At 42.4% G+C, this 144,179-nt stretch overlaps 6 protein-coding genes and 2 non-coding genes across 11 annotated transcripts in view; 2 read left to right on the top strand and 6 right to left on the bottom strand.

Annotated features, from left to right (window-relative positions):
* ahcy (adenosylhomocysteinase) overlaps positions 1–12,991 on the bottom strand; it is a 25,025-nt gene extending 12,034 nt beyond the window's left edge. The window contains exons 1-11 of one of the 2 annotated variants that reach the window (XR_005709803.1): positions 12,856–12,991; positions 8,924–9,114; positions 6,649–6,724; positions 6,082–6,234; positions 4,765–4,877; positions 3,932–4,139; positions 3,529–3,616; positions 3,287–3,404; positions 2,969–3,091; positions 2,591–2,662; positions 1,291–1,472 (exon numbers count right to left, since the gene is read on the bottom strand). Coding sequence is in view for 1 of the 2 variants with exons in the window: in XM_040159163.1 (XP_040015097.1) it covers positions 1,341–1,472; positions 2,591–2,662; positions 2,969–3,091; positions 3,287–3,404; positions 3,529–3,616; positions 3,932–4,139; positions 4,765–4,877; positions 6,082–6,234; positions 6,649–6,724; positions 8,924–9,114; positions 12,856–12,883 (1,302 nt within the window). In the remaining variant the exon portion in view is untranslated. Of the gene's footprint in view, position 1; positions 1,473–2,590; positions 2,663–2,968; positions 3,092–3,286; positions 3,405–3,528; positions 3,617–3,931; positions 4,140–4,764; positions 4,878–6,081; positions 6,235–6,648; positions 6,725–8,923; positions 9,115–12,855 lie in introns of those variants that run through there. The other variant, XM_040159163.1, reaches the window with a different exon arrangement.
* On the bottom strand, positions 5,199–5,334 carry LOC120783520. Its single transcript, XR_005706353.1, has one exon. It is a non-coding gene; the product is annotated as a small nucleolar RNA SNORA17 (small nucleolar RNA).
* LOC120783511 lies at positions 7,363–7,498 on the bottom strand. Its single transcript, XR_005706345.1, has one exon. It is a non-coding gene; the product is annotated as a small nucleolar RNA SNORA17 (small nucleolar RNA).
* Positions 12,992–21,204: 8,213 nt separating the features above from the next.
* chmp4ba (charged multivesicular body protein 4Ba) lies at positions 21,205–30,835 on the bottom strand. Its single transcript, XM_040116108.1, has 5 exons — positions 30,469–30,835; positions 23,261–23,438; positions 22,866–22,980; positions 22,252–22,378; positions 21,205–22,143 (listed from the first exon to the last, which is right to left on the bottom strand). Exons 1-5 carry the CDS (start codon positions 30,650–30,652, stop codon positions 22,079–22,081), a joined length of 669 nt encoding a protein of 222 aa, XP_039972042.1. The 5' UTR covers positions 30,653–30,835; the 3' UTR covers positions 21,205–22,078.
* An 860-nt stretch (positions 30,836–31,695) lies between these two features.
* Positions 31,696–33,946, bottom strand: LOC120783431 (uncharacterized protein C20orf85 homolog). The gene is made up of 4 exons (XM_040116439.1): positions 33,888–33,946; positions 32,716–32,797; positions 32,141–32,239; positions 31,696–31,896 (listed from the first exon to the last, which is right to left on the bottom strand). The coding sequence occupies exons 1-4, from the start codon at positions 33,944–33,946 to the stop codon at positions 31,741–31,743; spliced, it is 396 nt and encodes a 131-aa protein (XP_039972373.1). The 3' UTR covers positions 31,696–31,740.
* An 11,162-nt stretch (positions 33,947–45,108) lies between these two features.
* Positions 45,109–51,290, top strand: pck1 (phosphoenolpyruvate carboxykinase 1 (soluble)). Of its 2 annotated transcripts, XM_040158488.1 has the most exons (10): positions 45,109–45,197; positions 45,667–45,977; positions 46,606–46,790; positions 47,471–47,674; positions 48,065–48,252; positions 48,391–48,553; positions 48,705–48,929; positions 49,312–49,443; positions 49,589–49,684; positions 50,046–51,290. In XM_040158488.1, exons 2-10 carry the CDS (start codon positions 45,754–45,756, stop codon positions 50,501–50,503), a joined length of 1,875 nt encoding a protein of 624 aa, XP_040014422.1. In that variant the 5' UTR covers positions 45,109–45,197; positions 45,667–45,753; the 3' UTR covers positions 50,504–51,290. The 2 variants fall into 2 exon arrangements, with proteins under 2 accessions (XP_040014422.1, XP_040014423.1); XM_040158489.1 differs by lacking the exons at positions 49,312–49,443; positions 49,589–49,684; positions 50,046–51,290 and adding an exon at positions 49,073–49,229 and having other exon boundaries at positions 48,705–49,042.
* A 14,273-nt stretch (positions 51,291–65,563) lies between these two features.
* On the bottom strand, positions 65,564–108,771 carry pmepa1 (prostate transmembrane protein, androgen induced 1). 2 transcript variants are annotated; one of them, XM_040159326.1, is made up of 5 exons: positions 108,234–108,771; positions 74,373–74,527; positions 71,317–71,370; positions 70,843–71,207; positions 65,564–70,092 (listed from the first exon to the last, which is right to left on the bottom strand). In XM_040159326.1, exons 1-5 carry the CDS (start codon positions 108,328–108,330, stop codon positions 69,771–69,773), a joined length of 993 nt encoding a protein of 330 aa, XP_040015260.1. In that variant the 5' UTR covers positions 108,331–108,771; the 3' UTR covers positions 65,564–69,770. The 2 variants fall into 2 exon arrangements, with proteins under 2 accessions (XP_040015260.1, XP_040015262.1); XM_040159328.1 differs by lacking the exon at positions 108,234–108,771 and adding an exon at positions 74,629–74,682.
* Positions 108,772–127,433: 18,662 nt separating this feature from the next.
* Positions 127,434–141,391, top strand: ccndbp1 (cyclin D-type binding-protein 1). Its single transcript, XM_040116537.1, has 11 exons — positions 127,434–127,603; positions 129,244–129,303; positions 129,739–129,818; positions 130,384–130,465; positions 132,554–132,650; positions 133,721–133,794; positions 135,158–135,234; positions 136,913–137,172; positions 137,445–137,505; positions 140,217–140,263; positions 140,783–141,391. The coding sequence occupies exons 1-11, from the start codon at positions 127,516–127,518 to the stop codon at positions 140,889–140,891; spliced, it is 1,035 nt and encodes a 344-aa protein (XP_039972471.1). The 5' UTR covers positions 127,434–127,515; the 3' UTR covers positions 140,892–141,391.
* Positions 141,392–144,179: the final 2,788 nt, after the last annotated feature.

Below are 144,179 nucleotides of genomic sequence, written 5' to 3'. Positions count from 1 at the left end.
ATCAGAAGAGACAACCCAGAGTCAACATTTTTTATTTTTCAGTGTCACGCTTGACAGTTTTTAAACATCAATCCACCATTAACAAGAAGTTGAACTCTGTACTTCAGACTATAACCGTTGAGAACTGCGACTACCACTTTAACTCGCTTCAGTAAGAAATGCAAAGTATTGGGGGGAGGGGGGGTGTTGCACCCTTCAAGTCAAATTAAATAATCACAATAAAAAGGAAGAAAATGAGGCAACAGAAAGAATAAGACTTTATAAAATGAGGCAAAACCATGATGTGCTTTGGTGGTTCCTTTGGCTGTGGTGCTCGTCTTTACTCTTTACTGATCACCATGGATAAGTAGTGAACACACACACACTACACACAGTAGCACCAAGCACTTCATGATCGTCTCCAGACATCTCACACAGTTCAAGTACAGTTTTTTTTGTAAGTGCTAACACAGGGCAGTGTTACTGTGAATACACAATGGAATAAGGCCACTGTACACTAAAGCGTTTGCCTCGATTCGTCAAGATACGGAAGGAAAAAAAACAAAAACAAAAAAAAACCCTTTCTCCCCGAGCCGCTACGAGACGGAGAAGAGAGTTCGGATAGAAAAGCATCAAGGTTTATTTTATTCCATGAATGGAGAGGGAATGACAGGAACAAGAGGAATTCTCTAACAGCCACAGTAGCACTTGGTGTTTCAGAAGAGTATTGATAAGAAACAGGAGAGATGTCCGAGGACTGAGGGTATTAGTGTGTGTTGGTGTGTCAGAGGAAAAATAAGATGGTGATGAGACAAACTTAAGTTCTCAGTTGAAATAGAGGGTGGGCTGTTGCTTTGAAACGTACGTCTGAACAAAGACGACAAAATGTTCTATCTTTCGCACCCTCCAGATGTGTACAAGCTCCCATATAAAAACTACTGAACGGGAGCTGTGGGGTCGATGCCATTTTTAATGGGGCAGCAATTTTGGCTGCAAAGTCCCGTTTCAACCAGAAGTGACTGATTCAGCAGCAGCTGATTGGCAACTTAAGAAAAGCAGAACAAGGCGTTTCAAAAATGAATCACGTGGATTGACACAGGATGCAACTTGTGAAACACATTTACCACTTGATATGGAAGGCTATTTAAGGGGGGGGGGGGAAATCACACACACACACACACAGAACTGTCTCTCTGTATCCCTGAAAAGTTGATATATGGCCAAAACCAAAATGGCACCCCAGAGTGCACCCTGGCCAAACTTTCCATGTGCTACCACCCACCAGAAACACCATCACCCTTCTAACCACACCTCCTCCTATTTCTTCTTCTCATCCTCTTCCCCCAGCCAGGTAGTGGGGCTCAGTAGCGATAGTGGTCCGGTTTGAAGGGCCCCTCAGTGGGCAGACCCAGATACTTGGCCTGCTTGTCTGTCAGCTTGGTCAGCTTCACCCCCAGTTTATCCAGGTGGGCGGCTGCCACCTGCTCATCCAACTGATGAGAGAAAGACAGAAACGAGAGACAGCAAAGATCCCGTTAGAGGGAACTGGTCTTTTTTTATTGATTCATTTTTTTATTTGATAACATTTTTTTCTTCTCTCTAATCTTGCTTTTTTGCATATTTTATTTTTTGATTGTGTTTTGGCCGTCTGACGGGTGTATTTTTTCCTCGAGGTAAGTTGCCTCTGTCTCTTGAGAGCAGTGATTGCTTATTTCAGTGTGAGGCTGCAACTAAAATCATTTTCATTACGGATAAATCTTGTTTTTTGATTCATTATTCTAAAAAAAAATAAACAAATAAATAAAAATCAGAAACTACTGAAACATGTCAATTTCCCAGAGGGTAGGTGAAGTCTTCATTTGCTTTTTTTTTTTTCTTTAAAAAACAAAATTAAAAAAAATGCAGTAATCCCTCACATTTGAGAATCTGGAACGAATGAGTGCTTGGCATTTCTGCTTGATAAATTACGATTATGGCCGCTCTTAAAAGGGTCAATGAGATTTTGGGCTTGTGAACTTCAAAGTAAGACATGCATGCGCTGAAGTTAAAAGTGCAAATTTTGGCCCTGCCTTTACTTTTGTGTCATACACTGTGTGAAAGTCGGCACTCAAAGTTCCCACACAGTCTTCTGCTTTGAGAACAAAGAACTGCTTTTGTCGAAAATCTGAGCCTTTGCACAAATTAAGTATTCCAAAACACACATTTTTTCCCCCACTGGTTGATAAAGGTTGGAATTCAATCAATCACAGGCTTTGAAATAATTTCTGAACTTAATTTCACAAGCTCCAAATCTTGCTGACCCTTATTTGAGCGCATAGACGATTAATCCAAATAGCTTCAGATCAAATATTCAGAAGTATTTCAAAGTAGCCTCAATGAACCATTTGTTTCTGCAGCTTGGGACAACCTACCTGAAGCACGTGCACTCAAAAACATTATTTCTTCAAAAATCAAAACGAGGAAAGTCAAATATGATTCAACATCCACTTAAACATTTAAGGCCTTTTCTGAGAGACTGTTTGGTCACAAGTTATTTTCTATTCACGTACAAGATAGTTTAATATTGTCGATGTGATGGACTACATAATGTATGTTTTGTGTGGGTTCTGACCTTCTTGGGCAAGAAGTAGACTCCCACGGGGTATTTGGCGGTGTTCGTCCACAACTCGATCTGAGCCAGCACCTACAAGACCAGCACAGATGGTGACAGTCCTACAGAAGTGTTTTTAATGAAGTACCCTGGACACAGCTGCAGTGTTATTAAAATGTCAAGGCTGTAAAGTGAAATCCTTAAGGTCTTCTGTGATTTCTCCAGGATCTAAAAATACCATGTTGTTCATGACTTAAAAAAAAAAAAAAAAAAAACAACAACAACTTAAAAAGCACATCGACAGCAATGTGAGGAAAATTCATTTCATCTGTCAGCCCAATTTTACTGAATGCAACACTGCCATCTCTCCCTTCTCTGGCTCACACAAACTCACAGTACCTGATTTGTGAAGGAGTTGCTCATGACGAAGGACGGGTGTCCCATGGCACAGCCCAGGTTGACCAGTCTGCCCTCGGCCAGGACGATGATGTGATGACCGTTCTTCAAACGATAGCGATCAACCTATGGGGGGGAGGAGGAAGAGGAGGATTACTGCTGCTGTGACAGTCCAGACATAGAAAGACAGATTGATGCGGCAGAGGGAAGCGCAGACCGAGCAAGAATCCAGAAGAAAAAAAAAAAAAAAAGTGAACTTTCGCCATGTGAAATTCCTTTGGTATAAAAACAAAATAATAAATCTGTTTTAGTTTTTCCTACCTGAGGCTTGATGTTGACCTTCTCGGCTGCGTTTTTATTGAGCCAGCTCATGTCGATCTCACAGTCAAAGTGTCCAATGTTACAGACGATGGCGTCATCCTTCATGTTCTCAAAGTGGCTGAGGGGTAACGCGCACAATAATTAACACGTCGCGTGCTATCGCGCAAAAAGGTAGACGTGTTTGTATGAGAATTCAAGCATACTTCATTGGCAGTGGAAACGTCTGAGGTGGTTGAACTTACTGTCCCAGGATGATGTCCTCACAGCCAGTGGTGGTGACGAAGATGTTTCCTTCCTTAGAAGCCTCATCCATGGTGGTAACCTCATAACCTGCACCGCAACAGAGAGAATGGCGGGGTTTTAAATAATGGGGCCATTTTGAAGAGAAAGTCCTCTTTTTTTTTTTTTTTTAAAGAAACGTATTTTACTTCGGTATACATGTTTGGTACAAACAAACGTGTCTCATACAATCTTGTCAGCTCTGAAGTGCAGCATAAAGGGCAGATCTGACTCCCAAATCCAAAACGTAAAAGACTACACACAGTTAGCAAAAGTATTTTTTGCACATCTATGCGGTCTATCCATGATGTTTAAAATCAGCGTTCACGGCCTCAATATGCTGTTGCTTCGGCCGTCATCACCTACCCTCCATGGCGGCCTGCAGGGCATTGATGGGGTCGATCTCGGTGACGATGACACGAGCGCCGAACCCACGCAGAGCCTGGACGCAGCCCTTACCCACGTCGCCGTAGCCTGCCACCACCGCAACTTTACCGGCGATCATCACGTCGGTGGCTCGCTTGATACCGTCGATCAGACTCTCCCTGCAGCCATACAGGTTGTCAAACTTACTCTGCAGGAGGTAGAGACAGAAAAAACAAAAAAAACATTATGTACATTATTCAACAGGATGTCGAGCTTTTCCGGCCAGAAAAGAGGCGAGACGGACGAGTTCCCACTGTGGGCCTGGTGTCAGATTCAGAGATTTTTCCATGAATTTCACTCTTTTCCTCCAACCTTCAAAACTATCTAACGAAAGCAAGTTATGCAATACCTTCTGGTGTTTCCTGACTAGGTCTGAATTTTTCTGTGACAGCAAAGAAGCAAGGTCGACTACCAGTGTTACGGGAATTAAAAAGAAAAGCGCTGCAGTTCAGAGCTGCTTTATTTAGCAGTATAATTACTGTAGTGAAAGCACTTCACTCAGTACAAATGACAGATTATTTCAAAATGTCTACAACGGGTCACGTTGCACTGAAGAATCTTATGTGATAGAGTAAATCAAGACACACACTTTATAGTAAACTACATCCACCAGTTTAGTCATTTGTAAAATGTGACCTATCCTTCAACGCACATGTTGATGATGTTATTTAACATACGATCCCTTCATTAATGAAGGGTTCCGCTAACCAGGATCAATGTATTTCTATCCCCCCTTCATCGTATTCACACTGGTTAAGGTCGAACCTGGTTACCTTTGTGACAGAGTCGTTGACGTTGATGCCGGGGATCTTCAGCTCGCCCTTCTTCATCATCTTGTACAGGTTGTGGACACCGGTGGTGGTCTCCTCCGACACTCCACGGATACCTGAAAACACGGCGTAAATATGGACACTTGTCAAAAAACATCAAACTGTACATCGTCATATTTTAGGGACTGGTTGAAATATGTATTGCGGAGACAGTGAAGAAATGACCTCAGTTCAAGGCGCAGCTCTTGAATCGATTTTTTCAACATGAAAGAGTATCCATAACACTGTGCATAAAGCAAACGTGAGTCAAGTAAGATGTTCTCGTGCCATGATAATGCACATTCCGACCACAATGACTGAGCTGCCAGTGGTTCCTCTGACAGTAATGTAGCAGTAATTTAATAACAGGCTTTAATTCATGTAAATACGTTTGTTAAACTGTGGGTGGTGAGAATCACTCCGAGTCCTCCGTGTGTTGTAGAGTCCCAGTGCAGACCACCACCAGTCTCTCTCTGCCACCTTGTGACACAGCTGCAACACTGACAGTTGGGCTGCAACGCCTCAAGGGGCATAAACATCAAGACTATTACTCCATTAACATATTATCAATTGTGTGTGTGTGTGATGCGATTGATATTTAGTGAGATATACCTTAAATTTGGAAATTATCTCAGTATTCTTCCCGATTGTACACACAAATGACTGAAAAGGCACGAGTCTGCCTCAACACAAGGAGTCAAAATCTTTTCTAATACCAAGAGGAAACAGATCCAAGATAAAGATTTTGGAAAACTCTACATTAGCATCACGAGTTAATGTATTAAAAATAGTTAGAGTGAATTTTAAGTTCTAATGTATGTAACATGAATGAGTTTCAGTTGTTGTATCAACCAGCTGGTGTCAGACCTCAACCAACATCTAATGTTGAACCAACATCCTAAACCCTACTGCAGCTTTAAAAATTTAATTCAAAATGATGAAATGGACAGTCATGACACGCCGCCGCACTGAATGCTGGGATAGCTTCTGGTCCAAACTAGCGTCCTGCAGCAGCCACCTGACTCGTAACTAACCAGTCATCATCTTGTGAGCCAAGATGCGGAAACAGCCCGCATCTCCTGGCCAGGTATCGCTAGCAAGCGTAGCTAATGCCCCTAAGCGACACGTCGCTGATATGATCGACAACATATAGAGCAGCCATTCATTAATGTTTTTAAATGTTAGCCAACTTAAACTAGAGAAAAAAAATGAAATTAAAATAAATAGCAACATTGTATAATAAAACTGTGTGTGTGTGTGTGTGCGTGTAAACAAACCCACCTGCCAGCAATTTGGGGTACTTCTGGTGGACCAGGTTGGTCAGGTCTCCTCCGTCGTCCAGGATCATGTTGAGGGGCTGACCGTCTTTGAAGTACAGAGTCTGTTCGATGCACCACACGTACTCCTCATCCGTCTCACCTTTCCACGCATACACTACACACAGAGAGACGCACTTTCTCAGTTTGCTTTCGTCCCGAGAGAGAGAGAGTCAGGTGAGAATATTCCCACCCACTGGCAGTGAGTCTAAAAACGGTCAGTTGAGAGAATCACTGAGTCCTCAGTATGTTGCCGAGTCTCAGTGCAGACCCCCCCCCCGTCCACTCCTGCTCTCTGACCAACTAAAATAGTACTTTAACAAAACTGAACCCACAAATTAATTGCTCTCGTTTACAGGTTCGTTTGTTTCATTTTTTCCTCAAGGCCAAAAAGGAGAGCGAGATTTGTTTTCAGATTTTATCCAGCACTTAATCACAGTTACAGACCTGCTTCATACATGTGTCTGAATGGGAAGTACTCTTTGGCTCAGACTGCTAGAAAGTGATAACACACAGAGGTGGTGCGTGTTACCTGGAATGCCAGCCTTGGCGATTGCGGAGGCCGCGTGATCCTGAGTGGAGAAGATGTTACAGCTCGACCACTGAACCTGAGGGGAGGGAGGAAGAGAGGGAGTCAAGGGGAGGAGAAAGAAGAAAGCCACGCAGAGCTGAGACTTTTGTGTCTAACTTTCACTTCATCATTTGACTGAATTAATGCCTCAATATTACATAACTTACTAGTATTAGACTCATAGCCTTTAATTGAAAATAAAAAGAAAAAAAAAGGTTTCGCTGCAATGCAATTGCTCAGTGCATTCACATAAATTTAGGTGACCTGGTTATTGACGGATTCCTGCAGTAACCTGGATCTATAAACAATGTGTGTAAGTTAATGACAGCTTCTTGACTATGTCTAGATTTAACTGGGCTGCTGACAGGATTTTTACATTTGAACATGTGCCTAACAGTAAGTGTAGATAGGAGTCTTATCTCTGAGACCACAGAGCTGAGGGCTGAGTAGGAAGAGCATTACCCGTGGTGTTATCTTTGTATGAGACTTTAAAGTCCAACTAAAAATAGGGAGAGAAAAAAAAAAAAAAAAAAAAAAAAAAAAAACTTATCATAGCCAGGTTTTGCATTATCATACTTTGAGTTCTACCTGATTACTTTGACAGGTATGGCCGCAACCTGTGCGTAACTGGGTAATTTAACAACTTCACAGCTATAGCTACACTTAGTGTGTTAAACTGTGGGTGGGGAGAATCACTCCGAGTCCTCCGTGTGTTGTAGAGTCTCAGTGCAGACTACCACCAGTCTCTCTCTGCCACCTTGTGACACAGCTGCAACACTAACAGTTGGGCTGCAACGCCTCAAGGGGCATAAAATTATTTAGTGTACAACAATGTGAACATTAATATTATGCGATTCATAGTTTGGATGTTTATTTTTACTAAATCATATCTTGAATCTTTACTCTGGCTTGGATCATTTGGTTTAACTTCATTAAAACAGGACAAAAAGCACATGTAGTCAGGATGACTGTGCACTGTGTCTGGACCAACTGCACGAACACGAAATGAATGAATTGCCAATTTATTGTGAACCGAGTCTGTCAATACACACTGCAGTACAGCTATATAGTGCCAAAACACACACTGCTGCAACTTTAAAAAGATATCAAAGTGCAGGCCACCTCCATGTAAATTTTTTTTTTTTACATTGATCGGTTTCCTCACAAGAACCCAGGTACTATAAAAATCAATTTAAAGTCAAGCACCATTTAAATACTAAGCATTTAAAATTAGACCTTTTCAAAATATAAAAGACAAGAAACCACCAAACTTTGGTAGTATGGAAGGTAGATTTGAAGAGTATCACCACCAAAGACGGAAGTAAAATCAATTGGAAGAAAACCCAGGCTGAGAGAGCCGGTTGTTATTTATTCTCTGTTGGTTCTCAGGCTGCAGGTTCCTGCAGGATCATACCAGCCCCGGTCAGACAGATAAAAAACAACATGATAACAGAACACACTAGCCTTGACACAGATGGAGGGAGAGAGAAAATCCCAGACTCACTGGACAGTTTGTTCTGAAAAATGGATCAATAAACTTGTCCTCTTTCATTAACTACTACTGTTGTTTACTCCTGCAAGGCAGAGGAAGACGGAACTTATACTGGACCATTTACACAGTCTTAAAAAAAAAAAAAAAACTGCACTGAGCCATCAGTGATCTACAACCAAGATGCTCTAATCAAAGAGTATTTGACTAATCTATATACACTCATGCCAAAACAGCTAATTTGTTTAAACGTGTTAATAATTTAGAATCTACTGCCCCATACCTCACACAGACTGAATCTTTACACAAACCAAGAAGAAGTAGTCACACAAGGATAAAGAATAACTAAGCCAAGCAACAGGTCTTGTCTCAGAGAAGAATTTGACTGGACAGGGCAATGCACAACCTAAAGAAAAAAAAAAAGTAAATCCAAAAAAGGTCTTATTTTGTTTACACTAGTTTGTAGAGTTTGGTAAGTTTTGTTCCGGGCCGGTTGAGTGCTGCGGCCGACGGATGAGTCATAAGCAAGTAAAATATATATGTGTCTGCATCCATTCTGAGATGAAATACGTCAGCCTTTATCCACTGCAGAATGGGGCAAAGCTTCAACAAGACTTTTGTTAAGCATCCTCCTCCTGCAGGTGCAGCTGGTACACAGTAAGGAAAAATGTTTTTCTGAAAGTCATAAGCGATCAGCAGATGCTCGCTGGGTGAAGAAATTTACAAAAAGCAGCTCGTAAATGTTACCTCAGCGCCGAGGGCAGTGAGGGTCTCGATGAGCACGGCCGTCTGCAGGGTCATGTGGAGGCAGCCGGCGATACGGGCACCCTTCAGAGGCTTGGACTGGCCGTACAGCTCCCTCATCTTCATCAGACCGGGCATCTCATTCTCGGCAATATCAATGGCCTTGCGTCCCCATTCGGCCAGGCTGATGTCAGCTTGGAGAGAGACGCGGAGAGACAACAGGATGTTGAAAAGAGAAAATGTTCAAAAATGTGAATATTACAATTTTCTTTGTATATTAATATATTCTTGCCAAAAAGCCACCTCAAGTCTTCACCATTGACTCAGTTTCTTTAATCGCGTTTGAACTGGACATGTCTGCAGATTACAGTTGGATTTTAAAAAAAAAAAATTATTTTTTTTTATTTCAAAATCATCACCTAACAGTAACAACAGGTCCTCTCAATGATCAAATTAAACTCTCTAGATTTGAATATGGCTTATTATCCAGTAACAACTAACCAACCCAAACAGTTTTGATTAAGCTCTTATTTCAATTGACAATAAAACTAAAAGCTTGAAAAGGGTGCTGAAGGTGTCCAGATTTGCTGGAGACACATGACTCAAGCTGAGACACAAAACAATGATGTTCATTTTATTTCCCACTGCACTTTGTTATCTCTCTTCCTGAAAATGAATGTGGTTTTTGCAGGACAGCAAATGTGCTTTAGTTTAAATAGAGAAGTCCCGTGAAAACTGAAAATGTTTCACCTTTTGCATGTAAAATACTGTGTCACTGTCTTACATGTGACTGAGTGACCTTCCCCCCGCTAACTATGCTGTTGCTGTAGTGGGAAAATTAACACAACCACTGCTGCGCTAAAAAGACTGAGGTCTGAAAAATGTCAACTGTCAGAGAAAATCATTACGCGAGAGGAATGAGAGTGAGAGGAATAGACTCGCCACAGTGAGTCAGTCAGCTGACTAGTGGCCACTGGGAAACTGAGCTGTCTACAGACGTCCAACTGAACAAAAATTTTGGTGAGAGGCCAAACGCTGTTACATTGTCACACTGCTACGGGATGATGAGAAAACTGCAGCCCAAATTCATTCACTAAAGTCTTGCTTTACCAATGTTATTTTGAATGGCGCACAGTGCAATCAATGCGAAGGATTAACGCCCCCACCCGACAACCGCAGCGCCTAAGCCACTTCTTGTTCCATCAGCAGCACTTTGTTCTCATGATGCTTTGCGCAAAGTGTGTTGTGCTCCAACCGAGCTGCTGATCATTTCAGCTCAATGAAGGTTAAACCCTCCGTGTTCCAAAGAGCAGAGGCACTAACGCAGCGAAACACTCACGTTTAGAGCTGCACAATGCAACGTCGGGGAACAAAAGAAAAGCTGCCTTTTTCGCAGTTTGTAAAAAAAAAAAAAAAAAAAAAGAAGATAAAACGCCTGTGTCAAAATCAGGTGGTGGTGGGTGGAGGAAAAAAAAACCACCACCAAGCCAAAGAGCCCAGTGCTGAACAGTGCTGCAGGGTAAACACCAAGCTGCTAATCACCAGCTGGACCCAGCAAAGAGCCACAGCTCTGCATCTCCATCTGCTCCTCTAAATCATACAGTACTTTTATCTGAAATCCAACATGTATCAGAGCAGGAACACAGGGCCTGGCTTTTCAAAGAGATTGCACAGTATTGTAGTTCTGCAGACTGTCCACGTTTCTCCACGATATAAAACAAAAAAAGAAGCATTGGATTTAGCAAGAAGCGAAGCACTCAGTTTAGTGCCGCAGGTAGACCAAAGGGTGCGGGATGAGAATCCCGTAGTACAACACAGCCTTCACTGCTATGGCCACAGAGGCTGCGGCCTGTTCAAACACACCTCAGCCGGCCTGACTGCACTAAGCCAGCACTGGGCTGAATGACTGGCCAGAGAGAGGATTAGGAACACAGCTTCGACGTAGGGACTAAACTAAAACTCGAATTATGAATTCAAACTTTTCAGATTTTAAATGAAAACTGATTAATTAATGTCAGGACCTCGTGGAGGCGAAAAGGTTTCACTAACTTCTTCAGACGAGGGGTCAGAGTACAATATCTTTGTGGCTGTGAAGCGTTGTGTGGTCTTGGGGTTCAAATCCCATTCAAAGTCACCTATAAATAGTACAGAATTAGCGTTTTAAGTGCAGTTATCCACCAAAGGCATGATATAGTTTATAGCAACGGGTGCGAGTGTCGTCATGACCGAAGTAAACTTTGTGCCAACAGTTCAAATCGGGCCAGTCATTTGAAAGAGAACGGAGCCAGGCCTGCATGCAGATATTAAATCTTTTATGCTCTATTCAAACCAAGGCTTTCAGTGTTGCACAGATACCCTCAGCAGTTTGAGAATTCAAAGAGCATACGTTTGATAAGTGATATTTGGCTGCAACTAAATCATCTTCATTAAAAATTGATTAATCTGCAGATCGTTTTCCTAATGAATCACCTTCTCATTTAGTTTATAAAATATAACAAAATTTGGAAAAATGTTCCAGGTCTCCAGGAACCTAAAGTGACGTCTTCAAGATGTGTTGTTTTGTCAGACCAAAAGTCCGAAGACATTTCATTTACTATCGTAAAGTAACCAAAAGGGCAGAGGCTACTCACATTTGAGAGGCTAGAACCAGCAAATGCAAAATTTGCATTTTTCCGCGAAAAATGATGCAAACTATTGATCGAAAAATGCATTCTAATATAACGCTTTAATGATCATTTGTCCCTCTAACCCCTGCTGCAAAACTACTGAGCTGAAGCGTCAGAACTGTAGGAGGAAAATTTGAGGGACTTTGCCCCGGGGCTATCTGTTAGTAGGACATTGTGCAACGTCTTCTGCTTCTCAATCCGCCGCTCAACATGTACAGACCCAGCAGTCACGGCAGGCAAACAGGTGTCACATTTGGTGTATATGTCACAATTGTAGTTATTCTAGTGAATGATACATGTTTTCTGCATCCCACATCCCACATATTCCGTGTGTTTTCTGCCATAATCACCTGAACGCAATTTGTTTTTCAAGTGCATTTTTAATTTCTAAATGTAAATCTGTTACAGCACCAGTTCCTTTGTATTTCTTTGGTCTTTTTTTTTTTCAGTCATATGGTTCCTGGAGCCAAACAAAGACACCCAAAGCAATTTAAATTAAAAAAAAAAAAAAATTATGAAACAAATTTCGTAACAAAATTGAATCCAATAGATTTAGTTCTCGAAACTGTTGCACAAGAACACCACGTGCAGCCCCAGCATTACTACAGCTTGTAAGTTACATACGGTGCAGCTCTGTAGCTGCCTGCTCCTGTCACTCATGCAATTCTGGCGGTGAGGAGCCAGGCATCACGGGAATTGTAGTTTGCAGAACACAGACGCGCGCGTAGGAGCGGATCCCCTTCGTCCCCGCAAGTGAACTACAACATCCAGAGGCTGAGGACTTCGCTTCTGTCCACAGCGAAGCCCATGCTCGGCGCCAGTGCGACTGTTACATGTCGATTCATTCTGGGATTTGAAATCAATCGAGTCTGCAAACTGCGATTGTCGAAAAGTGTCAATTTACAAGTTATAAGCGAAAAAGACTGTAACGGAAAAACATGCTCAACATCCTGCTAGCTACATCACAATAACAACATCTGACAATTTTCCACAAGCTAGCAAGTTAGCAGCAACTGAGCCAGGAGAGCGCTAACGTTATAAACCCTGGAAATAATAATAATTTGTTTGTTTTTTTTGAATCTATCTTAAAACACCTGAATACATCAGTTTCATTGCACGGTGGGAGCTTTTAGGCTAAATCCGGCTGCTGTAAGAGCACTTACCGGTCACGCACGTTACCATAAACAGCATGCTAGCTAGCAAACCGCCACCCTACTTCACGGACCTTGACTTACAATCACAGTTAAAACGATAAACCTTGACACTGACCAACTTTGAAGGGAAGTTTCTCAGACATGGTTGTTTTCTGGTGTTTCGTTCCGGGCCGGTCGAGTGCTGCGGTAGCCTGGCCGACGGGTAGAGGTAGAGAGGGAGGGACGCAAACATGACGGCTCGGTTTTTATCGCCGGAGCAGAGTTTACGCCGAAAGACCCTGAACCACTCCGGATTCCTACTGGCTACAGAGAGTCCCGCCCCGCGTATGAGCGATTTGATTGGATGAGGCCCGACGTGGGCCGGTCGACCAATGACAGACCGAGTGTTTGGAACAAGTTTTGTCTGGACTCGGTTGGTGTTTTCCCGGTTTGGCCAATGAGTAACTACAAACTACTCCATTCTGTTTTACAACACCGACCGATGGTTGAATGAGATATTGTAGATTGCACAAGCACTTAGAACACATTTCATTCCACTCACATACTATGTAATCTGAACGTTTAATAACATTAATGGTGTACTGCAAGTTTTTTCCTCCGTGAAATGCGTGTAACCTATGTACCGGAGAACGGTTCGCCATAACACAAAGTAGCATGTTTGTGTCAGCTAAACCACCAACCACAATGATGTGGCGGAAAGAAAAAAAAATCTGGGCCCCATACATGTGAGGCCTCCGTGGGCCCCACCTCCCCTGTTAATGCATCCGGAGTCACGCCCGTAGAAATAAGTGAATCAACAGGTACGTACATGCATCTGTAGTATTAGGATAATTAGTAATGAACTGTTTATAACACATTTGAGAAACTCTGTGCAAGCTAGGTATATTTCAGCTCTCTTTTTCTCAACGTATTGTGATAACTGTGTGAATTTCTTTCACTGTGAAGTTTTAAGACATTATAGAACATTGTTTCTTTTGTTGTTTTTGGGGGGTCTTTATCATTCCTTGAGCATAAATCAAAGGAAGGAAAGCCGTTTCACTATTGCCCAACACTGTGAATGGATTCCCGTATTTCATATTAAAAGACACGAAGAGCAGACTTCAGTGACATTCGGTTTAATTTATAGAAACAATGTGAATTATTTTACCAGCAGGTGCCGTCTGTTAAGACACAGAAGTCGTATGATGCAACTTTAGAAAACCTAAATCGTGCCTTCAGGTTTCCAAAGAGAAACCTTTTTGTAGCGTTTCTATTCTTGATTAAGGATCTTTCACTCCGCTCTTCCTGTTGATCGCTTCAACTTCCAAGATATTGTGGGCCTGTCCTGCGCACACAGCACGTTTTAAGATCTACCCACAGATTTTCGGTGATGTTCATTGAGAGTCAGGGGACTGTGAGGGCCCTTCCAAAAACCTTCAGCTTGTGTTTCTTGAAGTAGTTCATGGTGGATTTTGATGTTTGCTCTGGACCTTTTTATCCTGTTGTGGAAGCCAAGTTTCTTCTCAGTTTCGCTTTCTTGACTGACTGCATTTGCATCCAGAACTTGCTGAACTTGCGGTGGCAACCATTCTTCCCTCTATCTGTGAAATGTTTCCTGGCTGCCAAGAAACCCCGAAGCAGAATATTTCCACCGCCGTGCTTAACAGTTGGCAAAGGGGGTTGGGTGGGTTGGGGCTCTACTAAATAGTGATTTAATCGGGTGCCCAAACTTTTGCAAATACCACATACACACACGTTTTGTTTTGTTTTTCCTATTTTTTAAGTTAATGAAATAAAATGCAACGATGCATTAACATTTGGAGAAAGGCTAATTTTTAATGTCTGTTTGCTGATGGCGTTGTATGAACTTCTTTTCCCCTCGGAAATCAACAAAGCATGGAATTTGCCCAACTGTATCTGTGAATCTGTGAACGTTGTACTGCAGGCTTTTTATTCTGTGAACTGAATTACATTATTAAACACGCAAAGGAATGTGTATTGTAGAACAAATAGGTCAATCGAGGCAGAATTACCGAGTGGCCTGGTCCCCAGACTTTCAGAAGGACCCAAATGCCCCAAGTCGAATGTGTCTAGAGGGTTAGCTGGTGCTAACTGGCTAAACGCGAGACTAGTGGAGCACGATGAGCCTGAATGGTGGCTGGTCAACTTAGTGGGTCATGATGAAATCGGCCTATGAAACAAGTGGGGCAGCCAATGTAGTTGTAGCCTAAGTGGATGCATCCATCCTTCCATCCATCCATTAGCTATACCACTTATCCTTTAAGGGGCCCCACGTAAGTAGATACAATACGCTGTATATACTCTACAAGACCTGTTGGGCAAGTTTAAAATACAAAGGCAGTTGAAAGTTTGTTAGCGCCAGGCTAGAGAACATTGTCACCTGTTAGACAGCTCGGTAGGTTTTTCAACACAGGCCCAGGGGCAAAATTGTGGCTGTTGCCAAAAAAGCTACCTATGTCAGATACCAGTCTAGTTTAGGATCTTCAGTAAACTACACTCTACTTTGAACTGGTGAAAATGGCCAAGAAAAATACTAAAAGGAGTTGACAAGGGGCACCGTGGTGTTGAGAAAGCATAAAGTAGACTGCATGAAGCTGTTCAAAGTATGGAAAACAGTGAGGAACAATTGAAGGAGTTGCCCAACCTTAACTCTAACCCTGGCCTTGGCCACTGCCCAAGTTTTTTGCCCATACTGGACCTTGTCTCAGACTCAATGAGGAGGGCAAAGGTCCTCACACTTAAATACAGTAAATCAAGGGCAGGAGGAATCGACAGTCGCTTGCCGAGGTGGCTGGGAATCAATTGAGTCGGCAAGCATGACTACAAAATTTGTTTTCGACAAATATTCAGTAACTTTACATTTGAAAATTTGAATCCAGAGGAAAAGCCCTTCATAGGACACCGAAACCCTTCACTCTACGTCGAAGTAATGCAGTCAGTGTATTTGATCAAGTACCGGGACTAAGCACAGATTTGAGGCATGGGTACTTAAATATTCCATTTTGTGAGACTAATTTTAGGAGGAAAGATGTTACTTTTTACTGTAATCTAACCCAGTAGCTGTAGTTACTTTTTACTTAGCAGATATTTGCAAAATGTATTTATTAAATTATGATTTTGAACAATTAGCAGGTTTTTTTTGCATCAACTATGTTTAAGTCCCGCATTCAAGTTAACAAATTATTAATTTTTTCACTCTGAATGCAACATAGTACTGACACTATTGATGTTTAAAGGAGACTCTTTTTACTTTTACTCAAGTATATGAATGCAGGACTTGTACTTCGAAGGGATCTTAGTACTTTATCTACCACAGACACATGAACACACACACACACACACACACACACACCTATGTATCTGTGTACCTGTGAATCTCTGATTCTTCTCATACTGAGAGGAAACTGCAGCCTAAGTAAAGAATTTAAAGGTTGTAACGTATCTAAAAAAGAATTAAAAGAAACATAAATAGTCTCTGGTTAGGTTTTCCCAGACTTTTTCTGCAGCATTGGCCAGGGATATTGATTTAATAGAGGCCCGATGCAGATCAAACTTGTGATTATTCAATTATGAAGCACTCAGACTAGCCGCTAAGCTGGCATGAGGAGTGCTGAGAGAGGAGAGAGAGCTGAAGGACTCATATAATGCCTTCAACACTCTAGACGTAAACTGCGAAAAAAAATAAATAAATAAAAAAAATCTGAGATTACGCACAGTACTTTTCAAATGCTAAATGTTGCCATTTCTGAGTCGCCTAAATTGTCCTGAAAAAGACACTGTCTGGCTCATTGACTCTACCATAAGACTAGACATACGGGGAGTGAAAAGCAAAAGTGTAAAGTGAAAGCCGCATGTTGAAGAGGCTAAACTCAGCTCACTGGTAGAAATACTATACTACGGCTAATTTAAGAGCATGTTTCAAATGGTCCTGGTCAGCACCACAGCTGGTTGTCACCTCAGCAGTCTTAGGCCTGGTGGGTTTGAGTCTAAATCCTGGTTGAACACTCTCAGAGGCTGGAAGGAGCTGTACTCAGGTGTATACAGTCAACACCTGTACGTAAAATTCCACCGTCACCAAACACGACACGGTTTTGTTTTTTTTTTCAGATTTAGAAAAATTTAATTTACAGCAAATTATGCTTTTCCCCATAAAAAAGAATTACTGATACAGTATCCTACTGTATATTATTTATTTTTAGCATTTTTTTTCCTCTTAAGTAGATAATGAATCCAGTCAACAATACAACTTCAGGTGCGAATCCTAGGCGACATTAAAAGTGTACTTTTCAAGTCCATGTGAACAAAGTATCAAAGAAATTACTTTAAATAAAAAGTATTTGTGTCTTCAAATATGATAAGGGAGCAATAAATTAATATCTACAATGTAAAAAAACAAACAAATGTGCAGGTCATGATAAAAAAAATGTGTTCATAAATTACATACAAATATAGCATCACTACTGAAGTCAATATAAAATATATTTAGGCCATCAGTATGTTTTACAGTGAGCCCCACCCCTTTGTCCTCCAGCATGACAAAAAACTCCACATTTCAACCTGTGTTAAACAAAAGTTTGGAGCAACAATCAGATTGTGAACCGTTCTACTGGTTCCATTTAGGCCGGTCTGGAAAGTCTTTGCGTGATGAGTATTTTAACGAAGATTTCAACAAAAGCAGGCTCTTTGTAACCCATAGTACTTTTTTCTTACTTGGGTAACATTTAGATTTTTACATATGTTGATGTTATGTCATACGCATGTTAGAAATCTAACAATGTTACATGTTCTAAGTTCTCATCCTATGTCCCTGCTTTAATTATGTTTTCATCTCTTGCTATATGCCAAATGTAAAAAAAAAAAAAAAAAAAAAGTAAACTTTTTTGAGTCTCTACATCCAGAATTGGTGACATTTAGTGGAATCCATTCCTCCATCTATCTGTGCAATGTTCCCTGTGCCACTAGCTGCCAAACAATGCCAATGAATAATTTTTTCACCCCTGTTTAACAATCGGCAAAGTGTTCTTTTCATCAAATGCTGCTCCTTTTTACTCCAAAGACTTTTGTGATTGTGGCCAAAGAGCCCAAGTTTAACATCATCTGTCCACAGCACTTATTTCTAGAACACCTCTGGCTTTTCCACATGTCGCTTTGCATATTTCAGGCGTTGACTTTTGTGACGAGGTCGCAGGTAAGATCTCCTTCTGATGGTTCTTCCACGTAGACCCTGTGCAGTAACACTGCACCGCGGAACAGTGCACCACCACTCCGGGTCTCAGCTACACCTCCCTGCGGCTCTTTAGCCGTCATATGGAGGTTTCGCTTTGCCTTTCTGCCCATCAGATGTGAAGTTTTATCTGAACGTCTTCCAGATCATCGTCTTGACTTCCAGATTTCCCCTTAAGAGCCCAAGGTAGTTGAGTGTTACCACAAGGCTTGAAGAGTCAGAAACAAGAAGCTTGAATACGAGAGTTCACTGCCAGCTATACAGAACCAAGAACCTGATGTCTGTAGATTAAAAAGAGGCATGAAAGAGAAATTCATCTTGTATTTACAGATGCAACATTGCTGATGCTTGCGTTGAATCCCGACTTTATTAAGATAAATTGTATACAACCCCAATGTCCAACCCCTTGTACAGCTCTGAGCAGAACTGGCTACTGATCACACTGTCTCTTTACAGCCAGAAAGAACGTGAGTGAGATTTGAAGTAAAACAGGAGAAAAAAGAAAAAAAAGAAAAAATAAACTACACTAGCATATCTACATTTCTTTTCAATAGTTTGTCTTTAAATTTGAGGATTGGGGTCAACCCGCTGACAGGTAATTTTGCATTACAAAAATGTGTGTGTGTGTGTGTGTGTATATATACGTATATACATACATATATACGTATATGTGTATATATATATATGTGTATGTGTGTATATGTATATGTATGTATGTGTGTATAGGTATACGTGTGTGTGTGTATATATATATATATACACACACACACATATATAAACATATATATATATACATACATACACATATATACACAAATTCGTTTATATATATACAAAAACATATATATAAATGTTACATATATATACACATACACACATACATACATATACACATATATATATACATACACATACATATATGTATATTATATATATATTATATAAACATATATAAACACATGTACATGCACATATATCTATATCTATATATCTCTGTATCTATATATCTATAACTATATCTATCTACATATATAGATATATATACATATACATGTATATATACAGACATACACACACATTTATACATATGTATGTGTATACATACGAACATACATACAAACATACACTGTACATACATGCACTGTTTATATACGCCATTCAGCCACAACACTAAAACCGGTAACTGGTTTTAATGTTGTGGCTGAATGGTGCAAATTTCTACTTATTTTAATTTATTTATTTCAAGACATATGCCATGTTTAAGTTACAGTCTCAACCTGCCGTTTGATTCCGGGTCGACCCCAATCCGTCCATGCATAAATGTGTCTGCTGATAGGAGGGAAGTGTAGCTACATTAAAATTAGCAGGGCAGTGAGCAGAAGTTGGACTTGCTCACATCTCCATTTTATCATGAAGACAAACACTTCTCACATTTGTCATTCAATGTTTAAGCCACTTTTGCACTACAGATGAGTCTGGAGCAAAAGAAAAGAAAAAGTCCAGCTCACCCTCTAAGTTTGACTTAATATTCACAAGAGGTCACTGTGTCAGAAAAGAGTGAAAAAAAAACAAAAAAACTTCATACACAAACTCACACATTCTTTAAATCAACCGATACAGGATTTTCTCAGAGTATGTCACTGCTAAACCAAGGCGAGGCGCTGGAGGTGCCAGGCACCTTTCAATTTCAAATTCAGTGACAGTAACAGATGCCTTTGTAATGTGGCCCCTGGCAGCCATATTGGAGCCCCACCAGCCCTGACAACGACGTATAAGCTGTCATAATATTAGAGTAGCTTTGGCGAACATCTGGGCATTTTTTTGACAGGGAAGGTATCATATTTCTACTAATCCATTTGATTTCTTATTTAAACAGTCACAGCCAACTAACAATAAGTCCTGTTATAGGATGGGTTCTCCCAAATTACAAACCAGTTTACTCTCTTACCTGTAGTGGTATATAGCCATGCAGATAGTTTTGCTTTTATTTATCCGGGTTTTGAGATACATTTCTCTAAGATTTCAGTTTTCATCTGGACCATTTCTTTGGTAGAAATTAGAGCCGATGAAGACTGTTGCCAGACTGTCCAGGATGATCCAGATTGAAATTCCATTTATCTCCTTTGTTCAGGGGTGGAGGCAGAAATATCAGAGAGAGATGTCTCTTAACCTGAACAAACTGCGTTGCTAGATACCAATAAGTGAGATTTTCTTACCAATTTTGGTGAATAAACACCATCCAACCCATATCTGGGCTCTGTTATTTAGAGATTTAGAATTATACTTCCATAAAGTTGGGGGCCTCCAATGAGAGGCAGCAGAGGCCAAGACATCCTGACTTTTTGTCCCTAGCATGAGTCAAGCTCCAAAAAGGCAACATTTACGATAATGCCACATAATACATCATGTTGTCTTCCCGATGTAATTGACTCACATGGATTGCTGGATTATGTTTAGCGTGTATAGGTATTTGACCCCTATATTGTGGATAAAGACGTGATAGAAATTCAACTGAAGTTGTATCTTTCAAACAGTAACACATCTCGGTGGTTTCTCAAAAGCCGGCACATTTTCCTCTGAAGACACTGCTCTAAGGAAAGGAGGAACAGCCTCTCATATCTGAAAGTGACTTCACAGATTGGTACGACTTTATCAAATCAAGCTAAATCCATCCTCATATAAAGAAACTGATTAGCGTTCTAACTAAGGCAGTAATTCCTGACTTCCCAAGGGGTCTAAAGGTTAAAAGAAAATCTAAAAAAATGTAACTTTTCCCACTCTCATCTGCCTGTGACGAGTGGTTGCAAGTGGACATTGTTGTTGGACTTGTTTTAAAGGTTCACAAATCAAAAAACATTTGGGAACCACGGAACTAAGGTATAAAGCAGAGTCTAGCATTGGCATGTTAACATAACCATCAGTTGCTTTGGTAAATAAGGTGGTTGGCTAGTTAACAGTTAATGACACTAATATCCACAAAAATTCACCAAGACTGGTCACTGAGTGGATCTTTTTCACTTTTTTGTCTTGTTTCATGTTTTGTTTAGGAGATTCAAGGGACCATCATGCTAAAAGGTGGCCATGTCTGCTTGAAGATTTTAAGCACACAACCGCAAAGCCTCTAGTGTTTCCAAGGTCTTGTTGTACCACTTAAAGACAGTACCACTTAAAGACATTACCGATGTCATCATTGAAAACCAAACACCAGCGTCAATGATACTCTAAAGCCCCATCTGGAAAAATGTTTTTTCTCTGTTTTTATTTTTTCCCCTCACATGACATTTTAGTAATATAACCGATGAGACCCAGATGGCCTCCTGATAAGTAAACAAGAAGCTGCCCATGGGCATTCAGGCAGGAGTTATGGCTGATGGAGAGACTGAACCCTGGATCCTCCCATTACAAGATGTTTTGTCATTACTGAAGAGTTCCACTGCTGTAACATGTCCTCGTTTTGTAGTTTGACACTGATATTTCAATGAGAAAGTCCTACACTTTTATAATTTATCTTTTTTGTTGCTGTAGTTGACATTTAGCAGAGATGGTATGGACGAAGGGGTTGTTGTCACCATCTTAGAGGAGCAGAGATATGACAACGCAGGAAGCAGAAAAATGGCTGGGTCATTTCGTCTTTCTGTTTTTGCTTTTCTTCCCCACACATCTGTTGATTCTTCACATTCCTCCCAGAAACAAGCCTTGTCCTGTTCTTCCACACACCCTTCCCTAGAAGTATGCACTTGCACGCTCCTGCCCTAAGTGCTCTTTCATGCACTCTTTTTCTTAAAAATTGCACTTCGATAAATATGACCACAGGTCGTTAGGGCATGACATTTGCTTTCCATACTCTGTGCCCTTTAGAAACAGAGGAGTGTGCAGCTGGAGCAAAGAGGTTCTTACTGTAACATTAATCAGAAGAGAAAAGCCTCGTTTCACTTCTTTTTGAGTCAGCAAACATGTGCACAAGTGCATACTTTAAAGTTGGGTTATGGTTAGATATTGGGATGTCGACTTTATGAGCCAGTTCAGCAGCCCAGAGTCTCTGTCTGTCCTCAAGATGTGTGGGACCAATCTGGCAGCATAGAGACAGACAGGAGAAGGGCGCTAGCTAGCTGCCTTAGTTAGCTGCCCAGGCCTCAAGGTCTGCCATGTCGTCTTCGTCTTCTTCCTCCTTCTTCTTTGCTAAATACAAACAGGAATAAATCATAAAATTAAATTTCACTTGCGGATTTAGTTTGAATGTGAAATGAACTTAACTGAAGTTAATTCTATGTAAATATCATGTAATACCTGGTCTAGATGGTAGTGATGTAGATGGTACGCTTGGCAGAGGGACGTCTTCTGTTCCTTCAATTTCTAGAAGATTTTTGTCCAGCTCTTCCTGTTCCAGCTCCTCCAGCTCAGCCATAAGCTCATCCTGAACACACACACCAGGACAAGGAAATAATCAAGAAATTTGGTCTGCACAGACACATCCCAAACTACTAATCACATGGGTAAAGTGACTGAAGTAGAATTTGTTTTCTAAACCAAGCTAAAAAACTTTTCTCTTTTTTTACAAACCAAGCAGAATCCACCATGACTGAATTCTGCATGTGCATTAATCTGCTTTTTCTTTTTTGCTCTCTCTCTCTATTCCAAAAAACAAACAGTATTGAGGTGAATGGGGGAAAAACCCAACTTCAGTCTCAAAAGTAATTCACAAAGTAAATAAAATCTCTTCCACGTTACGTTAGTATCTCAATATCTTCTCTTCCATTATTCAGCCTATCATAATCTGCTGTTGCTGTGGCCCCACGCCATTTTCTGGCTCCAAAAAACGGAGAAGATGGTTTTGAGTGGTAAAAACCCCAATATCAGGCTTCACAACGTTCTCCTATGGGTGCTAAAGCTTATATTCTCACCTCATCATAGTCTTCTCCAAAGCCGACTGGTCTGGAAATGACATCTGAGATTTCCTGAGACAATTCCTGCTGTTCTGTGATTTCCGCCATCAAATCATCTACTTTGTCTATGTCCCTGTAAAACGGGAGGACACAGAGAAAGACAGACAACGTGTAAATGTGTGCATAAATACAAACATGTCTCAGTATAAACCGGCGATTGTCAACGTGTCGTTTAGATCCTTTGGCCACCTACTAAAGGAAAACAGCGAACGACAAAAACAGCTAAGGTGATAATGAAAGGGATGAGACGAGAAAAGACAATGACTCTTTAGACCTGGAGATTACAAGCTAGTAGATAAAGGACACCTGATGAATTAATGCAATTAATACTTCTTTCTAAATGTCTCTCTTACATGTTTTCGTGTGCAGCCTTCATTGCCTTGGCGGCAAAGCCCATGTTCTTGAGCACTTCTGTGTTGGTGTTGGCGTTCTCTAGCGCCTCTCTCTGGAACTCAATGGTAGACAGCGTCCCGTCAATCTGATCCAGCTGCTTCTCATAACGCTTTTTTCTCTTCAAGGCTTGTAGAGCCGCTGGACAGAAAGATAAAAGGGCGAGACGAAGTTAGCTCAGTAGACAGCTACTACTCCTAGTCGATCTCCCTAGTGGCTGTAGTGAAAAGGGAAGGTACAGGTTACTGAGACTCGGACCCGGCACATACCCACACCCTTAAGACCCAGCCACGACTGACACTGTCAAATTTAAAACCTTAACTCAGCCCAAACCATTAAGGTATTGTTGTGCTTAATTTCTATTACAGTCACCTGTTCAGGCTATTGCCACGCATTGGCTACAATTTCTCTCTACCCCCTTTCCAACTGGGCATTGCGTATCAACTTCCTACATATGTGTCACAGAAAAGAAGAAAAAATTTCAGAGAAAAAAATGTCTTAATAAATTATATTTGCAAAAACCACTTTTTGTCACATAAAAGGGTAGATTTCCATATTTTTTGTAGAAATATATATATATTTTTCGAATTTCTGCATATATTATCATTATAGAAACAAACCAGTGGGAGTTAATGAGGTATTTTCAGTGTTTTTTTTCTTTAAAAAGGGTAAATAAGTTTTCAGTTAAAGTTTAGAAAGAGAGACACTATCAGACAATTCATCTATAACTGAGGACCAATAACAAGGACAAATTCTGCCTTCTTGGAGACATGGTGCTTTTGAAACACTTCTAGTTGACACTGAATGGACACTGAGATACTGAATAGATAATTAAGATCGGGAACCAGAAAATGAAGCCATCTCCAGCGGACTTCGACATTAAGTGCCAATGCAGCAGCGGCGGCTTGCTTTGTGATGAGCTGCAGTGAACTGTTTGAACGCTGAATTGCAGCATTTGTCCTAATGAAGCAGGACTCCGGTAATCTGATAAAATCCCGTCTAAGCCAAATCTCTAGCCGCAGACGCATTAGGCTTCAGTCAGGCAGTTTTAGGTTTGTCCCTTATTTTTCTCCTGAGAAAAACCTCCCATCTCATCAAGCTCACATTGGTCTAGTCTCGTCCAGACCACCTCGGATAGTGAGAGGTTTGGAAATCCAGGAGGTAGCTGTTAGATTGGCCGGGAAGTCGAAAATGTTCACCGCTACGGGGGGCACCATAGGTTAGTTTAGTGTGTCCCCGTGCTCCGTGCCTCGGCCTGTTTAGGGGACTTGCCTTCCTCCATGTGGGTTTAAATACACAGAAACACTAGTTACTAGACCGGAACACAGGGAATTCCCCTTTGATACTGACATGGGGAAAAAAATCACCTCATCAAGGCTGCCTGTGACCTAAACCTGCTGAGTCATATGTGGAGGAAGGGTTACAGTAAGTAATAAGTGATAAGTGTGCACATTGCATGTTTGTGGACTACAGTCAAGATTAGGAGATGAAAAAGAAGATAGATAAGTTTTAGCTTTTTGAGGATCAAAATTAAGGGTAGCTGAGACCAGGATTTGGTTTCAGCATTAAGATACTTCCTACTTGCTGTCGCCCTCTGCAGCAGCAACAGGTAACTGATTTTTGAACTATTTCTGAACGACAGTAAAGATGGTGTGAGGTGGAAAGTTCAGTTGAAGCTTGCTGTAATTTGATTCACATACTTTAAAACAGCCAATGTACCAGACAGTAGTGTATCTTTTATGCTTTGAATTAAAAAAAAAAAAAAAAAAATTTCCCTATCCAAAGTCTACGTCACATAAATTTAGACAATAACATAGTGTTTTAGAAACAAAGTTGGGAGTAAACATAATCAAGTCAAGGAAGGTTTTCTAACAAAAGTCTTCCTGTATTAACCTGGTTATTCCTAATCCTCGTGAAAAAGTGTGAAAGGCCCCACAGGGTTTCCTGTTTGAAATGGACGTTTCTTGAGTTTGTGCCTGTGAAAACAAAGACTCCTTTTATGGTATACCACTGAGAATGGCAAGAATACGGATGGGAAACCTTTCACCCATGCCAGCTGTGCGGCTCTTGGGATGGCAATGGTTGGTCCACCACTTCGGTCCAGACTGAAATATCAGTAATTAATGGATGGATTGCCATGAAATTTGGTGCACACATTCATGTCCTCACAGGACAAACTATAACGACTTTGGGGATCCCTTATCCTTTAATCTAGCTAACATAACTGTAGACAGTCTTGTTTCAATACATCATTCTGAGAATTATGAACAGTTTCTACATACATTTTTTTTCTCCATTAAAAAATAAAGTCCGAGTTCTCAAATGTTACATGCAGCTGTAGAAGAAAAGAAGAACATACAAAAATCAGAAAAATATGACGGTTTAAATACATAACTGGGCTTTACCCCGCCCCCCAAACACACACACACACACACACACACACACACACACACACACACACACACACACAAAACACATGCACCTTTATCAGTCTGCTGTATGTGGTTGGTCTGGTCCACCAGGAGCCAGACAGCAGCTGACAGCTCGGGTTTCATCCAATTATATCATCGCCTGGCTCTATTCCTGGACTGATAACATTGTTACCCAACATCACAAAATGATTATCAGATTATTTGGAATGCAGAGCTGCATTCAGACAGCCCCCCCTTGAATTTAACCAGATCACCCTGAATCTGTGACCCTTCGTTTTTCCTATTGTCCTGCTCTTTTCTAGTGACCACTTTACTGCCTCAGAGGCATTAGACAGCGGTTACTGTCTCTATGTGTACAATTTGCATGTACAGTGCATTTCTTGTGATGCCGCTTCCGTGAACTCTACTTAAAGGAAAAGTAAGATACATGAGTATCCAGTTTCAGAGCTGGAGGCATCCCGACACCTGTTACTGACACTTTGGAGAAATTAATCCATTACTGTAATGTATCCATTGTAATTTTAACCGCCAAACTGTATAAGCTGCTGTTACATCACCATTTTCTCACCATTTTGTCATTCTCCTTTACTTTACAAATTGCTTTCAGCTCCCTATAGTATGGGGGAATAGCCAAAGTGGAAAATCCTATACAAAACCAAAGGGTCTAATTAAAATACCTGGTGTCAAACAGCGAGAAGGAGGTTAAGCATAGTAATAAATCTAGAAACAAAAAGCACTGAAAATAAACCTGAGAGCCATAATGCAGATGCTGTTATTATGGTAGGTTTGGTACATTTGCTGCAAGGAATTCATGGATTGTGCGCATTATTATCGTCCATCCCCCGGCTGTAAGGAGGGTACGTTTTCAGCTATGTTGAAAATCAGGTTTGAGCCTTGGAAAATGGTCAACTCTGCAATGTAAATAAGCTCACAGTGACAGTGGTCTGAGTGTTAGTGTTGTGTTGTCTTTCACACAGAGGTTGTAGTTGCATCACAGATCACAGCTGGCAAACTAGCTGTGTGTCATTAGAAGGTACAGTGTCATATTTCCATGCTACAATTATTCCAGCCAAAAATATCACAGTAAATGGTAACATATCAATGTTTTTCAAACTCTCCTGAACTACCACTATTACAGCTGAATAATCGTAAAATTAATTCAGTGCTTTTTTGCCTTGGATTTTATCCACCCTAACAAATAGCGAACTGCATTATTTCATTTTGTTGGCATCTGCAAAAGCATTAACATAAAATATACTTTTACAAGAGCTGGCTGGTTTTTACAGTTTAGGACAGCTGACTGGGAATGCCTCGAATGCAGCATCATGTCTGTGTGTTTTCATTCATTTTCTGATTTCTTCCTGGAGTTAAGGGTTAAAATACATTTTAAAAATGTGTAAATGCACACAGAACATAACAGCACTGGGCCCTGGCACAGTTACACTGGGCTCTTACACACCACTAGCACCCCCCACCCCTCTGCAGTGAGCAAATACAACAAATTAGTTATTGGTCTCGCTCTCCTCCGCTGACCAGGCGATGCCAAGTGGTGTGTCCCAGAAAAGCTGATTTAAAAGCGTCGGCCCAGTCAGAGCTGATAATCTACATGATGGTGAGGCATCCAGGTGCCCCCTTGTCAGTAATGAAAATCAGCTGCTGGCCGTTCTTCAGAAGAGCGACTAGGTAATGTTAGCATGGCAAGCCCCGTCCACAGCAGCTTAAACTGTACAGACAAGAAGGCCGGTTCACGGGTCCTGCTGTGGTTGCTCTAACAGTATGAGGGTGCTTCCGTGATCATCACTGTCTGTACGTGCTTATCCTGTTCATGGTTATGAGGGGCTGGAGCCTATCCCAGAATGCACTGGCTGAGAGTCAGTTTACATCCTGGACCGCACCCCGGACAATCACAGGGTTCGGTTCTGCATTAGAACTAGTTCCAAACTAACAAGAACTAGCTTGTTAACAAAATGTATTTTTAATGGGCTGATAAATTCCTGAAATCAAATTTTGGACCTGGTGAACCTCTTCATGATTGGTTACACATGCTTCAACCCACATGTGCAGCACGGTTTACTGGAGCAAATGCACAAAAGTATAGCTACACATAAGAAATGCGTAAAACTCGCTAGCCTAGCAACATAACAAGGCCACAACCAACCCATAATGCAACACAGTAAATGACCGTTGTTAAACTGGTACTGTCACAATTCTAAAATAATATCTGTAGTAAAGAATGAACACATAATTGTCTGGTCCTGAAATATAACAACCCTCATTTTTTTAAACCTAAGTTTAAGGGGGAAAAAAATTGTCCTATATTAGGGTCGATACGGTGTCCTCTCTCTCCAGAGTGGTGGAGAACTCTCAGCAATAGTTTTATCCGTTTATTCGGTTTAGACTCTGCACAAAAATGCTTAAAAACAAAACAAAGGTCTTATAACGGTAGGAGAACTCTGCAATATGCAAATTAGGCAGGCAGAACTAACATGGCACGTCTCAGTTCAAGGAAAACAATGCTGCCGAATGGGCTCCAGATGCATCTGGTCAATCCAATAGCATAACAAAGATTACAATGCTTTCTGATTCTGGGATGTCAAACTCAAGAAAAAAGAAAAATGTGTAAACCGTGCACAATCAACACGTGCATGTACAGGATTGAGAATATAGTATTTTTCTTCATTTTACATTTTTTAAAAACAGATTTGAGTCACAAACTATCAACTGACTGTTTATGGCAGTTTGGTATAAATCAATGTTGTTTTCGCTTTGAGCACATCTCAGTTTCTTTTATTACCAAGACTTGACCACAGCGTTGCTCAATCTGATTAATTCACGCACACACTCCAGGTAGAAAACCTAGTATCGTGAGCCACTTGGCATTGTGATAATTCCAGTGTTTTTCTCTTAAGTACTGAGACAGAGGAGCAGATTACTGCTGCCACGATCACTTTCCACAGTTTTAAATCCTGCCTCAAAAGCGTTAAAATTGTTATTAAGTGTCTGGGTGGCTGAAAGGCCTTAAACATGACCAGTTTCACAGCATTCAAAGAAAACATCAAATCGTGATTAGGCATAAACCTGATGTTAATCTGTCGTCTGTCTTGATCAGACAGAAACTTGTAGGTAGTCCTGGCGTCTCTATTTGCCAGGTAGAAGACAAGATGAAGTATCTATCTGAGGCACGAGAAAAAAATATGTTTAATCCATTTTTTTAACTAGTAACTTTCCTGTGCCAGCAGTAAGAAATGACACGTCACCGTGTTCTTTATGTTAAAGATTTTTTAAAAATGGTATGTCATTGTGTATGAAAATACCTAAATCGTAGAAAGCAACATTAAAATAGACAAAAATAACTGACATTAAAACTTTTTTTAACTTCAGCTCTCATCATAAAATCAGGGAAGGAAACAGCGAGAGGATATGTAATTTCCAGCAATCATCTTTGTCTGGACTGGAAAACAGTGTCAACTTGGGAAACAAAATATAGAGGACAGAATGTGTTTCATCCAGATGTTTAGAAGAGTTTTGAAGGATCTGGAAATACCTTCAGCACAGCTGCTTCTGTAGTTAAACAGGCTTCTAGGTTTTCAAAGGTCAACAGGGATTCATCTTTCAGAAAAAAACTGATGCTTAACGCTGTAACTTGAATATCAGGTCAATAGGCGAGAGGCACAGCCTAGGGCTAGTGTTGTATATAGAAGTAAACAGAGGTAGCTGTATTATAAATTCAATATGTAGAAATAGAATGACATCAAGTAAACAGAGTACAAACTTATAATACTAAGTAGATATTAAGTGTAATACCACGATACTTTTAGCTAGTGTCCCAAGCAGATTTCGTCAAACTTACAACACACAACAGCACATTCTCAGACATTACAAACGAATGTGCCAAACATCTGATGGTTCAACTTTTTCAGATCTGAGAAATCACTGCTTTTCCTTGTCTTACCTCATAGTACATTGAATCTCTTAGGGATTTGAACTGTTGTCTGGAAAAAAACAAGCTTTAGGAAACTGTTATGGGTATGTTTTGTTTTTTTTCTTTTTACTGTTTTCCAATATTGTATAGACCAAACGATTAACTGATCATGTAAATAATCGTTAGTAGCAGCCATTTTAAAATTAATTCCGATTAATATTAATTTCTCATTAAACACGACCTGGTTAAGCAGCGGGAAGTGGATGAATGTGGATGAATGAATGGATGGAGCAACCCATTCGAATGTGACTAATTGATTTCTGGTCCACGTGTGATTTTTTACATAACCTCGGATATCTAAGACAATACTTTGGAGATTTTCCAAAAAGTTTTGCTACAGAAAAAAAATCAGACACAAAAACCTTTCACAACTAGTGTCACTGCCTATAGGGAGAAAGGAACAATATTTAGGACAGTTGTGAATTAAGTTTAAGAACTTTTTAATAACTCCTAAGGCCTTTTTTCAGAAAACTGAATTCGGTGCTTTGAGAGACTTTAATAACTCTCTCTTTGACGTTTTTAACTGCTTCGCTGTTGGATATATTTATAGTGTTAATACTGCTGTCATTAAAAAGGGGACATTTAAAAATGGAGTCAGACTTGTGTGCCGGTAAGCTCGAATTTAGCAGTTGCCGCTAACTTCCCCGCTGCTGCCTCTCCATAGATAGCCTGCGGGCTAGCCAACAAACTAAATGCACTTTGACTGTTTCGTTAAACCGCACAGTTTGCGAGCTTTTTTTTTTTTTTTTTTCCTCACCTCGTTTGTTTTTCGTGCCGTTCTTCTTCGCCGTCATGAGCTCCTGGTCGATCTTCTTCTCCAAAAAGACCTGCTTTTTGGCCAACATCTCCTCGGTCTCTCTGAGTCGCTGGATAGCCTCCTGGGGTGTCGGCGCTTTCCCACCCTTGCCCCCGCTGCCGAACAACTTACCGAATAACGCCATTTTTGTAGGTAAACGTAAACAACGACAGCTGTATTAACCGTACACAAACCGCCGGCACTTTTTGATACCGAACAGGTAATCGCCGGATTTGCTCTGTTGTCCTTTTTGGTCAACTATTGCCCGAGAGCCGGGAAACCGCCGCCACCGCCGATGCTGTTGTTTTTGTCTCTTCTTCCGCTTTTTCCAGACAGGCCTCGTGATGTCATTACGTCAGCGCTATTACGTAACTCATGCGTGAGCCAAAAAAAAAAAAAAAAAAACTTGCAGGGGATTTCACAAATGAGCACATTTTTTCTTAAATGATGGCTATTATTAGCAATCGCTTACATACATGACTAAATAATATTTCTAGATATAATTTTTAGTGCTGTACCTAATGATTATTTTCATTATTATCGATAAATGGCCAATTATTTTCTCCATTAATCGATTAATTGTTTTGTCTATAAAGTGTTAGAAAATACTAAAAATCCCTGTTATCATTTCCCATGGCCCATCCCAACAGTCCAAGACCTAAATATATTCAGTTTACTAACACTTATGACAGAGTAAAGCAATAATTCCTCACGTTTTAGAAGCTGGAACAAATTTTTGGCTTTTTTTTTTTTGCTCTGAAAATGACTGAAACGATTATTCAGCGTGCAACTGGGCAACGAAAGGAAGGGACAGGGATTCCATTGACTGATACTGCCCGGTTTACGGTTTACTTTTTAGTAACTTACGCTACAACATGATTTTGTATGTGTGAACAAGTGGGGCTCATGTGCAAATAATAGGCCTACAGCTCTATTATTATTGTAATACACAACGTCGAGCTACAGTGTAACTAATATACCAGTGCATAATTTATATGTGTCAACAAACACCCCTGGCACTTCCTCTTTGTAGATGTAAAAAAAAAATCATACAAAAGGATCTTAACAGTCCAACAATGTGAGTTTTTTTTTCTTTTCCTTGCATATTCGCATGTTAGTGTGTTGAGTAGGTGCAACAGCACAGCAGAGACCCTAAAGTGTGTGTTCCAGCAGTGTGCTTTAATCCACAGCCAGCACTGAATCACGCAGTAGTCACATGATGGGGACTTGGACTCAGCTACAAGCATCAAGAGGCCAGCCCAGCTCCCTCAGAAAACTACGCCTCCCATGGTGCACCGTGCCGTGCTTTTCCAGCTGAAGATGTGAGCGACCTGAACGCCAACCAATCAGGGCCTGTGTTGTCTGAGGAACCGGGGGGGAGGGGCCAACCTGGAGGGACGAAACAAGGGCTGCGTGAAAGTTTGTGAGATAGACAGACAGATAGACAGACAGATAGATAGACAGACAGATAGACAGATAGATAGACAGACAGATAGACAGATAGATAGATAGATAGACAGACAGATAGACAGACAGATAGATAGATAGAAAGACAGATAGACAGATAGATGGAGAGATAGACAGATAGATGGACAGATAGATAGATAGATAGATAGATAGATAGATATCATACATGGATGTATTTTTCTGGAGGGGTTGCAGGTTGTGGGGCCAGGTGAGGGGGAAGCTCCATGCTGACCACACTCTTCATCTTCGCACTCTCCCTCTCGTACTGAAACACATACAACAGAGGAGGTTTGCTTGTGTGATGCCCACAGCTGTGTGTGGTCACCTTTTGCGAGAGGTCAATTTCTTTGTTGCCCAACAACAATCTGTCGCCTCGCCTACGTACATGCACCTGCTGTGGTGCTTCTTCAACAGTAGACGTCAGTGTTTGACTGTGGTTTAGCCCTGGGACTGTAGCCAAAGACCCATGTCCCACTGTTTTTCTCTCAATCATAGGTAATTCAGCAAAGGCTGGTGGTAGAGGGTAACTAAGTACATTTACTCAAGTACTACACTTAAGTAGAATTCTGGCCTGATTGTACTGTACTTGAGTATTTTCATTTTATGCTTCTTGATACTTCTACTCTACTACAGCTCAGTTGTGTGTTATGGTTGCATTTGTCCGTGTGTGTGTGTGTGTGTGTGTGTGTGTGTGTGTGTGTGTGTGTGTGTGTGTGTGTGTGTGTTTGTGTGTATGTTTACCTCCTTGTAGACCTCAGTCAGGAAGCCCCACTTGTTGGGCCAGGCTTCAGCCGCATCCTTCTCAACTTTTACATGTGCCTTCCTACAGACAGACAGACACACACACACACACACACACACACACACACACACACAGGTTTAAGTGTTGTATCATAGGTCCCTGCTTCATGGAGCGCTGAAAGAGAAATGAAACAGGCGCTTCCACCACCTGTTTTTCTACCACTGACTCTAAACAGACTCTAAACGTCCTCATCATCTAACCTTCATTTAAAACCACAGAAGGCTGAAGATCCAGGTCCAGCAAGACTCTTGGGAGCTACAGCTGTCGAACGCTGACAGAATAATGAAGGGCTTGTCTTTGCTAAAATGAGGCGGTCTTCAAATTGGCAGAGAGTATGGACAGAAAAAACTCCAATATCAACAAGAGCTGGGAAAAACACATGAAACAGGCTGCTACCTCTGTGGCAGCATAGTGCTGCGACCATGACAACGAATATTTGTAGTTTCTCATTATACTGAGAACATTATCTCAAATGAGAGAGACCCTTTAATGACTTTATTCAGTTTTTACAAGAAACTTTTCTAGTAGCATTTGATCTTTTAACTTTCTCATTACCACACGATGTCGACGTATCTCATAAAAACAAGTCAGGCTTCCCATTACAGTGGCATACCAAATCTCATTAAAAGAAGGAACTGTTCTCGTTCTAAAATGATAAGTTAGTGTGCAGCGCTTTATTTATTATGTAGCACATTGCCCACATTGCCTCCCCAAGGGAAAGTAAAATGTGCCTTAAATCAGGATGGAGGAGAAATGATGAGGAACAACAGGAGAGGGGAGGAAGAAAGAAACATGATGGCAATGCTAACAGTAAAAACGTTAATGGTAATAATAATATTGATTCACAACAAGCATACAGAAAGACTCACATATAGATGAGTCAGGGGATAACAAAGGATATATTTCACATCTTGTGTAGTTTAATCCAAGAAAAAAGAAAAGAATATTATCAAGGTTAATTTTGTCGAGTAATTTAAACATCCAGTCAACATAACAATCCCCCTAACCAATAATAGGTAAGAGCATCTTAATGCTCAGCACTTTTCATAAAGAGTGAGTGAAATACACACAAACACAGCACTGGGAAAAGTTAGAAGGTTAGAAGGTTTACCAGATTTCATCCTGATGCACAAAGTTGATGGATTCAGATGTTCGCTTTGAATCCGCCATCTGTCCTGGCCAGTGTGTGTGTGTGTGTGTGTGTGTTGGTGTGTCCGTGTCAGTGTGTGTGGCGTCTTTCTCTCTGTCCGGCTAATGTTTCACCTGTGTGTAAGTCACACTAACAGACCTGTTTACTGTCGTCATGGAGACGGGGGTTCCCTGACACACATACCCCTTCCCTCTGTCCTGTGGGCGTAACCGTGGCGACGGTGGGATGGAACCACTGGACGGCCGCCGGAAGCTCGGACAACTTTGTCTTTTTAGTAACGCCAGTGGCAGAGCGCTCAAATGACCCCGGGGCCCCCTACCTGCTCCTGGAGGAGGAACAAACTCGTTCAAAATCACACTGAAGCAAATGGCAAAAATCCAGCCTTGGAACACACAGTATGTCACATGTTTCCCTCCGTGTGTTCAGATAATTGTGATTGTGATAAAAAATTAAATCTAATAGTATTTATTCAGAATTCCCGGCCATTAATGAATGCCACTGATGAAACATCAGCTGTTTAGGGGATGTGGTGATTTAAGACATGTGTGTCATAATATCTGTAACAGGTCCGGTTGGAAAATGCCCGAATCACTGGGTGATTTAAGAGGTGATTTATTAGAATGGAGACCGTTCGAAAATCGTGGATTCACGTGACTGGATCCGTCCCAAAGACAGAGACGTGGCTCCGCACACCAATCAGGGGGCTCCTCTCAGACTTATTAAAGGAAGAGTCTGCAACAAAATGGTAAGAGAAGTGTAGATTAAATGTGCAAAATACACAGCGCCACTTAATGACAAGATAATGCGTCATTTAGCGTAAAAAATGACACCGCAAAGTTCAGGTCAGTTAAGCAGCTTCAGAGTGATACAAACGTGATTCTTGTAAATTGGTTCGACTAATTAGCTGCTGCATGGTACCATCTGCCAATTAAGATGTTTTTAGGGAAGGAATTTCCATAATTTAGATTGATTTCACCAACACGCTATCCGTGAACTACCCACTGCCCCTTGAGGTCTACCATGTGAAGCAGCAGGTTCCCTTGAATGCACAGCTCCATTTTCAGTCCACGAGGTGTCACTGCCCCCCCCAGCACTAGAACTACGCTCTTTACCCTTTGTGTCTCGCCATGCATCGGGACCTGTGAAGACTCTCTTGTCTCACCTGCCTCCGCCGACGTGACACGACCCACGAGAAGAGGCTCGAATCCTTAAGATAATTATAAGGATCCTGATGCTACACTGAGACATAATGTCACTTACTGCACATTATAACATCTACTTTTTAACACCTATTTGGATTGTTTTCCCCTGGACTCTCTTTTGCTCTCTTCTATCAGTTCTGCTTTTTCTACGACGTCCTAACTCCTCTCTCAAGTTTGGTCCTGCTTTTTTATCACAGCTGATGCATACGTAAAGACGTGAAATTCTTTCCTCAAGAGGACAGAAGTGCCCCCGTCGACACGAATGGGCTGAAAACAACACACAGACGTGCACCACTTGCTGTGTAGTTTTAACTGCAGTCACTTTTAACTGGATTGCATTATATTACAGAGGCACAAGGTGGCGCTCTAATCAAGGGCATCCTGCTATCAGGCACGTCTCCACCAGTGGTCTTCCCCGCTGCTCTGCTCTGTCTCTGCGTTTTTGAAAATGACAAAATGAAAGGTCTTGCTATTTATATCGCCACAGACATAATTCTGACCGGCTGCTCGGCGGCACGACCTGGCTCTCAGGCCGTGAGCAGGGAAGGAAAATGCACACACTTGTACTGAGTAATTAAACATTCATAATTATTGGCATAAATTGCAACACGATATATAAACTACAAAAAGGGTACGAAACGTTCAATCGGTAGATCAGTGTTGTCGGTGAGAGGGTGTGGGTATACGTGTGGCGTTGTGCGGTGCAAAGGAGGGAGAGCCAGTGACGGAGTGCGAGAGGGGAGTAATGGGGAGGGCTGATCCTAAATACATTACGCATGGACCCAGTTGCACTAATACGGTCTCTGCCAGCCAGGGGGTGAAGGGAGACAGGAAACACAAGCGGAACCGGAACCTACAGGCCATGGCGGGGGCCAGAGGTCCCTGACATCAGTCTCAGCTACATGTTAGAGCCACTGTATATTCAGCAGTAATCTCCTCCCTCCTGCACATCACTACCATCTAACGGACACTTGTTCAGCTCTTTATTATTATTTTTTGTCAAATTACTAATCTACCAAAACGCAACACCTACATTACAATATACCGTGCAACCACAGGGAAATGGACAGGGCGCCGGTCTGCCACAGGACACGATCACATTCACACCTACGGGCAACGTAGAGTCGCCAGTTGACCTGACCCGCATGTCTTGGGACTGTGGGAGGAAGCCGGACTACCCGGAAGGAAACCCACACGGCCACGGGGAGGACATGGGAACTCCGACCAGAGAGGCCCCCGGCCCGAAACTGGGGTTCGAACCCAGTGCTAACCGCTGAGCCATGATTACATTGCATGGCTGCATTGCAGTGAAATAAAATGCATGTATTTGTAAAAAAAACAAAACAAAACACCAAACTGTAGAAAAGGTGACATCTTCCTTTAAAGTCATTAAATAGTAATATTTTAAGTAACATAAGTAAGTTTTAAATGAAATCATTTTTCCAACAATGTAGAGATAATATACAGTGTTTGCCTGTAGGATGAATATTTAGATTTCAGAATTTTCCGTGTTTTTTCCCGAATGTGCGACTTCTCTTAATGTTTGTGCACGTTTCCGCATTAGTCGCAAATTATCGCGTATTGCGCTTTACGTCAGCCCTGGTATGTTATCAGGTGTGTGGCTTTGCATCAGTGCACTTGGTACGTCAAACCTCCTCCGCCGCAGCTGCCGAATCGCGCGTTGCTCAGGTCAGCTCGAAACAGAATGACGCACTGCCACTAAACCCGTAGGTATAGCAAAGGGTCTGCAGCGCTTTCAGAAATCTAAAGTTGTAGTCCGTGAAATTCTTTCTTCTCTTTGTCTGTCTTTCATGCTTGCTTGTCAGCAACGAGGTGCTTTTAAAAGTGTGTGCAGGTGCTTTGATTTTGTTCTTTACACGGACACATTTCTCTTCAGCAGCGGCAGACTGCATTAAAAAAAAAAACTTTGCGTGCCACACTCTACTTCTGAAATGATCAGAGCACCGACAGAAAATAAAAAAGCGAACATTACCGATTAACGACGTACGCTCGAGTTAGCTAGCACACTTATTAGCATGGTCTTTTAAAGAAGCAACAACTACAATCAATGATTGAGGTCATTTTAAAGCAAGAAGTCCAAAACGCTCCTCAAATATGATTCATCGCTGGTTTTCGTATCTTATGATGATGAATTGAATATCTTTGGGTTTTGGACTGTTGACCAGACAAACCATGCGATCTGAAGACTCAGGTGCTCTGGATTAATCAAGTCATCAAGAAAATAATTATCAGTTTATTCATAATAAAACTAATTGTTAGTTAGACATACTACACATTACAAATCTCATAGACGTCTCAGATGTCGATAGTACTCGTTATAATGGCAGTTACAGGACTGAACTTCCAGTTTCCTCATTGTGCCTGACTGGGTTCACCCATCAACCATCACGTTCTTTGCTGGAGGCCTTGAAGGAGTCGCCGGAGTTGTAGCGTGTTGCCGTGGTCTGCGGTTTTACTGGCAGCAAAAAGTGACGCTTTGCGATGCCGCGCGGCGACCGAGCAACTTTTTTGGACGTGGAGTTGGTCTCCATCTGAACTTGCTGTGGGCTCACGGAGACACTTGAAAGCTGCAATTTACACAGAAAAACTCGCTGATTAACTGAGTGGTGATTCTCGTTTGGATATGTTGTTATTTCAGATGTCGGGGGAGGAAGCAAATATGTCAAAGCAGCTGCTTTTTATCACACGGTAATTCTCACAGGTTTTGCAATGGGAAGAAACAGATGACAAAGAGAGCGTAGGTGCAAAAATAGTAAATACTGAGCACCTCTGAAATATTGCTGTTGTGCCAGTGTAAATGATAACAGAACTCAAACCTCAGCCATACTCTTTCCCCACAGGTTTCATTTGTTCAAACATGGTCTTATCTGTGCTTCATTCAGTGTCTATATTCTAAAAATCCATTACGTACAAGACAGTGAAACCGTTAATGTAGAACTGCGCTATCCATCAGCGTTTACCAGTAGGTTATCAAATGGTGGACCCTTTTCATTTTGGTCGGAAGCCCTCCGCTCATTTTCTGCTGCAGTTCATATACTCACCCTTTAGTACTGGCGCGTTTCATTACTTCAACGGATTTTATGGAGACACAGCCATTGGTGTTTTCAGTTAATTGCCTATCTGTACTTGATATAACCATCCTGTGTTATCTGGGAATTCTCTCTTTACAGATAGAGCTGGGTCAAACTCTTTCTTCCCCCGACCATAAACCTGTGGTATAAGATTATCTTTAGATATGGCACTGATTGGACACAGTATATACTCGGTTTATGAGTTAAAGTACCTGAATGAAAGGAATTTTTTCCACCCTGTCACCGATAATTTATGTCCATATGCGACTAAACTGTTTCCCCCATTACATCGTGTTGGCACCAAAATCGGGCAGTGATTTTGAAAACAAATACGCTGTCTGTGAACATTTTACTTAAACGTTTAGTATCAACGTATTTGCAGCTTCCCAAATACGTAAAATTAAGATTTCCTCACTATGTTGATAGGAAACGTCATTTGGTTGCAATTATGCTTCCTTCTAAGCGTATTTGCCGTTGCAAATTATTTGGGAGTCTCGAAGACAGGGTGGGATTGTGCCAGCGGCTCTGTGAGGCTGTACTTGGGCACAGTGGTGCGTTGAGCTAAATTCTAACATCAGTGTGTGTGTGTGTGTGTGAGCATGTTAACATGTTAACATTAACCTATTAGCACCAAACATACATTGGGAGTGTGAGTAAGAGTATGAGTACAGGCGAGGCTGATGGGAATGTCATTGTTTGGCCATAAACCATGATTTCTGACCTGCTGGTGGCACTAGATGTAAATTTAAGGGCTAGCCAAAGTGATTAAAAGTCATCCTAAGGGGGACGTGAATGTCTGCACCAAATTACATGGCAATCCATCCAGTAGTCGGTGAGATATTTCAGTCTGGACTAAAGTGGTGGACCGACCGACTGACCGCCAGACATTGCCATTGGCCCACGCCGCTAATGTGGCCAAAAACACAGTATGTTACGCTAACCCACTTTCGGACGTGCAGCATTTGATTGTATGATTAGCATACTTGCTAAAGTTATGGTGTGTGTCGTAAATGAAGCTACCCTGGCCGTCGGTTGCACTGGCTGCTAGTTAGTTAGTTCGCTAGCTTGAGCAGAAAATACATTGAAAAGAAAGACATGGCACAGTTTGTAAACAAGTATACTTTTAACTGTTGTTTGAGGAACGCACTGTGTCTGCCAGTGTACCTTACGTTAGCCCATACAAACCCCGCAGTGTCCATGTCAAAAAAAAACAACAACGTATGGCCGTTTGTCATCTCTGACTTCAACGTTACTGCTGCTAAACCAGCTCAGGTTTTCCCAGAGAATCCGGATCTACGAAATCTTTAGGAAAAGAAACATGTTGGCTTTGGTCATGGAAAAACGCATCCAAATGACCGGCATGTTGTCATTTTCACAGCCGTAATGTCTGTTCGCCAAGCTCAGTCCCGTATTGTGGCCGAACGCGTAGCATCAAGTCTAAGTATCAGTAGCGTTTGTAGAGTGTGTGTGGACTGGAGTTAATGGATGTCTAGACGTGCTGATGTGTCAGATCGCTTCGCAGGAGCCACACCAGCTGCAAACCTTTAAAACAACAATCAACAGGAAAGACCGGAGATAGCATATCTCCCTGTGCCAGTTTAACACAAAACCCAGGCTTATGTTTGACAGTGTTATGGCGTGGAAGTTTTCAATACATAAGCTCATGTTAAACGTATACAGCGCTGACATAACCCATGTCACAGGCAGTCACGATCACTCAGAGACATTTTGGCCTACGAAGGCTGCTCTGGACGGCGATACACGCACATCCATGGTTTTTTTTTTGTTTCTTTTTTTTTTTAATCATGGGACAATGATTTTCTCATCCCTGTCCTTAGTATTTCTTCATTTTCAGAAAATATAGGAACCAGTGATTGTAAAACGAAAAGACTTCAATTTCAATTCAGTTTTATTTATATAGCGCCAGATCATAACAGGGGTTATCTCAGGGCACTTTTCATATGAAGCAGGACTAGACCGTACTCTATATAGTTATTTAAATGTATATAGTCATATAGACCGTCTACAGAATATGATATGTGAAGCTATAACATTGCAGCGGCAGCTGAGGAAAGTCAGGTGGAAACTTAAGTGTGTCATCCGTTTCTTCAAAACAGTGTTGCTGCACTGACGCTAACACACACACACACACACACACACACACACGCACACACACACACACACACACACACACACACACCGCTCACAAAACAACATTATCAGTTGTTGTTGAGCAAGTTGTATTGATGAAAGCTGTTCAGTCAGCGCTGCCCTATCAGTGTTTTTGTCCCAGAAAGCTCGTAAATGGACTGAGCTACCAAGTCACACACTACACACACACACACACACACACACACACACACACACACACACACACACACACACACACACACACACACTCTTACCTTACCAACAGTGGGCTGTCAGACTACACCATTTTTTCCCTTATTTATCTTTTATCTTTTTTATTTGTCTATCTTTTAGTTATCTTCTTTCATAATATAACTGAAAAACTGCTTTTTGTAATTTTCTTTTAAAAATTGTCAAGAGAGGGCTGGCTGGTGTCTACCTACCAAAGAGTGGACCTCCACGGCCTCCAGTGGAGCTGTCCGGGTGACCACAAGACCGGGACATGAATACATATAAAGGTTTCCTTGATGAACCTCAGAAATAGATCAATTAACTATCGTTTTTAACATTTAAACATTTCGTTTGACAAATGTTCTGAAAATAATCATGTGGCGTTGGACAAGTCATCGCGGCTTGGCACAGCACAGCTGAAGCAGACAGACTGGGCCAGTGGAAAAACCCCATTAGAAACACCATCCAGAAAGTGTCAGCTTCACCTGCAAAAATACAAAAAAAGTCATCATGGTCTCAGTGGTCGGCTCATTTTACTTCTAATAAGTTGACTGGGCTGGATGTTGTTTTGAAGTTGTTGCTCCGTTAGTAAGATACAAATGTAGTATTTATTGCTCGGCTGTTGTATCATGCATTAGTTTTAACCAGCTGTACCTAATAACTGGAGTTTAGTGCAGACTGTGTAATATATATATATATATATATATATATATATCAGAATATGAAAGGTTTAGAAAAGTTTGTTTCTGATTGAGCCAAGAACAAACGGGTGACATGCAAGTACAGAATTCTCAGTGTGCAGTAACAGCACGTCTCCTGTACGTGTTGCTTGATAAACAGACCCAGAGTCTTTCCCAGTTGTCGAAGCGTTTCATCTGGACACTATCTGATAGCTTAATCTGTGCTGTCACTTTTGTCCGATTGCTGGGAGACAGAATCCCCCGGCATGTATTCAGATCTCTGGTAGTGTTTCAATCCTGTGACACGTCCTCGTCCTTCTTGTATTTGATGCAACGGTTCTTCAAAGTGCTGGCTACTGTTTCCCTGTGACATCTACAACAGTGCTTTCGCTTAATGGAAGTAATTAGATATTTTCTCTTAAAACTTACGTACATATTTTATATTTTATTTCTGTTATATAACCTTTTTTCTTTGACCATCGTAAACACTGTTTATTTGCCAATGTGGATTTTACTTTACCAGTATTGGATATTTGAAAAGTAACCTGAAATGCCGTGCGGAAATGCCGAAGATACGGGTGTGCCTCTCACCCGGTGCAAAGGATACGACGGAAGGGATATGATGAAAGAATCTCGATTCGCGGTCCACCTACTAGCTTTTCCACAGCTTTTGATGACGTCTTACTGTCTTCATCACCTGAGGGCACTGACAACATTGCGTTTCAACGACTAAATGTTCCACTCAGAATATGTCTTGGTGAAAGGCGTCTCTCATAATGAAGATTTATCAGCTGATTCTGCGGCAGCACCCCCTCCCGGCTTTACGGAGCTTTGTAATGAGTCTCAGCTCATTGTTCATTTAGAAGTTGACGATATGTTAATGTTGTGTTTTTCCAACTTCCAATGCCCCCAAGTGGCCAAAAGACCAAAAATTGTTATGCTATGCGTTTATGTTAAAGCAACCTTAATTGAGTTTTCTTGGCCACTTGGGGGCAGCAACCAGCTCTGTTTTAAGCTCCGTTTGGCTCTCCACCAGCTCCTGAGGGAAATATCTGGCTCTCTCGCTGCTAAGTGCTCCACAGGACAGACGTTCAAACACTTACGTCGCCCTGATGACACCTGGGCCACCTTCACTCCCCGCTGAAGACTGTGAGATGTGGTCAAAAGCTCTGAAAACGCCAGTAAGTTGACCCTGGGTTGACATTCCCTTTGTCACACATACGCGGGCAGGGTTATGGGAAGCTGAAGCCAACCTCAGGCTAAAACATATAGACAGACAAACGCTCACTCCATTACTATTACTACCATTCAGTGCTATTGTGTACTACTGTTATTGTACAAATGTGCCAACTTTACTGCTACTATACTAACAGCTAGTCCCTCCACTAGTTCCAGTGCTGCTATGTGTTCTACTATTACCCAGCACCGCTAATCCCGCTGCTGTTGCTTTTACCACCTCATCCAAAAAAAACCTGCTGCATCTCCAAGTTTTTCATTCCGATGTGAAAATGTCAGGAAACGCGAGGGTCATTCAAGTGTAGCGGCCAGGTTAAAGATCCTCGGGCTGTTTTTTATGACTGCTGACGGGGTGTTGCACAATTGAGGATATTGTTCATAAAACACCTGAGCAGAGGTTGTTATGTAACCGTTATGAGTCCCATTCTCGTGCAGTTTTCTGTCCCGTCTGTTCCTCCTGTTGTACGGGATTAAATCCGACCCCTGTGAAGTTACCACAGGCCGCCGCCGCCGCCGCCGCATCAGTGTCCGGACGAAGCATCGCCCCGCTCAGCATTTCAAACCGCGACCACAGGAAAACTAAAAAGGATCACCAGAAAACTTTCATATGAAAACTAGTTTGCTATCAGAAATAGCATCCGTACCTAAAACTAAAACTGCAACTACCACCTCTGATACAGCAGCAGTAAAGTAAAACCTCTGATGCTGCTACTGCTGCTACATCCTTCCTCCTACTGCTACTAATGGTACAACTCCTACGATTGGGGCAATATAAGAATAATACTGCTACGACCACCAGTCCAAGTAAATAAAACAAGTACGCTGTTTTGTCTCCTGCTGCATCCGCAAATGCACCTACTCGTCTCACTGCTACTACTAGAGAAAAATGACCTGAGCCTTTGTTTTTAGACTCATGCATACAGCTGTGGTCAGCTCATAAATTAAAATGAGCCAGATCCATAATTCGACGGTATATTCTGAAACAATAATGCAAAAAGTCGAATAAGAAAAGCAAATCAGATTGACAGACCTTCATGTCTACAACAAAATTATTATAATTATTAACGAATAATTATTATATAGCAATAAATAGTCATTTAACTATCCACCTTGGTTTCTTTTTCAAGCTTTTGAGACAATGTTAGCCAACGTAAACATATCGAAATTAAACAAACATCAAGTTTTTCACCTTCTGTGCACTAGAATACTTCTTTCTTTCTTTTTTTTCCTTTTTGCGCCGTATCATGGAAATTTACATTCTTGACTCGTCACAATATGTACAAAACAAACGAAAATGGGACGCACTTTCCAGTGTTTTATAATCTCAATAGTCAGAGGAAGAAGTAGAAGTGCTCAGCACCGTAAGATCATTGGCTTCCAGATAAGAAAGATCCACCATAATTCAGGGCCATAACTTTGTTTAATATGCAAATGCCTCAGTACTTAAGACTTCAAACTGGTGCTACCACAGCTGCCGTCGTTACTGCTGTCACTCGTTCTGCTGCTATTGCTGCCGCAACTATTTAACTTTCTAACTTTACTCCAACTTAAAGGGCATTTCAACTCGGTAATTTAGCCTTTAAAGGCTAAATGCGTCTGTCTTCCTTTCAGCTGAAACACACGCACACACACACACACACACACAGACATGCATTTCCCTAGCTGACCTTGGACCGCACGAGGGCGAGCCCCTGTCCGTCAGCCAATAAAAAGGAGGTCTGCTAAGACGCTGCCCACGTCACGCCAAAGCCTGACGGTGTCGAACCCTGGACTTGCATTACTCAGTAATGTGGGTCAAAGCTCAACGGCAGCTGCTGCGAGAGGATTGGAGGTTTCCACACCGAGAGGACAGAGAGATGGAAAGAAAGAATGTGGCAGAATTGTTTTTCGGCTCTAATCAGGGCTCTTGTTGTCTGAGCTGCACGACAATTAGCGCCTAAGAAAAAAAAAAAAAAAATCTGTGAGAGTATTCAAATGTTGATCCGGAGGAAAAAGTGTAAAAACATGCAAATGCACGTTTCTTTTACTCCTGAGGAAACAAGACAGGAAATGATCTGAACACATCGTATTGTTGTGATATGTTTAAGTGGTTTAATTTTCTTAAAGTCAAAGCTCTCTGACTTTATCCAGGTTGCATGAAAATCTGTAAAAAAAAAAAAAAAAGTTTTTAAATTCACTTCAAACTGGTTCAGCTGGAAAAATGAACTGTACATTAACCCAGACATTCTCATCCAGGCCTTTCCCTTGTATGAGTGTGCGTGTTACAGAGAGCGAGATGGGGACTAGTAGGACGAAGCTGTCTGCCTCTCTTTGGGATCTCAGCTAACCGCCGGCTATCAGTTATCGGCCGGGGGCAGAGGGAACCGGTTATGTGAAGACGACGTTACGTCCCGTTGCTGATTAATGATTCGCCAGCGGTCTTTAACACACAGTGTTTTTCAGATCCGCAGGGAACAACAGGTTCATGTAAATAACCCAGAGTTGGAGGCCCCCCCCACCGCTACTCACACACCCTCTTCTGCCTCCTCCTCCTCTTCCCTGCTCTCGTGGGACATCCCAGGGTATAAAAAAGAAGAAACCCTCTCCAGCAGATACAGCTGACCAAGAAAGAGTCCTCAACTGTCCCGACAACAGCCGACAGAGACACTTCGTCTGATGAGGCCAAGCTAAAGGCTCTCTGCTCCAGCCAATCTCCTGAAGGTAACCCGATGCTCTTTCTTTTCAGTGGGACTTAATGTGTAATGGGAGGAAGGAAATTGGTGTCATCTGCAGAGTGGGTGGGGGTGGGGGGGTCTGCACAGGGATGCTGTGGCATCGCCCAGAGTCTGTACGACCTGGGGGTTGCAACAGAGCCTCGAAATCTGATGCAGTGTTTCTTATGCAAAGTGATACAACTGAGACGATCTAACAGCTCAAAAAAGGAGTCAAGAACGAAGGGAAATGATGTTGACTGAAGGACATATTTAAAATTTGACCACTTTTCTCTTTCTCTTTTCTCCTTCCATCTAACCTCACTCCCTTATTGCCCTCTCTCCCCACTCCTTTATGCCTCATCTTCTTTCTTTTCTTTGTCTTCCTCTTGCTAACTCTTCCCCTCACCCTTATTTCACTACTCCCCTCTCGCCCTCTCCTATTTTTTTTCGTCTCCCTCTTTCCATTCTTCCCCTAGCTCCTCCCGGCTCGTCCAGTCCTAGACTTTCTCTCCTCTTTTCTCTCTCCGTCTGTCGGCTCGCTCCCTCCCCGGACTCGTCCCGCCATGCCTCCTCAGCTCCAGTCCCAGAACCAGAGCGGGCCCAAGATCCTGCAGGGCGACCTGAGCGCCCTCAGCGCGGCAGTCAGGGAGTTTGTGGAGGCCAACGTGACCCTGTGCCAGCCCGAGTCCCTCCACATCTGCGACGGCTCCGACGAGGAGAACCGAGCCATCCTGACCCAGCTGGAGGAGCAAGGGATGATCAAGAAGCTCACCAAATATGAGAACTGGTAGGCTGGCTGGGCTTTTAGGTTCATTTGGTGGTTAGAATTGTAGTATTTCATCGTTAATACATTTTAAAGGTCTTTTGTGTTGAAAGCAAGGGCCATAAAGAAAAGAGTATGACCTGGGTGACTTGAAAAAAATGTTTACTGATGACAGCCTGGTTCCCTGTCTGGTCAGTACCAGGTCTTAGACGGGTTTTTGGACTGTTAGCAGCCATAGCTGGGGCTGTTTTTCTAACCAAGACTGCGGTAACTCAACGCAGTCGGCAGGTTGCGCGTCAATGCACCGTGTCGTTTAAGAAAATGTACATCCGTCAGTTATCAGCAGCTGTTCAAATGGACAAAATACCAGGAAAAGATATACATTCTCACAAACCAGTGGGTCCAGCTTGTTCAGTCTGATCAGGCCTCACCTGCGTGAACACACACACACACACACACACACACACACACACACACACACACATACATATATATAGAGAATTTTGAAATGATCACTTTGGCAATGATGAAAAAATCTAAATAAAAAAAGAAGCTTTAATCTCTTGCTCTCTCTTTGCCCTTCCCTCCTTCTCCTCCCCTCCCGCACTTCCCACCTCCTTTCCACTTCTCCTACGTCTTCCTCCCCCCGCAGCTGGTTGGCCAGGACCGACCCGAGGGACGTGGCTCGAGTGGAGAGTAAGACGGTGATCGTGACCAGGGACCAGAGGGACACGGTGCCCGCACCGCTGGGGGGCGGAGTCAGCCAGCTGGGCCGCTGGATGTCCCCGGAAGAGTTCGACAAAGCCGTGGCTCAGCGGTTCCCGGGCTGCATGAAAGGTGCCGCGGAGAGAGATGTTGGATTCAATTTAGCCTTAGATTCTGATTCTGATCATGAACGAACAAAAATTAAACAAAAACACCTAAAAAACTGAAAAAAAAAAAAAAAATCTAGAAAAAATCCTGTACCTATCACGAATGAAAGAGCCGGGAGCAACTGTCTCCTTAGCAATAATCAGTATTTATATAGCATTATAATAAAAAACTTGTTAGGCAGATATATATGTAATTTAGCATCGTGGCCATTGCTTTAACTGCTGATATGCAATATGTGTACAATATGGATTTCTCATCGAAAGAGCACCAGTTTTTAGATCAGGGCCAACTAATTCACATTTCAAATTCTATTGATTTCACATGGAAAACACAAAGTAAGTCACAATTCTGTTTGCTGCATAGAAATCATAAGAATCCAGCGGTAGAAAAAGCAATAACTTACTTAACTGATATATTACTTAAGTAACACAGAAGTAAATGTGGTAGTTTGAAATTTATCATCATTGAATACTATTTTTACTTCTTAAAAAAAAGCCGAGCCAATGGAGCTGAGTCACGATTGCTCAGTCCACAGTTTTTCTGACTGAACTCAGTGGTGAATATTTTATTAACCCCCTTTGAAGCACAGAACTTCGGCGAAGTCAGACTTAATGTTAAGATCTCTTGTGACTCTCTGTCCTCAGGGCGCACCATGTACGTGATTCCCTTCAGCATGGGTCCGGTAGGTTCCCCCCTCTCTAAGGTTGGGGTGGAGCTGACTGACTCGCCCTACGTGGTGGCCAGCATGAGGGTGATGACCCGCATGGGGAAGGCCGTGCTGTCCGCTCTGGGAGCTGGCGAGTTTGTCCGCTGTTTGCACTCCGTCGGCTGTCCTCTGCCGCTCAAAAGTACGTCAACCTGTTTTCCCCTTCATATTCGCTCTGCAGGAGAAACACAGCACTAATGAAAGAGACTTGTACTACTACTCTACTTCTATTACTACTGCTGCTACTGCTGATAACTTGTTTAGTCCTTTAGTGCTGTTAGTGCTACCACTACTGCCACTGATACTACTTTTAGTATTAGATGACTAATAGGAAAAGCATAGCGGTAACATTACTACTGCTACACATACTACTAAAACTATCAATACTGATTATATTGCTGTCGTTATTGGCACTACATGTTAACTCCTAATAGTACTGCTAAAATAATTAAAATAGTAAATTTTCCCTCTGTCCTCCAACCGCAAACCGTCCATTGATTCAAAGCAACCAATTTTTCGATTCCTCTTACAGAGCCCCTAGTGAACAACTGGCCCTGTAACCCCGAGCAGACATTAATTGCCCACATCCCGGACTGCAGGCAGATTGTCTCATTCGGTAGTGGTTACGGAGGAAATTCCCTGCTGGGAAAGAAGTGCTTCGCCCTGCGCATCGCCTCGCGTATCGCCAAGGAGGAGGGCTGGCTGGCCGAGCACATGCTGGTAAGCAAAAGGAAGGAAAAAAATGTGCATAAGTTAATAATTCATGGACTGATTCCATCCGTCCATCCAATACTCATCACAGGTACCTCCCAAAACAACCTGCCCATTCTTACCAAACCAAATATTTCTCATGTTCAGATCCTGGGCATCACCAACCCTGCCGGAGAGAAGAAGTACATGGCCGCGGCCTTCCCCAGCGCCTGCGGGAAGACAAACCTGGCCATGCTCTGTCCCACGCTGCCAGGCTGGAAGGTCGAGTGTGTGGGAGACGACATCGCCTGGATGAAGTTTGATGACCAAGGTGAGTGAAGAAAGGCTCTAAGAAAATCTTTATAACGTTCAATTTACCATCAGGGATATCAAAACTAAAGTAATATTAACAATAATACAAACTGACAGGACACTCATTTAGAATTTATATTTTCCCTCTCCACCTTGTTCCCCTTTGTTAGGCAACCTGCGTGCCATCAACCCAGAGAACGGCTTTTTTGGCGTTGCACCTGGCACCTCAGCCAAAACCAACCCCAACGCCATGTCAACCATTGTCAAGAACACCATCTTCACCAATGTTGCAGAGACCAGCGATGGCGGCGTGTACTGGGAGGGAATGGACCAGTCGCTGCCTGAGGAAGTCACCATCACATCCTGGAAGAACAAGCCCTGGAGCTCAGAGGATGGTAAGATTTTTTTTTTCTCTCTATTACCTAAGAACTTCCAAAAAAGAAAGAGGACTGCAAACTGTGCAGCTAAGAAAAGGAAATGGCTGCAGCTTAGTTAAATTTCCGAAACCAAAAGTCAAAAATCAAATTGTCATGACTGGAGGGAACTGAACGGGTGAAAAATCTGGAAATAAAAATGAGCGTGTGTCATGGAGCATTTTCTCAAGTTTATTGAAGAGAGCATTTTTAATTCATAGGATGGTCAGAGGTTTGTGCGTTATGGTGCAAAATACATACAAAATTATGAAAACAAGGATAAAAAAAAAAAAAGGTACAACATCAGAAATTGCGAACAAGAATGAGAAATAAAGCTCAGCTTCCGGTCTTTCTCTCTCCCCAGGCGAACCCTGTGCTCATCCCAACTCTCGTTTCTGCACTCCGGCCGGTCAGTGCCCCATTATCGACCCACTGTGGGAATCCCCAGAGGGAGTGCCCATCGAGGCCATTATTTTCGGAGGGCGCCGACCAGAAGGTGAGAAGGAACCAGTTGGAAAACCTGGAAACTAGAACACTGGTGGAAGACAAGTTGCAGTGGATTCAAAGAAAGGAATGAAATAAGATTATTGAGAAACTAATCGGATAATACTAATCTAACTTATGCCTTTGCTTCCTTTCAGGTGTCCCTCTGGTGTATGAGGCTTTCAGCTGGCAGCACGGAGTGTTTGTTGGAGCAGCCATGAGATCAGAGGCCACTGCCGCAGCCGAACACAGAGGTCAGAATCTTTTCAGTTGACGAAATACTTCTACGTTATTTATACCACCATTGAAAAGGTTTTCCTCAGCCTGAGGCTCGTGGCTTTCACTTTATAATTCATATGGTAGCATGTGATCTTTGAACTAAAGTCAGAAAAACATGAAGTTCTGCTTGCTTGGACATGGGTTAGACCTCCACTTGTGTTAGGGTTTTAGTCAAGCAGTCTCGGCTTAATCCGCATCTGGGCAACCAGCTCAGGAAGCTGCCAACACTGGATTTTTAAATGGCAACATATTAGGATAGATTAATGTCCCGGAGGTTAACTAAAAAGATACTTACCCATCCTCCTCTCTCCGCTTTCTCCCCCCTCTTTTCTCCAGGCAAGGTGATCATGCATGACCCGTTCGCCATGCGCCCCTTCTTTGGCTACAACTTCGGACAGTACCTCTCTCATTGGCTGAGCATGGCTGACCACCCTGGCGCCAAGCTCCCCAAGATCTTCCACGTCAACTGGTTCCGCAAGAGTCCCACCGCCGGCTTCCTCTGGCCCGGTTTTGGTGACAACATCCGCGTTCTGGACTGGATGTTCAGGCGGGTGAATGGCGAGGCTGGCGCCACGTCGTCCGCCGTGGGATACCTGCCCTGCCGTGACTCCCTGAACCTCCGGGGTCTGCGGGGCGACGTGGACCTTGACGAGCTCTTCTCCCTGGATCAGGAGTTTTGGCAGAGGGAGGTGGAGGAGGTGAGGGAGTACTTCACCTCGCAGGTGAACGAGGACCTACCCAACGAAGTGGCCCGCCAACTGGAGCTCCTGCATCAGAGAGTGAAGCGGATGTAAGGAGGGGGAGGGGAAGAGAGAGGGAAAGAACCAGTGTGAGCCATTCAGAGCATGTTGGTAATCCAAGAACAACACATCAGAAATTCTGAAACAGCATGTTGTATATTCTAGAACAGAACCTGAGTAATTGCAGAATGTCCCGTCGTTGTTTTACTGAGGGACTCTTTTTATAAGGGACTCCCCACTTTAAGGATTTCTTTCTTTGAGGTGGAGCCTTACAAATTAAGTCAGAGAAGAATATGATCATATTCTTGGCGCCACACTTTTTAAAATTCTACTTAGTTTATTCATTAGCTAGAAATCCTCTCCTTTTAGAGATTATTTTTCTGAAAATGCTTCAGCTAAAGTTTGGCTGGGAATGTTGAGATGAATCATATGAACCCGCTGGAATAGCAGATCTAAAAGACGTCCCTCGCCGCGCTCACCGTAAATGTGCCAGCCAGATGGTACCAAGACTGCTGATCTGAATAGGAATTTGTTTCCTTTCTATCGATTCACATGCTGTTGTAGCAGCACAATGTTTTAAACTGTACACAAATGTAATGTCCGACTGTACGACTGAGGTCTACTATTTAATAATAAGTTATTACGAGAGCACATCAGGCTCTCCTCGCTGTATGGATTTCTATGGCGTAGAGAGGGTAAATGAGTCCATGTTAGCTCAGCTCCAGTTTGATCTCGCAAACATGGGGGCAATACATGTATTTTTTTTTTTCCTTAATTTATTTTTATACTGAGTTGGTATATTTTAGTTCTGTTTTATTGTAATCTTGGGCCCCCAATGAGGGGAGACAACAATAAAGGTATTGAAACATATTGCTGATTCTGTTTCATTTTTCAGTCATTTCAGTGGAAATGATACCAAAGCATCCTGTTCGCTTATCAGCTGCTGTAAAAATAGTTTGCAAACTAACCGCAATCAGATCTGCTCATGGTCAAAGTTAACACTTACGAGGACTAAGGGACAAACGGTTCCATGTGTGGAGAAAAACGACTCGAAATCAACACCGGTTTTCGATGCTTGAATAAGCAACTATTTGCCAACAAGTTCCCCAAAACAAGTTTAATAAGATAATAATATGTCGATGTTGTGTCATCGGCCTTTTTGCTGTTTCAAAGAACAAAGTAAACAAAATCAATCACTGGCCTTAGAAATGGGGTTTGTTAACGTGTTAGCATTGGAACATTAGCTCGTGTGCTAGCTTGATAATTGCTTAAGCACCAGGACAATATCTATCTATCTATCCTTCTTAACTTTACTTAAATTTAATCTAAAATATGTATTTAACTTAAATTCATTTACTTGAGCTAAGATATTTTCTCAAATTATGACTTTATTTTCAGTAACGGACGTCACCGGTAGCATTAGCCAGTGACTCACTACTTAATAAAGTGTCTGTGATTAATTTCTTTCAGAAACAAGTAGTGTAAGGTGTTACAATTTGAAATTCGGTAGTTACATTACAGGTGCCAATCCCAGTAACTACTTTGACATTTGGGGGGTGGGTTTGTTCACTGTCTTACTGGGAGTTTGGTGGAGGGTTGATGTCGGTTCGGTCTCTGTGTTCAGTGGGCAGACAGGTCCGCGGCAGCGGTCTGCCGGCGGTAGCGGTCCGCCGGTCTACCGTTCTACCGCGCATTTACTTGGTGCGGGGTATTTCCAGAGTTGTCTCATTTACATTTAGTGGGTGCTTTGCTGCCTGATGCGACAAACGTTAGCCACAGGTACGTGTACATCCAGGGGTCACCTCTTTTTTTTCCATTTGGAGGGTCTGCGGACTTCTGGAGAGCTGTGCGCAGTCAGCGAGGCCAAGCTGGCTGCTGGGTGACCGGTAAATCCTCCAAATTGAAGGGACCGCTGCTTGTTGAACTGCATATTTTCTGTTTCTGCATGTGTAGAAAGATGCAGTGTGAGGGTGTGGAGGATTCGTTTAAAGGCCCCTTTGACGGAGCTGACAGCTGAGTAAAAAAAGTAAAGTAACGCGTAATGTAACGCATTAGTTTTGCTGCTGACTAATTAGTAAAGTAATGTACTTAATTTCTCAAACAGTAACGTTTACCTGGTCACAGGTGTATAACTTGGGCTACAACATTAAAAAAAAACAGGGTGTTGGCTGCACTGAGGATGTGATAATTAAGTTTTACATAGCCCTAACTTAATTATATAGGCTATGTATGGTCCATTACTTAATGATGATAAGACTGAGAGTAAGACTCCGATATATTAAATGAGGTGATAGGCAGGTAGGAAAATCTTAAATCCCTGGACGCCCACCCAGGTTTTTTGGTTTTCGAGTTATTCTGGCTGATTGGACATGCACGGCTCCGACTGAAGGTGGCTGGATGTTTTCTGGGGGTCACCGGGCTCCGTGTGTTAATAAGAATGACAAATGTGCTATTTGTCCCTCACCTAAGAGGTGCAACGCAGCTCATAGGAGGGTGAGGGCGATGTCGCCCGCACCGGCACAGTCCGGAGAGGAGGTCTGATCAGCCACGATGAATTAAAATCACATTTGTGGGTTTAGGTTGTGCGGGGGCGACCCTCCTAGCGTGCTTCGCCAGATACAAAGCCGTATTTCCAGTTACGCTGTGAAATATTAAAAGGGGCCACACGTCTTTCTTAAGCTGGTAGAGGAGACTAATTTATTCATTTATTTAACGCGGACACGTTTTGAAGGGATCCTGATGCGGGCCGTTGTGTGGATGATGAACACGTAAACACGTTTTAACTCATACAATACAAAGTCCATGCACACAGAAAACGCCGGCCGTGTCAAGAAATAATTATATTCTACATATACCAGAAAAGCCTCCGGGGTTGACTGTCCTTAGCTGGTCTGTGGCTGTGCGAGCCATCGTGTTTTTGTCCCATGGTTCACTGCAGCTGTTGTGTAAGACACGAAGATAATGACGGTAGCCGGAGTTAATCATCGCTAACTTGTTTTTGACACTATCTACGACCTGAGTCCTGTGCGTTCATATGCCAGGTACCATGTTGCTGCTGTAATGTTTTTTTTTGTTGTTGTTTTTGATGATGGCTTCTAAAAACACCGCGATGAAGACAAATCACAAACAACACAATGAAGCGCTGCAAAAGAAGTCAGCGTGACTCGATGTATTAACACTTTGACTTTAAACGTGAGAAATAAAAACAGCTTACTGGCATTAAAAGTAGGATTATAAATCACTCGGAAGTCTTTGCCTACGCGTTTACAGCCACCATTATAATTTATTTTCCACAGCAGATATGTCGAGATAGCGGAATAAAGAACCACTGCACATTACCGTCGGCGTGCAGACAAATACCTTTAGTCAAGCTGCAGGTTAATAAAATTTGCACAGGCGCGTGCATGTTCCACGAGAAAACATCGGAGAACGCAGGCCGGCACACAGATTGACGGAGGCCTCATACACTGCAAAAATACTCTCCATCCTATTGAGGCGGTTTTATCTTAAATTGAGTCCTTAAAAGTCATATTTTCATTAAAAAAATTTTTTTACAATAAACTGCCAGTGCAATAATGATATTAGTGCCAGTTTCTTAGCATCTACTACATGTTAAAACAAGAAAAAATTCAGTAAGGAACTAGAATTTTGGAAACAGATTAAAATTCTCCCACTGCACTGGCAGACTTTTTTAAAAAGGTCATCGAAGCAAATAAAACTTTAAGAGTTAAATGACCTATGACTATAAAAGCAGTTTTTTGGCAGTGCCGGAAACATTCATCATCAAGCTGTATGTGTAACTCACTACCGTACCCTGCCAACACAACACACTCTATAGGGAGGATTTGTGCGGAGATTAACTGTCTAAAAGTTAAAGTCCCAGGAATCATAAAGCAATTATTGGAAGCGGAGTCCTTAGGATTTAGCCTCCTCTGTAGAACACAGTATACGTACACAGACAGAGGTGTGTGTAGAGTGCGCTCGTCCCGTCCCCCTACACGTTGGGTTGTGTTGACCTTGTACAAAAACCTGCTATCCTCTTGGTTTTCTTGACCTCAACTGCGCCAAGAAAAACCCATCATACGTTTAATTTCTCTCGGCGGTGACGGGATTGTTTGTCAGAAGTTCTGCTCCCTGGAGACGCAGCACCTGAATGTTCTTTTTCAACGGCATGAGGGGCCATACTTTTACCGCCTGTCTCAAACTGCCCGTTTTCCTGCACGTTTCTTTTGTAAGATTTGAAACTTCGGTAACTTGATGCACTGTACAACAACGCTGACTCTGGACTATTTATGAGCTGCAGTGATAAAATATCACAGCTGTTATCAGTGTATATATGTTACTGTTCTAATTGCAGGAAATTAAACATTAAAGAAATATAATCAACAGCAAAGACTTGAGGAAAGGGCAAAGGTTTATAGTGTTTGCTTGCAGATTTACTTTTCATTTTTACTTTTTTTATATATATATATATATATATATATATATATATATAATATATTTGTGAACTGTTTGTGACGATTAACGTCATCAGTAGGAGTCGTTGGACTTGGGGCTGAGTGTCAGAGACAGGGTGAAAAGTATTGAGAAACTAATGCAATGTCGGTTTTGATCTGTGTCACGGGATTTATGTACAATATGCAAAAAAAATAAAGTATAAAACCAGTCCTATACTTTTAGCAAGTATAAAGCTGGTACTAGAAATGATTTTATTTATAACACGTCACTGAATGCAGCATTTTGGGTTTTTGCGCTGACACCAAAGCGTCAAAAATGTGTCGAATGGAGAAAGCAAAGAACAAAGAAGAGATGCAGAGAAAGAGCATGAGGGGACGTTGTGCAACAAAACGTGGACAGGCAGGAGAATCAAAGGTCAGGGCTTATCAGCTGTGCGTGCGTGTGTGCGTGTGTGTGTTCTTGCGTAGACAGCCACACAGCTGCCAGAGGTGACGCAGCGACGTCACGGAGGGTCCGGTCGGACACTAACCCACTGCTGGACGTCAGCAGTCATGCCGACCAAGGCTGGGCAGATATTGGTGACTCGTGAAATCTAGGTGATGAGGTGGAATGTCCCGCTGCTTCCCGAGGGCTCCACACATCGCCACAATTATCGGCTGCATCAGAAATCACTGCCTATTTGATTTAAACTTCATTAAGTTTACCCCTCCGCACTCCTTTCACTCATTGTTCCTCCTTCTCTGGCCTCCTTCCCTCCCTACCTCCCGCTTAAGTCTTTCTTCCTTCTTCCCTTGCTCCAAGACCAATCACTCATGTTATTTAACTTATCAATCATCCCATAACTCAAAGCATAAGTTTTGGGATGATGTTCAGCATTAGTCCTCAGCTCTGTCAACTTGCAGACATTTCAACTTTTTTTTTTTTTTTTTTTTTTTTGTATTTGTTTACTTCACGTTTCTCTTTGTTTGACACTGCCGTTAACAAGACTGGGAGTCTGCAGCCATGCTAGCGGCTCTGTGAGGCCCGTAGGTCACTTAGGCACAACATTGCTACGAGCTAAATGCTGAGCCCAGGATGCTAACACGCTCACAATGAAAATTGCTAATACGTCGATGGCAAGCAGGTTTAATGTTCACCGTGTTTACCATCCTAGTTTAGCGTGTTAGCATGCTAATTTTTCGCTCATTGGCAATAAGCGCAAAGTCCAGCTGAGGCTGGTGGGAGTGCCATTAGTTATGTGGGTATTTAGTCATAACTGACCTGATGGTAGCGTTAGATGAAATGCTAAGGCTTTACCAGAGTTATCTGAATTCATCCAAAGGGGGACACGAATGTACTGAATTTCCGTGCAAACATCAACCTCATGGTGGGGGCAGAGGAAAAATCAGGGAACCACCAGAGGCAGCGCGAGTCCTCCTCCGGGGACCGTGAACATCTGTGCAAAATCTCCAGTACCGACGCTGACATACCTAGAACCAAGCTGCTCGCACGTTGGTCTGTTCGGGGACCCAAAGAACACGTTCGGAGCATGAACAAAAGGAAACGGCCAATTTCACATTACGCTTTTTGTGCAACCCCCCGCGTCTGTCTCCTGGAATCTGTTCTCCAAAAACACAAGTTGTCCATGCAGCAGGTCCTTTGATGCGCCACCAGAAAGAATTTTGTCCCACCGGACGGAAACGTACTGTATCTTTAACGATTGGTAATAGCAAAGTGGCGCGCTTGTGAAAAGGAAAGAGGGGAGGAAGGTAGGAAGTTTAAAAAAAAATCACTCGACTGATCCCTGAATGGTCTTTGCCATCCGTTTCAGTAATCAGCCCACGCTTTTTCATCACCTCATTCATCATCCCATCTCCACTTTGCAACACATCGGCAACTCCGGCAACAATTTCATCTCCGCCGCCAAGTGAGCCGTAGATCCACCCGAGCAGGGTTTGTCCCGCCCGGGCAGGCTGCCAACTGTGTGGCCAGACAGAGACGGTTGGATGGTAGAGAGAGGGAGACAGAGAGATAGTAGAGTAGGTGGTTTGATAACCCTGCGTGGGAGTTCACTCCGAGGTGCCAGGTGACGTAGAAACCTGGCACCGAGAGGAAAGTGTGTAGTGCAGTTTGAGGTTGTTGAGTCATACAACTCAAAAACTAACTGGCTGAGATCCATCTGGCCGGGAATTCATCATTCAGTGATCAGGCAGCTGCCAGCTGACGCACACTGACCCGGCTCACCTGAGCATACCGGAGCTGAGTCTTTCAGGACAAGTCCGAGTCGCGTCTCGAGTTATTCTGCCGGATCCAAGTCGAGTCTCAAGTCTGTCAGGTCAAGACTCAGGTCTCAAGTCTCTCGGATCACGTCTCAAGTCATTCCAGGCAGGAAAAAGTCACGCCCGAAGTTTTTTAGATCGCGTCTCAGGTCAGGTTATTCCTGACAAGTCCAAGTCAAGTCTCAATTCGTGTTCAAATCCAACTCGAGTCTCAAGTTGTTCCAGACAAATGCAGGTCAAGTATCTCAGATTAAGTCTTATGTCCTTATGGGCAAGTCCAAGTCAAGTCCCAAGTCATTCCACACAGGTAAAAGCCATGTGTGTCGGATCAAATATCAACTCAAGTTTTAATTCAAAACCCAGTTCACTCCAGACAAGTTCAAATCAAGTCTCCAGTCATTCTAAGTCAAGTCCAGGTCAAGTCTCAAGTCTGCCAAGTCTTGAGTCATCTTAGACAAGTCCAAGCATCTAATGAAGTCTGTCAGATTATGTCACATTGAAAGCTTGTTCAGGCCTCTGAATAAAAAAAAATTCACTGATATTGCATTTGAACTTTTTTTTTTTTCAAGCTGCAGCATTTCAACCGGCCGAAAAAGTGCTTTTAAATGGGATGAGCCAATGTTCGATCGATAAAAGTAACGATGACTGTTCCGTTTAACGGACGCGTGAGCGAGCAGGAACAATATCAGGAACGCCGGCACCTGCGTGGAATTCAGTGGAAAGTACTGTTGTTAGTTACACCTGTTCTTTTCCGGCTGTGTACAAAAAGGCCTTCCTTAGGGACGCCAGCATGTCCCCCCCCCCCCCTTCGATTATCAAAAAGCGCCCGGCCGACTGCGTAGCAACAAAAATACACGATAAAAATATGCACATTAATAATCAACCAGCGGTGGAAGAAACCTTTCAGATCCCTCAGATTCTTCAGTGGAAGTCCCAATAGAATGTAAAATGTTCAATTTAAAGTAAAACTCCTGCGTTACTACATTTACATTTACAAAATTATATTTTGCTGATAATACTATCGTACTTCTAAATATTCAAGAGAATGATTGTTATGTGATCGTTATTACTGATGCATTAAACACATGAACAGTATTTTAGTGTTGAAGCTAATTTGAGGTTGAGCTAAAGTGAACTACTTTATATACTCCTGGAAGTTTAATCCATTAAAAATGATCATATTTTATAAATTGATTTTTTTTATATGTATTTGTAAAACCTTAATTTGCAAAGCAACGACTTACTGCAGTTGTCAGATTAATGAGTAAAAGGTACCGATCTTTCTTTCTGATCTGTGCTTGGATAGTAAAAGTATAAAGGGGCAGAAAAAAATACTCAAGAAAAACACAAGTACGTCAAAATTGTATTTACTGTAAGAACAGTACTCGAGTAAATGTACTCTGGTGCAGTTCACTGCTATGAACTAATTTTAGCTGGTCGTGAAAAGGAACAATACAGTGTAAAATGTAGAAAATCAGAAAAGAAGGGTGGTTCGTTGAAAGCCAGGATGTAACCAGAGCAGGTGAAGGAAGCAGCCCCCGAAGGCAAGTCGCTCTGAGTCCAATGGGACAGGTGCATCTACCATTCTAACATGCCTGGACACCGCACCCCACTCGGGATGCACGGTGGCCCCCGTTACAGATCTGAGTAGAGTGCACCACCTGCTGGATGCCGGTTGACATTGCACAGATCCCGAGTACAGGTCGCTCGGCAGAACTTGTGCCCCAGCTCTGCAGATGAAACTCACATCTGCGTCTGTGCAGCCACAGGATACTACCGCACAAAACCATCATAATGTTTTGGTACCCTCCTCACTGGTAAGTCGGTCAGATTTAGAGCAGATTTTAAAGATTCTACTGATGACCTTCAAAGCACCTCACGGTTTAGTTCCCAGCTGCTGAGCTGCCGAGTTAGTGCTCCCCTACGAGCCCCGAGCGCAGCCTCAGATTCCCCGGGAAGGGGCTCTTCTGGCTGTTCCTGCGTCCCGGCTCAGGGCTAAAGGAGACCAGAGGAGCTTTTGCAGTCAAGGCCCCTCAGCTCCGGAACTCCCTGCCTGAAAATCCGACACTTGTTGAATCAGTAACATCGTTTAGATCACTTTTCATGTATTACTTGTCTTTCTAAAAAGGCCTTTTTCTAATTGGCAGCAGTTTTGGCTACTGTTGTTTTTTATTGTTTTAGTTTCTTCATTTTTATTTTCCATTTTAAACGTCTGATTTTACTGCCTAATTTCTCGTTCTAAATGTTGCAATCCTGTTGAAAACCATGCAAAGCAATCTGTGGCTTGGTTTTGAAATACGCCGTATATATAAAGTTGATTATAAGTCGATAGTGAACCGAAAGGTGAGGTGAAGCATGCGAATGTGTAGGTGAATATATCCATTACATCAGCAGATGGAAGCAGCTGGGGCTCAGGAGGCTGAACAGGTCGACCACTGACCGCAGGGTTGGTGGTTTGGGCCCCGGCTCCTCCTGTCCATATGTCCAAGTGTCCTTGAGCAAGACCCCGAACCCTGACGTTTCTCCTGGTGGAGCCTTTTTTTCGTCAACAAGGACCAGAATCCTCCGAGGGCTGTTTTTTCTGGCACCTTGTTGAATCGGTGCCACGAACAATTCCGGCCGCTCTGGGGGCAAAGAGGAGGCTTACCCAGTATCAGATAGGTGTACCTAATAAAGTGGCCACTGAGCGTATGTACACGATATTTTAGCGCATATGTATAAATGCACGGATCAAAATATGTATATTAGGGAAGAGCGTACCCACTAGAGAAGTGAATAAACCACAGCGTTCAATAATGACAAACAGCTGCCGCGGGGGAAATAAAACCCAGCAAAAAACAATAACATCTACTTCTAATGACATCTGGAAAGAGAGCGGCAGCAGCTCGTCAGGTCTTGAGTGGCGTTATTCATCTCAACTCATAGATTAAAAAAAAGCGGCGGGGGATCTTTCTGAAAGTTTATCATATCATCAGCGTGCCGAAATGGAACGCTTAGAACAAATCGACAAATAACAGAAGAGACACGAAGAGGCGTATTTATAAAACTTTTTTATTCGTTTTTTAAGTCGAAGCCTAACTGAAATGTATCCGATTCATACCATGTTCTGTGACAACAACAACAAACCATTGTCTTCTGTTTGTAACAAACATAGAAGAAAATAACAACATAACAAACCCAGCAACACGTAGACCATCCAATATAAATTAAAATAAACTGTTTTAATACACAAATAAGCAATTATTATCATTGAGAATAAGTAGGCCTCTATATAACTGTGTGAGCCATGCTGTGACAGATAACAGACTGGATTTAAACCCTGTACTCTTTTAGCACCGCGAACATCTTTTTTCCACTGTATCTCAACAGAAGAGTTATGAGCCCGCCGCTAAATATAAATTCAGGGAAATCCATCGTTTTTCTACAAGAACAGATCGGGGTTCCTACACTTTTGATCTGACATCTGGTCCTGCCTGAATCTAAAGAGTTCACAGATCAATCCAAAGCTGATGATTTTTGTTTTTCTCTTTTTTTTCCTTCTCTGGACACAATCACAGCGTTTTGTCATAATATTCTCAAACGTCTGGACCAGATGCATGTAGGAATCCTGACCGGAACAAACTGATCTATTGTACAAGTCCCACATTTTACATGCTTGCAGGATAAAACTCAACGACAGGTGGAAGACTTCTACAATAATCACTGTGGTGGACAAGCATCATGTCCTGCGAGATATCGAGGCTTGTTTAAATACGCACACATACATACTGCAACCAAAAGAGAGTGTTTTTCGTATATTTTCTTCAACATTGTCAGAGGAGAGGCGCCACGCAGCGCTGATTCAAAGAGCAGAGCGAGCAGAAAAAGAACACAATGACGCAGAATGAGCAAAAACACAAAAGGAGCCAACAGTTTGCTTTATACTTTGCCTTTCTCCAGTTTTTTTTTTTTTTTTAAACGGGAAAGTGTTAATGGTACGATATTTTTCTCTTCTTTCAAACAGGTACTAGTATGTATTACTGTGCACTTAAAATACTTGTCTACACGTGAGCGAGAGTTACAGCAACTGGGAAGAGGCGTCCGTAAAGCAAAACGTTAGTCCAAAGCAAAATAAAAACACAGAAAAGTTCAAGTCAGATTTAACTCTTGTCTTTTTTTTTTTTTTTTTTTTTTTCCAGCCACAAGAGTCTTGTTTAGGATGATTCCTTCTTTGGAAATGTCTTTAATGATGCTGTGGACAGAAACTGGGCTGTTGTGTGTGTGTCGAGAGGAGCAGATTCATTACAATCGGCGAGACAGACCAAAAAATGGAAAACATTTTTTTGTTTACTTTCGTGGTAGCCATGATGGAAATGGAAATGGAAATGGTGTTCCTCATGTTGCGTTCCACTGAATGTCGGAAGTAAAATAAATCTCGGTGGGTTGTTGGTTCTTTTTTCATTAACTTTAGGATTTTCTCAAACTTTCAAACACTGTATCCACTCCATCCACTCATTTCAGGCTAAGGAAGTTAACAGCTGAACTCCGGATGCCAGATTAGCTTTAGCACCCTGGTAATGTGACGCAGTTAAGGTCGCGCTATGCTAAGAATGCAACTTCAGTGGGGTGAATTGTTCGTCAACAAAATGTCTGACTTTCCGACATCCCCGGAACGTAGCAAAAGTATCTAGAGAGCTAAATTTTAAAATATTCAGCATCTTGTTTCATAGTTATGGAAGTCCAGTCGTGCCACAAAAAGGAAAAAAAAACGTGAAGAAAAGTTAGAATGATAGAAGAAAAAATACTCGTCGCAAGTCAGAATTATAAGATACTAAAAATAGATAGTAAGTCTCATAATTTTGACTCAGGAGGTCATACTTTTGACTTAATGTGTATTTTTTATTTTTTGCTTTTTTTCGACTAAAACAATCTCACCACGGGGCCTACTAAGCAGTTGGAGCTTTCACTCATATCACATGATCTTCCTCAGCAGATGGAGCTGTTGCCCAGTCGTCGTGAAACCTTGACCTTGGAAACAGAGCTTTAAATTCTTTTGGCGTGAAGTTGAAATTTTTAACCTCAGTGAGTATTTTTGTTTTTGTCAGTTTTTCTGTCTTTTCTTGGCGTGAATGGGCTTCCATATCTCATGGTCGTGGTTTTTTTTGTTTGTTTTTTTTTTTTTAGATATTTCGGTGCTGTCCGATGTCTAAATGTCAAAAGACAACAGTAACAGAGTATATGCGGAGTTCATTGCACTATGACGCATTTTACAGACAGATGTATTCTCTGTCGAGCCCGGACACCAGAAGGCACACGTGTAGACGCTGGGCCGGGCGAGGAACCGTGACGATTAGGGATGTAGCGGACTGGGTTACCAGGACTTGATGTGCATATATATATATACATATAAATATATACATATACATATATACATATATATATACGCACAAAGAACTATACTTGAACTTGTAAGTGCGTGAGCAAAATGTGCTCAAAAATGATCAAGTGAGTGTCAGTGGTGGTTTGCAGAAAATTAGCATATTTTAGCAATCTTAAATATAAACTGTTCTCAGGTGGGGGTGGTGGTGGGGGGGTGTTTGTCACTTTTATCCCCTGATGAATCACACTCTCCAAACAGCTGCACACTAACACACACACTTTAAACTGGAAAGGGCACTTAAAAGCAGTACAAGTACATTTTCTTGTATTTACACGTCCTCCCCCAGTGATCTGCAGCTTTTGTGTGTTAGGTAGTTTTACACTCTCAAAGTTGGTTTTGCAAATGAAAAAAAAGAAAGTTTTGTGTGATCAACGGATTGATAGTAAAACGACCTTTTTTTGTTCTCAAGTGAATAAACAACAATAATGACAACAATTAAAAAAAAACAACTTACATTTAGCACACTACGTTAAAATATGACTAATATTATCAAAAAGGCAAATAGTAGGTGTATTGCAACGCTCTCTGCGGCATCACTATCAAAAACATCTTCATCATCATTATCCTCAATCTCATCATCATCATCCAATCATCACCACCATGTGAGACAGTAAGGAGGCGTGGCCTGGGATGATTGACAGCCCAAACTAGCCACTCACATTTTGCCTGACTCAGCACAGGCAGGCACACTTGTAACGACATAGCAACAATATTAAACGATGAACGTTTCCAAGGAGACCGAAAGACAGCCGGCCAATGGCAACGAGGGGCCGGTCTGAAAGGAGCTCTGTCATTGGGAAGCAGGCATCTCTAGGGAACAGGTAGAGCTCATTCAGACAGGAAGAGGGAGGAGGGGGGGAGGCAGGGGTGTGTGTGTGTGTGCGTGTGTGCGCTCATGTGTGTGTGAGATAAATGTTCTTGCTATCTTGTGTGGTCCACAATAAGAGAAAAAAATGAATGTGGATGAATGAAAGTGCACCGGTGTGTGTGGAAGGTCTGGTTCTTAGGTTAGTTTATTTAGTCTGCTCTGTGTGTGCGTGTGTGGTTGTGTGTGGTTGTGTGTGTGTGTGTTTAGTTTCTGTCTAGACAGCTGGAGGTCTTTCCCAGGGCGAGTCGGTGTACATTAACAGCACACTTACACTGCTCTGGGAAAAAGACGTCGACCACTGACCTCACCAATGTTAAGTAGCGAACACTTCCACCGCCTTCACGTTGGTTTAAAGCAGAGAGACACGTGTCACCCGCTCGAACAGATACAGATTATCACCGGCTTGCACAGAGTTTAGAGGTCGGTTTAGAGGTTGGAATATTTCAAGTTTGCCTCAACACAGTTCTCACATGCAGATATGTTCCTTTGAAGAGCTACTGCAGGAGAGGCGATACGAGCGGGAATCTTCAAGGACAAGGAAACCACTGGTTCTCAGGAGGCCAAGTTCGGTGCAAATGGCAAAGGAAACGTTTTGCGTTTCGGGAGATGTGTTTAGTTGCTTTTTTCTTGCCGAGAGACAGATCATCAGAATTGATGTCACTCTCATTTCTTTCTGATAAATATGAAGCTACAGCCTCAGGGCTAACTTAGCTTGGCACAAAGACTGGAAATGGGGGGGGGGGGGGCAGCTTTGGTTTATTTATCATGTACAAGAACTGCCTTGTAAAAGTGACAAATCAATGTTTTATGGGGGGGTTATGTGCTGGTCTATTTCTTGGTATGGCTTGATCCTGACCAAGAAATAAGCCCCGTAAAACCCACTGTAAAACAGCAATTTGCCGCTGGATTTTGTGCATTGTGTTAATTAGCGAGCTTTAGAGGTGCTGGCAGATGGACTTTGTTACCTTTGGACAGAGCCAGGCTAGCTGTTTCCCCCCGTTTCCCATCATTATGCTAAGCTAATTTAGCCGGCCACCGGCTGTAGCTTCGTATTTACGACGCGGACAAGCTAAGGAGGAGTCTTCTCATCTAACTCTTGGAAAGAAAGAGAGCATATTTCCCAAAATGTAGAACTTTTCCTTTCACGAGGCATTTTTTTTTTTTTTTTTACACAGAATGAGGACTGTGGATTTTCTCCCCAGTGTCTTACAGTTTAGTCATGTTGCTAAGGAATCTCTTCACGATCAGTATGGAGAGGAGGAATGATTACCCTCACCAGTAACTCTTCCACCGTACATATGGGCATGTGATTATGCGTGAGGAACGGCTGGAAAAAAACCAAAAAAAAAACAAAAAAAAAAAAAACCAGCGGTTCCCACGATTTTGAATTTAGAAAAAAAGCACTATTGGTTAAAATCCACCTGATTAGTTTGAATGTCACAGTTTAGCTGTGGCAGCTGCATTCTGGGAGCACAGCGTCTTATTGTGCTTTACCACGACTCAAAACATTGAAACCGAAGCGACGGTAATGGTTGAAGAAAAGTAGAAGCTCAGTGAACACTGGTGATCGAGCGCAGTACGACTGCTCTTATCTCTCTGCGTGTAAACATACCAATGTGTGTAGGCAGTGTGGTGTATCAGCAGCGCATGTTAAACGATTTTACCTGTGTGAGTAAATGTGTGTTTTGTCTCCACCGAGCCTCTTAAGGAGTTTTGCCTCCTCTCCTCCCGTCTTTTTTTTTTTTTTTGTATCGTCAGCCAGCGCACGTTTCCCTGAAGCGAGAGATTGATCCTACAATGTTTTGTGTCTCGTTAACCGCACTATAGCTACATTACTTTAAATTACTATTACCATCTTTAGTTTCTACTGTGACGACCTGATCAGATCCCGTCCAGCCTTCTCATACCCGCTGCAAACCCTCCAGAGCAGAGAACCGAACCATTTTAAAAAGGAAACTGCCCAGTCCCAACATAAGTACCATAGTGGTGGAAGGAAAGCGGACAGGAAAGGAAAGGAGAGGAGACAAAAGGGAAGGTAAATAAGTTAGCTAAACTTGCTTTGGGACCAGGCTCATAATCTCATAACAAGGTGAAAGGTGATTCATACTTTGATTGATCCAATCATCGCTCCTTTGGGTCAAGAGATTAATGTCTTTATAGCATGATTTTTTTTTTTTTTTTTCCTTCAAGTGTTCGTCATTAAATACAAAATGCCAACAATGGCAGTGCAGCACAGGAACAAAGGCGAAAGAGAGACAGTAAACGAGACGGAGGGAAGGTGAATCTCAAAGAAATGGCTTTTGATTGTTTGTCTTAACTTTTTGTCCTTCTTCGCATCACAGGAGTTAAAGGCAGGATGCAACAAAACCACAGAAAACTACATCTCCTAGTTGCAGGAATTTTAAACTGAAAATACACCCAAGTCTCTTTAAATAGAAAAAAAGGCCATAACTAATTTCTTGTTTGGACAGACATGGCAACATCAGATCTGTACCAATGGGTACAACCATGACAGCCTTTTACTAACACTTACAGCTGTTCTGAAGGTATCTACAGCATCCTCAAAGACTCCCTACACGTCTGGATAAAAAACAATATTCCAGCAGGTGTATAATAAAAAAGATTTTCTCCCCAGTTGTGACTCTTTTTCCTAAACCAGGTAATCAGAAATATGCCCTCGCTTGTTTTTTATTACACCACAAGAAAAATAAAAGTGTGCAATTGTTGTGTTAATATATACATCTTAAGTATGTTTACACTGTTCCCGTATGTATGTTTCCTCACAGGATACGGAGTCCCAACTATGCAAAACGTGTTAAAAATATCTTTTATTATGCAGCAATTATATATTTTTTTGTCTGAATGTGTAGAGGAGTCTGGGGATTCTGCAAATACCTTCAAAATAGCAGTGAGTGTTGATTAACAACCACCTGGGATTTCCAAAGATCACAAGGGACTTATTGTCTTGAATAACTGATGCTTAGCTCTGTGACTGCACCGTAATGGTAACGCAGACACTTGATAGTCTGTACATACAGCCACAGACACCTGTGATTTCAAAAAGGAAAGAGAAGACAAAGGAATTAAAAATTCACCACATCAGATTATAAAATACATCTTTTTTTTTGGCCTTTAACTCTCTCCTCTCCTCAGGCTACAACGTTACGCCTCAGGAGTTTCGGATGCGGTTTGGTTCGTTCTCTGTGAAGGGCGCTGTTGCATAAAGACTGGAACTGGTCGGACCACAGGGTTGAAAGAGCGTCGGTCACAGCGAACACTTTTCATACAAGCAGCGACTTAAAGGACAAAAAAAAACTGCAAACGTCTGCATACCCTAATCATCTACGTCCGTGAGCTACTATAAGCGTTACCTTTACCTTACCTTACCTTTATTTCCACACTCTTAAAGAGATGACACAAGACGAGTTGCTATTAACACTCGTGTCACTTTTCAACACTTCAGCGTGTCTAGTTTGCGCCGACCCGTCTTGTGCTGCATTCAACACAAGGAGTTCTGTTCCAAAACTGAAACGGACAACGTGGGAAGGAGAGGTAAAAAAATATAAATAGACCAAATTATTTTTGAAAGGACACAAGGTCAGTCAATCTTTCAAAGAGTGAGTCATTACGAGGACCAGGAATCGAACCTCATTACTCTTTTGTTGCTGACCGAGCATCGTCAACTGTCAAAAGTTGGCGTCTGGTTACAGCCGTGATCCCGTTTGCTTATTCTCTGATCAGATAGTTCCCGATTCCTCCGTATTTTGCTTCTTTATAAAAAAAACATTTAACACTGCAGAAATGAAAAGAAGGGTTTCGTAGAAAAACGCATCTATATTTCTCAAAGCAAAGTGTCAAAAATATCAGCACTGCTGCTTAAACTCGGGCGTCTTACTGGAAGGAGTACTGAAAAACTTCAAACAGTACCCAGACCCAGTCATAACTATTACAGATCGTACAGACTTCAGAATGATAAATAAAAAAAATCCAGGTTGTGAGGTTGTGTTTTTGTTTTCCACCAGTAGGAAGTCTTAAGTTTTGGAGCACAAGTCTTTGCATCTTTTAAAAGTGTGGCTCTAACAGGTCGGAGGGTTTAATCTAGAAAATGTAACGGTTCGCCTGTAGTTTTAAAGTTTTATCCTGGCCGACGCTGGCTGACAGAGGATTGTTGTCTCTTTCCTGGTGCGGTAAAGTGCTCAGAGATGCCTGCAAGACAGAGGAACTCACCAGAGGGCACTGCATGTGCGCTGAAAAGGCAGGAGAGATTCAACTTTAAAAGAAACTGCGGGTGTGTGACCGGAAATGGTGGTCTCGTGCGGCCAGAGCAGTGCACAGTCAGCGCATCACACATTTAGGGCCTGTAGGGCGACCTGGCTTCCTTCCTGAGTAGTGCACTACAAAGGGGATGTTAGGTGTCACTGGGTCTGCATCGTTCCCGCTCTCTTCTCACCCAGTGAACAAAATCTCCGACATTCAGACAAAATAACGCACAGCAGAATAAAAAAACTAAACCCTCTGCGTCCTGCTCCGCTTCTCTCTCTTCTACTGTTACATTACACATCGTCTTGATTGGTTCAGACATTTGTTCGATGTGACAGAGTCTGATTAACGTGAGCGAGCTCGTATGTGCTTGACTTGTTTGGTCGAGGTAGTGACAGCCTGCTTTGGGATTGGCTAACGATTCGGCCAATAGGATGAAAGAGAGAGAGAGAGAGAGAGAGAGAGAGAGAGAGGGCTACGAACAGCGTTTCTGATTGGGCCCACAGGTTGGATGCTGACTTGTGGTTTGATCGCAGGACCCGGACATTTGCATAAACCAGGGTTTTGTTTTTTTTGTTGTTTTTTTTTTGAATACATCAATGGTACAGTAATGGTCCAATGGACTTGGCCCAAAGTCAGAATCTCCCCATGATATGTTCTCGTGATACTGGCTGCTGTGCACTGATCTGGTCCGACTCTGTACGTCCCTCGTGGTTTCTGGACTCTCTCTTTGTGTTTATGCCTCAATAGACAGAGCTCCTTCACAATAAAAGTCTCTCTCACACGGTCCATCTGCGCATACTAAAAAATAGTGCAATTCTTTTCAGCAATTATATAAATAACTCTAAATTCGTGCTTTTAAGTTCGCTCTCGGTTTGCATACATGTGTATATATACTCCATTTGTAATGTATATACATGCCCACATGTATGTAGCAAAATGTTCAACGTGAAAGTTGGCACCCCAACAGATTACAGATGTTTGTTTCTTTTTCTAAAACTACACAACATATAAAAACAAACAGAAAAAAAAACGTCTTTACCGATAAGAATCCATCTAGTTTAGAAAAATACCCCTACTTTCTCTATTTTCTCTCTCATCAATCATATTGCAGATTTTTTTCTTTTTCTGGGGTGAACAGTCTTGTACTTTGTGCAAACCTTCTTCAGAAAACAAAATTAAAAAAAAGGATTTAAGCGACAACTCCTGCACCGGTTGGTCGATATAAGGCAGAACGTTTAGCTGGAGGACCTCTAGCACTGTGCTACAACTGGTAAGCTAGTTTAAGATACCACTGACTACATCTAAACTCTTTCTGGAAATATTCTTGTGTGCTAACATGTCTCAGTGATACAGCTAAAGCCTGGGGCAGGAGTCGCTGCCAATGTTGGACTGTGCAGTCTGGAACAGAACTAAAGTCAAAGCAGCGAGGGGGGATTATCACTAGAAAACATTTAAAAAAAAATCCTAAAACCTGGAAGAACCAAGAAGACTGCCACATTTTGCCATTTGATTGGATAGAAATTTTCTTGTAAGCGTGAAATAGACAAACAAACGAAAAGTTCTATAGAAACAAACAAAACAAGTAAATATTTATAATGAATGAAGACTAGTTTGATCAGTCTGATCGAGGAGGCATGAGGTGGACTGGTTCAGGGAAGAAGGAGGCTTCTGTATCCGCCTTTTCCCTCTACACCCTTTGACCTCCCTCTCTGACATCATCATCGGTACATCTGAAGTGCTCCTTAGAAAGGAAGTAGGAAGCTGCTGAACAGGAAGTACCAGATGTTCTCCCGCGACTGTGCTCTGCAGGAGTGATGTAGTTTCCAGGTGTTCTTACCTAACGAGAAGCCGTTGTGTGCCGCTGCTTCCCAGTCCTAGCCCGATCCATGAAGAGGGGAAACTGTGTCAGCTAAAACTACAACTAACCAGCCCTTAGACCATTCAGAGTGGATTTTACCATTGACCAGGTTGTTCTTTGTTAGATACTGACCGTTTCCCAAGTGGCGAGACATAATCCTGGTTTTCCTGCGGGCTAGGAAAGAGGAAGCAGTACTGTCACACCTGCTGGGGCTTCTGGGATTTCTCCTTTGTATTCCTTGCATTCCTTGCATTCCTGTTGTCCACACTTCCTTGCTGCTGAGGTGGAGGTCGGAGCAGACCGTGTATGAGCGAGGACGGGGGTGCCTGTGAGGATGATACAATCCGATGGTTGTGGCTGGAATTCAAGGACGTCGGGTGGTAGTAGTGCCCGATCACCTCACTGTAAGCCGGGGGAGCTCCTTCTACTCGAGGGCCCTGCTTCTGCTGCCGGGACAAGGCCTCCTGGGCTTCTAACACGCTGATGCCTGAATGGACACTTGGAGGAGGGGCCTGCAGACTGGGAGCATAACAACAAGGATAATTAGGACTGATGGGAGCAAAACAACAAGGACAACAGCAACTGTAGGAGCAGGGGAAAAAAAACCTGGTAATTTCAGCTACTCCAACATGAAACGAACGCAGCATTCGGATCAGAACGAAAACGTGATCTGAATGTGACGTTGCCTCGTAGTTTGGGGTTGTGGTGTCCCAGGGAACATGGTAGAATTTTTCACTGATCCGTTTGTGGCCCAGACAACAGAATTACACGGATTAACAAGGTTTTCCCTGGAAAACTTCTGTTGTATTGAACACTATAGAGTAGGACATGCACATGGTATGTCACTGAGAATGCTGGTAGCTGGTTCGACTTGATTAGCAGAATGCTAGTGAAACTCAATGTAAGTGTGATTAGCGTGAATGTTGTTTGAAGAAAAACATCGTTTGTATATGATAGATGTTTATAGTCTGTCAGTTCATTCTGGGTGGACATTTTTCTGGTTAGTTCATGCTAACTAGCCAGCTAGTGCTTTAACCATTTCTTTAACCTGACTACTGTATCCGAAGTCAGTCCCTGTTTGTTACCTACTAAACTATATTTACTTTGTGTCATTTTATTTGAGCGTCCAAATAAGACAACTGTTTTTTTTAAGTTGTTCTCACTCACATGACACATATGTCAAGGGTGAGTGCCTGTAGAGCGCTGTGTTTTTATTTTGCTGGTAATAGTGAATCTGTGAACACACTACAAATGACACTTCGTCGTTACCTGGCCTGCAGACAGGAGTTGGATGGGTCCAGCAGGTGGGAGTCGAACACTGTTCTGTTGGGCGGTGCTCTGACCGACTCCCGGTTCAGCTCCATCTGTTGCTCCGGATCTCGGAGCTGCAGGGTGCAGGGGCCCTGGTAGGGCGGGGGCTCTTCCCCGTCTGAGAGGGAGATGGTGGGTGGAAGATCGATGAGGCTCTGGGGCAGGTACGGGTACGTTGGCTGGAAGCGACTCGGGGCATATGTGTGCTGGAAGCGCTGAGACTGGAGAGGAGGCTGGGACTGGGACTGGGCGTGCTGAAGCTCCCGCTGAAGGTAGGATGAGTGGACCCCTCGGTCCGGAGGGCGCGGGTTGTACACCTGGTGCTGTGTGAGGAATGACATCAAATTACTGCTGTGTCGTAATGTTTAACAGAGTTGTTGTAAACTTGCTTATTGGTTATCGCCTGTCCTGGTCGGTTAAAGCAGAGCACACCTCATTCAGTCCACTGTTTGTCCCCGTACCCTCAGAGGACCACAGACCTCCCTCCTGAGAGACACAGAGAAAGAGGGGGAGAGAGAGGGAGAGAGGGAGAGAGCATCTCTTTGAGTTGACCTATTGAGTAATTTCACTTTGATTTAAAACCTATTTACCAAAGGTACAACATGACTTTTTAGCATTGTTTCCATCTGTCATCTATTTTTGTGCTTTGGCAACACACACTGTTGTATTTTTTGTTAATAAAGCTGATTTAAATAAAAGTGACAAAGAGAGACAGAGAGTAGTATGAGTATATGTACCACAATTAAAGACTCAGTCCAAACTGTTTAAATTGCCCACAGCTTCAAACTATATACACTACACGCTACTGTTAATACTTATTATACTTATTATTTTACTTATTTTAGAAGTTGATGTTCCAAAATGTATTTACTGTATCCTCAAGCTCTGACTTTAAAATGCTAACAATTTTAACTCCTTCTACATACATTTTTACTTTCTAAAAATAATTTATGTTGTTTCCAAGATGGCGAAGAAGGCCGGTGAATTACAGTCTGACTATTTTTTCCCGGCTGTGCGTAGCTCTTCTTCTTATTTACTGTTGTATGTAGCGCTGTGAGAGAACAGTGCCTGTCAAAACCACGCTCTAAAATCAAGCAAGATTAGTCCGATGTTGGCATTTTCGAGCATATTTCTTTCTGTCATTTTTTTTAGTCTGAAAAACGGAACATGTTTAGATTTTGCACACAACTCTGTTGTGCTTTTTGTTGTGTTTTGTCCACTAGAGAGCTCCACTGGTGCACAACAAACACTCACTTCCATAGTACCTTTAGAAAAGTCCCCATATTTTAATCAAGTCTTGTATTTTTATCTCAGTGAACCTGCCCATATAAGTCGTGCTCTTGCCGCAGTATCTGGTAATACTGGAAAACATTTCAACTCTCAAATTTCACACACCTGTTTTTTGCTTGATTCATCAGAGTGTTGGGCAGTTTTTGGATGAATAAAGTTTCATCAAGTTAACAACTGCGGCTGGCTCCTATAAATTACCATCAGTCTACACGAATCTATTTCTGCCCAGAGAATAAACTGATGAATGAACTCGGACTAATTTCTTCCCCAGACTGAATACACACTGTTGAGGACACTGTTATCCGTTGTGTTGCGATGCCTCGCAGTGAGGAGACGACAGAAGCCGTCCTTTGCTCCCATATAAATGTCTGGGAGGAACTTTTCCAGCTTTTGTGCAGTGTGTTTGTTCTCTGCTTCTTGTTTCCTGCCCGTCTGCCTGCCTGCCTGCATGTCTGACTATGTGTGTCAGTGTGTCTGTCTGCTAATCCAAATTAACTAGGACACTATGAGTCCCTTGAGTTTATCAGGAGCTGTGTGTGTGTGTCTGTGTGTGTGTCCATGTGTGTGTGTGTCTGTGTGAGTGTCTGTGTGAGTGTCTGTGTGATTGTCTGTGTGTGTGTGTCTATCTGTGTCTGTGTGATTGTCTGTGTGTGTGCACATTTATGCCTCATCCTTTACTCATATCTAATTTGTAGACTTGAGCCACACAGACGCACACACACACATCCTTGTTTTACTGTATTCGTGGGGACCCCTCATTGACATAATGCATTCCCCAACCTCCTATCCTGACCCTAACCTAAACCCTAATTCTGACCTAACCAAGTCCCAACCCTCAAACAGCCCTCTGAAGTTGTGAGGACCGGCCTCTTAAAGATGGTTTCAAACCAAAATGTATCCACACAACCATAGAAAGACATGGACACACACAGACACACTGACTTGCACTTGAGGCTCCTTCAAACATATGACTTCACTTGAGCTTCATGAATCACCTGCCACTAAATCCCTGTGTGTGTGTGTGTGTGTGTGTGTGTGTTTCTTGAAATAGTTGTCACAAGCGACTGTGGCCCCTTGATGAAGAATTGAGTCAGTGTGTTAGCATTAGCCTGCAGCAGTGTCTAATCACTATGATCACATGCTGTCACTCAGCGCTCCTCAGACTTGTTTTTCTTCAGATTCTTTCATTAAAAGCTGCCCTCACTGGGACCAAACTACGTATCCAACAGCTTATTTCCTCAGCCTGCACTGTAGGAAGTCTGTTAAATAATGATAATTACCTGTAATTATAAAAAAAATTCAAGATTTTTATAGTTTTGTTATAGCTTTTGTCATTTTCTTTTGTTTACGTATAATTCATGTTTTTGATTTTATTTATGTTGTAAAATTGTATGAGGAGCATTTGTTTGGACGTAATGTTTTTATTGAATCATGTAAAGTTATTTCACAATTCAAAAAACTAACCACGCTCGACTCCTATTAAACTGCACACGGCCTCAAATATTTTCTTTCATTTATGGTTTTTGGCTAAATAAATGCTGCAGCTTATATGTAACGCCCTCCATTTGCGCCACGCGTCTAAGCTAGTTGCATACAATTAAAATCTGGCATAACGTTTCTACCAGAATTCGTATATTTTCGCCTTCGCTTAGCAGCTGTTTGGCCGTCTAAAACTTCAGGCCCCGAAGTTTGGCCAGATTTACACTTTGGAAAAATATGCGTCTTTACAACTCGGACAGCCATCTGGTCACAGTTACCCGCATAAAAATCAAAATGTAAGTGTACCTGAGATTAATCAAAGCAGAATCCCTAAAGACTTTTAGGTTTGAGCTGCATTTTTAACACCGGTTAAATGTTTTCTGTGCAATATGCCCTATTCCTGTTTCTGACCCTGATTTCCACCAGTAACCTCGTTTCTCGTGTGGCTGTGTGTTCCACTCAGAAAACAATATTGTCACATGTAGATGACACAAACCTATGAATTCCCATGAATCTTTTCTCATCTGATATAAAACCGTCGATGTAAAGGTTGTGAAAATTTGCATGTAAGAAAGCAAAGCTCAGGTGAGATTTCAAATAGGCTTCAGACGACCCATTTCTGAACAGATTGGTCACAGTGGTGTGGATATATTACATCTGGATACAGTCTAGATAGAAGGTTCGCGACAGACCTGGAGTAAATGTGGTGTTCTACTCACGTTGGCCAGTGGCAGGTGTCTCCTGCGTGTGGGGGCGTGCCTGGAGAGGAGGGAGCGTGCTGACAGGCGGTAGTGGTTCAGCAGACAGGTGATGACCACCACCATCACCATCATCACCACCACGATCACCAGGATCTGGACGAACTCCAGCTGGGCTGCAACCACACAGAGACAAAGACCTGTTTACTCGTCGGGCTAGCTCAGCTCAGCCTGGGTTTATAATGTGGCCGCTGTGTCCCCGGGGTGGCTTTGTCACCTTTGAGAAAACAACCCTGATGACGTCGCAGTGAGGTCATCGGGAGGAGTCTTGGCTTGAGCTTGGAAATTACAGATTTTTTTCAGAAAGCCCACTATACAAACTACGTCGCGGAGTTTGCGAAACTTTAGCATTTACCAGGCAGGGAAAGTCCGATGAAACGATTCTATCCACATGCATTATGGGAAGTGTAGGGTGCAGTGTTTTTGGATTTTGAGTCACGCTAGAGACTAAAAGTCAGGATGTATCATCCTCTGCTGCATGAATTCTGATCGTTCCTTTTTTCCATTCGGTCTTTCACAAGTCCCCCGACTAAATGGAGGTGCAAATCTTAATCACTGGAATATGCCTTTAATACAACTCTGTAACAATCAAAGACTCATTCAGTCATATAGAGCTGAGGTTCCTATAAGCCTAGTAATTAACATCCTTTTGTTTTGGAATTAGTTCATATGTGGTTTTTACCTCTGCTGGTTCCTTTTCCCTTTCTTTATAACATCCCAATGCAACAATATGGTTCTTTTATGTGTTGTTTTTGTGGAGTAAGATGTCGTATGTCAAGCTGTAGCTACATGGCCTGATATTAATAATCAATTAATCATTTAGTATATAAAATATCAGAAAATCTTCAAGTTACTTGTTTTGTCCAAGACCCAAAGGCATTTCAAGTGATATAAAACCAAGAACAGTAGCAAATCCTTATGAGAGAACCAGGCAATTTCTGCTTAATACACAAATATAACAATAGTAATAGCGATTAATGATCTGTTGATAATTATCGATTAACAGGCTTGTGATGTGTAAATTAAAAAAACAAAATAACAGAAGAACCAATAAAATAGCATGTGATTCTGTAAAGCGTAAATGCAATAATGAGGTTTGTATGTTTCTCTGTTGTAAAAAAGAAAAAAGGTTTTCAGACAGAGTCCAGACAGAGATCTATTCCTTGTGTAAAGACACGCACAGACACACAGACAAACACACACAGACACACACACACACACACACACACACGTAGAGCCAGACTAGACCAGACAGACAGACAGGGGAAGCTTTGTTTAGAGACAGTCTGCTAGAGACAGTCTGCTCGAACCCCCCCTGCGCCCGCACACACACACACACACACACACAATCACAGAGTCTCACACACACACACACACACACACACACACACACACACACAATCACAGAGTCACACACAATCACAGAGTCACACACAATCACAGAGTCACACACACACACACACACACACACACACAATCACAGAGTCACACACACACATAAACGCACAAACAGAGCATTTCTCACACTTTTTTTCACAGGGAGCAGACAGAGGTCAGGGCCAAGTCAGACAGCGGAACATAAAGTAGCTTGCAGACCCGCAGACAACAAACACACACACACACACACACTACAGACTGGTTTTTAACAAAGTGCACCAGTACCAGTTCTCCCAGTCCTCTTATGTCCTTCTGACCAGCTAACCATTACACAGCATGAAGAGACACAGAGACAGTCCCTCCTCTAATTCACTCATAACCTTTAATGAACTTAACCATTAAGGTAGCTTCTCATGAAACTTGAGCCTGTTTATCCAGTAGTTCCTCTGAAACCTAAAAAAAAGGCTCATGTGGCCAACTTCACAACACTTTACAAACACTACTACACATTAGATCAATAAAACAGTGAAATATGATCCTAGAACCCACACAGGTCCGGCTGGAGAGACACTGAAATACAACAAACTGCTCATATGATCAATACTGCCAAAACAGAAGTCCACAAAGTATCATACTTTATGACACAAGTGGGTTAAGACCAGTTAATTTCATGGACTTTATGTGAAACCACTCGCGCACTGTCCTGTGCAGTAACCTGGTGAAAACCCACAGGTTCTTTGTAGTATGGCACATTCCTGTTTAACCAAACCTGGTGTGTTTCTCAGAGTTCAACGAGCCAATGCTGCTGTTTCACAGACCAAAAGACCCTCGAATGACAGCTGGCTAGAAGCCACCTTCGCTATTTCACCAGCCAAATGCGGTTTCAGAATAGGACTCCCCATGATGGCTACACCCTTGACATGTAAATCAATTTTACAGCAACTCCAGCTTGACTATTAGAGCAGGAGCAGAGGCCAAACAGCCCAAACATCTAGACTTTATCTACTCAAGGCTAAGAGTGATGATAAAAACTCCTATATCACCATCTTTTTGATTTTATATCACAATACTGACATTCATAGATTACAATATAGTAAAACTTCTGGAAAGTCAGACACCACTTTTCTAATAAGGGACATTCAAATTTGAAAATAGTTTCTCACTTATAAATAATGGCTCATAAGTGATCTACAACCTTTGATAATAGACTTATTAACTATTCATAAAGCCATTGGTTTGTGACAAATCTCTCAGGCGGTTTATCCTCATCCAGTAGGACACTTGCATTGTCTTTTAAGACAAGAGGACCCCTCGAATGGACTGTCTGATGACAAGGATACGAAACAGAGAAAGCAACAAATCGTCACATTTGACAAGCTGAGACCAGTCAGTCACCTAATGGATTAACTGACAATGTAGTTTCAGACAACTCCACTGTGCTAAGGAACACGCATTTAGTGGGAAAAAAAAAAAAAAAAGGAAAATAACCTGAGGAACATCATTCTCCCAACTTCCGCTGGCTGCAACAAGTCAGCAACAATGTCCAGAACGAAACAATTCAACAGACCCAAGGAAATCTGAGCCCAAATGTGCTAATGGATCACTGATGGATTTTCTGAGAAACTCACCGCACAGTTGTGTCTGAACACAACTGTCGTGGTTGTGACTCCCTGACGAAGGCTGCATAGTCTCGTCGCCCTGTAAGATCTTTGCTCAGGCCAAGGCTTTCTCTGATACCGTGGAGACGTCTATATTCCAGGGATTATAAAATGAGGATACTTCCAGAGAGCGGGTGTGCGAGCTCGAATCAAACTAAAATAACAAAATTTAAAGGAACTAAAACAAAACTCCCCGCTGCAGGGAAACTCCAAACTACATGTCCTGTGGATGCGCCGACACCGTGTGTCTCGACGTGCGTGTGTCCGCACCGGCCGGCATACGCATTCTGAGCCTCGGCCGAGCTTTGTCTGCAACTTTTTCTCACACACATTCCCACACTGTCCAGACACACTCACACATATTGAGGAAACAGCTGACCAGACCCCTCCTGCCTCCCCCCACGCCGCCGCCACCGCCACCACCACCACCACCACCACCACCACCACCCAATAGCTGTGAACAAAAGGGGTCAATATGAGGGAGGAGGGGAGGGAGAGAAAGAGACAGAGAGAGAAGGGAGAGAAAAAGAGGGGGAGTGGTGGGAGCGTCTGGGAGAGACAGATGGGTCAGTGGGATGGACAGAATAATGATGAGAGAGAGAGAGAGAGAGAGAGAGAGACGGGGGATGGGAGAGGAGAGCAGAGTTGGAAGCTTGAACTTCTCATCAGGACAAATGAAAAATTAAGGAATTTAAAACAATTAACTTTATAAAACTTATCTGTGGGTCAATTTATCTGCTCAGTGTTTACAACGACAACAGTCTCCTCCATGTTTCTCCAGCAGATCGCTGGTTACAGCGCTTCATTAAATAACTATGGCTACAACACGTGCATCAAAAGAAAGAAGATCACCAGCTCTAAATTAGTGTTAGTCTTGTGTTTTACGTACGAAATTGGCAAAACTTTATGGGAAATGGGATCTAAAATGATGAAAGTGATTCTTTTGAGAGTTGGACAACCCACACCTCTGCTTTTTAAATTTTGCCATTTTGCCAATTAGTTGTAAATATGCAACTTGCTGCACTGAAGCACAACATAGAAGTAGAGCATCTCACAATGCTCTGGAGCGACTATGGGAGACTGGAACACACTGATCATGTGGACCAACAGTAGAACACTTTGAGCGGAGGGCTCCTTTAATGGGACTGAATGAGCAGGACCATTTCCCCTGTTTCTACGGGAAATGACTTTGATGGGTGACAAGAGGCAGTCTAGCTAAAATCCCCCTGCACACAGGATGAGTAACTGGTTACCTGCCTAAAAAAGTTTCCGACTCTTATCAACTTTTCAACAATCTCTCAAAGCTCGGCCCTGTTTCTGCTCCGGCTGGCCGAGCTGCCCAGCAGACCAAACGTGCTTATCAGCAATGTATGAATGTATGAAACATGAGGGGAAAGGGGATGATAGCGGTATAAGGATATACAGCATGACAAGCAGCAGCAGGTCTGCAGTCGCTCAACACCCAGGTCCACAAATGTGTAGCGTGTGCTACCCAGGGCCGTCTCGATATGTCAAGAAAAGTGCTCACTGCCGCATTGTTGTTTCCTTTTTTTTGGCTGAGCAATACGCCCAAGCTAGTCTTCTGCAAATCATGTCCGCATGCAACAATTCCACATTATCGACGTGTGCATCAGTGTACATTAGTGTGACCACTGGAAAAAAAAAAAAAGATGTATACGGCACGGTATGTACAGTGAGCAGCGAATGGACGGAGGCCAGATCAGTAATGAGCACAGCAATAGGGGATAGAGAGTTGGTGATATTTTACTGTTTACATACATACATGAGGGCTAAGGCGTGATCTGCTGATTAGTCAGCATGTCTCAGGCTGCAGCACATGCAAACACTCAGTACGTGTGACTACACCGCAGTTCATCAGACAGTCACATGGTCGCCACTTCCACTTTTACCCCTCTGCTTTTAAGCTTTGAATAACGCAGCTGTGTGAAGATCAGATATGAAAGAAAAAAAAAGAAACAACCCTCGTCAGTTTAAATGCTGTGGGAAAAAATTAGGGCAGTGAGGGTAAATGAAGGGCGGCAGCAGAAATGAACACAAACACACACATGAAGAAACATAAACATGCAGACGAAAATATTTAAATGTAAACAGACACATTTCTCTGCTTATTAAAGAACTGTTGTCACTGTAAAAGGCAAAAAGGAACAGACACTTAAATACACAGTGATGACAGCCTCGCCATCTGTATGAAGCCACCCAGGCCTCCACTGACTGTGTGTGTGTGAGTAAGTGTGTGTGTGGGCTCTCTGCCTGCTGACAGCTTGTCTGTCTCTCTGTTCTGTCAGCTGGTGCTGAACTCCATCTTTCAGCCAAATCACTCCCACAACCCTTTCCTTTCCTTTCCTTTCCTTTCCCCGACCATGGAACAGACACAGATATTACATTACTCATGCAACAATTGGATTTCTCAGTAACAAGTCCCCCTATTTAGCATTTATTTGCACTTTATAAACATTTAATTAATGTTTTATGACACTCTATAATGTAGTTGTAAGCAGATATATGTCTTGTACTAAGTTGTACTAACTAACCCCATTCACTGCATTTTAATACACAGTTTAATAATTTTTTCTTTTTTTACACTTCCATTTAACTATTATCATATTACTTATGACATTACTCACAGGAACTGACAGGTTTGTTGCAGTGCTGAGAAAATGTAATCATTCGATTCACCTTCTCATAATTCCTACAAAAGTACTTGCTATTGCGATAAAAACACGCTCTGTCAGACCAGCTGACTGTGTGGGTGGGTGTGTGTGTGTGTGTGTGTGTCAGCCAGACTGCAGTACAACTTGTCATCCTCCAAGGGGTCAGCGGGTCAGAAGGCAGACCTCCTCCCTCCTCTTTCTTGTCTTGTCCCTTATTTTTCACGCTCCCTTTTGTCTCTATTGCTTCTTGCTTCTCTCTCACTCCCTCCCTTAGCTCACTCCTTCCATTCTGCATACTAACAGGGAAATCGTTTTCTCACGTTATGTTTCCATCCAGATGTTCTGCACATTGTAAGCGAATTTCCAGAAGAATGTGCTACAGGTTTACGTAATGATATCGATACGACAGTTTTTCCACTTCAACCAAGCAGAAAAAAAAAATACAAATAACATTTTTTGTGTAATATCTAGGCCATGTTTTCACAATTCTACTCAGGTTTTTTTGTTAAGATTTAAAATAAACACTTAAAAATGCAAATGTCTTTTTCACCTTTCCTCCCTCTCTTCTCTTTTCTCTCCCTATTCTTGTTCTTTATCCCCACTTCTTTTCTTCCTTTCAGTTTCAGAAGCTTTTCTTTTTTTTGGCATAACCAAATCAATTTTAAAGCAAATATATTGAGCAAAAAAAAAAAAAAAATCCTTAAGGCCAAAACACGCCTCACCGAGGATGCACAACAGCGCTGGTTCTTAGGTACTCAGAAAACGGGTTTCTGGGTTTCCTCTCGCAGAGGATCACAAACTCCCGGATCTCAGCTACACGTTCATACAATCGATTCCTGAGTGTCAGGCAACATATGATATGGAGCTGAAACAAAGAGCCGAGCGGCACTCAGGGATACAGTTCACAGCACAGTACACTATTTACACATATACAGCTGGCTGTTTTTTGCCAAATGCGAATACTTTACTGAATGCATAGCTTTCTTATGTTTCTTTCACTATCTATATTTTGCACTCAGCCTGCACTGCATCCAAAAATACTGAGTTTATTCAGTCCCACCACCCCCAGATAATTTTCAAAAGACCTTTTCTATCTATTTGAATTTTTTTTCCATATTTACTTCATTCAACTGTTGTTTTTTTGCAAATGTTTTATTCATTATGTGCCAGAGTTTCTCTACGTCGTGGTCTAAAAGCTCTTTTCAAAAGACTTTACTCTGCCAGGAATTAATTCCGTCTAATTTAAGCACAGTGAGTGTTAAAAACACTGGTATTCATCTTTTATACGTCCCCATGTGTAACTTTAAATTCTAAAATGTAGGGCTGCAACTGAGGATTATTTTTTATCATGGATTAATCTGTTGATTATTTTCTTGATTAACTGATTATTAATTATTACCCAATCAATTATTTGGTCTACAGAATGAAAACAAAAAACTAAACCCACAAAAGATTTTCAAGTTACTTTTTTTGTACGACCAACAGTCTAAAGCCAAAGGTACCCAGTTTTTTATTGCATATGACAAAAATATCAGCAAATCCTCACGATCGTGAAGATAGAACAAGGGAATGTTTGGCATTTCTTCTAGAAAAAAAACAAAACAATGATTATCGAAATAGTTATCGAATTATTTTCTGTTGATTGACTAATCGTTCAATCGGTTAGTTGTTTCAGTTCTGCTAAAATGTAAACCGCACTTCAGACGCCCATATTTCAAGAAAAAAATGCAGAAGACATTACCTCTGTGTCCTCAGTGGTAGCTACAGCCCTGAACGCATCTATGTCTCTCAAACTCACTGCTTGTCAATATTCTGTTTTCGATGCCTGTCCTCAACTGTCTTCTGGTGATTTAATTGTGTGAAATCAAGTCAGACTAGTCATTTTACACAGTTTCAAATGTCCATAAGACAATGACTTGTTGTTTTTCTGGCGAGGACAGTCGCGTGTGAACATTTCCGTACAGTGAGGACAAACAGTCTGAAGGATTCGGCTCTCATTTCCTTCTAACTGAGGCACTCCGGACTTTCTGCGTTTCCTCACATTAGATCCTGCTGTTGGTTTGTTTACTGGTAGGAAAGGTCAGTCACCACTCAAAGCTCAGGACTGATATCTGTCTGTTATAACATCCAGAGAGAAATGACTCACAAGCTTTAAATCCTCTCTGGTTATTACTTATCGACTTACTGACTGGCCCACTTAAAGGGGCACGACAACAGTTTTACCATTCAACTTGGGCTTGGCGACTACAACTTACACAGAAAGTCTGCGTTACAAACGGGAGGTGTGGAGATTGAAAGACATGGGTCTTTGCTAGACTCCACTGGAAGCTGTAACGAAGTATTGCTATCAGTTTTCAGCATGGGAATCGTAAGATGGAGACGTATTTGGAGCTTGACCCTTGATAGGAAATAAAATTCAGGATATCTCGGCCTCTGCTGCGTCCATTTTGACAATTCTTTTTAAAATCTGTCTCTTGTGAGTCCCCAACTTTATGTAAGGTCAATACTAAATCACTGCAGTATCCTTTTAATAAACACGCTCCCGCTGCTGGCAGGTTTCTGACCTCAACTGAGAGGATTTGTCGGCAATGAAATTATAGTTCTTTTAAGTTTCCTTGTGCAACTCACAAGAAAACAACAAAAACAACAACAACAAAAAAACCTATTAAAACATTTTCACTTCTTGCTCATGTTGCATGAGAGAGACTGCTGATCTCTTCCCTCCCTCTGTGCTGTTGTCTAGACAGGAGGAGGCTGTAAGCCTGGCAGGCAGGCAGACACTCCATGGTTAATCTAAAGCAATTAGCTCATTTGTCATCCGCTGCCTGCTCTCTGTCTATCTGCCTCCTCCTCCTCCTCCTCCTCCTCCTCCTGCATTCAGCTAAAGGTCACAGGCGGTCATTGCCGAGTCAGATGGCTCAGAGAAAGCAGACAGACAGTGAGAGGGTGGGGGTGGTGGGTCAGGAGATTGGAGGGAGGGGTGGAAGAGAGGATGATACGAGGGTAGTAGAGAGGAAGGAATGGAGAAAGACGGGGAGGAAGAAAAATTTGGTGGGGAGGAAGGAGGGAGCGGAGAACAAGAGTGGAACGTAGCTGGAAAGGAAAGGAGGAGATAGGATGCAGCAGGGGAAGGAGGAAGGAGGAAAGGAAGGAATTAAAGGATAAAAAAAAGAAGTGAAAACATGAGATAATATGAGAGAAGGAGCAAGAAAAAGGAAATGTTTAAGAGGTTTAGAAAGATAGATGCAAAGAAGTAGAAAGAAAGGGATAGAAATGATCGAGAAAGGGAGGACAAAAAAGAAAGTTTAGAGAGGAGTGAAAAAAGGAGAGAGGAAAGAGGGAGGCAAGGAAAGACAAAGAATAAAAAAATCAATGATGAAAAGAGAAGAAAGGGAGAAGGGGAAGGAGAAAAGGGCAGGAAGAGAGAGAGAAGCTTTCTAAATCCTCCCTCACCCCTCCTTTCTCAGTCCTTGGATGACTCGACAGTCTGGTTAGTCAGAAATAGCACAGACAGCTGTGTGTGTGTGTGTGTGTGTGTGTGTGTGTGTGTGTGTGTGTGTGTGTGTGTGTGTGTGTGTGTGTTTCTCTCAGTGTGTGTGAGAGAGAGAGTTATAGGTCATAGGTGCACACAATTTGCTTGCCAATTTCCATGAGAAAGGCTATAAGGGGTGGAAAGGGGTACACACACACACACACACACACACACACACACACACACACACACACACACACACACACACACACACACACACACACATCCTCTCCATTGACTTTGGATGCCACGGTCATGGTGCAGCCAACAAGTGTGGGAACTTTGGTCCACAAAACTCCCACTGCTGGTTTCAACAGTGGGAAAATGGAGAGGGAGCTGTGTGTATGTGGTATACATGTATGTGTGTGTGTGTGTGTGTGTGTGTGTGTGTGTGTGTGTGTGTGTGTGTGTGTGTGTGTGTGTGTGTGTGTGTGTGTGTGTGAGTGTGGTTTAGGGGGTCAGCTATCAACCCTCCTCATCTTTCTATCAGTCTCCTTCCTGATTGTCATCTTTCATCAGTCTTCGCTCCGAAAAACATGACGTCATTTTCAACGCGATTGCACGTCTCGACACACAGTCATGTTTCACTTAAAGCGGAGAACAAAAGAGGAACTCTTCATGGATAAAACAGCAAAATGGGAATGTCTTTTTTTGTTGAACGGGGTCACATTGATTCAAAAATCATATACAAATGCCATATTTCCATAAAGCCATCCTACTTATTGATGTACAGAGATACTGGGGCTGAGTCCGTCCAAACTGATTGATAAATTCATACTGTCCTATCACCCAGCCCTGCTTTGCAGACTGGGACATTGCATCACCCATGACATGTACCGATCAACACAGGCTATTTCAGTTTGTCTGGTTATTTGCATAGTACAAATAGTACAAACTAAACTAACTTGCAAGAGTTAGTGTAGTTTTTCCATTTCCACGTTATGGCAAACATTGGCCCCATTCCACCTTGGACTACAAGACACTGTGAGCTGTATGTCAAGCATCAAAAATACGGCAAGATAGCTTCCGGTAAAACATATATAAAAACAACAACATCTACGTTAGTTCAGGCATCATACTACTGTAGGTTAAAGTACAAATCCTTTGTTTTTGTTTTTTTTAAATGTGGATAACAGAGGAAGAAAATTACTCTTCTTAAACTTGAATTTTTGTCCCGATGAAAGGCTTCTGTTCACCATCTCCCAGGCTTTCTGGAAGTAAACTGGCTTACTTGAATGTTCAGCATAGGCAGATTAGAATAGGAAGAAATAAAACACAGGAGAGCAAAAAAAAAAAAAAGATCCAAGAGGAGTATAGAGGAGAAGAGTAAAAGTAGACTGAACTGTGGTAGAGTGTGGTAATGTAATACAGGGGACTAGCACAGAGTAGATGAGTATAAAGTGGAGTAGAACAAGGTAGAATAAATAGAGTAGATCAGAGTAGAGGGGAGGAGAGTGGAGTGGAGCATTAGTCTAAATTTAGCGTGCTAATCCAGGGAACTCCCATGTTAAACTGTGAGTCCCATCTGGAACGCTAGCTATGCTAACGCTAACAGCGAGAGGGTCACAGAGTCCACTAAATACTAAATATTCTGGCCATGAAACACACCGTTGTACTGACGCTCAACAATACCACCAGGGTGCTGTGACCTCTGACCCATGACCCTCTGGTGATAAAGGGCTTTTCGATGATTGCTTCTTAGGAAAAAAACGATAAAAACTTTTATATTACACGCTTTTGAAAATGTCGTAGGTTTTAAGTTTTCTTCTTCCGACAGTTCCAGGCTGAAGGGCATCACATGTCTGGGAGCCACGGTGGAGATCCACCTAGACGCTGGATCAGCACTGAAACGTTGATTTCTCCGGGGAACGGATCACTTCGACATCGATCCCGTGAGTGCATACTGTAATAATGTCAGAAAATATAGGCCAATACATTGTCTGATTCTTTAAACCCAAATTTTAGTTTCATGTATAAAACATGAGCACCACCTTACAAAAGACGTGTTCGGGAATATGATCGGAATTAAACTGACTTCTATCGTGCGCTGTAGAGGGTTTATCTTCCACTGGTGGGCAGAGCTGAGTAGTGTAGTAATAAAATGAACATCGTGCTACTGCGAAGGTCACAGTTTTGATCCTGTCACTCTGCCTCCAATCACACTTCTGTGATTCATTGTTGTCACGAGCAACACTCGAGGCTGGCAAAGGCATGGCTGAACAGCTGATTAGTCATTTAAAGCATCACAGTCTGCTACGGCTTCAATTTAGTAATTACACATCAATAATGCTTGAAGAGCAGCTGCATACATCACTGGGATTGAAAGCAAACTCTCAAGTCGTATCCAACCAATCATTATTTACAGAAACCTAAGACATTGATGTGAGCTGCACCTTTTGTGGAGAAGTAAGAGAAAAGCTGGTGCATTTATTTTGGTCTTGCCTGCATTCAAAACAACTGTGTCACGATTTACTGCTGATCATACGTACCCTCCCTGCGCATTACTCTGGAAATGATGTATTGTTTGGATTCGCTGATTATGATTTACTTTCATTTTATGAATTTGTTTGTTATTTTTTCTAAGTTTTACATTCACAAATAAAAATGAAAAGCCACATTTCTCTGAGCTGGTCGTCTATATCAAACAACTAATTTCATCAATGGCTGAAAGAAAAAAAAAGACACCTGTTAGGTTTACACGGTTTTTATGTAATTATATTTCTTTCTTCTTGTATACTTGCAATATTTGTTTTAATAACGTTCTTTGAAAGAAGACGTTTTAAGGAGTTGACTTTACATTAGTTTGAGGAAAACTATTTTATCAGCACCGTCTAGTTTGCTATACAAACTCATCCGAATGATGATTTTTCCAGGGTTTCTTCCCGATGCATTTCTTTATTCGTCTTTTTGCTGACGTGTCAAATCTGGTTGATTTGAAGCTGAAATAAATTTAAAAAAATCTCCACACTGTTTATGTTAGTTGTTATGCACTTCATCAGCGTGTGGACTTTGTTTTCATTAAAGTATTCCTCTGTCTGACACCTGCCTGGAGGTTGGCGTTCCATTTCTTAATTCTGAAAGCTCTAATTTTCCGTTTCAGCACTGGTGACATAAAGTGAATGTAAACTATATGACAGCCGGACACAACATCTGCCCGATGGCAGGTGAAAAAGCACTCCGATATATTCTCATCCACTCCATTAATAGGCAAAAATTCAATCATTGTTCGTTTATTATGTAACTTTATTATCTTATGTTTCTGCTTATATTATTTCACTTCTTTTGAGAAAAAGACTGTAGTATTTAAGTGGTAGTTCAGCGTCTTAAAATGTACTTCTACAAAAATCAAACAGGAAACGATTATAAATAGCAATACCAAAGCAATATAACATTCATGAAGCAAACCCCTGCATACATGCAACCGGAGTGTCTTGTCCTGCCCATAATCAGAATAGTCAGAATAGAGTGACACATTAACACCAAGGGGAGAGTTAGGTTTTAAAATGTCTAAGAGTTTGAATGTTTGTGTTATTTCTGGTTTTCAATGTAACCACAAGCAGCAGTCTGGCTGTTCTTTAACACAATAAATGAAATAAATCAAAATTTAGTAGACGTCTGGCTGCGCTGACATCAGAAACATCGGTAAAATGGAGACAAAACACAGACAAAAATCAAATGACATACCTAGTGAACACACACACAAACACACACACACACACACACACACACACACAGCCATTACTGTTAACAATGGAAAAAGTGAGAGTCCGTGAACTCCTACAAATAAGACCAGAAATCTCACACACACACACACACACACACACACACACACACACACACACACACACACACACACACACACACACACACACACACACACACACACACACACACACACACCTCCTCTGTGTACTAGCTGACCTGCAGAGCATTCTGTCTGAACCATATGAAAATCAAACCTCATTATCAGCTGCTTGTCTGGCTCTGTGTGTGTGTGTGTGTGTGTGTGTGTGTGTGTGTGTGTGTGTCTCATTATAATTCTAGCCAGAAGGAGCTAGACTACCCGTCGTCTCGCACCCCCGCACACACAACAAACACACACATACACACACACAGTCCTACGTAGTCAAACACACACTCACATACAATCAGACCTTCGTTCGCAAACACACACTGTTCATTTGAATGTGAAAGAGAAAGGGAAGTCAGACAGTCGCAGAGGGCAGGTCACATGCAGTGGGCTGTGTGTGTGCGCGCTTGTGTATGAGTGCGAGTGCGTGTGCTTTTGTGTGTGTGTGCGCGTGTGTGTTTGTGTAATGGCTCTGATCCAGTGTGATAACAGACATAATAGTAATCATTAACAGTGTGCGCTGGGTGTATTTGTACACACCTGCACACATTCACATTAAAAGTAGTTACGGACGTTACCCAGTCAATGCCTTTTATCTGCCGCGTCAAATACTTCCAGAGTGCCCTTGAGCAATAGTGTCTAATTCTAAAATCTACATCAATAATCTATAGATAATCTATCTAGAATGTATTTTTTTATCTTGATAACTGTGTGATAAGAAATTCCCTGTAGGGCTGCAACTAATGATTATTTTCATTATCAAGTAATCTGCCAGTTTTTTTTGTCAACTTGCCAGTGAAGGTTGTCATCAGATGTCTCATTTTGTCCAACAGACAGTCCAAAGCCCAAAGGTATTCAATTTATTCATATAAAGAAATGTACAGATGTAAGAAAAAGCAACACATTCTCCCATTTGAGAAGCTGAAGCGTCAAATGTTTCGGTATTTTTGTGCGAAAAATGACTTGTGACCTTCGGCTGATTATCAGAATAGTTGCCAATTAGTTTTTGGTCTATTGACCAGCCAGTTAATCAACAAGCTCTACTTTCCTTTCTTGTGCTGACTTTGCTGTTTAGTTGTCAGGACTGAATATAGTATGACCGGTTAACATTTAAGACAAGGACTTTTTCCTTTTCTCCTCCTCATGAGATCAGTAAAGGCGTTTCAGTCAAGCACACTGAGAAAGAAGGAATAGAGTCAAAAAAAATATTCAAGGACAAACCTGTTATGTTGAAACGGTGCGTGCGTGTCTTAGATTAGTGAGTGTGAGATCAAACCTGCAAAAGGAGGGGGATGTGGGTAAATGGTTTTTTGTGGGTGTGGGTGTATGTGTGTGAGCCAGACATGTTGTCCCTGTCCAAACAGCGTTTTGCTGCCAAACCAAAACCAGATCAGCCGGTCCTTACACGCACGCGCACACACGCGTGCACGCACACACACACACACACACACACACACACACTTGGCTAGACACAACAATGTCTGAAAACTCTGAATGTTCGTCTGACCCTGTGTGTTGTGTGTGTCTGTGTCTGTGTGTGTGGGGGGGGGGCAAATCATTTCCAACCACTAATAAACAAACAATAGTAATAAATTGAAAGCACATCTAGTTGTGGCTAAACTTTACGTGAATTGTCTTGAAAACAGTTCAACATTATGAATAATGCTAATGACTTACATGGACACAGTAAGTGTTCAAACTCTGTGTGTGTGTGTGTGTGTGTGGGGGGGGGGGTCATGTGATTCAACAGGCTACTTTCACTTTGGTAGCATCTACTCAGTCTCACTGAAAGCTCTACTAACTCTACTAATATTTTTATATTAACAATGAATGAAAAGACATGTAGATGTCGTGACGCTGCTTCATGTGACGCACATCGTGATCTTCCATGACACCGACAGCTGCTGTTTGCTCCATCTCCTACTCATCTCTGTTTAATCTCTTCATTCTTTTCAATCTCTACTCTTAAAACATTACTTATCTTCTGCTACTCATCGTGTGCTAACCCATATCACTAGGAATTGCGACTTTTTATTTTGAAACAATCTTAGTGTTAGCGGGTAGTCTGTTGCTGATATCTCTTGAATTAAAACCATCTCCATCAGCTATAAATTGCTTTGTCCAGGGCAACATACTGCGACCATTCTACCTTGTACAGAGCACTTGGCCCAATTTTTAGAAGAGTTCGGAGAATTTATCTCACACCTTGTTACTCATTCTGATGGGATTCTAACTATAGGTGACTTCAACATTCACCGGAACAAGGTTTCTGATCCTCTAAGTAAAAGCCTTTCTGGCACTTACTGATACTTTTGGTTTCACCAAGTTTTGTGCATGAACCTACTCACTGCAGTGGTGACATGCAAAATCAGGTTATATCAGATCAAACTGATATGCTGGATATTGGCCTGGCCCGACAAAGAAACCAGTACGAACAAGTACAAGCGACCATTGACAACTGCAAGAACTTTGGTGTTACGGTTCATCCTACCCTCTCTTTTGATCAGCATATTAAAGACGTCACCAATACCTATGTAACATAGCTAAAATTTGGTCTTTTCTGTATATGGCAGATGCCGAGACCCTAATTTACCTTTGTATCATCCAGACTGGATTGTTATAATGTTTTGTTTTCAGGCCTGCCACTCGTACTAAAAAGACTTCAAATGGTTCCGAATGCTTCAGCTAGAATTTTAGCTAAATCCCAGAAAATCTGACCGCATAACACCAATTTTAGCTTCCCTTCATTGGCTCCCTATCCATCCATTCATGGTATAGAGGCGGTTGTGTGGCTCAAGTCTTATCTGTTAGCTGCACCTGGAAGGTGTTCGATGTCCTCCCATATCATATTCTACATTAATTTTTACAATCTATAATGTTGTCTTCCTGATTGTCCACACTGTAAATCTACTTTGCCCTATTCTGTACACATGACATCTACTGCATGTCTGTTAAGCAAATTTGTGATCTGTGATCTTTGCCTATATGAATAAATTTGACATGTAATGTGAAAGGGTTAACTTATAGTGATGAACCCCCAGAGAATTATCACATACTCTGTACCTTTACAGTTTTTTAGCATCTTCTAGCTCATAGTTTTAGAAGCTTCAGCAATAAAGCTTTTAAAAACCCATCGCAGACTAAATGTCCCACACCAAACAGCAGACACACAAAGTTAGAGACAACCAGGTGACGAGGGTGGGACATTTAGGGGAACATAGAGTTGGTGGAGAGCAAACAAGAGCCAAAAGGAGAGTGGATATTGGACTTAAATTCACCAGGTGGACGATAATGGGATGATAATGTTGCTCTCTGTCTGCTGGATATGCAAATACAAAACTGTTTGCTAACAATTTAACCATAAAAAGATTATCAGGTGCCAACAGGTCTTAGGTATGCAGCTTTAAACTACATACTGTGCACTGTTATCAGTCCACTATCTGTATGTTGCCGTCATCAATTCATTTTAGACTCAGAGTCTTTAGTATATAAATGTCATCTTCTGTAAAGTTCCATCATTTCATCTCAGAAAATCTTTCAAATGAAACAACCTGCAAAGAAAAAATGACTGTTTGCTAGAACTGGTCGTAATTCATGTACATGCTGTGGTCGCATAATATGTGATGAGATGTCACAAGTGGACATGCTTCATTTTAAAAGGTCAAAAGCCGAAAAGGTTAGTTTTCTTCAGCACACAGCATTAAATCAATACTGAAACAATTTTGGGTGCAACTTGTTTGTATCCTCAACCTTCCCCTTTGCCCTCAGAAACTGCAAACCAACAGCATAAATGTGAATGCTTTAATGATTCCTCTTTTTGCACGATTCGGCTGCCGTTGAGCAAGACACTGAAGCCTCACCTGCTTCACCAGAGCAGCTCAGTGGCCAACAGTAGAAACATTAGAAACACCTGGCTTTGAAAAGATCTTTTCTTCTTCAAAGACTCGTCTCAAATCAGCCCAGATCCTCACTTTATCCTCAACATGAATCAACTTGCCTTTGCTTTTGTGTCTTCACATTTGCGAGTGACAGAAAGGGAACCTCTACTTTAGACAAAACAAACCTCTACAGAAACCCAGACGAGACCATTGTTACAAAGCCATTCAAATGAAGCACAGCAAGGAAAGTTCAGGAAAATAAAAGGTAAGACTGAGTGAAAGGGGGGTTTCGTGAAGCAAAGTGAAAAGTGAAAATATTTTACTGTTGGAGTATTTCATGTTAGATTTTCAGGGGCTAATGTACCAAAAACAGAATTTCTGTGAGTCGGAAAAATTCTTGACGTTCTTCGCATGCAACGCCTGGCAAAAACCCAAAATACACCTGGGAAATATGTTTCTTATTCAATATCTGTGTGTGAGGGATCAAAGTGAATTTCCATGTACTTTACTTTTAGTTTACAGCTGACGGTGACTTAAGTTGTCAGCTCTGCAGCATCAGTGTCAGAAATGTTTAGCATGAAGGGATCTGTAGTTGGGTAATAAAGGCTTAATGGATGGGTGGATGGCAAAAAAAGCTGGTAAACTGGCACGGTGCCTCCAAACCACAAAAAAATATGGGCCTCATGTGTGTGTGTGTGTGTGCCACCTGGCAAGGCTCTCATCACTGAACAAGGTGTGGGAGGTTGTTGGACACAATGCGAGCAGCGATTGTGTTCCTGATGTTGCCAAGAATCTGCCAACTCAGGTGTGATGGGAGCTTTTTTTCAGGAAACGTGTTGTCTCACATTTAACTTCCTGTAACAAGACCCATTCCGCACTGTCCTGTTCGAAGGAAGGGAGAACAACTACTTTTTAAGAAGTTCCTACTTTCCCAATTGAATCATTTACTCCATATCTTCCTCTTCAACACACTCTCTAAAGATTCGCTTTCGCTTTCTAAAGCCTTGTGGACAATGTGCTCAACGTTTACAGGTAAACAATTAAAGTCTGACGTAATAATGGGAAGTTGTAACCCTCTCTCAAGGTCATAAATAGGAAAATTATTCAAAGTACAAACCTTGATAAGACACCTGTATCTGGTCAAGTTTGCAAGACTTAAATGTTATGTTTTTGTTCTTTTAAATTTTCTATTTTTGGCCTTGGGAGAGTGTCACACCTTTCCATCATCATCAGGTCTTTTGGTTCTCATGCTCATTTGGACTGCACATTCCAGGTTATCGCAATGACTTGAAATAACTGTGATTGGGTTAAGTTAATACATTTGTCGGAATTAGACACAACAGATGCTCAATTTATTGATTCATTTACTTTGGCCTTTTGAAAGCAGCAGAATAAAGTGTAAACACAACAAATGACATATTATCGCCTCATAATTCTTTTATGGCAAATGTGTCAGCAAACGAGACTATCCTCTTGTGAAAAAAAAAATCCATAGGTTGTCTTTGCAGGCAGGCTATTACAACTGATGGTTACGTTTTATTGTTAAGTGACCTCTACTGGCCGTAGTAATTATGATGGGAGCAAAGGGGGAAGTCTGGTGACGTAGTATAAAGAGTGACAAAGTCCGTGTCAGGAGGAGGTGGTTGTGGTGGATGGTTGACAAAACACAGGCTAACGATGTTCGTTTCTCGTGTGAAACTGATGGAGTAATCAACACTATGACTGTTCCACAGCATTAGCTGCGTGTTTATTAATGAAACCATGACAATTAAGGTCCCCTAACCTTAACAAAGTACTTTTTTTAACCGCAATTCAAGATCTTTTCCTAAACCTGACCAAGTAGTTTTTATACGAAAATCCGTTCAACAACCTTAACAGCATGTTTAGTACTGTTACCACAACGAAGAGGTCTGGTACGCCTGCCACTGGTACACCCCAATGGTTTGTAACCGAGGGTAGGGACATGTTTTTTTTAAATTGGAGCAAACAGCTGCCTATTTACACATCCAGCCGACATGGAGCATTCATTTGGAGTTGTGTTTGTGTCTACCTCATGACCCCAAGTCCTATATTCACTCTCCATTTAGTTCTGTTTTGGCTTCCACCTAGATTTAATAAAATTACCTACATCAGAACGGTTGTGCACACCTGTGCAGAAACATGCCCTACATTCCTTTAAATTACAGTCTGCAGATGGAAAGTAAAAACTTAGATAAATACATACACTACATACTTGTTCTGCCATGTTAGGGATGTCTATAGAGATTTAAACCCTTTGTTCTTTACAACCAGTTGTAGTGGTCAGACATGGGTAAGAAAACAGCCACTTGCCCTTCTACTCCCACAAAAAAAATTTTACGTGAGAAAATTGTGTGCATCCAGAATAGGTCTGGACTGCAACTAAGGATCATCTATTAATCTGTCAATTATTTTTACATCAATCCATTAATTGTTCAGCTTATAAAATGTCAAAAAATAGTTAAAAACTGAACTTCACAAGAGCCCAAGGTGATGTCTTCAAACTGCTTGTTTTGTCCAAGCAGCCCAAAACACAAATATATTCCACCACGTGCGGCCTTACATCACTGTTTTCCGAGAGTTAAATTTTCCCAGTCAACACTATTTATAGGACCAGTATTTTCTGTTTTATCCACTTGAAAAACTCATGAACTGTGTAAAAATGTAGGCTTACTGTGAACAGAAGGCCAAAATGAAAAGAATGAACATTTATTGGCGTCGGTCATCAGAGATAATGATATTGTCAAGAACTCGCAATGAATGATATCAATATTAATACGTGTATCAATATGTGTTTCGTGTGTGAGTTAAGATTGAATCAGAGAAGGAGTATGCCTTTTGATTCAAAGTCAACTCACCTCTTTTCCTCACCTTCAACTCTCCCGCACTTTGTCCCGCTGAATGTCCACATCTATTACAGAAAATATTTTGTAATTTCCCAACGGTAAAAATACTGTCAAGACGAGTTAAATTACAGAGGAGGCCAGTGAATATTCACCACCTCCCCCTGTAATGTTAATCTCATCCAAAAAGGGCTTTAGTGTGGATTTAGTCTTGGCCACAAGCTGAAGAAATTGTCACTGTAACTATGGTTACTTCAATTAACAGCATAACTAATCACCATGTGTTTTTGATGTGCACATTTTTACTCACCTTTTTGCCCTAAAACCATTAAAAATCCCATCATTAATGTGCATGTAAAGTTGATTACAGTGTCTGTGTTTGTTTTTTCTAGCCTATTGCTTTGTCTAGACACACCGTAGTCCAGCGTCAGTGTGTATACGTGTATGTGTGTGTGTGTGTGTGCGCGCGTGTGTGATAATCAGAGAGGGTTGTTGTCGCTGAGGTGGAGCTTTGTTCGTGTTGGGCTGGATGTTTATAATAAGAACTGCATGTGGATTGTGCCTGTGTGTTTGAATAATTGAATGTATAATTATAATTATTAGTAAAATAAACAGAAAGGCGGAGTCAGAGTGTCGTCTGTGTGTGTGTGTGTGTTTTGGATGCAAATTATGTGGTCCCAGCTGTTTCCTATGGGCCAGAGGGCAAAGTGAGGCAGACACAGTCCTCCCTACAAGTCTGTGTGTGTGTGTGTGTGTGTGTGTGTGTGTCCGTACGTGCACGCGTGGGTGCGCGCGTAGGGGTCAAGCCCACGGTCATGGACATCTATGTCATGTGTGGGGGTTGAGACTGTGTGCATGTGTTTTGCAGACTGAAGCACCTATTGTCTAGACTAGGTCTCGCAGCCAGGACCAGATCGACTGTGTTTTTGTGACGTCTCGGCTTTTACCGTCTCCCGGCGCACTTTGCGGGAAAACTATGTCACCCACAGCTTGTGACACACCGTGATGTAAGGTAACAGAGCAGCGTATCTATATCACTGTGTCAGGAAGATGTCAGCATAACTCATGTGACTCTGCACATTCAGTTAAAAACATATTTTCTGCCACAATATGCACAATTTTCAGTTGTGTGAGCACAGCATTAAACTGTAAGGAAGAGTACTGAACTTCAATAGGTAAAACTTAAGTTTGTTTAGTTGCCAGCAGTTGCAAGTTTTTATTAATGTACAATGAATAAATATAACTTCTCCTATGAAGACATATATGGTTACAACTTTGTTTAAGTATATTGTCATTCATTGTCAGCCTCCACTTATGGGTGCCAAAAGAAGGGGTTGTAGTTGTTGACAAATACATCAATAAATCCTTATATCTGCTTACAACTACATTGTAGTGCGTAATAAACCCAACCATTAAATGTTTATATAGTGCCAATAAAAGCTAGATGAAGGCTGGGGGGAAGAATTAAAGTCTTTTCCTTCCATATGTTTTGAGAGCAGTAATAAAGTGAGTATCAAAAGCTGGCACTGAAAGCTTGGTCAGATTATTAGGCTTGTTTAGTAATTTAGTAAAACACATATTTCCTACTCTGAATCAGAAAAAGAAAATCTAACTATTAACTATATTATATTTAAGCAAGGCAGTCCATTTACTTTAGTCAAGCAGTTTGGCATATTTTTGCTGCATGAAGAAAGGGTTAAAAAATGTGCTTGGATTTCCTGAACCTAGGAATCAAAAACGTTTTGTGTTGGCAATGATTTCGAACATTTTTAGCCCTGAGAAAGTGTAGACTCAATATGCAGCGTATCTAGAATCAGCGCAACTGCAGGCCTGATCTCAGACTTTGTCATCTGAGACTTTGTTGACTGATAATTAATAATGACGATAGTGGAGCAATTCAGCTATCAGTCTGTCAGTCAACTGTCACTCAGTTGCTATATTACATACAGTAACTATTGCCAGCATTGTCAGCAGGTAATGCTTGATTACTCTGAAGTAACAAATCAATCAGTAACACTTCATTAATGCCTCACACACACACACACCTAAACACATTTGCACTCTATAAAACAAAAAAATGAAATGGAATAAATCACTGCGCTCAATAACTTCAGTAAGTGTATGAAGTTTAAACATGCAGGTTCACATTTTGTTGACTAGACAGAGTGTGTTGTTCACACAAACAATGACATAATTAGCTGTGAATATGAGGGATACTGAAAACAACGACAAGTAAAAACTGCACTCTCGACTGAAATATTACCGAGTAACACAGAAACACGCGCACATGCGCACGCACTTCGAAAACAAGACCCCGTTCTTGTGACAATGAACCTTTCACCCCTCCCCCTCCGTGCCTTCTCCTGACCTGACCCCTAACCTTTGCCCTCCCAGACACCCAGACTGTCTCGCGTCACCCTCTCCTCTCTGCAGATGCAAAGCAGCCTCAGTTTCATATGCAAAAAAAAAAAAAAAAAAAATCCTCCATCCACACATTAAGCTTTTGCACACATGAATATCTGAATTTCTAATCGCAATTATATGCTATACTCATGAGTGTAGACTGAGTCACTCACGTAGATCTGTTCAGAGCTGTAGAATGGCATCTTATGACTTGGCGTACATGTTGTCTATATCAGACTTGCACACACACATACATTTACAAAAATAGATTTGTTTAAAAGGTTACATTTCTTTTAGGTACAATCTAAAATAACCTCGCTACTTTCGCGATGAAAGATAAAACATTAAATTCAGTTAATTAAAAAAGAAGAAGAGATGGTCCTTCAAGGAAAATAAAGAGTCACTTAGAAGTGCAGGTATTCTTAAATGTTAAATCGTGCAACGTAAATAAAACGGCTTGGAGTGTTAGAAATAACTACCAATTTTTCTTTTCAGTAATCGTTCATCCAGCTACTTGTAAATGACAAACATCTTCTGTGAAGAGAGCACGGCTCTTGTTTTGGTTCAGACTATTTTATGAAACAGGGTTTGTTTTCCATGTCAAACCACAAAATTACACAGGAGCACATTCTGGTTTAGACTAATTCATGAAAGACGAAAGACATATTTTTCATATCACACACTGCGGTGACTCAATCGAGGCTCACCAGTTAAACAGGCACATGTGTATGCATTTAGTACGAACAGATCACAATGGAGGGCCGTCCTGTGGCTCCGTTAACGCTGTTTAGAAGACTAGAGAGCTAAACAGTTTAACCTGGCTCAGACTAGTTAATGGACACCCTTTTCAACACATTCTACACAGGAGACTACATTGATGTTATGGCCCGACAATGACAAAGCAACTTGAAAAAAAACAAAAAACAAAAACAAAACTCAGTCTCACAAAAGAAGATACAAATTGCAAAACTTACGATACATCAGATCTTTTTCTATATTACTGATGACAGTTTTGACTGTTAGAGGACTATAAAAGTATAAAACATGTATAAAAACTAAAGGTACATTTTAGATTCAGTGACAAAGCATATTTAAAAGACATTTAAAAGATATTTCAAACAAACTTCTCTTAACAGACAGATTTATATCCATGATCTATTCCACATCAACAGGTAACATTAAGCACTTAAAGACAAATCATTACTGTTTCAGACTAGTTCACAAATGCCCAAAGACACTTTATTATCTTTTCTTTAGACATAATGGGATGTAAATGTGAACATTTTGAATACTAGACGATCCTATGCCAACCTCCTCTGATGCAGACTAATTCATGAGAAACAGGACACTGTTTTTAAACTACATAAACAGACTACAGTTAAAGTATTTAGAATACCAGACAGCCTCAGACTAATTAATGAAAAACAAGAGGCGATCTTTGCCACGTTGCCGCATGACACTCTCAGCATATCGCAAGCAGACAATCATTACCCTTATTTATAGCATAGCCTCTTGGTCCTCAGACAGTCTCTGTATGGATTTATTCACACAGCGAGACAGACATATAGGGCCGGCTCTGACTTCAGACTAATTAATGAGACAATATGAGACATATGCAGAACACACACACACACACACACACACACACACACACACACACAACCCCCCAAAGTGACGATGACCTTGACCCCTAGACACACAGGCTGCATGCATCTACATATATGCATGATAAGACCATGCTGATGACTTTTTTTTCTGGTTTCTGTGTATGTGTCATTGGTGTCTAGACCAAGAAACAATGAACAGCTGAGAGACTGAATGAAAGGCATGAAGGAGGCAAAGAGGAAAGGAAGGAAGCAAGGAAGAAGGATGTAAGCAAAGGAGGAAGGAAGTCAGGAAGGAAAGATTATGATTTGGCATCGGTTTTAATTACTTGAACTTATTTTTCTGAGAAATAAGGATTTTTCTGGCGGTTTGTCATGGTGGATGGCTCAAAATACTACAATGGCTATGAGCCTCTGCCGCCACTGCGGCGGAGAAGAAGCCAGTCAGAGGCACAAATCAGAGCAGTAACAAATTCAAAACATTTTGCTGAGAACAAAACGAGGCACCATAGTTATTGAATTCATCCGAAGTTAACACAGAATTTAATGCTGCCTTCATGTAATATCGTTTCCAGTGGAAATGACAGTAATAATTCGGTGGAAATAAAAAGGTTGATGTCAGCTTCCAACTTGTAATTCCGGAGATATGAGGAATCTCTGACAACGATATCCCCCACAGACATGCCAACCTACAGTTGGGAAATGGCTGCAAATGTACCACGGCTGGCACTTATATCAAAATAAGATCCAACACTAATACAACCGATTCAGTTGATTTTATAGGAGCTAAACACTGTTTGTTTGTATTTTTGGTTTCACTTGGTAACAAACTGCTACAAATACATACCGCAAACAAAAGTAGCTCATTTAGACTACAAGGTTCGCACTAGGACTGACCACGTTGGAATAATCTGTCAACACTACCGAGTCGGGATAAGGGGTATTTTTCCTGTTCTTCCCATTCTGTTGACATTGTGTGAATGCAGCATAAAAGTGGATTGATTTTATATGCAGATTATCTCTTCAGTTATAATCTTCAGCTTCCATCCACCATTAGCATAATTTTAAACCGGTTCTTGCCAAAATGCATCTTAGGAGTCGTAGCTCATTCCGCACGGGAAGATTTATGTACACAGGCTTGTACCTTTTCTTTTTTACTCGATTTTGTAACTCAACATACTAATGTTTTGTGCTGATGATTCAACCAGGAGAGTTCCATGCACATCCAAACAATAGAAGTGCTCCAACTATGAGTTGAGTAATATTGTCTATGGGGAACATGATTGGGACTTTTTATTTCTGGAACCAGGAGTGCCTGAAATAGGTCTTTCCACTTCACATCTCTAAAATGAAAAGGAGGAAGGAGGAAAGCAAGGCAGGAATGAAGGATGGAAAGGAGAAAGCTAGGAAACCAGGAAAGTACATTGTCAGCACGAGCCAAACACCTGGGCAGGGAAACAGGTAACGCCCTTTCATCCATCATAAGCTACTACTGATGTGCCCTTGAGCAGGGTGCTCAACCTGCAACTGCTCCACTGAGACTGTGACAGCATTGGACAACTCCCAGTGTCATTTGTTATATGGAACTGGCAAACAAAGAGGAAGCACTTGAGTCAACTTTCGGTGGATAAATCATTTCTTCGAAGACAAATTACTGTCTGTTTATCGTACATGAGGTTTAAAGGGATTCTGTGTCTGGGACGCTGCCAGCTGTCAATCACAGAAGAAAAAAAAGAAAAAAAACACAAAAGGCAGAGTTTGATCCACAAAAGCTTCACTAAACACATAATATCAAGCTCTGTTCTGTACTGCAAGAAAAGGAAAATGTACAACTAAATCTTTGCTATAATTTTACAAATCCTCCCTCAACTGACACATCACGTGATTATACCAGAAGAGTTCCCAAAGAGGTAACAAAGAAACATACACACACATACACAGACAGAGAGAGAGAGAGAGAGAGTACTGAGACAGCCAGACAGAGAGGTTTACATAATAAGTCTAGGAGGCCAGCCAGAACAGGCTCAATCATTTAATTTCCATGAATCACTGAGTGAGAGAGAAAGAGAGAGAAAGACAGAAAGAAAATAAGAAAAGCAATCAATGAGAACTAAAAGGCAGAGACAAGAAAGACAAAACACTGCCTGATAACTGTTGGCCATGTTTAAAAAAATATGACAGAATTGAACTCTCATTTCATTTTTTGTTCCGCTTTTGGAGGGCTGTTTTCTCATGAATTTGTCGAAGCATACTGTCTATCCTTCAAACGGCGCTCATATCTGATTACATTAAACCCGTATAACTCACAATAATATCAAAGAGAGCAGTGTGAACGAGCAAAGCCTCTGTGCCTGAATTGATGAAGTCGACTCCTGTCTTTTTTCCCCATCGCTCGCACTGTTCCCTCTAAGCTACAGGGACAGCGCATTTATGACAGTTCTATCAGTTAAACGGTGTAAAAGTCGTTTCTGGTACAGCTATCATGGTTTAGGAGATCAAAGACAAAGCTGCATGCAGGTTGCCTCAGGATGCAGTTTTGCACCACAAATACGCTGTCAGAAGTGGGATTGGGGAAAAGGAAAGTAGTTCTTTTCCCTGCTGCTCTGACTGATTCACGAACATCATCTGTGTCACACGGGAGCTGCAGCTTAAACAGGATGGGGAGAGCGATTTTTTTTTTGTACCGACTGACACATGACAATGACAAAATGACACGACAATATCAAAGAGGGATTTCAGAAGTGAGACCGATTTTTTTGTCAAGCTATAAATATAGTAAATACAGTTTACTGCTCCTGCTTTTGTACAAAGAAGAAGTGGCGAGCTGATGTAGTCTCTGGGAAAACAAACTGAAATGGTGGTGATGTAATGTCCAGAACAGTAGCTAGACATTTCAAATATGGTCAGAAAATGATCTCATGCAACTCTAATGTAGCTTCAGTGACTTAACAGAGGAGAAAATCTGTTTCACTGTATCACTATAATCACAATCCCAAATGAAATCCCACCACAAACTACAGTAACAGCATTGGTATAGCTGGTTCCATTTGAATGTGGTACAGGTTGATAAAATATCTGGATTCACTAAGCTCCACGAATAAGAAATCTTTAGCCTGTCTTTGTTCTGGTTTTATTAACAATGTCCAAAACATTCAGGTCGAGTGGCCCTCTCATTTTTAGCCAACGATGATTGTTCCTTCCGTCGGGTTTAACTGACGAAAGTTAAATTAATGCCAAAAGTTACTTGCCAAAAGGCCTGCAGGCAGGTGTCTGTTCTTGGTGAAACACTGGGAGGTTAACGAGAGCGCCTCTCACCAAGATCTCTGTAAGATAGAGAGTGGAAGTTATGACATCCCGTCTGGGCTGTCCCTTGTTCCACTAGCATGTGTAACATAATGACATCCACTATGGCACTTACTTTTAGAAACTGAAACCTTCATGATCTTAACAAGGTTAAACCACAATTACTTTGTGGGCATATTAAAATTTACCAACGCAGCAGTGCAGGTAGTTGCGTAAATCCATAAAATTCACCAGAGCGCTCTTCTAAAGTAATTTTTCCTGCTTTTTCACAGTGATGTCTGCTGTTAAGAACTTCTGCAACATCCCGTCCTCTCCGTGCTTCTCGTTACAGACATGTCTGAACTGAACCTGGGGATTTCGGTTTCATTTCAGCTCTCTACTGAGAGTCCACAACGTGTTTTTATACTGTAGCTCAACAAACCCAACAAAGCGGCGACTTGTGAGAATTTCCCAGTTCAACTTTCATTCATACGATCCATAATTTAACAAGTTCAACAGTTAATCAACATTTAATACTTTCTAGTGCTTGTCTCATTTTCAGGTCGAGTCCGTATGTTATTATTATTTCTTTTTTTTTTAACTTCATTAACCAGTGCTGAAAGCTGAACCCAAATGGACATATCAATAAGAGATTCCAAACGTATCAGTAATCAATGGGTAGATTTATGCTGGATTCAGACTCGATAAAATATCAAAAACCGATGATACAACAATGAAGTCAAGAACTTCCTTCATATTTTGATAATGTGTGATCAGGTAGGGGTTCGGTGTGTCTTGCTCATGGGTACACAGTTTGTTGCAGGGATCAAACGTAACATAGGATATAGTTATAGGACCATGAGTCAGAAGAGAAAGACAAACAGTCACAGCGTGTCCTTCCTGTTGCAGACACTACAGTCACTTCCTGCCCACTGAGGAACACTCTGACCCGTTTCCTCGAATTCAGTAACAAAAATAAATGCCATTACCCTCCAGCTGAACTCACACACACACACACACACACACACACACACACACACACACACACACACACACACACACACACATTCAGACAAACATCGTAGATAACATTTATGTTGGCTACAGGGGCAGTCTGTGGAGGTGTTGATGTTAAGACGACCAGACATGTAGTAACAAATGTACAGGGAAACCAAGCTGCTGGTAGGAAATCATTCTTATGAGATGATACCAGCAATGACTTCAATGGACACACACACACACACACACATACACAGGCCTAGGCTGTGAGTAATGCTGATGTCATGTGCTTTGACTAGCGGGCTCTGCCACTCAGAACAGATGTGTATTGCGTGTGTGTGTGTGTGTGTGTGTGTGTGTGTGTGTGTGCTCTCTTAGATGTCAGCGGGTGTAACAGGTATACAATATGTAGCCCTACAATTAAAACTTCACAGGTCCAGATGACGGAGGATGTGCAGGAGAGAAACAAAGACAGATTAATGATAGCTTAAAGTGAGTCAAGCTCTCTGCAACTCCTTCGCAAGTCTGGGAAATCCTAATTTATCTAAATTAAATATCTTGAAAGTACTCACTTTTACAGGTGCATGGGCTGTACTCGATAATATTAATAGATAACAACATTAGTAGTGCGCCCTGGGGCTGGCCTTTTCCTAATGCAACTAGAACTTGGCTAGTTTGGTTGCTATTGTGTTTTAGCTAAATTGTACATTAGCTAAAAAGTTGCTAGCCACCTACTTTTGCTTGGATACCTGGATTAGCTCATTACAAATACGGGTTATGTTTTCCTTTGCATCTTCATTTTTGTTGTTAATCAGATGTTTAAAATATTTTAGGTTTGGCTGTCTGAAACCCAGTGACAGGGTAATTAGTATTTTGAAAATGTGAACCTAAGGGAAAACCATTTGCTTCTCCAAAAGCATGGATTGAATTTTGCATGTGGCACTTAAAACATTGAAAACTTACATTTAAAAACGGCAACTTCTCTTTACGGAAACGTTCCCGTTTATCCTGGATAACAACACGCTGTCAACGGTTTTTACAGGGACTACTTATTCAGTAGAAAGTAGCTCCACAGAAAACTATCCACAGTGAGGTGTTTGCGCTCTCCAGAGTAACGGTGACATTGTTTATGGATGTACATTTATTGTGATGGAGGCAGAGATCTCAGAGACAGATGTGACAAACAAAACCAAAACTATGTTCATGGCTAGGTACCGTTAGAAGGAAGTGAGTGAATATGTTTTCTTTCTTTTCATTGAGATTAAATGCCCCTTAAAGGCAGCTTTATCTTACGTGGTAACTAAAATCATATTGATATCTGTTATAAAATAAATAGATAATAAATAGAGCTTTTTTTTTTTTGCCAGATGGGTCTTTTGAAGAAGAAAATAGGGAGCCCCTGCTTTTTTATCCGGTCTACATCGTCCTTTGATCAGTTCATCTCAAGTGTATAACGTGGATTATCCTGTGTTGTACTTTCCTACTCTCTTTAATCTTTCTCGTCACACTCCAGTGCATACTGGCTGGTACAGCTGAAACCTTAAATATAATCTTAAATATAACCTTGTTTTGATGGTTTTCGTTGTTTGTTTTAATAAAGGTGAAGGCTTTGTTAGTTTCAGAATCTAAGCCCAAAACTTCTATCAACTCCTACACAATTTTCAGTTCAGCAGGACGTTTCTTCCATTTTGCGTCTTTCTGCAGCATTTCTCTCCTCTCTCTTTCGGCCTCACTGCCCCTCTCTCTCTCTCTCTCTCTCGCTTTGACACCTTGTTCCTGTTTTCCAGATTTTCACCATCACTCCTCTCTTTCTTTACTGTCTCTGCAGTCTTCTCTCTCCTCCTAAGGTTTATCTGTTTCCCTCCATCTGCCTTCCAGACTAAACATCATGTCTGTTCTCAGACAGAGGAATCGTGTGTGTGTGTCTGCCTGCATTCTTATCTTGTCTTTCTCCTACAAGTCCAGGCAGTTATCTGTACTGTACTGTACTGACTGATCGTTATTGCTACTGCTAACTATTAAACACTACTATTGTTAGGATTCATGTGGAAATACTTGTACTTTTGGTTGAGCTAGGATCCTTATATCCAATTAATAGCATTCTAAAGGTCACAGCATGCAATGATATTTTAAACAATACCATGCTTCCAACTCTGGGGCAACAGTTTGGGGAAGGCTCATTCCTGTTTCAACATGACAAAGCCTCCATATGGAGGTCAATAAAGAAATGTTTTTCCCAGTTTGTTGTGGAAGAACTTCGCTAGCCTGGACAGAGCTCTGACCTAAACCCCATCCAACACCTTTGGGATGAACTGGAAGGCCGGGTGTATGCGTTTCTCTTTTTAAGACCGCTGAGAAAGTTTTCCGTGTCACTGGAAGGTATGAGGCAATGATGGGATGATGGGATCGACAGCATCCTCCCATTTTGAATAACTGTGTAGTTTGAAAACACTTCAGCACAAGACAGGAAGCGTCTGGACAAAACAGTACGCGGTATATCAGAAATCGTAGGACGGGAGCTAACGTCTCTTGCTGAAATCTGCACCACTAGATTAAAGAAAAAGGGACACAAGATTCTTCATGACTCATTTCAACCCGCTAACCATGTTTTTAACTTCCTCCCCTCTTTTGAAAGACCGGAGAGTATCAGAACCAGGGCAGCAGGTTCTGCAACAGTAATTACCCTGAGGCCATTCATGCCCTTAATTCCTAAATCACTAATGTGCTGCTTTTATTCCTGTCTATAAGACAATGTAAGGTATGCGGCCAATACAATGGTTTGTCTATAAAATGTCAAATTATTAAAAAATACTTGTTTTATTCTACCAACACTAATATTCAGTTTGCAGTCTGCAACGATTGGTCGATTGACAGAAAAAATAATCAATAATTATTGTAAAAGTTGACTAATTGTTTTAAGCCATTTATTGTTTTTTAGCAAAAATGCCAAACATTCCCTGGTTCCAGTTTCGCAATTGTGATGATTTGCTGCTTTTCAATTGTATGGGATAGTAAATTGATTGTCTTTGAGTTTTGGATTGTTGTCCAGACAGAACGAGACATTTAAAGACAGGCTTTAGGAAAAAACTGATTAGGAGACAGTGTGATTTCACAATTTTTTCAAATTAATTGATACTGTAAATGATCATTAGTTGTGGCCCTAATTCAGTGTATTATCACAAATGTCAGTTATTTTTCAGTAGACTCGCTGATCCATTAATTAACTAATTATTTCAGCTCTTCTACTATTACTGCTACTTCTAGCATGGCTACTAATTAAAGCTGCAACAATCAATCAATCAAGTGAATTGTTGATCTGCGGGAAATGCGGCAAATTTTTGCATTTTACTTTTGGTTCGGGGCTGTTACTCTGACAAAAGAAGACATTTGAAGACAACACATTTAGCTCTGAGAACTGGGATAAGCTTTTGTCCGAGATCTTTTACTAATATGACTAAAAGAAACAGGAAAAAAATATCAAAGCTTCTACTCAATAATTTAGCGATCGATATCACAGATTGTTTTCTTAATTTTTCTGTAATATCTATTTTTGCATAGTCTTTTCCCAGCCACTGAAGTTTTGGTGAGGCAGCCCCAGAGGTGTAGTAGTATTTGTTTAAGCATGACGCACGCACACGGTTAAGTTGTGGCTTGTTTTCGAAGGTTACGTAACCACGGTTCCTACGGTTGCAAATTTATATATATTAGTCAACTATAACTGACCGCACGATCAAATGTTAGACTGACTTTATGAATAGTCTCGTCATGTTGAGAATATCACGCGGCAATTAGCCACTGTTCTAGCTAAGTAGTATTAAACGATACCGTGGATGTAGAAGGTTGTAATTAGCGTGGCATTAAGCAACACAGGCGAATGTACACAAGTGGTTTTTGCACAGGCAGAGGTCTGGCTCATCGAGTAGGCGCGGCTGTGAAAACACAGCTAAGCTAAGCTTTCATTTCCTGCAGCCATGGTGGATGGAGCACAAGCCGTCAAAGTTTCACAGGCTAGCTCTGTAATGTTTCTTCGCGGATGCATCACAAGTAGAGGAACCGTCAGAGGAGTGAATGATGACAGAAAGGATGTTCTTCTGGCTTTTCATCTTTACCTGTTAACGTTAACTAGCTTAGAAACGCAAACTGATTTAATTCACTCAAAGGCTACCTGCAGCTTTTAAGGTGGAACGTTTTCTTGCATGTTGTGCATCAATCAGTAGCTTAAATGTCAATATGACAACTTTGACCATTCCATTGGCTTTTTTTAAAATTGGCTCTCTTGCATGACACACGCTTCGGTGACGGCCGGATCTTCAAGCGTTTAAAAAAAAAAAGAAAAAAAAAAGTGTTTTTCAATTTCAAATCGGATTATGCGAACTATGAATATCCTATTTCCTCACTTGGGTCCGGCAGCATTACACCTATGGTCAGCCCTGCTGGTAACCTCAGCCTGACACACACACACACACACACACACACACACACACACACACACACACACACACACAGCTTTCATCTACAATGACCATACAGTGTCATGACTGTATACATGATCACTATGCTTGTCCCCGCCGAGTGTTAAACCCCTAACCCGGGAAGGTTTAGGGCCTTGCTTCACCAGACAACACACATGAAAGCAGACGCATATAACCATACACATACACAAAACGCAGGGATTTCCCGGATACGACCACACACACACACACACACACACACGCACACACAGAAACGCAGGCAGACGGCTAGACAGACGTCTGGCTTTGCTCGACATGACGAAGCGACGACAAAACTTCCAGCTCCCCCCGTTTCCACCGCGAAAAACCAACCTTTTCCTCCAATATCCAGCTTCCAGAGTCCCCCGCGGTAACTCCACGACAGTTACAACACACTTCAAACCTTATATTTTACCGTTAAAACCCCAGATAAAAGGTAGATTTTTTTTTTTTTTTTCCAAATGAAGTATGCTGAGATCAAAAGCAGACAGCTATGACCAAACCAGCCCTGGAACCCGGCCGAAAATAATCACCGTATTTGTCAAACTTCGCTCTTACAGGGGGGGGACAAAACAGCTCAAAAACAGGCTGAAAATCATATTAATGAAACAAAACAGGGAGGGGGGGGGTGGGGGTTATTGAGTTCGGCTTGGCGGAGAGAAATGGGAAGCTTGCGGTTTTGGGTCAAGTTCAAAATCAAGCGTTATTAATCACGGAGGAGAAAACTTAACGTCTATTAATCAAGCTAGCGATTGACTAGTTTGCGTAATTTCATATAAGCTGTAAACGTCTAACGGGGAAAACACAAAACAGTGTTGTTGATGAAAAAAAAACAAAAAACGGTGACTGTAATGTTAAAAAGACCGACTTACACACTAAAACTAACATTAAAACCATTCAAAATTAAGGAGTGAGCAGGATCTGTGAGTTAAAAAGGCAGATACATGTCAGTGAAACACAACCCAACATCACCAATGCTAAATATTAGCTCTCCACAAACTATAAAATGTTGCCAAAATAGAAGAAACTTGGCGATTTTCCCTTTTCTATACTTATGAGCAGGTTTAAGTCTGAGCCGATGAAACCAAAACTGCTTCGTTGACTTATTCGTCCAAAATAGTTTAATTGGAGCAGGACGGCCGCCGTTCAAAGGCACAGTTAAGGCAAAAGTCGGCGAATTAGACACAGAAAAAGTCACGAAAGGCAAGTTACTCACTGATTTCCATGCTCTGGAGGGAGGTGTAGCGCTTGCAGTTACAAGTACAGGAGACATTGGCGGCGGTGGCGTTTAAAACACCCATCAAGTTCAACATTTAAAGCCTCCTAAAATCAGACATAAATACTCCAGAAGAGGCAGACAGAGGAAGGGCCGGAGAAGAGAGGGCGATCGGAAGAAGGAGAGGAGACCAAAAGCCACACCAAACTCCAGCCAAAAAAAATCCTCCCTTTTCTCTTTTCTCTCCAGCCTCCTCTCCTTCCCCTCCGGTCCGTCCGTCCTCCTCCTGTCTCGGTTCTCTCCACCTCCTCCCCGCTCCGGTTTCTCCTCCTCTTTCCCCCGAAATCTTATCTCGTCTGTCTACCCGGCTATCTATCGGCTCGCGGTGGAAGTGTGGGTACGGCCGTTGAACGCAGTTTCGGACGCCGCTGAAACGTAGTTTCGGCCGGTTTAAATGCCTGGTTCGGTCCGTCGGAAATCAGCTTCAGTGGTTCCGTGTTTTCCGCCGAGTGACCGGCGACCAAACTGCCAACGGACGTCTGTCTGGTCCTGTCTGTTTCTCCCTCTCCCCCCTCCCTCTCTCTCTCCCTCTCTCTCTCTCTCTCTCTCTCTCTCTCTGTCTGTCTCTAGGGATTTCTCAGTCTCTCTCTCTCTCTCTCTCTCTCTCTCTCTCTCTCTCCCGGTGACACTGTCTGTGTCTGTCTCTCATTTCCAATTTCCACTTGCTTTTATGGCACACCGCGGTCTGCCGAGGCGTACAGACGGGGGAGACAGCGGGTGAGGGGGAAAAAAAAACCAAAGATGATGAGATCTCAGGTGCTTTTTATTTTCCTCAGCCCCGAATGAACAGATTCACCCCAGAGGGCTCAACGATCTGCACAGGACCTTGAACGAGACATTTACTAACTGTATTATGGCATATAATTATAATACAATCATTTTTATAATTATCATTATTATTATTATTATTTACAGTTTTGAATTAATGGATTAAAGCGTAAGGCTGGAAGTAGTCTATATTTTTCTGAATTTCAACAAATCCTGTGACAGGACCAAAACCTGTTTTATATCAAACTGTCTCTCAGTAGTTTTTGTCTTTCCTGCTGAATTTTTTTTTTTTTTTTTTTTTTTTAATGTGTCACAAATATATATTTGTATTTTCAATAAAAGTCTGGGTAACTTCTTAAAACAGCCAGGCATTGCAGTTTTCACGAGTTAATAGTGGATGCGTTAGGGACTAACCGCGGGCTTTGGATACACAGGCAATACTTGGTAGAAGAAGAAAGCCATCGCTGGTTTTTCTTTTTGCATTTGTTGGATTTGTTGATCTTCACCTCTCTGAACTCCTTCCTGGCTCAAGAGGGATTAGGATTATTCCTTTGAACTGACAGTAAACACATCAAATGTGCAGTATAGAGGAAAAATATGTTTTAAAAAAAAAAATCTTTTGTTGTAATCTTCAAAATATTTACCAAGTTAACTGACAACGACACACTCCGGTGACAATGCAGAATCCTGTGTTTTCCTGCCTCAGTATTCGGTCTCATACTTCTCAAATTCACTGCAGATCTTGCACAGAGAACCCTACGCCTTGATAAGCAGAAAGGAAAACATATGAATACGGAAACTAAAAAGCAGAACAGAATTAAAAAGCTTGGGTGTTATATCACATGGTTCACTGTAAATATGTAAATTGAAAAAGTGTGTCTGCGAAAGCTGTCCTCGCAAGAGATGTAATTAAAAGCAGCTCCACGGCACACCGTAACTCCTCGTCGTCACGCATGTTGACCGAGGTGATTGGTAAGACAGCTCATACCGATCTGAGACAATAAATCACGGTGCCATTTGCTCGTCTACCAGCTACTGCAGCCTCTCAACGTGTAGGACGAAAAGACTGCTGAAGTAGTTTTCTAATGCACAAGTACAGCCGCCACACGCATCTGCGCATGCGTATAATAATTCCTGCGATATCATAACTGACCTCAGAACGGCGCAAGATGAGTTAAGGGCGGCGTGACAAGCACACTTGTCTGTAGCTAGGCTTAGCTACAGCTAGTCACCCGTCAAAGATCCCGGGATTAGCCAGGATGCGCGTGCGCTAACGTCCCAAAAAAAGGCTGCTCCCCGGCCCCCCTCCACTTGACAAGCCCCAACACTTTGTGAATGGGACGCAGAAACGTCCCATGAAAATGACAGAAACGACCAACCCAACGGCTGCTAGTCAGCCTAGCCTCCAGAGACAGTAGCCCGCTGCGGCCACAGGAGGGCGGTAAATTACAAGGTGAATGCAAACAAGCAATTTGTGGTCACACGAAGAAGTAAGGAGCGATATCGCGTCCACTTCGGTATCGTTCTAATTGAAGGTAGGATTTATTACAGGACTGTTGTATTAGACTGCGTTAGCTTTCGCTAGCTGTACCTAATAAACTGGCAACTGCTGAGTTTATATTGTAATAGACATTATCTAGAAAATAAAGGTGATTTGTTATGGTAGGCAGATATCATTGGGCTCATTTGTTTGCTCTAACATTAATGAATTGTGTGCAAAAATGACTATTATCGAGGTACTTTGCTAATAGTTGCTCTTGAATTGAGCGTTGAACGTACAAATAACTGGTTTACGCTCCCAGCTTAGCTGATTTGTGCTCTCAAATGAATGAATCCTGCATTCAAACACTAATTTTTGTGCCCAGTTTTTACATTGTTTACATTGTAAATTGTGTGTACATAATAAGTTTTCTTGAGTTACTTAATTCATGCTACTTTAATTACTTTATCTGTGCTTTCAATTACATATACATACTGTATACTGTGTGACAATTTCTACTTGGAACATGCGGTGACAACTGGGCAGATTTTTATCTGCTGATGAAGACCCTGCGATGCAGTTGAAATCTCCAGAAAAAGCTAGCAAGTGGTCCTTGAGTCTTTTGGTTGTTTTTTTTTGTTTGTTCTCCAAGGTCAAGAATGGACTTTCACACTATTATCCCAACTTTTCTGACCAGACAAAATCCAAATTTTCAGCATATATGTGAAAAATTTTTTAACTCCACTTATTAGCTTTTTTTGGAGCTGTCAGCCACATCTCATGGTCTTCATCGGCGTACCGAAACACAACAAACTCCAACTATTTTAGTTCCTGCTGCCAGAAACTTGACATTATTGTGCATAAATTACTAATTTGTGTGGACTTTATTAATATAGAGATAATTACAAATGACATTTGCTTGGAATCATTCATTTAAACGACTGAATTTTTTTTTTTAATTACATGATATGATCTTATGGTCACAATATGATTACACTTTAAGATGAATAATAATAATTTTGAATTAATCGCCAAGCCCTACCATAAAAATCAGCTCGCGCACATGTGAAACTTATTCACCGTGATTATGATGTCTGCTTTTATTACGGTCTTCCGTCGAAAGTGCAGCTGTTTCAAAGCCAGCTGTGTATGACCAAGTTGGCCAAACCAAATCTAGATTGAGACAAATCGTAACACACAAGGTTTTAGCCTCCAGTGTTGCTAAAATTTAACACTTCCTGCAGCAGCGTCACAATGAAAGCCTTGCACTGCTGTTTGGTATTCACCTTTATTTTGTAGCCTTCACTAATAAAGGGGCCAAAACTTCAGTGTAGCTTAATGTCTAGTGACGAAACATGATAACGCAGCATGCTGTACTGTCACTCAAAATATAAGCATCCCTTTCTCATTTCAGAGAAACATGTTAAAGTGACGTGCAGGCAAAAGCCCGTTAAGAACTTAATGCAAAATTTTACAACAGCGGGGATGTGTATCCACATATCCATATAACCTTTAAAATATTAATTATCCCAAAAGGGCTATAAAAGCTGACTCAAAATGTTGAATATTTGTGTCTTTAAGTGTGTGTGTGTGTGTGTATGTGTCTGTGTGTGTGTCTGTGTGCGCTTGGTTGTGCGTGTCTAAGTCGGGGTGTGTTGTGTGTGTGTGTGTGTGTGTGTGTGCGTGTGTGCTTCTGTAGTGGATCGACAGAGCCAGACAGCATTGCGTCACCTCCATGACTGACAGACCCCGGGGACCAATGGGCCGAGACTGTAGCAGCATGTCTCATCTGACTCAACTTTCTAATTAGGTCTGCCCAAGTTTTATGGCCTCGTGTTAAAGTGGTTTTTATTGCCCAGCTGGTCTCACCGAAGCCCTAATCATGTCGATAGAGAAAAAAAATATACCGCCGAAATTGATTGCTCAGTGTGTACAGTGAATAAAACACGTTTCCTTTTGCAAGAGAAGGCAACAAATTACGGCACGTTTAAAATCTGCGTGACGTAGAGCAACTGAGCAGGGAGCAGTGAAGGGCCTTGCTCAAAGACGCTGTGGCAGGGCATACCGAGAGGATCAAACCCGTGACCCTTGAGATGCTGAACAAGTTTTCTAACTATTTATGCCTTGTACCTCACTAAGGCAGTTCTGAGCTGGCTCTGTTGGTAGATGCCGTATTAAAGGGTCAGGTGAACCAAATTAAAAAATATACAGTATCTCCAGCAGTTGGCATTTTGTACCTTGACAAGAAAATACTGTACTTCACTATGAGAACGGGGTCATCGGGACGTTGTTTAAAACTACAAAGACAAAACATCAAAACTTCACCCAGTAAAACTAGACGGACCTCTTTTTCTCCAATCTGTTTAAACGAACCCTTTAACGTGATGGTTTTAGTTTAACATGAATTTGAGTTGAAGTATTATTCGACAGAAGTTGGTTCAGCTCAGCCTGTGAACACTAACCATCCCGACTACCACTGATTTCAACAGAATGGTGCGGGAACGCATTTCAGCCAAACTTGAATACGATAATAACCCAAAAACAGGTCGATCCACCCGCCCGATTGTCATTCGTTTCATCGGGGTTTCATGGCGGCAGTCTTAACAATCCCACAAATAAGATTTAATATAGTGTGTGTGTGTGTGTGTGTGTGTGTGTGTGTGTGTGTGTGTGTGTGTGAGTGTGTGTGTGAGTGTGTGTGTGTGTGTAAGGCCTCTGCTGTCCCCTGCTGGACTCCGGCAGCACTGACACCACCAGGCCTGTGCAGAGACTGGACCGGGTAATGGCGATACTGGTCAAAACGGCTAATCATTGCAAATTAATACTGTTACTACTGCTACCACCACGATTAGTAGTTAGTTCAGGCATGTGCTTTTTGGGATTTATACAGCAGAAAACTCCAAACCATACTGTAGGAGTCTAAGACAGAGCGTAGAGTGCACACATCCAGAAAAACGTCTGCAAGTGCTGGATCAAAAAAACCAAACTGAAAGGCAAAGTCATGCCTGCCTGATTATTTTTATTTTAAAACTGCTTAAACAAAATGTAGCTAACTGTGTATGTCAACTGTGTGTATGTCAACGCTATAACCAGAATGTGATGCTGTTACTTCCACACACACACACACACACACACACACACACCCCCTTTGCATGATTTTCACCGAAACGTTCACCTGGGCGCATCATCTGACTCACAGTGTACTGTAAAATGAATACATGCTTGTTTGTTTACTGTTAGCCTCCTCATAAGTAATTCTGGATGTGGTAAAAAAAAAAAAACCAGGCAGGCAGAGCTCCCCTGTTTGTCTGCGTCGTCTGTGTTAGGCCTTGGCACGGGCGGCAGGCTGAGACAGTGATAGTTGAGCTGGCAGTGAGTCAGTTTACCGTCTAAAGGGCTGAGTCACCAAAATGGACACCCAGGTGTGGTCATTCTTTGTCTCTCTCTCTTTCTCTCTCTCCTTTTCTGTCTCCTTCTTTCTCTCTTTATCGCACCCTTCCTTTGAAGACCGAAGTGGGTGAATCATCAGGCTGAGGACTCGCTCTTTCCCTGCCCGTCTGACTCTCTCTCGGAGTGAGTGTATCTATTTATCATCGTCTTTTCTGGTGTTCGGCCTGAAAACGGCAGGGTATTAAAAGAAGGTGTTGCGCTGGTGGGGGTCTGTTGTTTCAGAAACTGGTGAGAAGATGAAATACAATCCATTAAGGTCAGTTTGAGTAATGGGTCCTTGAGTTTGGAGGCTTATCAGCTGCCAAAACCCTTCACAGCTGTTTATAACTCCGTAAAGTTATCACAGCGGTAATCTTTTTATCCTCCGCCTCGGAGATTGCGCTATAACTAATAAAACTAAAACTAATAAAGTTTTTTGGAAGAAACGTTATTGCCGTCTAGATTATGTGTGCTGGACTGGGAGCCATAAGGAGGTGGCTTGACCCTGTCTCCTAGAAATTAGGTTTATATAGTACTAAATCTTTATCCAGTTGTGTCGCAGAGGCATACGTAGTCTCTGCCTGGATAATGTTAAGAGGCACTGTATTGTATCAAACCAGACCACCATCTTTCTCTAACCTCAACCAAGTGCAGCCAGTGCCTAAACATAACCATTAAAAAAGTACAATAATGCTGTTACTACGAGAATTAGTTTTTGTTGCCAAATCAGAAAACAATGAAAGACCTTGTCGGTGAACGATTTCCTGATCCGTTCAATACCTTCATTTTCGCAGCTTGACAGATTCCTGATTATGTTAATAGAAAATGGTCGGCTGTGCGCGTCCTTCAAAATGCGTTTGCTGTCTTTTCTCGTCGTACATATCCGTGCGATGTCTAGGAGACAGGGTGGGCGTACAATCAACAGGAATTACCACTGACGACCAGGGATTGCCAAAAGAGGCTTGCCTAAACACCGCTGAGATGCTACGGTTTTGACAAGGTTGGGTAAAGGCTGTGGTTTTGGTCTAGTGAACAAGGAAAAGGCATGTCCTGACTCATGCTCAGGTGACTGTTGACTTGGTAAATGTTTAAGCTGGACCACAATCTTTCCCAAACCTTAATCAAATTGTCTAAACATAACTTTTCAAACACTAATCATGTGTTTGTAGGCGGAAAGGAAAACTGATTAAATACACTGTCACTGAATGTTTTAGATACGTTCAGTATGAACGTTGGGAAACTCGACAGAAACTCTCATTGAAAATGTTCAGCCACTATGTTTATTTAAATCGTTATTTGTATTAGATTTCTTCCAAAACATGTCAGAAATCAGTGTTGAAAATTGGTAAAATGTAAAGGTAATTTTCCAGGCGGCTGGTTGGCCAGCTGCTGGATAACCCTGCAATATCTGGCTAGAGCTTCTGCACTGAAACCCCGCTGTGTCAAAGCAACGGTCCCAATTGAAATGAATGAATCTTACAATATTGAATTCGTGTTAGATTTGCTTTTTGGCTTTTATTGTACAATCGGGTTTTTATAGGACACAAGGGGAGAGAGGGGGGCATGACGTGCGACGAGGGTCCCCGTGGTAGGGAGTCAAACCGCGGACATTGTGCCTGTGGGATATACGCCCTAACCATCAGGCCACCAGGGTGCCCCCGGACTTTTTTCTCTCTTGGTGGGTGTTACGTGTGACTCCTCCGATGGCTCTGTTATATTCAAGTGTCCAATTAAGCCGTGACAGCGCGACAGGGATCCGGCAAGCGCAATAGCAGGGCCCTCGAACTAAAAGCAGCTACATGCAATTTAGCAGTCGCTCATGCTATTGTTCACACACGCGCTCTGCCCGCTGTGACATGTCAAAATGTATTACGTGAAAAAAGCCCGTGGAAATAAGTCTTGGACTTTGTGTTATCCTTGACATCTTTGTAGTTGTGTCTGTCCTCGGTCTCGCTATGTCAAATGAACTAAACCAAAATCAAAGAATTTTTTAAGGCAGTGCTACTGCTGCTTTGAACAGGGTCCTTCTTCCTCCATAACATCCTCTTTATTTTTCTATCGGTCTCGTTCTCCATCGTCTCATTTTTCATTCCTGTCTTTGCATGCATACAGTGTGTGCACATGTTCATTATCCCTCCTCTCCCAGGTTTCTGTTTTTCAGTTTGTGTAGAAAAACGTTTTATTCTGTGCTTCTCTTTCCCATGCCCTCACTCTTTCTGCACCTTACTCTTGGTTTCCCTTCATCTTTTTCAGTTCTTTCTATTACTTTCCATGTCTATCTTCATCCAAGTCCCTCGGTCTGTAATTTTCTCTCCATTTATCCTCCCGCCTCTTTCCCTCTTTTTCAATTCAATTCAATTTGACATGCATTATTAGCGAGGGACACAGATGCAGAATTGCCAAAACAAATATATATATTTTTAACATCTCTCCCTCTCTCCCTGTGTCTCGCCATGTGTCTCCCTTTGTCTCTCAGCCCAGGTGTGTGGTAGTCTGTGTCTAATGCCTGTATTCGGGGTAATAGCTGTCAGAGTCTTAGGCGGTGGCCAATCCCGTTGCAGGTGGGATTAAACAAGGATTAAGCATGTTTCTCTGTGAAAGCAGACAGACAGACTAGCACTAATCTGACTTTAGCCCTGTACAAAAAAACGGCAGGCTTGAGCAATCCCACTCTTCCGCGACTGCATTTTGTGTACAGTATGTGTGTGCTCTTGTGCTTCTACCTTAATGGGAACCAAATGTCCTCCGAAGGACAGAAAGTTGGGGGAAGAAAAAAAACAAAACAAAACCGGTACATACCGTAGGTATTGAACTCTACACACGGTTAGTGGTGTTGAGACCACAGTTTTTTGTATATATATATACACTCACACACACACACACACCATTCTGGTCGTGCTGTCCTGCTGCACGGTAGTGGCATCCATTTGCAAATGCAGTCTGTTGCCCTCTAAAGTTGCATAAGACAACGAGAAACCGTCCTAACCAGAAACGCAGCAGCATTTGTCATTCAAATGCCTGTAGTCAACCGCGTCCGCGCGTCTGCGACAGGGACCTCTTGTTGCCGTGCAAATAAGGACAGTTGTCTCCCACAAGAAAAGCCGGAAGAAGCGTAACATTGTAGTAGCGACGCAAAAGGAGAAGGGGGTTTGCTTCTCGTTTCCTCCCAACAGTTGACATTGGATTATTTTAACCAAGACCACAATCATTCCCTGACCTTACCGAGTAGTTTTTGTGCCTAAACAAACCATTACCGGATCAGAGCACAGAAACTTTTTTGCGATATTTAGGTTGGGCTTTTTTGGCTAGACCGCAACTGAGGTTTTTTTTGAGGGGGCCAGCCCTAAAACCGCAAATGGCTGTGGCTGACTGACTGAGTGAGGGATAAAGTTACGCCATTGGTCAGCTGGCCAAGTGTTGGATTTCCCCATTGGCTGTTGCTCTTTCAAAGTGAATTGGTGCAAACAGTTTTCTTTTTTTTCTTCGTGGCTAGATTCACTGACTTTTCAGACCCCTTTAGCGACATTTCCTGACAAAAGCACCTAGCAACAAATCTAGCGACTTTTTGAACAAACCTTAGCCAATTTTCATAGAAGAGAGTCACCTGTGTGAAACCCCGCGAGCGCGAGTTTCGGGCCTTCCCTCCGTAGGCGCACCTCTCCGTGCCCCCCATTCAGTTGACCCCACGGCAGCTCGCACAGACGTGAATGAGCTTCTAACTTTATCTCAGATCATTTTTCAAATAAATTCAGCAGAAATCACAGCACAGCCGTCGTCTTTAACTTGTGTACGTGTGTGGTGATTTTCAGCAGTGCAGAGCAGCAGCTTGGAAACGGCTTGGAAATAACTGCTGGTTGACATATTCAGTCACATTTCATACTTGTTCCGTTGTCTGACAACAGAAAACAGAAAAACATGTGAATGAGAACAGCTTTACTGGGAAATTCGGCCGTAGTAAATTACTGCGCATGTGAGCAGAGAGAGTAGGAGAGAAGCAGACGGATAAAGGGTGTTCCAGCCACGTACTAGGCTTTGACCTAGTCTTGTTCATCTGGAAATTGAAAAAAACAGGTGAATGGAAACGCACCTAGAGAGAGTTAGAACAGTGGACATAGACCACCTGTGTCAGGCGACAGTAGCTCCTCCGGTGCTGCTCAGTCTTGTTCTTCATTCTGCCGTTACATTTTCTGTGAGTTTTCTGAGTTTGACGCAGACTCTGACTCCCTTCAGTTGTCCTTTCAGCAGTGCCGCTATACTGGGGTGCTGAGACTGCCACCGGCTGCCGCTCACTCACCGGGCCGAGTGGTGTCCGCGGTCAGACAACCAAACAAACCCCCGGCTTAAGCCAAACTGTTTTGGGAGAGAAAACAGAGGCAAGTGGTGCAGCGTGGACCTACCCCGCGTACCGCACAGGTTCTGCCCGCACTGCTGTGCAGCGAAGGATTGTTGACAACATTTCAGGCTCGCTCAGTTTTAGGGTGTAGAATTTTAATCTTAATAGGAAAGACAGACAAAGCAACTAAAATACCAACTTCCTGTTCTCCGAGAAAGTGCTCCCCGATAAAAGCTTGACATTTGACTAAAATCTGTGCTTCAGGATATTATAAACAGGTTCACAACTGGCTGCACACACACGCGCACACACACACACACACAATGTCACCCTCTCTTCTCACTGCAGCAGCTGTGTGAGGTAATGTCTGTCTTTGTCTGTGTCTGTGCAACACCCTGCAAGAATAACAAATCCACCTCTCTCTCATCCTTTTTCTATCTCATTATCTCACCCTCTGTCTGTCTTTCTGTCTGCCCCCCACCTTTACCTCCCTCTCGCCGTCTCTCTCTCTCCTCCGTCTACACTCGTCTTTCCCTCGCCGGCCCACCCCCTACTCCCCCTGCTCCTGCTTGAGACTATATGCAGTAGACTATTAAAATTGTCCTCTGTCAAGATGAAATTGTGTTGTAAACAAAGAGGGAAAGAGAGGATGCGGAAAGCAGGCGTCAGGTAGGGCGGGAAGGGAGGAATCGCCTGGCAAAGAAAGATGAACAGAGGAATAATAGAGGAAGAAAAACGGAAGCACAAGAAAATAAACCAGAAGGAAGAGTGAAAATGAAATCACATACACTTACCATTTCCATAGCACGTTATTCATTTACCTTTTTCCCCTGACGAGAGAGGTTTACGTTGGCATTGCCTTCACCTTTGCCTTGAGCTGAAGCCTTGGAAATGCTTCTCTGGGCTACGCGTTGGCGACTGTGCATGCGTTTTTATTCAGAAATACTCACGTGGCTCTTTGTTTTATATTTGGACACAGTCAAGACCACCAAAGTCGAGGTCTAAGATGATTCCATGTCCGAGCAGCTTCGAGGGTCAAGTCCAGATGGAGGTCAAGTGAGGTTAAAGACCGACACAATAGAGGCTCAAGACCAACTCGAGACAGAGACCAAGAAAAACCAAATAGTATTCTTTTATAATTCTTTATACTGTCTTACTATAGTGAAGATCAACTGGGAGAATATCTATTGGGTGTGCCGTGTTAATTTCTCTAAATGTTGCATTATTTGCTAAGCTTGTGAGGAAAACGAAATTATATAAGAAACTGAATTTTCTTGCAGAATGTTACAACTTAACTATGGAACTAAATTTTATCCACACATTTGTGCTCAAAGCTACAGGTCTAAATCGAGGATGCTTGGCTCTCACATGACATATAGAAATGAGAAATTACCTGCATTTGTAAAATGTACAGCGCACAACAGTGCATGTGACATTAAATTGGCTATAATCTATTTTTTCATGCTAACAATATATCACATGAAGCGTGAAATGCAGTGTGAAACCAATGTGACTACGCGAATTGGGGTCACTCACGGTGATGAACCTACAGAGAATCGTTCTGCAGACTCCCCTCGGTTTTTACGGAGCTTTCCAGCGTAATCCGGCTCAGTGTTTATCTGTCGGAGCCCCAAATTTATCGCTCTGGTTCCGTCTCTCCGCTCTCATAGCGTCGTTTTTGGCCGCAGCTGTTTTCGGTGAAAAAGCTCCAAGAACCAACTGTCCACTACCTGCTCAGCACTACGGTTAGTGACCAGCTGGCGAACATAGCGGAGCATCTAGCAGCTGAAGAGCCGGATGTTTCCATCAGGAGCTGGTGGAGACCAAAGACAGAGCTAAAAGAGAGGGAACCTTGGACTCGGTCATTCACCAGGTGGACCCCACCGTAAGTGCAGGACTTTAACTTTTCACGGAGCACTTTTTCATATTAATGTGTACTGTGTTCTATATATGTGCATATGTACATGTGTTATGTATAGTACTTTTACTTAAGTGAATGATCTGAGTACTTCCTCCACCACTATCGACATTCAGCATTCAGCCTTCACTGTGCCCCCCCAGATCAAAAAGGCAACTGTACGCTGGGATCAATCGGTGAGAGCCACCTGCTAAGCTGAATCACACAGAACAATTGCCTGAGTAAATACATGACCTTTGCTTTGTGTTACATCGCCACTGTTCTCTCAGTCTGAAGCTTAGGGTGTTTGATAGCATTATGATATTTTTTTTCTGATCTTAGCGGGGGCAAGATGTTTGCCGTAATACTCCGCGGGAAACACTGAAAGTAAACCGCTTGATGTTTGTTGTGGATGTGAGCTAATAATAAAGACACCAAGCGATTCCAAAAAAAAAAAAAAAAATGTGGACGAAACCTCAGGCAAGGCATGTTGTGTTTTTATTACTTTTAACACCTTGACTGACAGAAAATCACTTGTTGCTCTCCCTTTTTTTTCCCACTAAAATGTTAAATACTGTTTCAGCCATGTGTTAATTTCAGACAATATTGCAAATTATTCCGTGTACGTTAGAGCAAAGGATGTGTGTGCGTGTGTGTGCGTGTGTGGGCGCGCCTGTGTGCGTGTGTGTGTGTCTTTATGTGGGTGTGTGGGGAGGCTGGGGGGCTTAAATCTGCAGTGACAGCATTTTGTGCCGGAATCTCACTTTAACAGCAGAGATTGAGGAGAGCGAAAGCAGGCAAGACGAATTAAAAGAATAAGAAGAGGTAGTCGGGCTGCCCCCCACCCCCACCCCACCCCCACATAGACACAGATGCACAGTGTGTGTTTACCCAAATGTATAATATGTGTGTGTGTGTGTGTGTGTGTGTGTGTGTTTGTGTGTAGGTGTCTTAAACACTGTGTCTGTGCTAGTGTGTGTATCTAAGTGTGAGTGTGTATTTTACCAGTTTGCCTGCTGTTTTTAATTTTCTGGACTGAAATAAAGCATCCATAATGTGTGTGTGTGTGTGTGTGTGTGTGTGTGTGTGTGTGTGTGTGGTGGATTTAATGATGTCATTGTACAATCAGACTAATCTGATTACAGTGTGACAGATTTGATGCCTCTTTGATGCCTCTCAGATTTGATGCCTGCCAAACACTGTCTGACAGTGTCCGTCTGTCTTGCGTGCAGACAGACTGCTTGTCCCCCTAAAGAGACGACTGCCTGTCTCGCAGATTGCCTGCCCGTCTCACTTCCTGACCAACCCCTGTTGTTTACATCGTGATTACTATCTGGCACATTTACTTCCTGTCTGTGTCATGTTGACAGGCAGACAGCCCGCCCGTCTTGCTCTCCGCGCGTCTTAGGGCCGCGTTGCGCCCGAAAGGACCCAACTTGCGCCGTGTTGTCCGGCCCATGCTGCGAGGCCAAAGCGTTTATCGCCGATCAGGGCGGACGCGCGCAAATGCGAGTCGAAAAGCCAGTCATCGTATCAGTCATGGAAGTACGGGGATAACGGTGCAAATTTTCAGACAGTCTACAGGTTCGAAAAGTGAAAAATGAAGGAAAATGAAAAAGAGAGTTTTGAGAGAGAAGTTCAAACCCTGCCTACACATCTGGCCAGTCACTGCAGGAAGGAATTAATGTCAGCGTTGTCGGTTTTGAAAAGCGGCAAGAGCTCGATTTTTCTTTCCTTTTTTTGCATTTGAAAAAAATGCAATCAAAGTAAATGTACAACACTTGAAATAAGAATGGGGAAGTGTTGTTTCAGGTACCGCTATGAATACAGCATGATGAAGGAAGTCCAGCGGAGAGCAATAGAGCCATGACTTTGAAGGCTTATCCGACACATCGTAGTTTATGATACAATGAAACTGCATTTTTTACAACTCGGGGAAAGTTTTCACAGCCTTTTTTACGTTTTGTCGCAACAGTCAGATCAAACGATCTTCCAAATTGAATGACAAAAACACGCAACCGCCCTCTTAAGAAGGACTGTTAGACTGATAAATAAGAGGTCAGACGTAAGAAAGGCAGCTGACAAAGCCGAATCTCAGTGCTTTTCCGCCCACTAGAACAACACATATATGTGTTTTCTGATCCGATGCCCCGGAGCTAGCATGATATTTGTTTGTGCTTTTCAGAGCTAGAAAAATACGAATAATAAAACAATAAGTCTCATCAGGTTAAGTAGAAAGTCAACATTCACATTACAAAGGAATGCGTATTTTTACAGTATTCTCTTGGCCAGTGCAGCGCGTTGCGTTGACGTTGCATTGTGACAGAAGTTGAGCCGGGCTCAACCGTTTTGTTGACAGACGACTCGGTGTTTCTTTGCCAGGGGCCCCCACCGCATCGGCGCCCGTCTTTCTGTCGGCTGCCTCCGTCACTGTCCGATTGGACCACTAATTGTCTCACTTCCTTACCGTCCTGACTTATTTACATACTTCATACTTCTGTCATGTGACCTGACTGACTGCCCGTCTGTCTCTCCGAAGATGATTGAATGTCAGAGTAGACCGTTGACTGTCTCCCTGCCTGACCATTTGTCTCACTGAAATACTTTTCTGTTTTGCAAACTGCTGTCTGCCTGTGTTACCGTCTAACTTTCTTGCTTACTCACTGTATCTCTGATCGTCTGTCTGTCTCGCTGTCTGCTTGTCTTTCAAAAAAGTTTTCTCTGTCGCGCTGACTCTCTGTCCTCTTGACTGACTGCCTGTCTGTCTCTCTTAATGTCCGTGTGTATTTCTGTCCATCATGCTGACATCTTGCTTTTCCTGGTTTCGTATCTGAATGCACACACACAGACACACACACACACACACACACACACACACACACACACACACACACACACAGGAAGGTTTCTTCAGGAGTCAACATTGTTTTAGCAGATAGAGAATATTCTTTCATCCCAAACAGCAAAGGGGGAAAAAAAAAAAGTCCCAGTTTAAAGGCTGAAACTGCAGCACTGGATAAGCCTATTACAGTGTGTGTGTGTGTGTGTGTGGGTGGGTTTTTTGGATTCGTTGATTACTCATCGCCCAGCTAAGACACACACACACACACACACACACACACACACACACACACACACACACACACACACACTGAGCGAGTAAAGCCTGTGTGACTGATAGGGTTTCCTAACACACTGCGTCTCTGTTCTGGTTCAGTGATGTTTAGTCTGTGTGTGTGTGTGTGTGTGTGCGTGTTTGTGTCTGTATGTATGACATGATTTTTTTCTTTCGTCCTTTCTGCTCATTCTTTTGTTTGATCTTTCCTTCTTTCTTTCTTTCTTTCTTTCTTTCCCCCTCTATTTCCTTGTTCCTCTCTGTTCTTCTTTCCATTTTTCATATTTCTTTTTTTCTCATGCTTGTTCCATCTCACTTTCTTCTCTCCTCCCTCTGTCTCTTCTTCCCTCATTCGTTCTTTCTTGTCCTTCTTTCTTTTCATCCTTCTTCTCTCCCTTTTATTCTTTATCTTTCCTCCTCCTTTAATTTCTTCTGTCACTTTTTCTTTCCTTTCCTCCCTCATCTCTAATCCCCTCATTGCTTTTCCTCCTGTTTTTCCTCCTATCTATCTATATCCTTTCTTCCTCCCCTCCATATCCCTCTCTCTCTCTCTCTCTCTCTTTCCCTCTCTCTGTCTGACACCACACCGCTCTTTCCCTCACATCCGCCTCCCTCTCTTTCCCTTTTCATGCTCCATCTATCCCCCTCCCTCCCCCTCCCTCATTATTCGGTATAATCGGTTGTCTAGACAGTGACTCTCCACACAGATCACACCTGAGAGAGCGCAATGGAGGGAGCAGAGAAAAAAAGAGACCAAGAAGGAAATGAGACAGAAGAGAGGGAGAAAAGAGGGGATAAAATGATTTGCCTTTGTTTTCCTCCCCTGAAATCCTCCAATCATTTGAGGGGGAACGCTGGCTGAGGCATAAAACACAATGATTGAAGGAGATAGAGAGAAAGAGAGAGAGAGGGAGAAGGAAGCAGGAAAGAAAGAGATGAAAGAAACAGGGAGGGAGGATAGAAATGAGAAACGAGAGAGACTGAAGGGTATAACACACATTCAGGCCCTTGGAGAAACTGCAGAATATATTCATTAGTTTTGTTCACTACAGTCTAGACTGGTTGATTTGCTGATGAGTGTGTGTGTGTGTGTGTGTGTGTGTGTGTGTGTGTGTGTGCCCCCGGATTCCTATCTTTGTGAGGACCAATATGCGAGACCCGTCAGAGGGAGGACAATTTTTGGAAAGTCACGACGTTTCGAGCGTAACATGTGGTCTGCGCCTGGATGTCCTTCTGGATGAAGACAAATGCAGGCTAAAGGAAAATGTGGCTCACGTGTTGTTGTGTTTCGTGTAGAGCTGGAGTTCCAATGTTTTACTATGTTTTACGTAATGTTTTGTGAGTTTTTATTTTTTTTTTAAAAAGGTACATTGGGCATATTTAAGCAGGTCCCGATGACTGACCATTACAGTTCATAATAATCAGGATGACATGGGGGGGTGTCATCTTCACCGTCCGTCACGGGTTTGAGTCCCAGTCCACTCATCCACCCTTTCGTCCGTTCAGTCCAGTTCTTATGCGCACACACACACGCTCTAATGCTGCTGTCATTTCGGACCCTTGCCCCTCCTGCCTGCCCTGCCTTTCCCCGCCCCCCCCCCAACTCACCTGCTCACCTTTTCCCCACCCCCTCATTAACTCCCCAGTACATGTGTACGAATAAGCAATTTCTTATCCGCCGAGTGCCGGGACTTCCTGAAAACTGCGCTTACCTCACTGTGAAGACAAGCCTCCAGGAAGTGACTGTCCCCGGCTGCTGTTTGCTAAAGGAAACGTGGGCTGTGTCCAATATCACTCTTGACTATTATTACTATTTTTTGGAGTGTGAAAAGTTTAAACTACACAGCGCCTGTGAAAACAATATTCATGGAAGTTTACGTCCTTTTCAAAATTGAAAAATTTGATTTTTATTTGGTTTGTGACGTCTCCGTCGGTGTTCGCCTCCTTCAGTACGACGCACCCGCAGTAAATCACCGCTGGTGCAGCCGACGGCGTTTTAGAGGACTCACTTTGGCATTAAAGGGTCTTTCTCTGTCGATCAGTGTCAAAAAAAAAAAAAAAGCCACACCGGATCTACTCTGGTTCAATGTTGTGAGACAATAAAACATGAAAACTTCCAAGGGGGGGGGGTTTATAGGCACTGTATGGGGCCCCTTAAAAAAATGGCCACAATGGAAGAAGAGAAGTAGTGTCCATGGCACGTACACGGCTTTCTACTAACAATCCCACAATGCAATGTGAATTAACTACCCACTAGAAACCACTGAATGTGTGGTATATAGGGAGTGGTAAATGAACGAGGGAGTGACTTCTAACACAACTATGTTCTCTCAAGTGCTGGTCCATCATTAAGAAACATGACAAATATTAGCTAATATGACAATAGAACACACACACTTGTCTTTTTCCTGTCGACTTAACTCGCCCATGCTCCTCTCTGTTCAGTACGTCCCCCTGCGAGCGACCGATACTTCGATGACTCTGACTGTGTCACCAGCCCCAGGCGGGAGCCCACAGGAGTATCCGCTGGAGCAAATCCAGCACGCTGCAGACGCCACACAGCGGTCGACACTGCCCCCTGATGGTCCCTGGGTCTACCGCACGGATCGGCTCGACTGAAATCCACTAACCCTGTGGTGGTGCCTCGAGTCCCTCACCCTCTTTCTGGCTTCACTCTGGCGGGTTGTGGCCACTTTGAAATTCAATCGCGCAAGGTTCAATTGACGACGGTGTGGCCTTCATAAGGTTACACGCTGTGAAAGACTTTAAATTTTGTAAATTGAGAAAAACGAACTAAGCTGTAGAACTCGACCCTTGAACTGAGGTCTGTGACTTGAATGCTGCTATAATCAAGGACTAAGTGCAATGTGAAAGGTGTCGCTCATGGTGATGAATCCACAGGAAATTCTCTCTCTTTCAGCTCGTTGTTTCGGTTTTTAAACGGCCGGCAACTTCCACTACCACGGTTCACGCTCACTGCTCTCACCGGCCTTGTTTTCAGTCGCAGCAGCAGGGCAGTTTTTTTTTTTTTGTTTTTTTAGAGGGAAAGCTCGAACGACCCAGCGCCCGATACCTGCTCAGCACCTGATGGCAGACGGACAACATCGAGCACGTCACTGGCGAACATGGTGGAGAGCCAGATATTTCCCTCAGGAGTCGCTGGGGACCAGAATTAGAGCTAAAAGAGGAGGAATAATGGACACAAGCGGTACTCGAAATGAAAGATAATGCTGATCTGCATCTACCAGTTGTGTAAATAATAGGAAACTGTTTGCTTACACATCGGCCCGATCCAAACTTAACATATTTCAATGTTGTGTTCACAACTTGCTCCACGGAGGGGATTTTACAGAAACGTCCGACACTGAAGTTCCCGTCTGGCGACCGTGTCTGACACGGGTTTCAGTTGAACTTCAGATAAAGGGACCTGGTGGCCTTTAGGGGGTGATTTCGGCAGGACACAACTGGGTAATCTAGCTGAACCCCAAGTGCAGTTTGAACCACGGCACCTCCGGGGCTCTACAGCCTACATGAAATTTGCTCCGCACGAAGCAGGTTCGACCCGGTCTCAGGCCTTAAAAATTCAGTTAAGCTGATGTCAGAGAAGCTCCCGTCTTCGGATTCCACATCACCAAGAAAACTGCGCGCGTGTTTTCGGTAATGTCACCAGAAATTGCTGCCCGATCATTTTTGTTTCTTATGCCAACCTCAGTCGGTCGGCCGAACAGGCAAAAAAATGAAAATTTGTACCAGGGTAAGCTTACAGTATAACATACACAATGGTCTATGGAGAATAAATCCTCTACTAATAAATTAATATCTACTTGGGTTTTATATTGAGCATCCTAGGAGCCTCTTAGAAAATCTTACACTTTTAAAATAAAGTGTTACTGATTAATTGCTGCGTTTTCTTTATTATTTTTTCCTATTGTTTGTCAGCGTGTTTAAATACATCTCACGGCACTCATCCTCATACAAACAAAAAAAACCCAGAAAAAAAACCTTGTTCACTATTTTTGTTTTTCTTGCAGTAATTCAATTCAACCACAAGATGTCGCTAGCATTTTTAAATTTGTCACCTCTTATCTTTTCCGACGGTGTTCCCTTTAATGTTGTCCCCCCCCTCTGCCCAACGTCCGGCCCCTTTGCTTCGGTTCCACAACACGCGTGTGTGTCTCGCTGTCTGAAGACTTCGGTGCCATGAGCGCTGATAACTGTCGTGGAAATGTGTCCGTGCCTTTGCGAAATCTACTGAACTCCATCCAGTGTATCCGAGACCGGGTCAGAGGTAACGGGGACGCGGTAGATATGACGCAGCACGAACAGTCAACGCAGCTATGCGCATGCTAGCACATGTCAAGCTAATGTCAGAATTAACTTGGGCAAAGTTTGTTTTGATGTCGCCGGCTCCGTTTCGCCTCTAAGGGATAATTTCTTGTCTTTAATTTTTTCAGTTATCCGTTAACGATTTTTTCTGTTGTAATGTTATTCTCGTAGCATTTGCTTAAACCGCCGGGAACACCGTTGACAGTTGTCCCTCTGAAGTCTCGGGGAGATGTAAACACTCGGGTAACCTACACCGAGCTCACCCCGGCTAATGCAACAGTTCTGCGCTGGCTTAGTTAAAATCCTACACGCCTTGATGAAGGTTAGATATGAAGTCCAGCTTTTGTAGGAACTGTTTTAGGGGCAGTTCCGGGGCACAAGCGGCAGCCCCCCGACCGGCCCGTGAAGTCGAATCGCCGCCTCCCTAGGAAACTGTTTTTGAAACTGGCAGCTGAGTGTACATTTCAGGTTTGAGGGGGCGACATGGCCATAACCCCTCCGTCAGAGCGTGTTGACTTATTTAGTCGTTGTTCTTCAAAAAAGAAAAACGGCTCAGAAACTGATTGACAGAATAAATAATCAGATTGAAAGTGTCTGTTTTGGTTTATTCAAGTGAAATAAGAACACGCCGAACCAAGAAACTTCGTCGACCGAGGCATAAATCGTGAAGCTAAAGATTTAGCCTACGCTGACCTGATACACTCGGGGAAAATGAGAAGGCATAGCCGCCACAAAATCTCCGGAGGTTTATCAATTTTTCTGTCGTCTCACGGTGTGTGTGCTCTCCCTCCACCCGGCCCGACCGTTCTCAAGTTAGAGACGAAACAACGCGCAGCATCGGACGCCGTAACGCCACCGGCACGCAAGCGAAGGCGACCGTTTTTCCCCAGGAGTCCGATGAACGGCAAAGGGAGAGAAAAACAAACCGCAACAGCTCGTACGCAGAGAAAGAAGCGTTACTGCAACGCAGTATTTCCGCACTGGCAAAATGACATAACACCCAAAACCACCATAAAACCAACTCAGGGCATCCCGTGGCCATTTGCAGGGCTGCAACTGACAATGATTTATTTATTTATTTTTTTCTTCAAAGATCAAATCATTTGTCAGTTATTCTTTCAGTGAATTGATTGTTTAGTCTGTAAAATATCAAAAAACAGTGAAAAATGCACGTTCTGAGAGCCAAGGCGATGGCTTCGAATGTCTAGTTTTGTCCGACCAACAGTCCAAAACCCAGATATATTAAGTCTGAAGTGATTATAAAATGGGGAAAAGCAGCAAATCATCTAAGGTTTTTGGATTAAACACTTAGTCAATTATCAAAATTGAATCGTTGCAGACTTATTATCTGACTAATTGTTTCAGCTCTTGACATTTGTTATTATTAATAGGAATAAAAAGACATTATAGACATTAACTTAAGAATTTTGGGAGTAAATTTGTTGTTATTTGTCACACTTTTTAGACATGAAACAAAATTCGTCATAAAGTGAACACGCTTTGGCGTCTGTTTCCCGCTGGCATTTGAGCAGGGTGCGGGCTCATACATTTAACCTGGAGTAGGGGAGATTTTTCTAACCGAGTGCTCATTTTCCACCACAGATGGAGAGGCCAATGAGTCAGATGGAGCGTTCAACCTCTCCAACTTCTGGGACACTCTGAGTTGAGTTCAGTTTTATCATAATCATCCTCCCTCCCTCCTGCTCCTATTTTAGTTTATAGACTTCTCTGTTCATGTCCCTGAAAGGTAATAATTCTTTCCCATCTCCTTACCCCGGATGACTCATTGTGCTACCTGCTGTTACACGTCAAATTTCAAAAGTGTGTTTTCATAATTTTATATCAAACAACACCCTCAGTTCTGTGACCTCTATAGCTTCTGTTTATTCTTTTGATTAGGGTTTTGTTTCCAACAACTCGAGACTGCGTGACAAATATTTTTTCATTAACGGTCGTTATAAGATCAAGGCCCTTCCCACATTTATTACCACCCCACCGTGATCCTGTTCCCTGGAGAAACGCATCAGATCACCGTGAAATTAAATCGCCCTCTCAAAGCCATTTGAATGCGACGTGACTTGTCTCCTCCGTCCTCAGACCAGGCAGTGAAGGCAGTGTCCCAGGAAGCCACCAAACTCAGCCTGGCCTTCTCCAAGCCCCCGCTGCCGTCGCAACAGGTCAGATTACTGTTGTAAATCATAAAGAGCTCATATCTTACCGGTTAGAAGCACACGGCATTTGGTGAATTCAGCTTATCTACATACACTGGGTGCATATCAGTTCCCTTGTCTTCCATCATGAAAGACTTTTCCAGTGCTTTTAACTCTGCTCAGGGGGCTTTCCTGTAGGGATGCTTGAGCAGGAATGCACAAGGACCCTCTTAAAAACAGTCGTTCATGGGGCCATCACACTCTTTTATTGGAAATCTGATTTCCAAGATTTGATTGGGTGGCCCAGTGGGTCGGGCTGCTTTGAAACCACATCCCCCCAGTTTTATACTGGTGTGGACAGAAAAATGACAGAACCAACTCAGGTCTAACATTGTACCTATCCCAGATTGTTGTAGTGTGGGAAACATTGATGCAATTAAGAGAACTGGCAGGTACCCACTGATTTTTTTTTTCCTCCTTTTTTTTTTGTTAGCGTTAGTAAATAATTCCAGTGTTTCTCAAGCAGCAACTAAAGAACTTGGAATTAAAATTGATTTTTTTTAAATTTGTGTCTCTCCTGCACTCTCTGTAGGATGGAGAGAAGTTGGCAGAGTCCATCCTGAAGAGTGTCCTAACCCTGTCTACAGTGTATTACTGGCTACCGAAGAGCCAAGGTAACACCATCGCACCACTGCGGCTGGATATGGGCACTGATCTCCCGATCTGATTCGATTTTGATTCACAAAGTCCAGAATCGGTTCATTTCGAGTCGATTCTTGATGGTTCAGTTGCATCAGATAAATATCAGTGTTGCATAAGAAGTAGAATTTATCCTGGCAGCTTAAATTTCTCATACAGTCATCAAGTGAGTAACACTTTGCTTGAATATAAAATTGTGTAAAGTGGACATTTGCGGCTAAACTGTAAACCTATTTCTTAGTTATAAAACTGTGGACCAGGTATTTACTTTCACTGGCAAATGCAAAGTGGCTAAAACATGATACGTCTATTTTTTAGGCCTATATGTGCAAAGAAGTTGAGCACCACTTACAAGGGTGTCATCATTATGATCATTATGCATATTTTCAAAAATGTATGCTTTCCCACACAGCTAGACATGCGCTGTCAGCAGCTGACGCGTCAACTAAGTAACGAACATCCACTTAAATGATCACTTTGATCACGGACAGGACGGAAACTGACACTTCGCTTTTTAATTCAGCTGTGCTGTTTGTGACGCCAGCCTGATATCCGCAGAGGGCTGTTAGCTAGTGTTTGCTCCCCGGCAGGGACAGACTGAAAAAAGTCTGAATCCACGCACCGTTCACTCGATTTGCACGGCCTCGCGTCTCGTAGCCAGAGACAGTATCTCTTCAACAGACACAATCCGAGCTTGGATCAGTGTGCAGACTCTTTTTTTCAGTGTATCCCTTTCGTAGATGTGATCTCTAGAGGGTCTGCGTAGACTGCAATAATTCGTGTCACAGTTTATGAGACTGCGGTGACTCAAGGCAGCCAATATAGCAGCTGTCATCTGCGTTCATTTTTTTTAATGTTTTTAACCACTTACAACAAGTAGCAGCTGGATACACAGAAACATTGAGCACAGATGTGAGATCAATTTTGAGATTTTAAGAATCGATATGGGATAATTCAAATAATCTGTTTTTTTTTTTTTTTTTAATCCAGCCCCAGGCAGCACCAGAACAGTCCAGGAACTGGCTAGTATCCAGTTCAGAAGAACAACTTTTTTCTATGTTTCTATCATGTATGATTTTACCAATATTTCTCTTTATTTTGCTGCCACAGTAATTCTTTTTTCCCCGGATTGAACACTGTAACGTAATGTAAAGAATTTGACTTTTAAGCGCCAAGAAATCTAGAAAATATAGGCCTTAAAACGCATTGAAATACATGTTATAATCTACAAAAATTGTCAACAAAATTTTGCCCAGTTGCAGCAGGTGGCTAGACTTCTTTTCCGTCCTGGGCCTTTTATCTACTGCCCCAACGACAAACTGAGACTCTGGAAAAAACAGAAAGTAGAAGCCACAAACCTCTGCTCCATGAAATTAGTTTTACTTTCCTTAATCTCCATTAAATCCTGATGTTTCAATCACACATCACAGGATGGCATGCTGATGGTGAGCAGCCATCCTTCAAAACTCTTGCTACTTTTACGTTTCCTCGCCAAAATTCCGCCTTCACAGTATTGCGCGTTTTTTCAGATTTTTATTAAATGATGCATTTCTCGAAAGAAATCACGGAGGTGGATGACTTTCATCATAATCTAGCAAATAAGTCCTGCTGGGTTTTAATTAGTCTGCCGAACCCAAACCCAAACATCTTGGCATCCACTGTCAGTGTAAATGTCTTCAGTTGGGACTCTGCCATTGCAGTGACGGCGGCGGCGTTTTGAGAGTACCACACATAAACCAGTTGGCGGATTCGTCTGTATTTTGGAGTCAGTTAAATTCCATCCAGTCAGATTTTGCTCAGTGAAATGTTGTTTGGCTTGATAGCTCAGTATTAATAAAAAATAATAACAGCTGTTCCATCCTCTGTAGACAGTCATGGGATTTTAAAACTCTCCAGTGAAACTCAGACCAGACTGTTATAGAATAAACAGGAGTATGCTGCCCAAAGCTTGTTGTCTCTGCTACTGGAGACTTTCTGAAAAATCAAAGGGACGCAAGTCTGTGTCAGCATCTTGACTTCAGCCTGTCCCTGTGTTTCTGTCATCTCTCCCCTCCGTGTCCCAGGAGTCAGCATGCGGCGACAGGTCAGAGACGCCACAGTCGAGGTTCTGGAGGGAGTTGCACAGCTGGTGGAGGTCATACTGAGCTCACCGCTACAGAGGTGCACACACACACACACACACACACACACACACACACACACACACACACACACACACACACACACACACACAATCACAGAGTCACACACACACACACACACACACAATCACAGAGTCACACACACACACACACACACACACACACAATCACAGAGTCACACAAACAGGGAGTTAATAGAAGTTATCATAATAAGTTGTAGGTGATGTTCTCAACCGTAGCCATAGTAGAACAAAATATAATGAAGACCCAAACACGCGCTCAGACTGATGTTGAAGTTTCAGTTAGTAGTTCTTTACTGTTGTGAAAAACAACAAACAGTAATTTTATGTCCTTAACACAGACATGTAATTAACGCGCCTTTTATTCTGTTAGCTCTTGCTCTTAGCTTGTAGTAGGTAAATGATAACCTTTGCGTTGATGTAACAGGAATTCTGCTGTCATGGTAACGCGGACACAAATGCATACTCTTATCGGCTTTCTTCGTGCATTGACTTAAAGTAGATTTAACGTGGGTCATCCGACACTGATCGACAGAAGAAGACCCTTTAATGTCCAAGTGAAAACATGCAGACACGCGAATTAATTACAAATACAAAATAGATGTTTGCAAGTATTAACCCCCTGTAATAGGACTAACCTGAAACATCCCGGCCGTTGGCTGTAGAAGGTGCATCTACTAGGGTGAATACTTAGGCAGACACGTATTTTTGTATTTTATATTTGTAATGAATTTAGATCATTTTATTAGATTTTTATTTTCACTTTCACATCACACAATCACTTTCTGTTGGCTGTTGTAAAACAAAAAAACAAGCAAACATCAAAATTTAATGAATTCATTTAGTATTGGCACTGTATCTCACGCAGCACCTACAGACAACTGTAAGACATGTTGTCCGGGTTGTTTTTGACCTACAGAAGGTGCATTTCTGTTTTCAGAAAAACAAAAACAATATGTTGTAAGGACCGTTCCCTCTCTGTTCCTCCTCCCTCTGTCTCTCGCTCTTTTCTCTTCATCCGACTTCCTCCTCGTGTCTTCCCGGCCCCTTTTCCTCTGCTTTCCTCTAGTCTGACCCAGGAGCAGTTGACATCAACAGGAGGCGTTTGGTCAGCCTGCGACCAGTTCGTCGAGTTGCCACGCGGTCAGTTGACTTGACAGGTTTTTGTTTGTAGAATTACTTGCTTAAAAAAGCAAATTCTCTTCTATTTGAAATCGCATGTACAGCATATCAAAAATAAAATGTGCAACAAGCAAATGGGTCTGGTTGTGACCAGAACAGGAAATGGAAAGGCAATCATTGATATAAGTTATAAACAAGTGAGAGGAAAATCAATAGCCACTTTACAGGCAGGTACAAAATAATGGAGAGCACAATCCCAATGACTTAATTAGATTAAAGTTGATCGTAGTTGTAAGTCGTTATGAGAGAAAGAAGAACATTTGTATTGTCACTTTGGCTTTTTTCACAAAGAGCAGTAAATGAAAGTCAAAGTTTCAGTGTTGCTGATATGCCTCAGTCCTACTTCACACAGGTTTATTGTTGGAGTTTTACTGCGGGACAAGTGGGGAATGTTTGTGTAGGGTTTTAAAACTGACATGGGTGGCGTCATTCAATAGCTACGTATTTCCAACTAGTGCCCATTGTGTCACGCGTGTCTTGCAGTCGTGCACAGCGCGGCACATTTTTGTGTGTATGTGTGTAAGTATCAGGCCGCTTGAAAGATCTCTCTTATTTTACCTGTGACTTACTTAAGGCTTGAAGGAGTCTGCTGAGACAAATCTGCCATCTGTCCTAATGGAGATTGACAATGACCGTCATAAATCAAGAGACTACACATCCAAATCTCATTTAAAAAAAACAAAAAACAAAAAAAAACGGAATATATTTTTAAAAATATTCTTCTTGCTTCTTGCTGTCGTGAAATCACAGCTTTAAGTTAAAGATTGTAAATGTGTTACCCAGTTAAAACGCCAAGGACATGTTGGCTCTTTATGGAGGCCCCGAAGTGAAAACTTGTACGGACTTATATTTGGAAGTTTCAGTTTCTATCGTAAAGCCCTATGACCCCCACAAGTCTTAACGATGCATTAGTGCCCAAACAGTCAGTCAAAAAAAAACAAAACACAGTAGTTCCTGAACAGAAAACTATCATGTAAAGATCCAAAAATTAGCTTGTTTTAGCTTCTTAAATTTAAGTCTGTTTTTTTTATCCGTTCTAGCGAATGTCTTTGGGTTTTGTACTTTTGTTGAAGTCACTGCAGTTTGAAGATGTCATCTTGGGAAAACGGAGTATCAGTGTAACGGTTAATAAAAATCATATTTATTTGCAGCTCTCAGTTACTTGTAAGAGGATTTGATAAATGTGAGACTGTATGTCCCTTCAGTAAATACTCTGGGTGCGATACAGAAGGATTTTTCTTTTGGACTGTATTTCTGTTCTTTTGAATTGCAAGATTTTATTTAGAGGTTTATTGATGGAAAAAAACACCCGTTCGCTCCACAGATAACAAAGCAGCAGTGCTGGTGGTTCTGTCTGCTCAGATTGGAGTTGTGAAAGACGCCATAGAGGAAATTGAACAGGTAAACACACACACACACACACACACACACACACACCATGAATTCTCAAATAGTGGCTGGCGCTTGTATTAATCTCCAAGCCTTTATTTGAAACAGGCTTATAAAAAAAGTTAGGCCTTTATTTCCAATTTTCCCTGTTTCAAAAGTTTATCTAATCATATTTTAGTTTCCTCATCTACCTTCTTTTTAACTGCATATTTTTATGCATATTTTAACTGCATAGTCTTGATAGATTCAGGATAATGTACTTTTCCACAGCACCATTTCCTCTGGTCCAAAAACGTTGTGTCGTACTCACCGCCCTGCTGCTCTGAGTTTCTCATCTCCAACAGAAATACAGATCCTCTGTGGCTCTCAGCCAGAAGCCCATTGCTTCTTATTGAAGATGTAAATATTAAAAAATAGCGGGTCCTGAAGGTATAGTCTCACTCTTTAAAGAAACCTCAGTAGTTTCCTAGAACAGCTGTCCACTGTAGTTTTTTCCAAATGTTACCCCACCCTGAGGAAACAGTGCATTTGTTGGAGACTACCTTCAGCTGCGCATTAATACACACACACACACACACACACACACACACACACACAAAACTTAATAAGAAGAATGTAGCGTATCACCAGCCATACGCTTTAATCGATAAAGAAATAGATTTTTAACACAAACATTAATTTTCAGAATAACGCAGCTCTTTCTTAAGCAACGTGGAGACCTGGCACGTCTTCACAAGTCATGTCGAGTCAGTTCATTTATGGAGCAAAATTAAAACAACAATCGTTGACCGAATGTTACGGAGCGACGAATTTATTCCATTGTTTGATTACAGTCCAATAAAAACACAGGAATGGTCACATAAAAACAAGACATAAATAAGAGGATGTAAGTAAATTAATAATAGCAGGGAATATCTACAGTACAACACTGTTGCACAGAGAATAAATAGAAAAAACAAACAAACAATGTGATCAGTCATGTCTTCATCGTGACCGTTGACGATGAAGATCTAAGATGATGAAAAATGGAAGACGTAAAAACGGAGGGGAAAATATAGTTTTTATTGACAAAATATTCCACAATATGGGGCCAACCACGGAAAATGCTCCACCGCCTTTGGATTTTTATTGGGTGCGTGGAAGGTAGAGCAGTGATTGGTCAGCAGATCTGAGGGGTCTGGAAGTGGACTAGGTGATGAGGCATGTCAACTGGTACGAGTCCATGCAGTGGTTTAAAATAAACCAATAAGAGAATATTAAAATCTACTCCGTACTTCACTGGTAACCATGAACGGAGGCCAGTACGGGGGAGAGGTGGTCTCCGCTCTTGGTACCAGCGAGGGGAGCCTGCTGCAGGCGCAGTACGGCTGACTGACTGATTCCTACATAGGGAGAAGTCAAGTCGGTTTCCTTATCATAGCCCAGTATCACATCACAAATTTGCCTGAAGAGGCTTTACAATCCATCAATCACAGCAGACAAGACGGTCTGTTTTTGGACCCTCTTTCCAGATCAGGAGAACTCCCCCAAAAAAACGCTAAAAGGGAAAAAAATGGAAGAAACCACAGGAAGGGCAATAGACGAGGGATCCCCCTTCCAGTATAGACAGACAAGCAATAGATGGTGTGTGTACAAAATAGGCCAACGTAACAAAATTACAAGATGTACTGAACGTTGCACCTCCACCCAGGCCTTATCTGAGGCCCAGGATCCGTTCAGCGACGTCCTCGACGATGACCAGGAAGGGGGCGAGCCTCGAGGCAACCAGGACACGTACTGGTCGGACCAGGACCGGCGCGTGATCGGTCCGTGCCAGGGGCTGATGAAGGCGTCGGCGGCGTGCATGAGGAAGATGATGTCGGCCGTCAAGGCCAACGGTGGCGTCACCACGCCTCAGAATGTGTCCCAACTCGATGACCTGGCTGACATTGCCAAGGAAATCAGCCCCGGGTAGGCGCGCGCACACGCTCATCACTCACAAAGTCGTAATTTAATGCTCACATAGTGACTAATGACTGTGGTGTTTGGTTTAATTATAAATTCGTTTGCCAACTTCAAGACTGAAATGAGGTAAGCTGCACCATATCACAACATTGAATTACTGTAATTACAATAGAAGTGGAATGTAAATGAAATGTCAGTGGGTTTTTTTTTACAGTGAGTTTCAAAATGAACACAGCTAAGAAAAACAATATCTGCCTTTTGCTGTCTTTTCTCTTCAGTGTTGATGATCTGGCTCTTTGTCTGTACCCGCCCATGGACTACGGTGGAGTAGAGGACAACGTAAGACACTCACATTTAACATTTGAATATTTTGTTGTCCGATCGAGCAGCAACCCCTGGCGGCCTAACCAGTAGCTACTTCACTGGAAAATCTCCCGAATTAAAAAAAAAACCAAAACGTAGCCACACAGGTGATTTTTGGTCAGTAATTGATCCAGGTGGAAGGCACCACGAGCGCAACAGGTTTCAAGCGCCACTTGAAATTAGAAATAAAAATGCGTGATTTGTTTGGTTACTTTGAAACATGTTGAGTCTCCTATTAAGTCCCTTCATTTCGAGTTGTGCTTTATTCTCAGTTGAATTTGATACAAGTTACTTTATACTTAACTGGCATAGAATCATCAACGCTATAACCATCACCAAGAGAAGCAACATCGAGGTCAGTCAACTGTGAATAAAAGCGGCAAACAGAACGCGCTGAAAATGCTTAAACAAAAAACAAGTTGAACTTGTTACAGTTTGCTTGAAGCTTAAAAAAGAAAAAAAAGTTTCTTGGATGCTCTGATCAGTCCCTTGTGAAGCAAACCAAAACAGATACGCTGAAATTTTTGGCAGCCCTCTGGAAAGTTTATTCCCAGATACAATTTGTTTGATCTTGATCAAATCTGCACATGTTCCTGTGTATCAGTGATGCGATCTCAGAAAGCAGAGTCCAGAGTTGTTGCGTGCGTTCGTCAAATTGAAGCTTAATAAGTGGTGGACATGTTCGGCTGTTTTCAGGCCTGTGTTGGCCTGAGTGAACCCCCGCAGTGGAGTCATACTTACACAAAGAGGTTTTTCATTTTATTTGAGATCTTCATTGTTCCAGATAAACAAATAGATTTTTGCAGCACGGCAGCTTAAAAACACTAAAATTTATTTTTGTTGATCAAAAATAATCACCAGCTTAGACCATACACCATGTGTCTGTACCAGGGATTTTAGAAATGAACATTTCCTGAATTCCTGAAAAAAAGAAAATCAATTTATTGATCATCAAAATGCAATAAACAGGACAAAACAACCAAAGTAAATCAGGTATTTCAATCACAAAAGCAAGTGAATTATGTGAATATGAATTAAATCAAACCTGTCGTTCGAAATTGCTGCTCCTGTGTTTCATCCAATGACTAAACAAAAATCCAAAGATTCAACATAATAATTTTGTGTGTGTTTGAAAAGTAAAATATAGGACCGTGTCCAGCCACGGAATGAAGTCTTGTTTGTTTTTTGATCGTTTTAGCGTTTCTTCATGGCCACGGGAAGGTCGTCCGTGCGGTCCGTAACTCCTTTTTAATAACGCTTCAAAAGACTGCCCCGCTGATTTCGAATTGTACGCCTACAAAACTGTCAGACTCGAGAGTTCAAAGAACAATTTCTCACTCTTCTCTAACGGTATCCAGACATGCAGGCAGTTCCTGGATCAGTTGAGTTGATGGACTCTCATGTGTGGTGCTCGCGGCACTGACAAACAACTTTTTAAAATACCCAACGGCGGCATCACTTTCCGGACGCAATCTCCATATCGCTCTCAGTGGCCCGCAGGACACACGCTCTCAACCGTTTCCTCTTCACTGTCTGCACTTGTCAACTGTCAGAAGTAGTTTTAATGACAACAGCTTACATCTACACCACTATGAGGCCTCATAAAACTAATATAAAGAGATTTGTTGATTAGGATCAGCAGCAGCCCTCCGTGTTCTCCCCCTGTGTCCTTATCAAAGCCAACGCCGAAGCCTGGCCCGAATGGCTCAACTACATGAAAGCTTAACTAATGCTTTACTGGAGGAGAGTCGGACATCTGCTCCAGTCAGAACATGTCGAGTGGCAGCTGGTTGTGTTAATTTAGTTTTAGACAATATTAAGTGATTGTGCCAGCTGCTTCTGTGACTAGTTTAGGTACATTTCGTAGCCTGTTGCCGGGTTTTTACACACTAGCTTAAAGTGGCGGTCTCGAAGATTTCGGTCCTGGTTGATAGGGTGGTAACATCAAATCTGGTTTAATACCCCAGGCCACAGAATCCTGGGTCCAGCAAAAACAAACTGTTGTCATTTCGAAAAGAAAAAGAACTCACTGGCCTTCTTCCTTCATTCTGTGAGCAGCCGTGATCTGATGCTGCACACGACATGAGTCTGCGAACAGCAGGGCTCAGTGAAAGGAGTCGGTCACCTGGCCGAGAGGCTGGAGGTGTGCGGCCTGTTGCCCGCAGCCCCTCAGCTCACTGTGGCTAATACTTCCTGGCCCATTACTCCCTGCAATATTTCAAACTGACCCACTGCCGTCGCGTCTTGTTTTGAAGACGCGTTTTTGGTGAACGACAGCGCCAGGTGCTGAACTCGGTTCCAGCCAGTTAAGTGCTTTTACGCTGCAGCAGCAGGAAAAGTTCAGTTTGCATTAGCGGCAACTTAATACAGCATTTTTTCTTTCGGGGAATGTGGCCACAGACTCCCAGGTCGTAATACTGCAAATACAGCTAGTGACTTAACAGACATTTATATAAATGAAAGTCTTCGAGATTGCCACTTTAAGGTACTCACCACCACCGATTACCGTTTCAAAACAGAACAGTTTACATATCTTGTTGCACATAAGTTGTTTTTATGCTTTCCCAACCCCGTTTGCGTTAGCTCTCGTACATATCATTATTTCCAAACATATAAATTAGAAATAATTTAAAACCGTGTGCATAAAAAATAAATAAACATACAAATAAAAGTGTGTTTCTCTACAGGTGTCGAAATTGGCGGCGCTGTTAAAGAAAGTTCTGGAGATAATAAGGTAAGAGCGATTCACCCACAGTTTTAGCCAAAACTTCAAACCTAATGATTATTCCTTTCACGTCCTGAAAACTTTGGATTTCCTTCAGAAAGATTCTGGTACATTCAGTTTGTAAATCGTTGCCTACGACTTGCAAACCCACTGGGATGTTACTTAAAGTGCGACAAACCACGGAGGAATCCCAGTGTTGATCGGTGATGGAAAAAGATCTCAGGTACCAAAAAGAGTAACCTGGAATCAGCTGTGAAGGTGAGAAGGGTCAAATGTCCTCAGGGAAAAGTTGTTGGCCGTGTTAGAGGAGGTTTGAGAAACGTGTGGGTTGGTGCGGCTGTAAGTCCGATCATCCTGTTAATCAATACATCTGATCGGGTTGGATGAAAACTGATCCCAGGCAGCTCGTTCATTTCCTCTTTCTGCATGACCGCCGTGGAGCCAACTCTGAAACTAGACAGTAAACGCAGCACGGCGGCTCTCGGTTTCCTCTGAACGTCTGCTCTGCTCTGCTCTCCGCCCCTACAGGTCCAGTCATGTGTGCGGGGAGTCGGAGCTGACCTGGGTCCAGTTCTTGGATGGAGCCGTCGATCACAACCTGCAGAAGGCCAAAGACCTTATTCAGCAGGACAGCTAGTGTTCCCATGCAGTTAAAAGTGTGTCTGTTGTGTGGTTTTATGTGCCAGCGTGTAGAATGATTGGCTGCAGTGGTGTGTGTGTGTGTGTGTGTGTGTGTGTGTGTGTGCGCGTGTGTAAACCATCTAACCCATAAGTAGCACGTCAATGATTTTTCATCTACACGATTAATCGACTTTTGACTGTAACGCTGCCAGATACCCGCCCGAGCCGTTCCCGGGAGAGGTGTGTTACGATGTGCCTACTGGGGTTCATTAAAATGACGAGCAGATGTGTTCAGTCCTCTCGAATTATTGATCCACGACGACCAACTACGCGTCCAGAGATTCAGAAATCAGAATAGACACGACTTCATTTTGCAGCTGTGTATAAACCTACCTGAAGACTTCGGAGAAAAGGTTCGGATCCTGTCGGCAAAGAGCAAAAAGTCCCACAAACTCAGCTTCGACATTTACGGTGTAAATGATGGGTATGATGGATTATTCTGCGCTTGGGGACTAGTTCCCACCACTGTTGTTGGGTATTGTGAGAACATCCCATCAAATTACCAGAATGTAAACATTAGATGAACGGTTATTTTTTACAGGCGAGTCGGGAGTCGGGACAGAATTTCTTCGATGAACAAAGGTTCCTCAGAAGCTCGGCGTGGAGGTCTTCTCCTGGCCACGGCTTGAACCCGCTCTTTCAGGATGAGGACGAGTATGACGCGTCAGAGGGGTGTTTCAGTAAGGTTTTATGAAGCCAGCCCGGAGCTAATGTGGGACGGCTTTGAGACAAAGTCAAGTCTGGTTTTTTCTCCTGACTTGGAAACACGTTCACGGTTGCAGCAGTAAAGAGGAACTTAGTAGGTAAATCTTTATACACACTGTTTATAGCGCTTTTAAACGCCAGGGTCACGAAGTGCTTCACAGGGTGCAAAAGGAAACACACAATGACAAAAGCAAACACTGGAGAATTTGGGAGAAAACGCTGTATTTCATTGTTTATATATGAAGGGAATGCAGACCTGTAGTAAAACACTTTGGAGCCTGAACCAGTTCTGTGTAGACAGCTGTTGGAGTGACGAGGATGCTGATAATTCTTTTGTGCAGAAAAGAGTCAGGAGACTTGGAGTCCTCAAACAACGTGTGATTTATCACGTTTGTGTGAGGATTTGAGTCCGGTACGGACGAAAAACGCACCAAAAGTAGCGTTACTAAGGTCAGGGCTTGAACTGGGTGGGACCGTGTGTATTTTCAAAGGTCAGGCCAGAGGTCAGAGCCAAGGCTGAAAACTAACAAGGACCGGGCAAGTCTGGTCCTGGTACCGCAACTTGGGTGAGACCGGTTTAGGCCTCGCTAAGATGCCAGAATTTGCAGAGAAGCGGCCTGGTTTGACTGGTGACCTCGCCTCCTGAAACACCCCCCTCTGAAATTTCAGCCATAAAAACGCGCTTTTGCTCTGATTTGCTTCGGTCACACGCACAGTCTGAACGCCCCCCCCCCCCCCCCCCCCCTTCTCTCCGTAGACGGAAAATGTAGTTGTGGCTGTGTGGCAGGATTTTTCCCAGAAAAACTATGAGCGGACACAGAATGCGGAGATGGGTAACTTTTATTAACTGGATGTGGATTGAAACATTGGGATCATTTGCTTCATCCTTTCCTGTCTCCGCCCTGATAGAGAGGCAGCCAGGACTGGACGAGCCGAGGACACTTTCTCACTTGCAGAACGGGTTCTCTGAGTCAACCTCTCTGTCAGAGGTGGGGGGTGGGGGATCCACACTCGCCACCATCCATCCCACACACACACACACACACACACGGTTTCAACACCAGCAACTGCCAGTTTCAAATGATTCAAGCACGAACAGAAGTTAACAAAAGGGATGAGTGAATGACATCACGTCACACCATCAGACTGGCTGATCACTGTCTGTGATTCAGGCTGAAGTGAGGAAATCATCCGAAGCACCAAGGTAACGAGAAGCTTTGTCGGTAAAATCGTTGTTACCTCATCCGTCAGTGTCACACACCAACTAGTAGACTCTGCCTTTTCGCAACAGGGTGGACCCCGGGTACCCGCACCTACCCGCAGTAGGTCCGAGGCATTAACTGGACGTAAATAGTCATAAAAACAGTCGAGACAGCCAAAAAAAATAAAATAAATAAATGTTAGTTGGGTGACTGAGAACCGCTCACAGCAGGTCCATCTAGCTCTTATTCCAAGTTGACGAAATACGGAAATAAAAACTGAGAAATTCCTCTTGAACGATCACGTAGTCGCGTATTCTGTGGCAGAACATGGAGCTACGGGAATCGGCGGGGGGGGGGTCACGGTTCCGCCTTGTGCGCCGTGTGATGGGAAACCGGCCCGGCTGGTTGAGGCGAGAACCGCCCCCCCCCCATTAGGTGCCGGCCCGGCGTTTTAAGCTACGGCGAAGCGATCGGTGATGCAGCCTCACGCCCCCCCCCCGGTCAGGCAAAGCGGGGGTGGACACCCGTGTCGACCAAGACCACAGCGTCTGAGAAAGCGCCGGTCGCCGGCGGTGACGTGCTTTGAGACGGATCGTGAGAGGGCGTGAAGCCGGTGAACCGCTCCGAAAATCAGCCTTGGTCACCGACGCTTAATTAAGGAGGTGGTTTTCCTGAAAACTGCCACTGACCCACGGTTTCAGTCACAAAGCATCAACGTCCGTCTCCACCCTGCGAGCCCCCCCCCCCCGAGGACCTTTGACCCAGGGCCTCCAGGTAAACACGGCTCTACACGTGTAAACATGCATCTCAAAAGTAATAATCGACTCCGTATTGATATTCGAAGCGGCTATAATCGATCATTTTTAGAAGGGTGTATGAGGTGAAAGGTGTCGCTGACGGCGGAGAGCCGCACGGAGAGTTATCGGCTGGATCCGAGCTGAGTCGTCGCCCGGTCCGGTCCGTTTTCGGCCGCGCCGGGAAGCCGTGGGAGACCTGCCGGCGAACGCAAGTGGAGCAACGTAGGAGCCGAAGCCACTTCCCCTTCAGGGGGGGCTGATAGAGGCCAGAACCGGAGCTGAACGGGAAGGGATACTGGGCAGAAAGAAAAATAACCCCCGGATTATCCAAAAACCCGCCAGACCCGCAAATTAAGCGGCCGTTTGCTGACGAGGTTCGGTTGCTCCCAATAGACCAGGATCGGGTTTGACGGGTTTAAAGCTGACAGGAACGCAAACCGCCCCCAGAGAGAGTTTCGGCCGTAAAATAGTTTAGACAACGGCCGATGCACAAGGACGTTTGGGCACAAGTCAAATACATTTCGGGACAAAGTTGATCGT

The sequence above is a fragment of the Xiphias gladius genome, chromosome 21 (assembly GCF_016859285.1).
Source record: "Xiphias gladius isolate SHS-SW01 ecotype Sanya breed wild chromosome 21, ASM1685928v1, whole genome shotgun sequence".
NCBI lineage: Eukaryota > Metazoa > Chordata > Actinopteri > Istiophoriformes > Xiphiidae > Xiphias > Xiphias gladius.
The sequence above is the reverse complement of the archived record's forward strand: the minus strand, read 5'-3'. Positions and strand labels throughout refer to the sequence as shown.

Coding starts and splice junctions, on each gene's coding strand:
- ccndbp1 (XM_040116537.1), top strand. CDS start 127,516: ATGAGCGCTGATAACTGTCGTGGAAATGTGTCCGTGCCTTTGCGAAAT. Junction 127,604..129,243: donor TATCCGAGACCGGGTCAGAG/GTAACGGGGACG, acceptor TTTCCACCACAG/ATGGAGAGGCCAATGAGTCA. Junction 133,795..135,157: donor GTTCGTCGAGTTGCCACGCG/GTCAGTTGACTT, acceptor TTCGCTCCACAG/ATAACAAAGCAGCAGTGCTG.
- chmp4ba (XM_040116108.1), bottom strand. CDS start 30,652: ATGGCGTTATTCGGTAAGTTGTTCGGCAGCGGGGGCAAGGGTGGGAAA. Junction 22,981..23,260: donor AAGGCTGCACACGAAAACAT/GTAAGAGAGACA, acceptor CCCGTTTTACAG/GGACATAGACAAAGTAGATG. Junction 22,144..22,251: donor ATCACTACCATCTAGACCAG/GTATTACATGAT, acceptor GTTTGTATTTAG/CAAAGAAGAAGGAGGAAGAA.
- pck1 (XM_040158488.1), top strand. CDS start 45,754: ATGCCTCCTCAGCTCCAGTCCCAGAACCAGAGCGGGCCCAAGATCCTG. Junction 46,791..47,470: donor GTTCCCGGGCTGCATGAAAG/GTGCCGCGGAGA, acceptor CTCTGTCCTCAG/GGCGCACCATGTACGTGATT. Junction 49,444..49,588: donor CGGAGGGCGCCGACCAGAAG/GTGAGAAGGAAC, acceptor GCTTCCTTTCAG/GTGTCCCTCTGGTGTATGAG.
- pmepa1 (XM_040159326.1), bottom strand. CDS start 108,330: ATGTTGAACTTGATGGGTGTTTTAAACGCCACCGCCGCCAATGTCTCC. Junction 74,528..108,233: donor CCTCCAGAGCATGGAAATCA/GTGAGTAACTTG, acceptor GTGTGGTTGCAG/CCCAGCTGGAGTTCGTCCAG. Junction 71,371..74,372: donor GACACCTGCCACTGGCCAAC/GTGAGTAGAACA, acceptor TGTGTCTCTCAG/GAGGGAGGTCTGTGGTCCTC.
- LOC120783431 (XM_040116439.1), bottom strand. CDS start 33,946: ATGGCGGATTCAAAGCGAACATCTGAATCCATCAACTTTGTGCATCAG. Junction 32,240..32,715: donor TGACTGAGGTCTACAAGGAG/GTAAACATACAC, acceptor TATGTGTTTCAG/TACGAGAGGGAGAGTGCGAA. Junction 31,897..32,140: donor CTCCAGAAAAATACATCCAT/GTATGATATCTA, acceptor TCGTCCCTCCAG/GTTGGCCCCTCCCCCCCGGT.